The sequence below is a fragment of the Lampetra planeri genome, chromosome 11 (genome assembly GCF_965212315.1).
Source record: "Lampetra planeri chromosome 11, kcLamPlan1.2.h2, whole genome shotgun sequence".
Classification (NCBI taxonomy): domain Eukaryota; kingdom Metazoa; phylum Chordata; class Hyperoartia; order Petromyzontiformes; family Petromyzontidae; genus Lampetra; species Lampetra planeri.
The window spans coordinates 14,605,128-14,748,990 of NC_136117.1; the positions used below are offsets into that span (position 1 = coordinate 14,605,128).

Here is a 143,863-nt window from a genome sequence, read left to right on the forward strand (position 1 = left end):
CGGATATACGGATGGACGAGCGAAGAGATGGATGGACGCCCGGATGGATGGGACAGAGAGATGGATGGACGGATGGAGACACAGACCCACAAACAGGCAGGCAACCAAAAAGACAAATGAATGGAGGAGGCAGGGAGACAGACAGAGGGACTGACGCACGGACGGACAGGGAGATGGGCACACAGGTGAACATGCACGCACAGGCAGACAGGATAGCAGAGAGGTGGGGGTCGAGTCTTGTAGGGTCCAGGTCAGGACATTGGATCCGTGTCATGTCGTGCGGGAACCAGGCCAGGTCTTGCCGGTTCCACATCTCATTACGTCGGGTATGGGGCGAGGTAATTTTTCTGATTTGGGGTCAGGTCGGATAGGGGTCGGGTTGGGGTCACGCCGACCTCAGGCGGTAGCTGCAGGAGGCCGGCGAGGAGGTTGAGGCGGCCGCGGTGCGGCATGGCCACCACGAGGTCGGAGAGGCCCGAGAGGGCCGCGTGGCGGAACGTCTCGTGGAAGAATGGCAGCATGGCCTCGGCTCCCTCTCCGCCGTAGCGCTTCACCGTCGCGAACTTCGTGGCCACGAAGTTATCGAACGCCTGGGGGAGAGACACGGGGAGAGACACGGGGAGAGAGACGGGGAGAGACACAAAGACATGAAGAGACAGAGATGTGACACTTGTAATGACGATGAATATGATGATGAAGCTGATGACGATGGTGATGATGGCCAGCACCTGTGACTCGAGCATCAGCGTGGCGAGCAGTCTCCGCTCCTCCGGTGGGAACGTCTCTCCGCGGAGCCTCTCCACGCGCTCCGCCAGCCACTCCCGCTCCTCGGCCGAGGCCAGTTGCGCCGTCTCCACAGCGATGGCGCCGCAGTAGGAGTCCTGCAGGAACTGCAGCACCTCGTCCAGCGTGGCCTCTGCCTTGTCCATCGCCAGCAGGCCTGCCCACAACGTACAGGACACACGGAATACAGGACACACGTGCATACAGGACGCATGGCGTAAGGGACGCACAGCATACGGGGACGCATGGCGTAAGGGATACGTGGAATACAGGACACGTGGCATATGGGATACGTGTCATACAGGACACGTGGCATATAGGAGACACGGCGTACAGCAATGGCAATGTCAAGCACGGGTCAAGGGCAGGGTAAGGGCTTGGAAAGGGCAGGGTGAGGGCAAGGTGAGGGCAGGGGAGTGAGCGGCTGTCGCACCGTCCACGCGGTAGACCCCGGGCTGGAGTCCGTAGGCGGACGCGAGGAGTTGTGGGGGCACGCATAGTGGGGGGCCGTGCTCCCCGCCCGCCAGGGGGTCCAGGCGAGCGGCGAGGTGGCCGTGCTCACGGAACGCGCTCACCAGCCGCGCCAGCGCCTGGTCCGGGCACGGCATCCCCGCGCCCAGTGTGGGGCCTGCACCACAACCCCCCCCCCCCAAACAAACACACAGAGCGGGAGGCGGCTGATTCATCGGCTTTACCAATCATCGTGTGACTGGATAAAATACGAACATAATTGGGATGAAATTAAGATTAATCGACACATGTTTTACTTTTGTACTTTGAGTACCGACAGGGTCGTACTCATTTTATGGAAACCAGAGGTCCTGGTCCCTCTCCTTGGTCGATTCCGCCTTAAAATGAGTACCTGGTGTGGGGAGACAAAGGCGACCGGGCTTGGTGATGGCCACCAACCACCTCGTGCGACGTGCCGGCCTTAATAGGTGCTCGCTCACAACACTTGCCCCAACAGTCTGTGTAGGTTACACGGGTGATCTTTGTCTTTATATTGAGTCCCCACATCCACAGAGGCAGCCGATACAACCAGCAAAACCATTGCCACCATCGTTCACCCACCGTATTTCTGAGCGACAGAGCAGTGACACTCCAGCGTGGCTGTAAGTGCAAACCGTGCTTGTGTCAAGTTCAAAGCCAGGGTTAGGTCAGGGTCAATCATCACTCTGTCCTGTCATGGTATGACACTTGCCACTCCTAACGCTGTGCTGGTATCACACTCATAGCTTTAACCTGTGGCTGGTGTCACGGCCATCACCGGGTACCACACTCGCCACCCGAACCTGTGCTGACCTCTAACCAGTCCACCCCTAATAACCCTGTCCTGGGATCACACTCGTAGCTATCAGGTCAAGAGCTTCCGCAGTTCAGACACAAGCCGGGAGCCTGAACCCTGCATCGTAACCGGATCCCAACGCCATCCCTGCTGAACCCCCTCTCGCCTCTGCCTTAAAATAATTCGCGACCCAAAAAACCCCAACAACTTTCCAGTAACTTTCAGGAGCTCTCCAATGATGCCCCCTCCCATCCATCATCATCACCGGCAGCCACCGTCTATCCACTGCTGGATAAAGGCCTCCACACGCAGTCGCCATCCACTGACTGTCCACTGCTGCTAGTGAGTGGGTGAAGAGGTGAGTGGGTGAGTGAATAGGTGAGTGGGTGGGTGAGTGGGTGGGTGAGTGGGTGAGTTGAGTGGGTGAGTGAGTGGGTGAGTGGGTGAATAGGTGAGTGGGTGAGTGAGTGGGTGAATAGGTGAGTGGGTGAGTGAGTGGGTGAGTGGGTGGATGAGTGGGTGCTTGAGTGAGTGGGTGGGTGAGTGGGTGTTGTTGTAAGCTGTGGTGTGGTTGAACGCAGTTTGGAGGATGAGACTGAGTCCTCGACACGAGTGGAGGAATCAACGAGTGGAGTGCACGGCAGCAGTCAACCGTGGCAGTAGCGATGGAAGACAACGAGTGATCGTTCCAAGCAAGATTCTACATCCCCCCCACCACTACCACCCATACCTCCCGCCCCCCCCTCAACCTCCCCCCCCCACACCTCGACCACCTCCGACCCCCTCCGACCCTGACCTTGAGCCTCCGCTGTGCCCCCGGCGGGCTGGGCACCCCCGGCACGTGGCCGGTGCCCGTAGGCCCCCCGCTGGTAGCGGTAGCCGCGCCGGCTGCCCGCCAGGGGCAGGCGGCACGCGGGAGCGGACCCTGCCCGGAGGGCAGCGGCGCACCACCGCCACGTTGATGTCCTGCAGCAGTTCGCCATCATCATCATCATCATCGCCACCGTCGTCGTCGTGATTGATCTCTGGCGGTGTCGTCGTCGTCGTCGTGATCTCGTCGCGTCTCAGGAGGTCTGCAACGCCGCCGTCTCTCCAGGGCTGTCAGCCTGGACCGCGAGTCGCCTTGGGGGGGGAGGCCAGGGGCGTGGCCTACTCGACGGGGGCGTGGCTTGTCTGTTCGTGGTCGGTGGCCGCGGCCGAGTAGGCGTGGCCTCGACCGAGTAAGCGTGGCCTCGACTGAGTGGGCGTGGCTATGAGTGTGGTTTAGCTGGAGTGGGCGTGGCTATGGGCGTATCCAGGGGGTGTGGCCGCCTCGGGGTCTCCCATTGGCTTCGTGGTGGGGGGCGTTTGCGCGCGCGCCATCGTGGGTCGCGAGGTGAAAACGAGCGAGGGAAGTGGTGTGGTTGGCAGGGGAGTGAGTGAGGGAGTGAGGTGGTGTGGCTGGCAGGGGAATGAATGAGGGAGGTGGTGTGGCTGGGAGGGGAATGAGTGAGAGAGGGAGGTGGTGTGGCTGGAAGGGGAATGAATGAGGGAGGTGGTGTTGCTGGGAGGGGAATGAGTGAGAGAGGGAGGTGGTGTGGCTGGCAGGGGAATGAATGAGGGAGGTGGTGTGGCTGGGAGGGGAATGAGTGAGAGAGGGAGGTGGTGTGGCTGGCAGGGGAATGAATGAGGGAGGTGGTGTGGCTGGGAGGGGAATGAGGGAGTGAGGTGGTGTGGCTGGCAGGGGAGTGAGTGAGTGAGTGAAGGAGGGAGGTGGTGTGGTTGCAGGGGAATGAGTGAGCGAGTGAACGAACGAACGAGGCACTTAACGAACGGGTGAATGAATTGTTGAGTGAACGGATGGGTGAGTGAATGCGGCGATCACTGCATTTGCGAATTCACAATTCAGTGAATTAATGTATGGACGAATAAGGCAGTGGATGAATGAGCGACTGAATGATTAAGTGAATGAGTTAATTGAGTAAATGATTCCGCGACTATATGGGCAGGTGAATGAGTTCATCAATGATTGGATGAGCGTGTCAATAGATATGTGGTAGAGGAGGAGAGAGATCTGTAATGGGCATTCTCTGTCGGGTACAGTACATATATGTTCAACGCGTGCGGGGGCAGCTTGTGTCGGTGTGAATTTGAGCAACAGGGTGTCAGCCCAATGTGGGAGCACTCGGGAGCCTTCTGCGTGGAGTTTCTGTGTCTCTGCCCACTGCTCTGCATGGGCAGGGGTCGGCCACCTGCGACTCCGGTGCGGCATGCGGCTCTTGAAGAAGTGCTCCGTGACGCTCTTTGTTCAGGGCCAGCGTCTCGTGTTCACCACGCGGTGCACGGCGGCTCTCGAAATATTGTAGTTTTTTTTGTGTAAAATTCAAATTTGAAATGTCTAGTTATTTTTGTTGCCGATTCCTGTGTGTGGGTTCCAACGGGGTTGTCCGGTTCCCTCCAACATCTACAAAAACACCCGGACAATTTTTTACACTGGGATTGACAAACAAATAAAACATCACAATTCTGCTGAAATATTACCTGTAAATGACTCAATTGGGATCACACAACAGCAGCAGCAGCAGGGGCATCGCCCCCTGCTACTGTGAACACTTGTCAGCACTCTCTTGCAAAAGAGTCGTGAGCCTCTGGTGAGGCTTTGCTGGGGAAAATATAGATCGGATAAAATACAACTTCAGAGGTTGCTCCAGGGTGCCATTCCCCGCCACAAGGTAGCGGCATTGTTCCCTGCAGTCGTTCCGAGAAGAGAGATTTCTTGAAAAAAAGAATAGGATTGACCCTTTCCTGCAATAACACACGAGGTGGTCCAATGTCCAAACACCAAACAGACATTGCAAATTATCATCAAGTCTGCATTAACCACACGTTTGCGGTAAAACATGCACACACACACGTGCTTTGATAGAGTACGCATTGGCTTTGAAACTGTGGTCCCATTGAAATCTCTATGTCTGATGCCATACCACGATATGCAATCAACAAAGTCTGTGTCTACTATAATGCAGTATTTTTTGGGTTAGATCGCGTAAATATATAAATGTGTCGTTAAACCCGCCATCACCCGACTGTCACGTAAGCAGAACATGCCAATTCGTTACTAGTACAGCACATCGGTGTGTTGGAGAGCAAATCCACAACATTTACAATCTGAGACGTTTCGCCAGTAATAACCAGCATCATCAGGCGGCAGTCAGATTTGTGGTGGCGGTTTTAACGACGCATCTATATTTACACGACCTAACCCCACAAAACTGTATTATGGATGAAATTGGTCGCGAAAGCCTCCTCGGTCTTAGGGTGACGTTTCGTCTGCTTGTTCTCCTGCCGTCTCCTGGCGAGCCAGGGTCACAAGATATGTGTGCAATCCACCAACACTCGCTGCTTCCTCTGCAGTGATGGGTCACAGGCAGCCACATGCATAGCCACCACCACCGCTCGCCTGTCTGTCTGTACATTCACTTGCTGCAGGTTGCATGGGCCTGTCTTGTTTCACAAAGACAAGGCGGTTTGTTGCAATACCGTCTCTCTCTCTGCGTTCTTGTTTGCTTCTCTGTCCATTCATCTGCACTTCTATCTGCAAGTCTGCCTCTCTGTATTCTCACTGAGTGTGTGTACAACAACACAACAACACAACAACACAACAACACAACAACACAACAACACAACAACACACCAACACCGAGTACCGACCGAGACAGTTGCACCCAGGTAACCCGTGACTGCATGCGTGCCTTTCTAAAATCATAGCATCGTTGAAAATAAGTGCCCTCATTGGTATCCACGAGTACTGACGCTGATTAACCGGTTCGGTGTCAGTGGCCCACTTCACACACGCCAAACGCCCGGGCGTTGTCGCAGTGCCTCCAGCCTCTTCGTGAGTCGTGCCAACAATTTGTAGTTTGCTCACCCACTGTATGTGCTCCCACAGCTTGCATGGGCCATACGGGGCAGCACATTTTTCTTTGCGTTGTATGCACGCGTGTGCCTGCAGGGACGTGTCAAACTGTGTTTTATTTACTGAAGTGTCTCTCGTAAAAAGGAGACTCAGACGGGATGACGCGCTTTCGATACTTGTCACGTTTTCCCAAAATATAGTTTTGGAGATACAAAGGTGGTGGTGGATACGCTGCCGCACGTGGCTTGTTGGAATCCAGCGCTGTGGAGGCAGCAGCGAGGGGTGGTGGATCACCGCACAGATGGGGGATGAAACTCCCTTCCAGTGGGCGTAGATGAGAAGCCGTACCCTGGCTCACAGGGAGGAGGCGGTACAGCAAGTGGACGAATCTCCATCTGTTTCCGTTTGTACAGGGATCGAGTGTTGCTCCCTCACGCGTGGCGTGTGTTTTATCTGGGTGCTCCGGTTTCCTCCCACACTTAGACACTCATTAATTGATTCTAGATTTGAAGCTTTCGTGACTGCAGGGATTCATATTCTTAGGTTTTTCGGTAAAGTCACGTAGGTAAAAAAAAAATAGAAATAAAATAATAAATCACGACGTTTCGTGATTTATTTGAGACAGTAAATCTAGCTGTGACGGTCCCACCTGATGACGGAGACTTGTGTTGCCTCCGAAACGTGATTTATTATTTTATTTATATTATTATTTCTATTATTCCGCCACCACCCGACACAGCCAGTTAGTAAGGTTTGTCACGTAAACAAAACGTGCCAATTCGTCACTAGTACAGCACACCGGTGTGTTGGAGAGCAAATCCACAACATTTTACAATCTGAGTACGACGTTTCGCCAGTATTTACAACCGGCGTCATCAGGCGACAGCCAGATTTACATCAATTACATCCTGATCATTACTGCGGGTGCGATGACCAGACAATACTGCACGCCATCCGTTTCACGGCGCACGTTAAAGATCCAGTGACGTAGTTTGCAAGAGGGGGCCATTGTGTGTTGGCGTCAAAACCCACATTTGTGGCAAATTTGCAAAGGACACCACGAATTAATCAATTTGAATCACGCACACAAACAAGAGCACTCGTCGTCCCGCCGACTGGCAGGCTCATGCCCAGGAACAGCTGCCACTGGGGGCGAGATCACAGAGCAGCACTCATCCGCCACTGCTTGCAGACAAGCCTGTATGGAGCCAACCGCGCTAATCCGAGGCGTGGGGGGAGGACAAAAAAAATGACCACAAAAAACGTTTTAAAGAAATGAGTTTCAATATCGATTTCAAAGTGCATCGCTCCAGTGGCTTCCTAGTGTACCTCAAGTCACCCTTGAAAATGTGACTCACCCGGGTATCACGAGTTCGCGCCCGGGCATACAAGATACCGTGCACTCAAAAAAGCTGAACTCACTGTGGCCTGCCAGTCAGCGAATGAGACTGGAAAATACGAATGAGACTGGAAAAACAGGCGGACCGTTGTAATGTGCGAGGAGTCCCAGAGTGTTCACACACGGCGCGCAACAGGCTGAAAGTTCACTCACCTGCCCTCTCACCTGCCCTCTCACCTGCCCTCTCACCTGTCCTCTCACCTGCACGCGTCGGTTGCCGAGTACCCGGCTCAAAGGCCCACCGGACGTCAAGCGGCCCGCAGCAAACAGCACGGTTAAAATCGTCACGTGCGTCAGAGTTAATACGTCTCTTCAAATGAGCGAGGCGATGATGATGAATGCTTGGGTGAAAAATAGACGCTGGTGATTGGAAGGGGAATTCCAAAGTGCGAGGGAAGAAGCGGCACGGGTGGGGGGGGGATCCTCTATAACTCCATTGGTGTACGGTGCTTTTTTTCTGGAAGACGTTGCAGTTTTTTCCTGGATTTTTCTGTTTGCGCATAGTCACTTTAAGATGTTTTCTTGTTCATATTTTTGTTTGTTGCGGTTGCACCCGATTCAAGAGCCGAATGGCTCACAGGGCTATACCTAATGAATGAAACTGAAAAAACTGAAACTTGTCCGCTTTGTAACCACCGTGGGTGCCGGCGTGAAGAGGTGACCCTCCTTGGACTTGCATCACGACCACCACCCGCTCGCACGAGAATGTGTAAGAAGCTGCGTGCGTCGTTGCAGGCAAGTTGTCGGCGGGGCTCGCGTGATCCCGACAGCAGCCACCGGAGGACACTACACACACACACGCGAATCGCGACAATTCAGGGGATGTCCCGGCGTCGGTCTTGGCGCCGGATGGCAGGGGAGTGGGAGGGTTGTCGTAAATCAGTAGTTTTTGGATATACTCGGGCCGACCATGGGATCGTGGAATTTCCAATGCTGGCTGATGAGCGATGAAAGGTGGGCAGGCGTTGTCGAGTACAACAGCGTTCTGGTGTGCATCACGAGAGAGACGGAGAGAGACAGAGGAAGCGGGCAGTGCCACCTTGCGTGCTGGAAACTAAACGCGGCGTGAATTTGCAGTCACCTCTTGGACACCTCAACAGGCGCTGTCACGAAATTTATCCCGCGACAGTATGAAACAATAATTATGTTAACGTGCCAGGCCCATATATGGATCGATGCACATTCACATAATTTATTATTGCCACGGCATTTAAATTATAAATGATGTTAATTGTACAGGCCTTTATATGGAGCTATGTATATTAACATAATGTCTCGTTCATTCTGTCGTGGATTTATTCAGTCTCCTGTTGACAGCGCCTGCAATCCGCGCAGCAGAGAGCAATGCAGTGAAATCCATTGCTGTACTGTACTATGGGGCCGTCCATAAATGACGTCACGCGATTTTGGACGATTTTTACCCCCCCCCCCCCTTCGTCACGCGGCGTCACAAAAAGTCAGACCCCCCTCAAATATGACGTCACAAAGCTCTGCCCCCCCCCCCCAAAATAAAACATGCTTCAAATCGTTTTAAACTATTGTTATTGTAGTGCGTATTTAATGTGGCGCTGCACTCTGATGTCGTAGGAGAAAACATTTATTAAAACGTCTATTTAATTAAGTAGAACGTGTTGTCTATCTATATATATAAAATCGCAAATCTGTCTGTCTGTCTGTGTGTCTGTGTGTCGCCGGACCATACGCAGTTTCATTGGACGGCGGTTGCCCCTGGCAACGGGTAGCGACGCATTCGCTGCCGGGTGGACGCCATTTTTAATTCCCGTTAAAAATATGCGCACGCAATTGTGCTATAAACTCGATATACCCAGCGTTGCCCGGGGGGAAAATGCATTTAAAATCTTATGAAAACTTTCAAACATTACATACCAATGAAAAAACAACTGTGTAATTACTTTTAAACCCGACGCGCCAATAATCGATTCTCTGAATCGCGCAAAGGAATCGAAGGTTGTAGATTCCTTTAGATTCGGACGATTCCCGTTTACTATAAGTTGCTTAAAGTCGATATAAACTGCTACGAACGGGAAATATCCGGCGTTGACCGGGGCAAAAATGTAATTAAAAACTCCTGAAAAAAATAAAAAAACAATGAAAATGAAACTCTATCATTCAAAATGTAAACCCCCAACATGCCAGGAATCGATTCTTTCAATCGCACAAAGGACTAATCGAAGGTTGTAAATTACTTTAGGATGGCGCTTCCTGTTTAATATAAGTTGCTTATAGAGTTGATATAAACTGCTACGAATGGGAAATATCCGGCGTTGACTGGGGCAAAAATATAATGGTGAGGGCGGTTGTGAGTGGCGATTGTGAATGGTGATTAGCAGAGGTGTGGACTCGAGTCATGTGACTTGGACTCGAGTCAGACTCGAGTCATGAATTTGATGACTTGCGACTCGACTTGGACTTGCATAACAATGACTTTGTCCCACCTATGAGATGTGGACTCGAGTCATGTGACTTGGACTCGAGTCAGACTCGAGTCATGAATTTGATGACTTGCGACTCGACTTGGACTTGCATAACAATGACTTTGTCCCACCTCTGGTGATTAGTGAGTGGTGAGGGGAGGTTGAGTGGTGAGGGTGAGTGGTGAGGGTGAGTGGTGAGGGTGAGTGGTGAGTGGTGATTGGTGAGGGTGTGATTGGTGAGGATTAGTGGTGAGGGAGAGTGGTGAGGGAGAGTGGTGAGGGTGAATGGTGAGGGTGAGTGGTGAGTGGTGAGGGTGAGTGTTGAGGGTGAGTGGTGAGTGGTCATTGGTGAGCGTGTCATTGGTGAGGATGAGTGGTGAGGGAGAGTGGTGAGGGAGGGTGGTGAGGGTGAATGGTGAGTGTGAGTGGTGAGGGTGAGTGGTGAGTGGTGAGGGTGAGTGTTGAGGGTGAGTGGTGAGCGCGTGTATGTGTACCTATGGACGGGGGGCGCGTGTGTGGGGCGAGCGGTAGTGTAGTGGTTAGTGCGCTGCGCTATGAACTTGGCGACCCGAGTTCGATTCCCACTTACTACCACCACCTGTGACGATCATTTGAACTGGTCCTGGGCCCCCCCTAGGTCGACTCAGCCTCAAACGAGTAACCGTGGTGTGAACATCGCCACTGGGGAGACAAAGACGGCCGGGCGTCGAGAATCCAAGTCCCGGGCGAAGCCGGGTAGTAAAGCTAGTCTAGTATTAATTTAAAGTTGCGCATTTTGATGTGACGTCACATTTCTCAACCCCCCCCCCCCCCCAGGTGCGTGACGTAATTTATGGACGGCCCCTCTCACCTGCTTATAAAAAATAAACTTTCAACTGGAATTCTAGATTTGAAGCTTTGGTGACTGCAAGGAATCATATTCTTAGGTTTTTTTCGGTAAAGTCACGTAGGTAAAACATCAAAATTAATGAAAATAAAATAAAATAAAAAAATAAAATAAAACAAAAATAACTACGTTTCGGAGGCAACACAAGTCTCCGTCATCAGGTGGGACCGTCACAGCCGAATTAGCTGCATCAAGTGAGGCAATGATTCAAGATGTAATCCCTCATAAGCAAGTTGGTCTCGGAAAAGACAATTTCATGAGAGCCCACCGAGTTGTAGCAATGATCGGCAACGGCAGAAGAATCAGTTCGGCCGTGTTTCAGATCTGACTTGTGCTCGCGGACACGATCAGAAACATGACGTTTCGTTTCTCCAATGTAGCAATCACCACAAATGCAACTCAATTTGTAGACTCCAGGATACTGTAAGTCAGGAACGACATCCTTCACAGATCTGTGAAGGATGTTGTTCCTGACTAACATTGCCGATCATTGCTACAACTCGGTGGGCTCTCATGAAATTGTCTTTTCCGAGACCAAGGTTCTCTGCAAACCTCCCGGCTACCATCAAAGGTTTGTACACGAAGCCATACAAATATACAAACACAGACATAATTTCAACCGTGATGATGGGTACAAACTTAGTAATCATTGGAAAGATGTTATCAACCACGCAAAAAAGACTTAATTACACTTTTTGGACCATCTTATCTGACAGGCACTATTTTACTTTACTTTACCGAGTGTTAACATCCCCAGTTATTTTTAACAGTACTCTCTTCACTGTTCAGCCAGCATTGGTATAAACATGGGCATTTTCGTTCTTTTGTCTATCATGTGTATCATGTGTTGAGCACTCCGTGCCGTCATGTGTTGAGCACTCCGTGCTGTCTTTGAGCCCCGCCCCCCTCCCTCCCGATACGTTTCCATTCATTGGCTACCACATTCTGATGAGCCCCCCCCTCTCCTCCCCCCTTCAACTTGCTTATGAGGGATTACATCTTGAATCATTGCCTCACTTGATGCAGCTAATTCGGCTGTGACGGTCCCACCTGATGACGGAGACTTGTGTTGCCTCCGAAACGTCGTGATTTTTGTTTTATTTTATTTTCATTAATTTTGATGTTTCAACTGGAAACCTGAAACTTCACCCACCAGCGTGAAGTATGGTAAAAAAACCACAACACCCACGAAATCGTGTGGCGTGGGGATGGGCGATCATCTAGCAGTGGATTTACATGTCTACGTCGTGACGTCATGGCGGCGGCGGGAGGCGTGGTTCGCGTTCAGGTGAGGAGAGATTGATCGATTCATCGATTCTATTAGATCAATTCTTCACTCGCTCCACACCTCCGTTCGCGTACGCAAGGATCGATGGAGTTGTTTAAATTACTGATCGATTCGTACACCGTTTTACACAACGGGTTCACGCGTTTCCCCGCAGCCGCTAGAGGCCGCTACGTTTGCGGTGGGTTCAACAGAGTCGCAGACTTTGGAGGCAGCGCATTTATTTATTTAACAGAATAACAACCTCGGGTGGTGACCACCCGGCTAACTACACTCGTTACCACGTCACTGTTACTAGGGACCCGGGACCAACAGCATCTGCCCGGGTCCACGTGCTGGAAGACTTGTAGATCGGAGATCGCAGACGAAGGGTTTCTTTCCCGGGATGAACAACCCCGGTCCCTCTCGGGACCCGGCTGATATTCTCTGCGGCGTGGCCGTCGTCCCCCTTCCAGAACCATCGGTAAGGATCTGGGTCCCAATCACGTGACCACCCCTAGCCCCCTCTTGCCCCCCCCCCTGTCACCTTCACCGGCCACGTGCCCTCCTCCCGGGTCAGCCGGAGTGCCACGGCCTCACACGACCTTCCCCTGAGGTCGGCACCCACGCACCGTGTCCTGTAGGGCCGGCACTGCACTTGCAGCCTGGTGACATCCAGCGATGTCACCAGTAGACTCGAGTATTAAATAGACGACACGTTCTCACGTGGAATCGACGTGAGAGCGATAACACACAATGCCCTGCAGAGCAATTCCTCGCCAGAACACGCCCATACACGCCCACAGACGCCCACAGACGCACACACGCAAAGAAATCCGCGGCAGTTGCCATTCTTCACAATCGTTGCTCCCTCCTTCCCAACCCATGCCCACGTATAAACAACAACAAACAACAACAACCACCAAGGCGCCCAACACACTGGGCAATGACAACAACACAGAGTCCCGGCTCTTTCTTGTGCACCAACGGCCCCCAGGCAGAATCACCGACGTGTACTCCACCTGCGCCCCACCGAGGAACTTCCTCGCATTGTCCCTCTTCACCCTCCCCCCTCCTCCTCCTCGCGCCGACTCTGCACAGAGGAAGGAGGTGGCCCATTGAACACGAACGAGGGGCAGTCGGCAGCGCCCTGAGCCCGGCATCGCGCTCAGCAGGCGCAGAGAGAGCGGTGGTGGGTGCTGCTCCCCCTCCCACACGCGGCACGTGTCGCCATCCAAGGCAGCAGCAGTGCGCTCCGCAGCTCCGCGATGGAGGGGGCGCTCTAGGGAGCTCGTGTTGGCGGCGTCGAAGGAGCTTCCGAGAGTCAAGAGGAAGGAGGCTCGAGTGAGGAGGAGGCGGGAGTTGTTGTTCGCAGAGTTGGTGGACTTGCTGCTGGTCGATCAAGAGGTGGTGGAAGAGGAGGAGGAGGTTCGTGTTGGTGGCGGTAGGAGACTGCACCTGGAGCAATGGCATCCGGCTCCGAGCGCCGTCTCCGCACAGGTGAGGAGGAGGAGGAGGCGAACCCGAGCGCAGCAGCTGCACGGAGGTCGTGATTTTCACCATGGCCATCATCGTGTCTTGTCCGGATTATAAGACGCACTAACCCCCCCCTACCCACGATGTTACAGCGACTGTTGGGGGGGGGGGGGTGCGTCTTGCAACTTGACAGCGGGAAACTTGTGGGTTCACATGCATTCCCGCACCTCCGATTAGCGCGGTTGGCTACGTACGTACGGTGCGAAAAAAGTTCAGCATACATATTTATAACCCGGCGTTTATATATACACACACACCGTGCCTCCGATGCAGTAAACACATCTCATGTGCCAAGGGATTGCCCGAAACGTCGCCGATGGTATTTTTTCACTTTTAAAGCGAAAGTGTTATTGACGAATGTGTTGAGTAGAAGAGAAGCGATTGGCCATCATACTCCTCATCAACGATCTATCCACTGCTGGATGATGAATGCATCCCCAACCCACCCAAGCAGTCGCCCTTTCTCCCACGTTCCTGCGACGCAAAAATCCACCTGGCACCTGCCTGCACTCGACTTTCATTTCATCGCTCCATCTCCGCGTGGAGGACGTTGCTCGCAAACGGCACGTGCCGATCCCTCTCGGGTTGAGACCTCTGCATGCGTGTGTGTGTGTCTATGTGTGTCAGTGTGTGTCTGTGTGTGTGTCGATGTGTGTGTGTCTATGTGTATCAGTGTGTGTCTGTGTGTGTGTCGATGTGTGTGTGTGACTATGTGTGTGTGTCTATGTGTCAGTGTGTGTCTGTGTGTGTGTCTATGTGTGTGTGTGTCTATGTGTGTCAGTGTGTGTCTATGTGTGTCAGTGTGTGTGTGTCTATGTGTGTGTGTCTATGTGTGTCAGTGTGTGTCTGTGTGTGTGTCGATGTGTGTGTGTGTCTATGTGTGTCAGTGTGTGTCTGTGTCGATGTGTGTGTGTGTGTCTATGTGTGTCCGTGTGTGTCTGTGTGTGTGTGTCGATGTGTGTGTGTTTGTGTGTGTGTCTGTGTGTGTGTCTATGTGGCGCTGAGCGCGCAGCACTACGAACCCGGCGACCCGGGTTCGATTCCCGCTCACAGCCAAAACCAGTGACGATTATTTTAACCGGTCCTGGGCATCCCCTAGGTCGACTCAGCCTCAAATGAGTACCTGGTGCGATGTGTAAATATGTGTAAACATCGCCACTGGGGAGACAAAGGCGGTCGGGCGTGGTGCTGGCCCCTTCGTGTGCCGTTCCGGCCTTCATAGGTGCTCGCTAACAGCACTTGCCCCTACAGTCTGTCAAGGCTATACGGGGGATCTTTGTGTGTGTGTGTGTTGAACGTCTTTCGCACCGTACGTAGCCAACCGTGCTCATAGGAGGTGTGGGGGAAGGAAAGCAAACTAGACGATGCTAAAAAGCAGTTCTAAAGAAATTAGTTTTCAATTAAAAAAATACGTTTTCAATTTAAAAACTTTGTACTCTGAGGGTCTAAGGAAACCCCAAGTCTCTCCCACCTCGAGACCGGATCATTCTACAGTAGGAGTAATACAATCGTCGTTCTTAGCCCGTTACTTTCACGAGACCACATCGTGAGTACAGTACATCATTGGTCGTGGCGCGCGCCGTGTTCCACAGACGCAGCCCGCGGTCCATTCGCCACGTGGGTTTTACCCAATACAGCTTTTTCCAGTTCTCTCGAATTTAGCTCAAGTTAGACCGTCACGCCGACACGCGCGGGCTTACCGCCCCCTACCCTCCAGTAGCGTCACGCGGGATCGCTTTATTTTTTTTGTGAACGTTCACTCTGAGCGAGCGTGAAAAATACATTTGGTTAAAGTATTAACCAGGGCGGCCGCCTGCGCTCGAATCGCGTACACCTGCGACAAGTCAGCTGCGAACTCGCGCCTCCGATCGGTCACAGCGTCGCGCTCACGGTAAGAGACGAGCGCACTCAGAGGGCAGGGTGGCAGCGCGGTGGTTGACACTCGTGCGTGCCGGAAGAACGGTCATAGGTTCGATCCCCGAGTCGGGCGTCTTTCGGGATGGATGGAGTTTGTACGCTCTCCCGATGCTCTGCATGGGTTTCCTCCGGGTTCTCCGATGTCCTCGCAATGCCTAGAACGAAACCCGCCACGCAATGTGACTGGGACTGTATTGCTTCAAAACACCCGCTGCTGCTGAAAAATTCCCCGCAGTTTGCCCAATAGGGATTACAAACGCGCACAGTTGCGATCCTCGCACCAGACTCTGGGAAACTTGGCAGAAGAGTCTTGAGACTCAGGGAGGCCTTTCTGGGTGAACACGCGGCAATAGAATACAGCAATTCCTCGTTTAAGGCGGTAGATGCGTTTCTGAAAAAGTTACGCTTTTAATCGAGGAATTACGGTACAATGCTGAATAAGAGAACTGAGATAAGGGTACGATGCGATACTGTGTCATTCCGCGTACCGTACTGCCCAGTCCCGCTCAGAACCCGCGTTATCACGGGCGAGTTCCGCCTTGCGTGAAAAGTGTTCCCGAATAGGAAGAACCGCGTTATAGCGACAGCGCGTTGTGTGAAAAACGCGTTAAGCGAGGATTTACCGCAAAATTGGTGGTGCAGGGGCCACCCTCGGCACCCGTCCCCAAGTACCGGCCCTGGTTCCCGTGGGCTCTGCCCGGAGGTGACATCGTCTCCGTGGAATCAGTGTGGTGGTGATAATGACGACGATAAGGCGCGTGTGTGCGTGTGTCTGTTGAATTGTAAAAGTACCGAGCGGGCACACACACACACCCTCACCCTCCCACGGTCACGCGAAGTCTAAACACACACGCACACAATGCAGCACTGTGCTCAAAGAGAACTACCACCCCACGTACTCGACAGCCTGTCGCCTTGTACCGGGCTCATGGGGGGCGCGTGCCGTGTGCGATCACGACGTGGGTGACGTGACCAGCACCGCCACGCCGGGCCGCCTTTGTCTCCCCGGGGAAATGTCATTCCTCAATGGCGGAGCCAGGGTTTTCAGGTAGGGGGAGCAACCCTTCCAGCAATGAAAAATTATCGGAGTTGTTAGTAAGTAAGGACTTGTCCCTTGCTTTTTATTCGACGCGTGTGCGGCGAGGGCGCAGCCATCGATCGAGGGTCGAATTCGACCCTCGATCTGTATACGCAACTGCGCACAATTCTGTGAGTCACTTATAACCGCTTTGCCGTTACTTATTGCCAATTATGGACTCAGACTATTGTCCTATCATCTCATAGAGTTCCTGGCACGTAATAATATGCTACACGGTGGCAGTGGGGGTCGCAAAATGCCGAATTATTACTAATATAAACCCCAATGATCCGATCGAAATTAGGGATTTCGATCGTATCATGGGGGGGGGGGGCACGTGCCCCCCCCCCACTGGTTCGGCTGTCTCTCGTCGCAGAAGCTGGGTCCCTCTTGTTTGGCGGTGTTCGCCGCCGCTTAACCTTTCTTTTTCCGTGGCACTTCTGGCCGGGCGAACACTTTTGAGGGCAGAGATTCCTTGTGACAGTTTGACTTTAGGAACTTCCTCTTGCTCTTTTGAAAACATGTGGTGGTGTTTTTTCTTTCTCTCCGCTGTAGTTAACTGTTTGAGTGTTCTGTAGAGATGCGGGGGTGGGGGGGGATTGTTTCCACTGCCTTGTGCGTGCTGGTGCGAGTGTGTCTGCATATGGGGAACGGTGCTGTAGCGGCTAGCGCGCTGTGCCAGGAGCCCGGATACCCGAGTTTGATTCCCACTTCATGGCAAACATCAGTGACCATTATCTGGACCGGTCTTGGGCCTCTCCGAGGTAGACTCAGCCTTAAATAAGTACCTAGTGTGATGCGTAAACATTGTCGCTGGGGAGACAGAGGCGGCCGGGCGTGGTGCTTGCCTCCCACTCCATCGTGTGTGCCGTGCCGGTCTTCATAGGTGCTCGCTAAAGACACTTGCCCCAACGGTATTTTAAGGCTATACGGGGGATCTTTATCTCCGTCTTTGTCTCCGAGCCTCTGTTTGTGATTTTGCGAATCCTCGTGATTTTTGTTGTTGCTGATGCTGCTGCAGCTGCTGCTGCTGCTGTTTTAGGTTTTCGTGTTTTTGTTTTAACGAAATAAAAACCTCAACGCGTCTCTCAGTAGCGCCGCGTGTTGCCTTAAAAAGAAAATCAAATCTAATAGGCAACGTTTCGGGCAATGGCCCTTGATATGACGTTGCCTTTCAATGCCACGGAGCGCGATTGACAGGGTACGTGTTTGAGTTTGTAGTTAATTGTGCTTGCGCACCAGTGCCAACGCAGCTGCTGGAGCGTTGTCTCGTTTCGGTTGAGTTTACGTCATCTGGATGAACCAGGTGATAACTCGAGAGGCCCTGGGTGAAGTCTCGATTGCAAGCGCGACCTGGGTCCAGCGCCCCGGACTTTGCAATAGAGAGGTCGCCGGTTCGATCCCCTGGCCCGCGGCAGTTGCAGCAACGGTCGCAAGTCTCTAAAACCATCCCCACCGCCACAGTGCAGCGGGTCAGCAGGTCGCGTGCGGTGGGGTAAAGTTTCGCTGTGGCACCCCCTCTCTTACAAGACGTGTGGCCAGCCTGGGAAATTCGGTTGAACGCCCGAGAGGTCGTAAGGGCCCTTTCGCTTGCAGTGGTAATGGCCAGATATTGCAGGGCACTGCCTTTCACATTTGTAACCATTTTACCCTTTCACCACTTCGCCTTTTCACCTTTCCACCGGCCTCCGTGTGGTTCCAGTTGACCTTTTCTCAGTTCTCTTGCTGACTTTGCACCCCCCCCCACCCCGACCATCAAATGAACGTTCCGTTACAATACGACTTGTTTCTTTATTTAACAGCGTTCACATCCATTTCATGAGGTTGCTTTCTCTATCTCTCGCTCGTGATCTTAATGTGCAACCTGGGTCTGTGGCGCCAGCCTCCGATCGCAGCCAATGATGCACGCACCCGCTGTGGAATTTGCCGGGGACAGTTACATCCCTGGCAGTGTTGTTGTTCGTCCGTGAGATTCAATGCAATGTAATCTCCCTTGTTCCCCACGAGTCGGGGGACTCCGTTGCGGCTCTGAAACGGAAACCAAGAGACAGCAGTCATCGTGTTCATACCCTTCTCACAGTCACTCCTCCTGTACTCGGAGCACTAAGAGCAATCCGCTTGATTAAATAATAATAATACAATGGCAAGATAATATGCATTGCGAGGTTTTTGTTATATTCTCTAGGATTTTAAAGAATATTCTGGCGAAATAATTACTTTAATAGGAGCACAAAATTTCAAGTTCTGCTCGCTAACAACACTTTCCCAAAAAGCCTGTTAAGGCTATACAAGGGATCTTCGTCTTGTTGTGTATGAACGTGCGAAAAAATACACGTTTAAAAAGGCACTGATATATTCCAGGAACCCAGCCGTTTCCCAGATGAACAGGAGGAAGTTGCCAAATGAATAAAGAAACCTTGGCGTTTGCCGTTTGAAGCATAGAGAAAAGGCTTGCAGGCCACGTGGTACAAAAAGCGGCAGCATCATCTGAGAAGCAGAAGCCGCGGGCAGGCGAGCGGCGTGCTCCTCCACACCGCAGCGCCACTCGCCGGCGAGCGTCGCGGTCGCGTGCCGGTGAGCCGATCGCCCTTCCGTTCAAGACGGGGAGACGAACCTGGCTCGCAGAACTACAGACCCATTAAACACATGCTCTGACGACGTTTCAGGCAATGGCCCTTCTTCATAGTGCAACAGATAGAGAGGCCTCTATCATAAGATAAGAGGCCCCTCGTGCTTCTATGTGCTATGAAGAAAGACCTTTGCCCGATACGTCACCTATTATAGGTTGCCAGCAGCAGCAGCAGCAGGATCACCAATCTGGCAATGATGCACAAACAACAACAACTCAACACACTCGTCAATAACAGCCTTGAAACGTATGTAATAAGTGACGTTTCGTGTAACGGCCCTTCTTGACAAGAACACATTGACAGACCGCCATCATGCCTCTCTTACCACACACGTCAATAAACTCCGGGTTTCCAGAGTTTATCGGCAGAATAATAGCAGCGTCCGGGGGGTCAAGAGGTCACGTGAGCAAGCGGGGTGTAAGAAAGGTGACTTTACCCTCAACAAAACAGACCCTGGAAGAGACCAACGCTTTTTCATCCATAATGGAGGTTTTTTAATTGTTAGATAAATGTGCCGTTAAATCCGCCACCACCCGACACGGCCACTAGTAAGGTCTGTCACGTAAACAAAACATTCCAATTCGTGACTGGTGCAGCACACCGCTTGTGTGTTGAAGAGTAAACCCACAACGTTTACAATTCGAGTACGACGTTTCGCCAGTAACTACAACCAGCATCATCAGGCGACAGTCAGAGTTGTGGAGAAATCTTCCTGTTTCGGTTGCTTTCGGCTAAGGAAATGCATTGACGCAGTGGACACGGGTGCAGTTTTCCACGAACCAATACCTATATCCATATAAATCTATAAAAATTTGATATTTAGAAATAAAGCGAACACCTTCATATATAAAACAAGCAGCCTCAAACCCGACAGTGAGCTCGCTGCCATGCACGGTGTTTCACACAGACTGCACTGGAGCCACCAGCCACAGATATACAGGGAGATATTACGAACCATCTCAGGTATGCTGATGTAGTGAATATTACGTACTGTGTGTGTGTGTACACAGCGTGTACGTGCGAGGTCGTGCAGTGGTGAGCGCGCAAGGCTACGAACCCGGAGACCCGAGTGTCTGAACCGGTGCTGGGCGTCCCCCTAGGTCAACTCAGACGCAATTGAGTCACCCGGTGCCGTGTGTAACATCATCACCGGTTGGACAAACACGGCCGGGCGTGGCGGTGCTGGCCACACCACCCCGTCGTGTGCCGTGCAGGTCTTCATAAGTGCTACTCGCTAACGGCACTTGCCCCAACAGTCGGCTAAGGCTATGCCGGGGTGCGGGGATCTTTGGCAGTGTCTTAGTGGCGAGGGCACCGCGCTATGCACTACGGCTACCTGACCGAGGTCGGTTATTTTGCGGCCACGGCGGTGATTGTCACCGTTACGACCGTACCCCACGGTTGCGCAACCTCACTGTGTTGTTGGCATCGTCGTGAGTGGAGATGGGAGCGGGCAGGCGACGAGGTGCTGGCCGCGCCGCCCCCGTGTCCACCCTGGCGGGGGAGGTGGGGAGGGCCAGAACTCCAGAGGGGTCCACGATTTAGTTTCTTAGATAAGTTGGAGACGAGGAAGAGAGGAAACAAGACGAGGAGGGGTGGTTCTATTTTTTATTCTGGATGTGGGACGGGGGGCAAATGTTCTCCTGCCGTGGTGGTTATGAACCACGGATACACCGCGCGCCGACTGATTCACTCGCAGCACACGCAAAGTATCCCATGGCGACATTCGCAAGAGTTAAGCCACTGCATGCCAGCCGGCGTCACGGTCCAAATGTGGCACATTTGAAGAAAAAAACCCAAATCACACCGCAAACGACTCGATTGGCAGGACCCTCCTGAAAGAGATGGATCATGGGACTCTGTGAGGCTTTCCTGCAGGGTAACAAATAAAATACATTGCTCAGGCCCTGGGGGCACGGGGAGTGTTGTGGTGACACGGGGGGGGGGGGGGTCTGTGGTGGGGATTGTGGGGGGCACGGGCACCATTTGGGGGACACAAGGAGGCGTTGTTGCGGATGCTGGTGCCGTGACGCCTCGAGAAATGGATTCCACGTGGATCGGTCTCGCCTTGCGGTCCACCGCGTGATTCCTCCTCTTGCGGAGCATTTATCCGTGAAAGCGGGGACCGGGAATATCCACCGCTCCCACGACAGCAGCAGCAGCACCGTGAACAACAACAACAGAAGCGACAGAAGCGGCAACAATCGCAGCAGCAATAGCCACGCAGACGAAGCCACAGCAAATACAACAGCAGCGGTCGCAGCAGGAAGAAGTGAGAGTGTTGATACTCGGCGAGGCTGCGCCCTGAAGCTTCAGGAGCTCTGTTCAAGGTGGATTCAGGCTGAAGGCGCTGCCCCGCAATTTCTGGCTCGCGTCACTGCTGGCGGAAGGTTCCTCGTCCACTCGAGGGAGCTCTTAAAGAGCCCCTGTCGAGGATTCAAGCGTGCCTGGCCACTGACGAGACACTGACTGTCAAAACTATCCATTCCTTGTAAGACCAGCAGTTCGTTCACCAGCATTGAATAAAACCAGCCTCTGAAAACCAGTCCAGCTTGTTCCGCTGAGACCGCGTGCCTCGTGTTTCCTGCCCTAAGTGGCCCCGGAGCAGAAAATATAAAAAATAATCATTGCAGCATCTATCAGTCACGCCGCGCCGTCACCACGCAGTGTTGGTCCCTCACTCCCTGAGCGAAAGGGGGGACGACTCGGAGAGAGAGGGGGACGACTCGGAGAGAGAGGGGGACGACTCGGAGAGAGAGGGGGGACAGCTCAGAGGCGCCAGGAAGAGGAACCACAGACGAGGCGCGGGGAGGCAGCGGCCACGCGGTGAGGAGCCGGCGCTACCAACGATTGGCCAAGTTCTGCGGTCCTCTACATATTAAGGTATTACATGTGGGAGGAAGCCAGATCACCCGGAGAAACGAGTGGGAGTTTCCATTGTTCTGCCGTCACGCCTTCTCCTGGCAAGCCAGGCAGGGCACAGTTCCTCCTCGACGCGCACAGGAATGGAGTTTCACAACAGCGTCTGCGTGCGACCCACCAACCCCTCGCGGTCGCCTCCACAGCGCTGGATGACGGACCACGCCACGTGCCCCCGTAGCCATTGCCACCGTCCGCACGGCCGTGGTTGGTGTGCTATGCGGAGTGTCTTTGTAAACGAATTGCAAGGAACACCACCGACACAATACAGTCGGTGGTGGTGACACTAAGAGGAGAGAGAGTGGCACAGTCGGTGGTGGTGATACTAAGAGGAGGGAGAGTGGCACAGTCGGCACACGTGACACCAAGAGGAGGGAGAGTGGCACAGTCGGTGGTGGTGACACTAAGAGGAGGGAGAGTGGCACAGTCGGTGGTGGTGACACTAAGCGGAGGGAGAGTGGCACAGTCGGTGGTGGTGACACTAAGCGGAGGGAGAGTGGCACAGTCGGCACACGTGACACTAAGAGGAGGGAGAGTGGCACAGTCGGTGGTGGTGACACTAAGCGGAGGGAGAGTGGCACAGTCGGTGGTGGTGACACTAAGCGGAGGGAGAGTGGCACAGTCGGTGGTTACACTAAGCGGGGGGAGAGTGGCACAGTCGGCACACGTGACACTAAGCGGAGGGAGAGTGGCACAGTCGGTGGTGGTGACACTAAGCGGAGGGAGAGTGGCACAGTCGGCACACGTGACACTAAGAGGAGGGAGAGTGGCACAGTTGGTGGTGGTGACACCAAGCGGAGGGAGAGTGGCACAGTCGGTGGTGACACTAAGCGGAGGGAGAGTGGCACAGTCGGCACACGTGACACTAAGCAGAGGGAGAGTGGCACAGTTGGCACACGTGACACTAAGCGGAGGGAGAGTGGCACAGTCGGCACACGTGACACCAAGCGGAGGGAGAGTGGCACAGTTGGCACACGTGACACTAAGCGGAGGGAGAGTGGCACAGTCGGCACACGTGACACTAAGAGGAGGGAGAGTGGCACAGTCGGTGGTGGTGACACTAAGAGGAGGGAGAGTGGCACAGTCGGTGGTGGTGACACCAAGCAGAGGGAGAGTGGCACAGTCGGTGGTGGTGACACTAAGAAGATGGAGAGTGGCATAGTCGGCACACGTGACACCAAGAGGAGAGAGAGTGACACAGTGGGTGATGGGGAGACGCCCACGAGGCGGGCAGTGCAAACGAAACGGGCAAGGTGACAAAGAAGGCAGACAACTGCAATATAAAAAATCAATAAACAAACTATGCAGCCTCATTGCTCCTGCAATCCGTTTAAAGACGTTCATACGCTGACAACTCATCGCGTGCATTCCTGTGAATTCGTCATCAGACGTAACCGCCCACCCGCGCAAATTCGCACGAAAAAACGATTCCACAACCACCGTGGAAACCTCGGTAATTTCTGAAGAAAGCCAGTCGACCGAAACGTCGGAAACTTTCGTTTCTCTCGGTGAATAAAAAAACGACCCTGCAATTGTATGTCTATGTGTTCATCTACGCAGCAGCAGCTTCATGCATGCGCGCGTTTTAAAAAAACGTGTCTGTGTGTGGGGAGCGGCGGTGCAGTGGTTAGCGCTGCACGGCACTACCAAATAACAGTGCGGTGTGTAGTAACCATATGTATGTATGTATGTTGAACTTTTTTCGCACCATACATAGCCAACCGTGCTAGTCAGAGGTGCGGGACATCAGCGCTGGGGAGACAAAGACGGTCGGGCGTGGTGTCAGTCACCCACCGCGTCGCGTGCCGTGCTGGCCTTCCTAGGCGCTACTCTGTAACAGCACTTGCCCCAATAGTCTGTTAAAGTCTACACGGGGCACCTTTGTCTTTGTGTGTGTGTGAGCATGCTTCTCCTTTCTGGAGGAACTGACTCGGCACGTGGTGATCATTTTACTTGAACACTCACCACACACAACCTCACCACTCACACACAACCTCACCACTCACAACCTCACCACTCACACACAACCTCACCACTCACAACCTCACCACTCACACACAACCTCACCACTCACAACCTCACCACTCACACACAACCTCACCACACAACCTCACCACTCACACACAACCTCACCACACAACCTCACCACTCACACACAACCTCACCACTCACAACCTCACCACTCACACACAACCTCACCACTCACAACCTCACCACTCACACACAACCTCACCACTCACAACCTCACCACTCACACACAACCTCACCACTCACAACCTCACCACTCACACACAACCTCACCACACACAACCTCACCACACAACCTCACCACTCACACACAACCTCACCACACAACCTCACCACTCACACACAACCTCACCACACAACCTCACCACACAACCTCACCACTCACACACAACCTCACCACTCACACACAACCTCACCACACAACCTCACCACTCACACACAACCTCACCACACAACCTCACCACACAACCTCACCACACAACCTCACCACTCACACACAACCTCACCACTCACACACAACCTCACCACACAACCTCACCACACAACCTCACCACACAACCTCACCACTCACACACAACCTCACCACACAACCTCACCACACAACCTCACCACACAACCTCACCACTCACACACAACCTCACCACTCACACACAACCTCACCACACAACCTCACCACTCACACACAACCTCACCACTCACACACAACCTCACCACACAACCTCACCACACAACCTCACCACACAACCTCACCACACAACCTCACCACTCACACACAACCTCACCACTCACACACAACCTCACCACACAACCTCACCACACAACCTCACCACTCACACACAACCTCACCACTCACACACAACCTCACCACACAACCTCACCACTCACACAACCTCACCACACAACCTCACCACACACAACCTCACCACACAACCTCACCACTCACACACAACCTCACCACTCACAACCTCACCACACAACCTCACCACTCACACACAACCTCACCACTCACACACAACCTCACCACACACAACCTCACCACTCACAACCTCACCACACAACCTCACCACTCACACACAACCTCACCACACACAACCTCACCACACAACCTCACCACTCACACACAACCTCACCACACACAACCTCACCACTCACAACCTCACCACACACAACCTCACCACTCACAACCTCACCACACAACCTCACCACTCACAACCTCACCACTCACAACCTCACCACTCACAACCTCACCACTCACACACAACCTCACCACTCACAACCTCACCACTCACAACCTCACCACACAACCTCACCACTCACAACCTCACCACTCACAACCTCACCACTCACAACCTCACCACTCACAACCTCACCACTCAACCTCACCACTCAACCTCACCACACACAACCTCACCACTCACAACCTCACCACTAACACAACCTCACCACTCACACAACCTCACCACTCGCACAACCTCACCACTCACACAACCTCACCACTCACAACCTCACCACACACAACCTCACCACTCACAACCTCACCACTCACACACAACCTCACCACTCACAACCTCACCACTCACACACAACCTCACCACTCACAACTTCACCACTCACACAACCTCACCACTCAACCTCACCACACTCACAACCTCACCGTGGTGAGTGTTGCGGAGAGGGATGATGACAGAATGAGTATTTACCTCGCGTGCCTGTGCAACTGGTGTACAACCAAAGAGAGCACACGGCTACAAGAGGCAGGGAGGTCTACGTAATAACACTCGTTTCGTAGAGAGCGACAGAGGCAGTCAGTCACAGGCAGAGCCAACGTGAACATTTCAACGTTTGCCCGACGTTCGGCATGTTGGAACCGCTGGCCCAACCCTGGCCCAACGGTTAATGCCATGCATGGGCAGGGCTCCCTGCTGTCTCCACACACAGACACTTTCATAATTTAGTCCATCTCTCTATTGGCTTTGGAGACCAGTACCAATCGTTCATCAGCAGCATTTGTCGAGCAGTCAGAACTCGAGGCGGACGTCGACATTCATGCGTCTCATCAGCAGCCCGGCGTGCTTAAACACACGGGGGCTATTTATCTGATGAGTAACCCATGAGTAGGGATATTTGTGTTGCAGTTATAGCGTCCGCTAAGGGCTTAATAGATGCGCCCGACATGACGGACTCGATTGCGTGATTTGTCACGATACCACGTGACATTTATTTCGTGTGTTTGCTGTCCTTTCCCCGCACCTGCGATTAATTAGCACGGTTGGCTACGTACGGTGCAAAAGAAGTTCAACACACGTATACGTGCGACTCTTGCTGCTGCCTCTGTTACCGCAGCGGCAGTCGCTGTCTCCCTTTCTTTCTGCGTCTCCCGCGTGTCCCAGTGTGTGTCCACGTGTCTCCTCCCTGCTCCCCATCTCTCCCCGTGGCCTTCGCCGGACGGTGACGTCTGTCCCACCTGTCCCTGTGTCTCCACTCCCCCTATCTCTCCTCTTCTCTCCGTGTCTCCCCGTGTCTCTGTGCTTCTCCCTTATCTGCCCCCGCCCCTCCCCACCACCGGGCTCCGTGCCCTTGTCACCCTACGGTGGAGCAAGCCCCCCCCCCTCTACCCCTACACCGCCTCCTACCCCCACACTCTTCCCCATTTCTCTGTGCGTGCGGAGGAAGTGCACTTCCACTGCCCGCCCCACCCCCCTCCACAACCGCCTTGGTCTCCCATGCGAGGAGCTCTCACTTCTCTAAGCGCGGCTCCTTGATTGTAATCACACTTGGGGAGCTCACTGACACTCACTCCCTCTTTCCTGCAAGGTGAGTGCCCGGCCTCAGGAGTTGCAGCTCCTAAGCGTGTCTCTGTGATTGCTGCGACGCTTGCCGCTGTGATCATCACGATTAGCGCAGTGAATTGCCGGGGTCAGGACGCGCGTCGTCAGAAGGGATGACGGCGTGGAGGTCGAGACTGGTCACCGAGTGGCAGCCAAAGCAAGGGGGCACGCTCGGACACGGAGCCATTCGGGGTTAGACCTCGTCCAGGTGGACGTTCGGTCCGCCAAGGAGACTTGCAACAACGCCGTCGGGTCAAAGTTGAACCTGGCTGGGCCGGTAGGGGCGGGTCGCCGTGGCCTCGGGGTCGTGTCAGCGACGACTTGTTTCCTCGAGGGATTGCGGCCCCTGCACGAGGCCACCGTCCTCACGGCAGTCGTCGCGGTCACCTCGCCGCAGGCGGGAAGCGAGGCAGCGGGGCAGCGGGGCAGCGAGGCAGCGAGGCAGCGGGGCAGCGGGGCAGCGGGGCAGCGGGGCAGCGGGGCAGCGGGGCAGCGGGGCAGCGAGGCAGCGAGGCAGCGAGGCAGCGAGGCGGTGGCGTGGACGACGACGTGGACCGAGTTCACGGTCACCGCGCTCAGCCGACGCGCGCACCGCAGACAACGTAAAATGCACAGTGGGAGGGAGGCGGGGGGGGCTATGGTCCCATTGGCACCTTGGCCCGCAAGCTGCGTAGAGCTGGTCTACATTCCTGACACGCGGTGTGATATACAGGTTTGGTGAAATGTGTGTGTATGTGTTGGTCGCCGGCGGGTGGTAATTCCGCTGTCGCCTACGCCCCTTCAATGCAGGAGGAGGAGTAGCTCGTGAGGGCCTCTGGTCATGGCCAGCAGCAGACCTCAACATCGTTGGCATTTATCTGCACGTACCACTTTGCTGCCATCGCGCGCTATCACAAATATTACGGTGGTGAGACGTTAACTACTTTGCCTGGAATACAGGAGGTCGTGGCTTCGATCCCGATGCCTCTTGTATATTGGGAGTTTGCGTGTCTCTCTCCGCGTGGTGGCGGGGATTTTTTTCCGGGTCCTCCGGGTTTTGCCCTCCACGTTTAGAATCGACGTCACGCGTTTAGAGTATTTGGCTGCTATAAATGTCCACGTGATCAGCCACTTGGTTGAGCTGTCATTTGTGGCCAGGTCGCTTCTGGAAAGAGCTCCACAGCTCAGTGCGCTACACTTGGTAAAATAAAAAAATAAATACATTTCGTTAAAAAAATGTTTATATAAGAACGACAGTGCTGGCGTATATGGCCCCGCACGTGTTTATATAGCTCGTGCCACCAACAACAGAGATCCCGTGTAAAGCCTAAACAGACTATAAGGGCAAACGCTGTTCACAAGTAGCACCTATGAAGGCTAGCACGTCACACGAGGGGGTGGGTGGCCAGCACCACCACGCACGGTCGTCTTTGTCTTCCCAGTAGCGATGTTTAGACACCGCACCAAGTACTTATTTGAGGCTGAGTTGACCTTGTGAAGGCACAGCACCGGTTCGTATGATCGTCGCTGGTGTTGGCTGTGAGCGAGAATCGAACCTCGGTAGCTGCGTTTGTGGCGCAGTGCGCTAACCACTGCACCACCACTCCCCGTGCCACACACATACACACAGTGCGCTAACCACTGCACCACCACTCCCCGTGCCACACACATACACACACAGTGCGCTAACCACTGCACCACCACTCCCCGTGCCACACACATACACACACAGTGCGCTAACCACTGCACCACCACTCCCCGTGCCACACACATACACACACAGTGCGCTAACCACTGCACCACCGCTCTCCGTGCCACACACATACACACACAGTGCGCTAACCACTGCACCACCACTCCCCGTGCCACTACACACACAGTGAGCTAACCACTGCACCACCACTCCCCGTGCCACTACACACACAGTGCGCTAACCACTGCACCACCACTCCCCGTGCCACTACACACACAGTGCGCTAACCACTGCACCACCACTCCCCGTGCCACTACACACACACACCTTCTCCCGGGTACGAGCAGCGGCTGCCTCTGCTAGTATCTATTTGAAATCGTGGACACCGTTAAATAATTTACATCTCGAAACTCTAGGTTGTAAAGACAACAAGTATCCTGTTTTCCATTGTAAATGTTCTCACTGTCATCTGTATCAATGCATACATCTAATACATGTAATTGCTGCGTATACCTAACCATAACGACGCTTATGATTGTGTAACGATTGTACAGACAAGTCGTCTGTATTATGATAATTGTTTTTTTATCCTTTTATCTGGCAACAAAACTGACACCTTTTTTACAAGGAGTCATGTTTGCATAGACCACAATACCTGCAGTCATAATGCAAACAAAAAGCATAACTCTGATAATGTATGCATTGTCCTTGAAGTTGATTGGTGTGGATTGGTGTGGACCAATCAACTTCAAGGACAGTGCATACATTATCAGAGTTATGTTTTTTGTTTGCATTATGACTGCAGGTATTGTGGTCTATGCAAATATGACTGCTTGTAAAAAAAAAGGTGTCAGTTTTGTTGCCAGATAAAAGGGTAAAAAAACAATTATCATATTTTTTACTGGCAAATGAGGTTCCAATGGTAGTCAGTAATAGTCTCGTGCTGTATATATTTTATATAGTTTAGCGTCGAGCTGGGACCAATATCTAACAGAGAGGGTGCTTGACTAAAAACATCTGGCAGTTCCACCAGCATTGTTCCAGCAAGGCCGAGCCTGCTGATGAGCCGCTGAATGTCAAAGCCAGTCCAGGGTTTTGTTTGCGTTGAACCGCGCATGAATCGTGCCTCCTGAAAGGATGCACGCCCAGAAAACGTCGTGGCTGATGGGATGTATAAAAAAACACATGTCCTCGTGTGTGTGTGTGTGTGTGCGTGTGTGCGTGTGTGTGTGTGTGCGTGTGTGTGTGTGTGCGTGTGTGCGTGTGCGTGCGTGTGCGTGCGTGTGTGTGTGCGCGTGTGTGCGTGTGTGTGTGTTTGATGTAGGGGGAGCGGTAGTGTAGCGGTTAGCGCGCTGCTGCGCTATGACCCAAATTCGATTCTCGCTCATGGCCAGCACCAGTGACGATTATCTGAATCAGTCCTGGGCCTCCCCTAGATTGACTCAGCCTCATGAGCACCTGGTGCGGTGTTAACATCGCCACTTGGGAGACAAAGGTGGTCGGGCGTGGTGTTGGCCACCCACCCCCTCGTGGGCCATGCCGGCCTTCATAGGTGCTCGCTAACAGCACTTGCCCCTGCAGTCTGTTAAGGCTACACGGGGGATCTTTGTCTTGTTGTTGTTGTGTGTTTGCTTTTTCACAGGCGGAACCCAGAACACGACTCCGCGCCCGTTTCACGCCGCCGCCGCCCTCCTGGAATCCTACCCCAAGTTCTCGAGCGTCGCGGGGCCCAGTGGGACCCCAGGGGGACCCCGCGGGACCCCAGGGGGACCCCGACCCCTCCGCGGTGAGGGCAGGGGCGGCGCGGGTGGCCTGGCGGTGTTAGTTGTGTGTGTTTGTGGGCTCAGCAGGGATCCCTCGATTTTACCAAAGGGATGCGTTTCTTCAAAAAGACCACGCCTAAAACGAAATGTCGTACATGGGAACGGCTTTTCCCATTTTATTTAATACTAAAATACGAGGGATTGTGATTCCAACAGTCATTCCAACTGTACTACTCTACTACTAACCTATATACACCTATATCACTCTTCACAATAAAAAAATAATAATGATAAAGAACATATTAAAACGATTGAGTAATTCTGAATTTAACACAAAAATAATTACAGGAAACTCGCCAAAATATCTGCTGCATGTTGGAATGACGGGGGGGGGGGGGGTGATGGTGATGCGGAGGCGCTGGTGCCGTCAATGCAGGGACACTGTGACGCTGTCGTGGATGGATGACGACACAGCCTCCCACGTGGCTTCCTGTTTGATGATCTCACGGCGCGTGGCCGGGAGTCACTTTCGGTTGACGCGGAAATTCGATTTCGCTCATCGAAAATCGTCCGTAGTTTGTCAATTGCGTTAATGGGAAATTTCGTAAACCGAACGTTCGTAAATCGAGGGACGCCTGGATTTGATAATTATTCATTTAGCCAAGAAAGTCACGCAGAGTGCCAGACTCCTCTTGCTGGAAGGTTCTGCTACATTGGGATGTTTGGCAAAGATCAATGGTACTGTGTGTTTGTGTGTGTTTGTGTGTGTTTGTGTGTGTTTGTGTGTGTGTGTTTGTGTGTGTGTTTGTGTGTGTTTGTGTGTGTGTGTTTGTGTGTGTGTTTGTGTGTGTGTGTGTGTGTTTGTGTGTGTGTTTGTGTGTGTTTGTGTGTGTTTGTGTGTGTTTGTGTGTGTTTGTGTGTGTTTGTGTGTGTGTTTGTGTGTGTGTTTGTGTGTGTTTGTGTGTGTTTGTGTGTGTGTGTTTGTGTGTGTTTGTGTGTGTGTGTTTGTGTGTGTTTGTGTGTGTGTGTTTGTGTGTGTTTGTGTGTGTTTGTGTGTGTTTGTGTGTGTTTGTGTGTGTTTGTGTGTGTTTGTGTGTGTGTGTTTGTTTGTGTTTGTGTGTGTTTGTGTGTGTTTGTGTGTGTTTGTGTGTGTGTGTTTGTGTGTGTTTGTGCGTGTGTGTTTGTGCGTGTTTGTGCGTGTTTGTGCGTGTTTGTGCGTGTTTGTGCGTGTGTGTGCTTGTGTGTGCTTGTGTGTGCTTGTGTGTGCTTGTGTGTGCTTGCTTGTGTGTGTGTGTGTTTGTGTGTGTGTTTGTGTGTGTTTGTGTGTGTTTGTGTGTGTTTGTGTGTGTTTGTGTGTGTTTGTGTGTGTGTGTTTGTGTGTGTGTTTGTGTGTGTGTTTGTGTGTGTTTGTGTGTGTTTGTGTGTGTGTGTTTGTGTGTGTTTGTGTGTGTTTAGCGAGGCCACCAACACCAGCGACGATGATCTGAACCGTTTTGAGCCTCCTCTAGGTCGACTCGGCCTCAAACGAGTACCTGGTGCAGTGTGTAAAATCATCGCCACTAGGGAGACAAAAGCGGTCAGGCGTGGTGCTGCCCACCCACCCCCTCGTGTATTGTGCCCGCCTTCATAGATGTTTGCTAACAGCACTTGCCCCAACGGCCTGTTAAGGCTATAAGGGGATCTTTGTCTTTATGGTCGTGGGTGTGTGTGTCTGCGTGAGTGTGGATCAAAGTTTGAGTTTCTACACCTGTTTATGCCTGGGTGTGTGAGTTTGTGTGTCCGTGTGTGTGTGTGTGTGTCCGTGTGTGTGTGAGTGTGTGTGTGAGTGTGTGTGTCCGTGTGTGTGTGAGTGTGTGTCTGTGTGTGTGTATGAGTGTGTGTGTGAGTGTGTGTCTGTGTGTGTGTCGAGAGCGGTGACGCAGTGGTTCGCAAACTGCAGCGTGAATCCATCGACCTGGGTTCAATTTCTGGCGATGGCCAACACCGGTGACGGAGTGGCCATCTGAACCTGTCCTGGGCCTCCCATATAGGTCAACTCGGCCATAACTAAATACTTGAATACTAATCTCGGAGTGTAAACATCAGCACACGCACACACAAAGGCGGCCGGGCGTTTCTATTCTGGCGTATGATGGCAATATGTTCAGGAGCTAAGTGCCAATGTCTGCTGGCCATGACGAGAGAGGGCTTGAGAGAGAGAGAGAGTTGGTGTCGTTTTGCTGCTCATTCTGCTCCATGGAAGGAGCACAGACCATAACGGTTTGCGGTACGATCCATTTTTTTGGCTTGCATGGCCACAAATGGCCGCACCACCCCGTGACCGCCTAAATAGGTGCTCGCTAACAGCACTTGCCCCCGGACAGTCCTTTGTAAGTCTTCGTCGCTTTGGTCTGTGTCGTCTCGACTGCACTCACGCGCCTGCGTGAGATTGTGTGTGCGTGTGCCTCAAATGAGTACAGTGCCCGGTGGGGTTGGGTAAACATTGTCACTAGGGAGACAAAGGCGGCCGGGCGTGGTGTTGGCCACTCACCCCTTGGTGTGTCGTGCCGGCCTTCATAAGTGCTCTCTAACAGCACTTGACGCTGCAGTCTGTTAAGGCTATACGGGCATCTTTGTCTTTGTGTGTTGTTGTGGGGCACAGTGGTTAGTGCACTGCGATACAAACTGAGTGACGCGAGTTCCTTTTTCCACTCGCAGCGACCAACGCGAGCGGTGACAAATATGAGCCAATCTCGTCCCTCCCTTAGGTCAGCCTCAAATGAGCATCTGCTGCGACGTGTAAAACATCGCCACTAGAGAGACAAAGGTGGCCGGGTGTGGTGCTGGCCACCCACCCCCTCTTGTGCAGGCCCCAACAATCTGTTGAGGCTACACGGGGAGTCTTTGCCTTTGTGTGCATGTACAAGCCGCTTGCGCAAGCCACGTTGACCCCGTGACCCCGTGACTCATCTGTGGACCCTGTGCTCCACGGCGTCTCCACGGTTCCGCAGGTTCCGCGCTTCCCCCGTGTGGAGGCCTCGGGCTCTGGTTAACGGGCCGGGCCCGGTGCGGCAGCGCGCGCCGCGCGACGCTTCCTCCTCCCGGCACCCTTCTCGGTTTGCCGCGACGGGTTTCAGAAGTGCCGACTGCTGTGAACGGAGGCGACACGGTTGACAGCGAGCCGGGAGCAGGGCCCCGTGGCCTTAAATGCAAACTTTGAGTTTCATCGCGAAACTTATCCCAAGCCTTGACCCATTATAATAAATAATAATTCAAACGTATAATTGCGCATTCCATCCTAGGATCCCAATGCACAATGCATGAACAGCAGGAAACTAAAACAGAGCCAGGACCACCGATCACACTAGAAAGGGAAGGCCGGTTTACAGAGATGGGTTTTCAAAGCAGACTTCAATCTATCTACCGACTCTGATTGGCTGGTTTCAAGTCCGAGGCTTATGGGTGCCACGCTAACACAAGCCCGTCGCCAGAAGAGCGCGAGCTAGACCCTGGGAGTGCTGAGCAGTCGGAGATCAGAAGATATTAAGGACGTTGATGGATTTATAAATGTATTAATTCCTGCAAGTAATTTGGGTTGAGCCCTTTTAAATCCTTATAGGTTAATAGCAATATCTTAACATATACTCGGAATTTGACCGGTAGCCAATAACATATCACCCTAGCCTTGACTCACAGCCTTAACCCACAGCCCTCGCCTAAACCCACAGCCCTAGCCTTAACCCACAGCCCTAGTCTTAACCCACAGCCCTAGCCTTGACCCACAGCCCTAGTCTTAACCCACAGCCCTAGTCTTAACCCACAGCCCTAGTCTTAACCCACAGCCCTAGTCTAAACCCACAGCCCTAGCCTTGACCCACAGCCCTAGCCTTGACCCACAGCCCTAGTCTTAACCCACAGCCCTAGTCTTAACCCACAGCCCTAGTCTAAACCCACAGCCCTAGTCTTAACCCACAGCCCTAGCCTTGACCCACAGCCCTAGTCTTAACCCACAGCCCTAGTCTTAACCCACAGCCCTAGTCTTAACCCACAGCCCTAGTCTTAACCCACAGCCCTAGCCTTGACCCACAGCCCTAGCCTTGACCCACAGCCCTAGCCTTGACCCACAGCCCTAGCCTTAACCCACAGCCCTAGTCTTGACCCACAGCCCTAGCCTTGACCCACAGCCCTAGCCTTGACCCACAGCCCTAGCCTTGACCCACAGCCCTAGTCTTGACCCACAGCCCTAGCCTTGACCCACAGCCCTAGCCTTGACCCACAGCCCTAGCCTTGACCCACAGCCCTAGTCTTAACCCACAGCCCTAGCCTTGACCCACAGCCCTAGCCTTGACCCACAGCCCTAGCCTTGACCCACAGCCCTAGCCTTAACCCACAGCCCTAGTCTTGACCCACAGCCCTAGCCTTGACCCACAGCCCTAGCCTTGACCCACAGCCCTAGCCTTGACCCACAGCCCTAGCCTTGACCCACAGCCCTAGTCTTAACCCACAGCCCTAGCCTTGACCCACAGCCCTAGCCTTGACCCACAGCCCTAGCCTTGACCCACAGCCCTAGCCTTGACCCACAGCCCTAGCCTTAACCCACAGCCCTAGTCTTAACCCACAGCCCTAGCCTTGACCCACAGCCCTAGCCTTGACCCACAGCCCTAGCCTTGACCCACAGCCCTAGCCTTGACCCACAGCCCTAGCCTTAACCCACAGCCCTAGCCTTAACCCACAGCCCTAGCCTTGACCCACAGCCCTAGCCTTGACCCACAGCCCTAGCCTTGACCCACAGCCCTAGCCTTAACCCACAGCCCTAGTCTTGACCCCTAGACCTAAATATCACCGTAGCCCTCACTCCAACTTAGTCTCCATAGACTTCACCCTAGAGCCACTCCCTAACTCTCAGCCTCTCTCATCGCTGCGGTATTACTCCTCCTCCTGTCAGGCCACGGATCTTTCAATCTCGCTTCGTGTAATCATCATCATCAGATGATGATGTTAATCTGATGATGATGTTAATCTGATGATGATGTTAATCTGATGATGATGTTACGTTCAGATTGTTACGTGGAGATGTCTCCGTGGGCCTCTCTGTTCACGGCTCTCTGAGAGACGCCAGGGGGCAGTGTTGGGCAGCACTGACGGCGTCTGGGCGGACCTTGCCTCAACGCTGCTGCTGTGCGCGTTCAAACGCCGTACAGGTTGCACGCGCGCGCGTGCGTGTGTGTGTGTATCGATGAGCGTGTGTGTGTGTGTCGATGAGCGTGTGTGTGTGTGTCGATGAGCGTGTGTGTGTGTGGATGAGCGCGTGTGTGTGTGTCGATGAGCGCGTGTGTGTGTCGATGAGCGCGTGTGTGTGTGTCGATGAGCGCGTGTGTGTGTGTGTCGATGAGCGCGTGTGTGTGTGTCGATGAGCGCGTGCGTGTGTGTGTGTGTGGATGAGCGTGTGTGTGTGTGGATGAGCGTGTGTGTGTGTGTCGATGAGCGTGTGTGTGTGTCGATGAGCGCGTGTGTGTGTGTCGATGAGCGTGTGTGTGTGTGTCGATGAGCGTGTGTGTGTGTGTGGATGAGCGCGTGTGTGTGTGTGGATGAGCGCGTGTGTGTGTGTGGATGAGCGCGTGTGTGTGTGTCGATGAGCGCGTGTGTGTGTGTGGATGAGCGCGTGTGTGTGTGTCGATGAGCGCGTGTGTGTGTGTCGATGAGCGTGTGTGTGTGTGTCGATGAGCGTGTGTGTGTGTGTGTGTCGATGAGCGTGTGTGTGTGTGTGTGTCGATGAGCGTGTGTGTGTGTCGATGAGCGTGTGTGTGTGTCTCGATGAGCGTGTGTGTGTGTGTCGATGTGCGTGCGTGTGTGTGTGTGTCGATGAGCGTGTGTGTGTGTGGATGAGCGCGTGTGTGTGTGTCGATGAGCGCGTGTGTGTGTGTCGATGAGCGCGTGTGTGTGTGTCGATGTGCGTGCGTGTGTGTGGATGAGCGCGTGTGTGTGTGTGGATGAGCGCGTGTGTGTGTGTATCGATGTGCGTGTGTGTGTGTGTCGATGAGCGTGTGTGTGTGTGTGTGTCGATGAGCGTGTGTGTGTGTGTGTGTCGATGAGCGTGTGTGTGTGTCGATGAGCGTGTGTGTGTGTCTCGATGAGCGTGTGTGTGTGTGTGGATGAGCGCGTGTGTGTGTGTATCGATGTGCGTGCGTGTGTGTGTCGATGAGCGTGTGTGTGTGTGTGGATGAGCGCGTGTGTGTGTGTGGATGAGCGCGTGTGTGTGTGTCGATGAGCGTGTGTGTGTGTGTGTGTCGATGAGCGTGTGTGTGTGTCGATGAGCGTGTGTGTGTGTCTCGATGAGCGTGTGTGTGTGTGTATCGATGAGCGCGTGTGTGTGTGTCGATGAGCGTGTGTGTGTGTGTGTGTCGATGAGCGTGTGTGTGTGTCGATGAGCGTGTGTGTGTGTCTCGATGAGCGCGTGTGTGTGTGTATCGATGAGCGCGTGTGTGTGTGTCGATGAGCGTGTGTGTGTGTGTGGATGAGCGCGTGTGTGTGTGTGGATGAGCGCGTGTGTGTGTGTCGATGAGCGTGTGTGTGTGTGTGTGTCGATGAGCGTGTGTGTGTGTCGATGAGCGTGTGTGTGTGTCTCGATGAGCGTGTGTGTGTGTGCGGTAGTGTGGCAGTTAGCGCGCTGCGCTACGAACCTGGCGACTCGGGTTCGATTCTCGCTCACGGCAAACATCAGTGACGTTTTTCTGAACTGGTCCTGGGCCTCCCCTAGGTCGACTCAGCCTCAAATGAGTACCTGGTGCAGTGTGTAAACATCGCCGCTTGGGAGACAAAGGCGGTCGGGCGTGGTGCTGGCCACCCACCCCCTCGTGTACCGTTCCGGTCTTCATAGGTGCTCGCTAACAGCACTTGCCCCAACAGTCTGTTAAGGCTATTCGTGAATCGAGGTCGATCGTATAGATTATCACTCGGTCGATCCACCGGTCGTCTCGAAGTCGATCGTAGTTTGCGGGTTAATCGGCGTGTCGAGTCATTGCCAATCGATCCATAGATCTGGTAATCCCATTGATTGGCTAATATCTACCTGATCGGTGAGTCCGTCGCAATCCGATTGTATTGTACCGCAGCGCCACCCCCTTCTCACTTGAGCCGAACCGCGCTGCTGCTCCACTCAGCGTCACGCACGGCCGCCGCCATGACGGAGGCGGCGGCGGCTCGAAAAACCAATCCCTGAGAATTGCCCGAGATGGAACTCGCAACGATAAACCTCCTCAGCCCGGTCCTAGCCCCCGAGACACGAACCGAGCCGTGGCCCCGAGGCCCAGCCTCACACCAGCTCTAACCCAAGAACTTGCCCTAACCCCCGCTCAGATCACAACCCTAGGCCTCGTCGTAAACCTAACCCAGGGCTTACACCGTAACCATAGCCTGAACTCAAACCCTCACAGAGCCTTTAGCACCGACTCCTAGACCTAACCTGAACCCTAGCCATAGGACGAGCCCCAATTGTAGTCTTAACATTCAGTCTAGACCAGTGGTCGGCAACCTACGGCTCCGGAGCCGCATGCGGCTCTTTACGGGCTGCTTCTTGACGATATGTACGTATGTACATAGATGCATTGCGGCTCTTGAAATACTGAATTTTGTACCGAATTGGAAGAAATGGCTCTTCTTGTTATTTTGGTTGCCGACCCCTGGTCTAGACCATGACCTCCGTAATGCCAACACGAACTGTAACATTGACCTGTATTCATTACCCCTAGTAAAAATTTTTAATCCAGTGGTCAAATGACAAAGGCCTGTACAAATGAATTGCTTATTTTGAACGTTGATTTTCTCTGCAGCTCCGGTGAGGCCCACGGGTTCGCCGAGTCCACGCACCCCGCTGGCCACGACCCGAACCCCGACCTCGACCCCCATGGTTCACTCCCCCGCTGCGAACAACCTGAAGCCCGTGGAGCTACGGTACCCCAAGACCCCTTCGACCCCTTCGACCCCGTCGGTCCGACCTAACGGACTCAGCCCGGCACCCGCGTCCAGTTTGTGGCCGCACGTCGCCGCCGCCACCACGGACCACAAGTTCCTGGGGTTTCGGGTACCCCAGCCGCCAGCTCAGCCCTCCAGGGCCCCCACGGAGGAGACTCGGCCCACGGTCGCGAGGCCTTCGCCGCACGGCACGGCCGCTGGCGGGAATGTGGCGCTAGGCCCGAAGACCACGGGCACGCCGCGCCACGCGGACTCTGAGATGAGCGCCCCTGCTCCACGCACGCCGCTCAAAGCAAAGCCCGCCACCGGTCTCGGCAAGGACCTGGCCGGCGGCGCCGGCGGGCCTGGCTCGCCCGGCCTGCAAAAGGCCGTGACTCCCAGGGCCCCCGAGCCAGACAAGGCTGAGATCTCGCGGGCCAATGGGCCCGGTAAAATTGAGTTGCCCAAGGTTTTTGAGCCGGGCAAGACGGAGACCTCTAGAGAGCCAGGTCCCGGTAAGGTTGAGTTGCCCAAAGTCTTTCAGCTGGGCAAGAAGAAGACCCCGAGGGACTCGGGACCAGGAAAGATTGAGTTGCCCAAGGTTTTTGAACTGAAAAAGTCTGAGACCTCAAGAGACCCAAAGCCAGTGAAGATTGAGACTCCTCACGTGTTCAGACCTGGCCACATTGAGACCCCTAGTGACCACGAGCCAGGAAAGATTGAGTTGCCCAATGTATTTGAACCAAGCAAGAATGTGACCTCTGGCGACCCTTGTCCGGGTAAGATTGAGTTGCCGAAAGTATTCGGACCAGGTAAAGCCGAGACCGCGAGTGGCCTAGAACCTGGAAAGATTGAGACTCCTAAAGCGTTTAGACCGAGCAAGATGGACGTCCTGTCGCCCACAGCTCCGGGAAAGATCGAGACGCCCAAGATGTTTAGGCCGAACATTTCTGAGACCCCCAGGGCCCTCGCAGCATGCAGAGGGGTCCCTCCCACGACCCCGACACAGGCCACGCCGGGGCCCGGCCCGGCAGGCAAGCCGGACATCCTGACCCCCAAGCCTCAAGCCACGGCGACGCCAGGCCCGGCGACCGTGCCGGAGGATGGTGCCGCACGGCCCATGGAGGCCGCGGCCGCCCAAAACAAGTTGAGCTGGCTGTGGACTCGTCCGGCCGGGCTCCCCGAGCAGGCGGAATCCGAGGAGGTGCACGATGGGATCCCCGCAGAGAGCCCCCGCACGAAAGACGCCCCTGAGAGGTGAGACCCCCCCCCCCCCTGTCACTTCCTCGGCTGCTGAGCTGGCCGGTGCCCCCCGGTAGTTGGGACATCATCGTGATCATCTATCGTAGTAATCATCATCGTTGTACTCATCATCGTCATAATCATCAGCCCCCAGTCGCCGTAATTATAAAATACGCATCCCGTGAGCCGCAAGGCCTTCTGGGATTGTGCAATGTCAGCTACGTTGATTCAATGTGAGCAAACTCTGGATCGGTTTCAACATTAAGTGTCTCATCATCATCATGGTAATTATTACGTGGCATTATTTAGTTGTGTGTCGAACTTGGTTCCAGCCAATGGCAGAGTCAAGATTTTCAGGTAGGGGGGTAACCCCTCCAGCAATGAAAAATGATAGGAGTTGTTAGTAAGTAAGGAGTTGTTGGTAAGTAAGGACTTGTCCCTTGCTTTTTATTCGACGTGTGTGCGGCGATGGCACAGCCATCGATCGAGGGTCGAATTCGAACCGCGTGGTGTGTGATCGGCATCGCGCTCGCTGAAGGTGTTTGCCTTCAGGGAAGTCGTGTACTGTATAAGCAACTGCACACAATTCTGAGTCACTTATAACCGCTTTGCCGTTACTTATTGCCAATGATGAACTCAGACTATTGTCCTATCATCTCATAGAGTTCCAGGCACGTAATAATATACTACACAGTGGCAGTGGGCGTCGCAAAATGCCGATTTACTACTAATAAACCCCAATGATCCGATCGAAATGAGGGATTTCGATCGGATCATTGGGGGGGGGCACGTGCCACCCCACCCCCCCCCCACTGGCTCCGCCAGTGGCTCCGTGTGTTGAATCACCGTTGCTGTGTAAACGACGCACTCACAGAAGGCCGTGCTGCTCGTGGGTTACGTAAAAATCCACTTCGTGTTCATGTTTATTACGCCGATGGCCAGATCTGTGCAGGAGGCGTTGTAAGGGTAGTCCTCCACAGCGGCGCTGGATGAGTGTTGCGTGTGTGAGGTCTGCTGCGAAACGCTGTGAGCCGCTGTGATCGACGTCACGCACTGGGTTTGTCTAGCGCCCACTCAGCCACCCGCTCGCTCACTCACTCGTCACACTGCAGGTCGCAACAGCACACCGAATTCACGAATTCACCGACTCGCCCACTGACGCACTCACTCACTCAGCCACTCACCACACTGCAGGTCAGAACAACGCTCCCTCACTCACCCAACGATCCACCCACTCACACCGCACTGCAGGTCACCTCACTTCTCTTCCCGCTTCTTCCCTTCGCACCGCGCCACTCTGGAATTCCCTCCTCCCGTCCTCGTCTCTTTTCCCTCCCAAGTTCTCACGATAAAAAAAACCCTTTCTAGACTCAAGAAACGGCGACTCGAGGAATGTCCCAGATTCACGTGAGACACGTCACTGGGAGCGAAGGGGGGAGGTGGCGGGTTTTTTGGGCCGTGTGAGTTTGTCTGTGTGTGCGGCCATCTGTCAGTCGTCTCCACCCGCAACATCCCATACATAACCTCTTGCCAGCAGCAAGCGTTCCTCACTTCACGAGGTAACCTCAAAGTGCACCTAGCCTGGCACGAGTGCTGTGCTAAGGCGTCACCGCCACTGAGTGGCTGGGCGTGATGCTGGCTACCCCCCCCTCCCCCCCTCTTGATTGGATGACACCGGCAGCAGAGCCTCTAAACGAGGGCATGACGGCTAGCGTGCCACTGAGCCACGGCACCGATCATGACACCCACAATGACTTCAATCGTGCCGCTCGTTGCTGGCCGCTTGGCGTCTTGGGCCATTCGACCTCTGCTCTGCACGATCGTGATTTTGTACAAAAAGATTGGCCGTGCCTCGAGCACGTGGCGGGGTGGGGAGGGGTTTGTGGCGTTGGGGGGGGACATGGGGGCTGGAGGAGGGGCGAACCTCCACTCACGGTCACTGCCCTCACCTGTCCGCCCAGGTGAGTGAGCGCGGGGGAGGCAGGGGAAGGGGGGGGTCAGACCCGCGGGGCTGGGCGCGTGCGTGCGACAGGCTGATCTCACGTTACACACACGCACAGAGAGAGAGAGAGGAGCCGGTGTGGGCGGTGGGGGTGGTGCTGTATTTGCCGTGTGCGCTACTGTATCCGTGAGGTCCGGGTCCGTGCCTGACGCGAGGTGGGCACGCGGCCGCGGGTCCCTGTTGATAGAGGCGCCCGGCACGCGCCCACAGCAGCGGCGGCGGCGGCAGCCACGGCGACGACGGTGGAGCGTCGTTGTGACGCGTGCGGCGTGGGTGGCTGGGATCGACGGGAGCGGACCGCGTTCCGAGCCGGCGCGCCTCTTCACCCCCCCCCCCTCCCCCGCGTGTGGGGGGACCGGGGGCTGTCCGCGCTCCGCTCGCGGTGGCGACGGCGGCGGCGGCGGGACGCCCTTGAGCGCAGCGAGAAGCGCCGCTCGGCTGGGGAGTCGAACCCGGCCTGACAAATTTAGCGGCCACGCGTGCGAGGCTGGGGGTGGTGGGGGAGGCGGCGGGTGGGCGGGTGGGGGAAGGGGGGTTGCGGGTGCTGGAGCGTGGCTCTCACCTGCACGAGACGGGGAAGCGCCGGGAGTGATTTATTGAAAAAGGGGGCAGCCGCTGCCCTTGGAGTGAACGCTCCACGCAGCAGCCGCCTTTGCCACGAGTTGCAGAGGGCTTCTCGGTGAAGGAGGCGGGGGAGCCCGGGATCACTCTGAGATCATCGTCACAATTACTATTATTATTATACCTTCATTTTTAAAGTCAAGCTCGACGTGGCATGAAGGACGCGCGCTCCGCAGGCGCTGTTGGCCGCAGGCGGCGATGGTGGTGCCACTGCCTGCGCGGGCCGGAGCAGCCCCAGCAGGCCCCGCACGGGCCGGACGGGAGGGCAGCGTGGCGCGGCGCCGCGGGCAGCAGCCTGCTGCTGTGCGGGCAGCGTGACGGGGCTGCGGGTGACGATGGCGGCGTTGACGGGGGTGACGGCGTTGACGGGGGTGACGGGGGTGACGGGGGTGACGGGGGCGATTGCGGCGATGGTGGTGATGGTGGTGGTGGTGACGATGACGATGAGCGGCGCCCGTTCAGCAGGGAGGACGGCGCGAGCGTGACCGGCGAGTGCGGAGCGGAGGAGTTCGACTCCCTGCTGTCGCCGTCGCTCCCGTCCTCCTCGCCCTCCGCCTCCTCGCTGCGGTCGCTGCTGGGTTCGTGGCCCGGGGGCAGAGCGCCGGACCCCGAGGGGGACGCGGACGGGGACTCCAACCGGGACAAGGACTCGAACCGGGACAAGGACTCGAACCGGGACAGTGGCGTGGAGACTCAGGGCCTCCCGGGATCTCCCGGGTGTGGGGTCCAACCCGAACCGCCGAACTCTCCGGAGCCGATGGCAAGCGCGGCTCAGGTGACGACGCGCATGTCCCCATGTTGTGTGTGTCTGTCTGTCTTTGTCTATCTGTCTATGTCTGTATGTGTCTGTCTGTCTGTGTATGTATGTATGTATGTGTCTGTCTGTGTCTGTCTGTCTGTGTCTATCTGTCTGTGTCTATCTGTCTGTGTCTGTCTGTGTGTGTCGGGGGAGCGGTAGTGTAGCGGTTAGCACGCCGCACTATGAATCTGGCGACCCGAGTTCGATTCCTGCCCTCGACCAATAACAGTGGCGAATATTTGAGCCGGTCCTGGGTCTCCTCTAGGTTGACTCTGCCTCAAATGCGTACATGATGCGATGTTTAAACACGAGGGTGCTAGCCACCCACCCCCTCGTGTGCCATGCCGGTCTTCATAGTTGCTCGCTAACTGCACTTGCCCCTATACTGCAGCGTCTATGTTGGTGGTTGAGTCGGCTTGAAGTGACCTTATGAGAGTTCAAGGCACCAATCATCATCAGAGACTCATTAATTATCGCTGTCATCACGCTCCTCCTCAAGCACGAATCACGGTCATCAGCAGATCCATCATCGTCCACCATAATTATCACACATCTGCATCATCATAAAACATTCACGATCGTGATGACAATTTTGATACACATCCTCGTGACACGCACATCAACTTGCATAGCCTTAAACAGGCTGTTGGGGCAAGTGCTGTTAAGCACTCACCAACATCACACACTTCACATCACACACATCACATCATCATCACGAGCATTATCACACACACACACATTGTCATCGTCTCACACATTCGCATCATCGTCATAAAACACTCACTGTCATGATCGCTCTCCGTGTAACATCGTCAACTCCCACGCCTCGCCACATGCCACTCGACACCAAAGCAAACAGTGATGACCCCCACCCACCCACTAAGCTTCCCCCTCCATCATCACCACCACCACCATCATCATCATCATCACCACCACCGCCATCATCATCATCATCACCACCACCATCATCATCACCACCACCACCACCATCATCATCATTATAACCACCATCATCATCATTATAACCACCATCATCATCATCATCACCACCACCGCCATCATCATCATCATCATCACCACCACCATCATCATCACCACCACCACCACCATCATCATCATTATAACCACCATCATCATCATTATAACCACCACCACCATCATCATCATTATAACCACCACCACCATCATCATCATTATAACCACCACCATCATCATCATTATAACCACCACCACCATCATCATCATTATAACCACCACCACCATCATCATCATTATAACCACCACCACCATCATCATCATTATAACCACCACCACCATCATCATCATTATAACCACCACCACCATCATCATCATTATAACCACCACCACCACCATCATTATAACCACCACCACCATCATCATCATTATAACCACCACCACCATCATCATCATTATAACCACCACCACCATCATCATCATTATAACCACCACCACCATCATCATCATTATAACCACCATCATCATCATTATAACCACCACCACCATCATCATCATTATAACCACCACCACCATCATCATCATTATAACCACCACCACCATCATCATCATTATAACCACCACCACCATCATCATCATTATAACCACCACCATCATCATCATCATCACCACCACCACCATCATCATCATTATAACCACCACCACCACCATCATCATCATTATAACCACCACCACCACCATCATCATCATCATTATAACCACCACCACCATCATCATCATTATAACCACCACCACCATCATCATCATTATAACCACCACCACCATCATCATCATTATAACCACCACCACCATCATCATCATTATAACCACCACCACCATCATCATCATTATAACCACCACCACCACCATCATTATAACCACCACCACCATCATCATCATTATAACCACCACCACCATCATCATCATTATAACCACCACCACCATCATCATCATTATAACCACCACCACCATCATCATCATTATAACCACCATCATCATCATTATAACCACCACCACCATCATCATCATTATAACCACCACCACCATCATCATCATTATAACCACCACCACCATCATCATCATTATAACCACCACCACCATCATCATCATTATAACCACCACCATCATCATCATCATCACCACCACCACCATCATCATCATTATAACCACCACCACCACCATCATCATCATCATTATAACCACCACCACCACCACCATCATCATCATCATCGCCGCCCCCTCCGTCACCAGGCCGGTGTTGGGCGCGCGAAGCAGCCCCGGGGCTCTGAGCGATCGCCTGGTGTGAAAACACAAAGACAAACAAAGACAAAGATCCCCCGTATAGTTTTACAACCGACGATTGGGGCAAGTGCTGTTAGCGAGGAGCACCTGTGAAGGTCGGGACGGTGCACAAAGGGGGTGGCCAGCACCACGTACGCCGGGCCGCTCTCGCCTCTAGCGAGTGGCCACGGTAGCTCATCTCAGGCTGAGTCGATCTAGGTGTAGGCACACGACCGGTTTATTGTAATGGTTTCTGGTGCGTGTTGCTGGCTGCGCGCACTGCGCTAACCACTGCGCCTCCACTCCCCCCGAGTGGAAACAGAACACACACGCGCGCGTACAGCGATTGCCCTGCGCGGGGCACGTGGGTGCTGTTAGCTATTAGCGCCGGTGTGAGATTGTAGTTTGACCCCCGTAGGATTCTCACTCCGTGGAGGGGGGGGGGGGGGGCGAGGTAGGGGGTCAAAATACAAATGTTATTCATGGCCCTCTTCCGAATATTACAACAATTGGGTGACGCTTTGGTGTGACGGCGTTGCGCAATTCTGCCGGCCCAGTCGCTCTCGAGAAAGAGCTTCTCGGCTCGCCGGGCTTTACCGAACGGGACGTGAACTTGTAAACCCCCCGCCCCCGTCTCTCCGCCCCACCGGCAGAGCCAGTTTTTGGGTCATTGTGCTCATCTCACAGCTGTTGTTATGATGGGAGTTGGCCGATGGCTGTCATGTTCGCCTTGAACCCTCATGAAGACAAATGGAAATTCGAAGGAGGCGATATGAAAACCTTGGCCACGCATCCGCGCTCCGATCACACCAGTCTGGTGTTTGCGATCCCTCGGCGTTGCGTGTGGCTCGTTGTTGGCGGCCCTTGTCTCGTCCCGGTGGCTGGGGAAGCGTGCGAGCGCGAGCTGGAGCAAGCGAGCTCGAGTGGGAGCAAGCGAGACGAACACTGCCAGTGGGACAATGAAAGTGAGGCACAAACGAGACTCACAATACAAGCGAGGTATATAATACAAATGAGACAGACAATGGAAATGAGATGGACAATACAAACGAGTCGGACAATACAAACGAGTGGGACAATACAAACGAGATGAACGGAGACAAAGACGATGACTACAGGCAGGGTTTCATCTAAGCCGCCTCTGTCTGGGTCAGAGATCCAGAACATATTTTCCACGCCCGGCACACCACACCCAGTATGCCCACATCTCGCTATGACTGTGGCCGCGACTCGAGTCACCTGCCCACCTACTCCAGTCGACACTGGCGACCCGCAGAATATTCAGTGGGAAATTAAACCGTGGTGACCTCATCCCCACCCTAATCCCAGACCAGGGGTCGGCAAGCAGAAGAACAAGAAAGAGGCTTTTTTTAAATTCGGTACAAAGACTCAATACTTCAAGAGCATGTGACTAACCCTTTCCTAGACCATAATCCTTAACCCTTAACCGTAACCCTAACACCCAAACCCCATTCCCGTCTCCAACCCTAATCCTAACCTTAACTCTTAAGACGGTCACTTATCATAATCCTAATCGTGGCCCATACTCCAACCCTAATCTACGTGGCTAACCCCAACCACGAGGTTCGCTTTGCTCTCTAACCACAACTCCAACCTTATACCGATCCCCAGCCCCAACCGCACCTCCGATTAGCACGGTTGGTCATGTATGGTACGAAAGAAGTTCAACGTACAACCATAATCTTAACCCTATCTTTAACCAAAATGCAAACCCTACTCCAACGGTAACCTTAACCCTATAGCCAAAACCCTCTCCCTCACCCGAATCCTCGTGTCTAACAAGAACTCTCACCATAATCCTGACCCTAACATCAACAAAACAGGCCAACCCTAGCCCCACCCCCTAACCCCAACGATTCCCCTAACCCCACCCATCTCCAACCCTAACCCTGACGATATCTACCCATACCCCAACCCCTATCTCGAACCCTATCTATAGCCCTCACCCGCACGTTCGCGTTGTACCCGCACACACTCACGTCGCGGCGCCCACTATCACCATCACGATCATCATCACGATCATCATCACGATCATCATCACGATCATCATCACGATCACCATCACGATCACCATCACGATCATCATCACGATCATCATCACGATCATCATCACGATCATCATCACGATCACCATCACGATCACCATCACGATCATCATCACGATCACCATCACGATCACCATCACGATCATCATCACTATCACCATCACGATCATCATCACGATCATCATCACGATCACCATCACGATCATCATCACGATCATCATCACGATCATCATCACGATCATCATCACGATCATCATCACGATCATCATCACGATCACCATCACGATCACCATCACGGCCACGCCCCTTGAGCCCCGATACCAACCGTGAGACGTGATTGGCGACCGCCCCGGGCCCCGCGCTTTGGGGGGGCCCCACGCTTTGGGGGGGCTCCGCGATTCGACGTCACGGCTTAGTTTGAAGGCGTCGCGGGGAGGCACACACAGGATGGGGTTTGCCCCGGGCCCCCCACACCACCCCCCCCCCCCCTATGGGCGACTCTGCCTGGACGGGGAAGTGGGGGAGGGTGATGAGTAGGGGGGGGGGGTGATGAGTAGGGGGGGGAGTGATGAGTAGGGGGGGGGGGTGATGAGTAGGGGGGGGGGGGGTCTGGGTTATTTGTGCTTCAGCCACCCCCCCTCCCCTCGGGGCTGCCACGATGCTGACTCGGCAGTCCCGGGGCTGTGTGCACACCGAGACTCGGGGAGGGGACACACACAGGTGGCGAGTTGGTGGGGTGTGTGTGAGGTTCTCTGTGTGTGTGTGAGGTTGTCTGTGTGTGTGTGTGAGGTTGTCTGTGTGTCTTTGTGTTGTCTGAGTGAGTACGTGGGGAGCGGTAGTGTAGCGGTGAGTGCGCTGCGCTACAAACCCGATTCCCGCTCACGGCCAACACCGGTGACTGATTCATTATCTGAACCCGTCCTGGGCATCTCCTAGGTCCACTCAACCTCAAATGAGTACCTGGTGGGGTGTGTAAAGATCGTCACTAGGGAGACAAAGGCGGCCGGGCGTGGTGCTGGCCACCCCACCCCCTCGTGTTCCATGCCCGCCTTCATAGGTGCTCGTTTGCAGCACTTGCCGCCACAGTCTATCAGGTTATACGGGGAACCTTTGTCTTTGGTGCGGGTCTTTGTGTGTGTGTCTTTGTATGTTGGTGTCTCTGTACCATTTGTGTTTCTGTGTGTCTTTTTGGGGCTCTGAGGAGTGTCTGTGTATCTGTGTGTGTGTGTCTACTGTGTGTGTGTCTCTGTGTCTGTGTCTCTGTGTCTGTGTCTCTGTGTCTGTGTCTCTGTGTGTGCTGTGCCGGCCTTCATTGGTGCTTGCTCAGACCACGTGTCCCCCCAGTCTGCTGGAGGCAACGCGAGGAGGTGGACTCGTGCAGTATTATTTGCATGCTGTCAAATCCACACTTGTGTACTCGGCAACCTTACTTGGTCAACACGGAAGCAATGGATGGGGTGGGGGGGGGGCTGCGGTGGGGAGTGGGGGATCACACTGCCCCCCCCCCCCCGCATGTCCCCAGTTCATTATGGATGAGAACAAACAAAGTCTCGTGCTGCGCCGTAACAGATAAGTCAACACGCGAGTTGGACCATCAGCCTGTTGGCCTTCAATAGCCAACGTCGCTATCCACCATCAGCACTTGCTCCCGCGAGCGACCCCGGGACCGGTCCCGACCTTCAGGGTCTCATCAGCAGAGCCACCCCCGTTAGATTACCCCCCAGATGCCGATTCATTGCGGCTGTAATCAAACTGATTCCTAGTTTCACAATGAATGTTTATCCGGGTGCGCCTGTGTGTGTCTGCTGTGTGTCTGTGTGTGTGTCTGTGTGTGTCTGTGTGTGTGTCTGTGTGTGTCTTTGTGTGTCTGTGTGTGTCTGTGTGTGCCTGTGTGTGTCTGCTGTTTGTCTGTGTGTGTCTGTGTGTGTGTTTGTGTGTGTCTGTGTGTGTCTGTGTGTGTCTGTGTGTGTGTCTGTGTGTGTCTGTGTGTGTGTCTGTGTGTGCCTGTGTGTGTCTGCTGTTTGTCTGTGTGTGTCTGTGTGTGTCTGTGTGTGTCTGTGTGTGTGTCTGTGTGTGTCTGTGTGTGTGTCTGTGTGTGTCTGTGTGTGTCTGTGTGTGTGTCTGTGTGTGTCTGTGTGTGTGCCTGTGTGTGTCTGCTGTTTGTCTGTGTGTGTCTGTGTGTGTCTGTGTGTGTCTGTGTGTGTGTCTGTGTGTGTCTGTGTGTGTCTGTGTGTGTCTGCTGTTTGTCTGTGTGTGTCTGTGTGTGTCTGTGTGTGTCTTTGTGTGTCTGTGTGTGTCTGTGTGTGTCTGTGTGTGTTTGTGTTTGTCTGTGTGTGTCTGTGTGTGTCTGCTGTTTGTCTGTGTGTGTGTCTGTGTGTGTGTCTGTGTGTGTCTGTGTTTGTCTGTGTGTGTGTCTGTGTGTGTCTGCTGTTTGTCTGTGTGTGTCTGTGTGGCGTATGTAGTGTAGCGGTTTCCGCTCCGCTACGAACCCGGGTTCGATTCCCATTCACGGCCAACACCAGTGACGATTATCTGAATCGGTCCAGCGCCTCCCGTAGGTCGACTCAGCCTCAAATGAGTACTTGGTGCGTTGTGTAAACATCGCCACGAAGGAGACAAAGGCGGTCGGGCGTCGTTTTGGCCACCCACCCCCTCGTGTGCCGTGCCGGCCTTCATAGGTGCTCTCTCACAGAACTCTGTGAAGGCTACACAGGGGATATTTGTCTTTGTGGCGCATGGAATGGGTTTGTAAATCCCTCCGGTCACGAGAGGCAGCAACATGTAACACAATCTTGAGAAATAATAATAATAAAATAACGTAAAATTATTATTTGAAATCGCCTCCCTAATTAGCGCTGTTGTTGTCACGTGACGGCAGATCCGTTTGGAACCCTCAAAGAGAGCGGCGCATCACCACCTCGTGTTCGAGAACGGTCCGTGGAAGTAGATATGATAGAACTCCTGTCGGGGGTTCCTGAGGGTGACCTCTCATCCCCACAGAAGAGGGGGGGGGGGCAACGCTTTGCCCCTCGCCCAGCCACAGAGATTCTTGTGTGCCACGTGACAGACAAATTGGCATTTTGAAAACAAATTCGAAGTGATGTGGGGGGGGGGCTTATTTGTGCACTCATAGGTGACCAGGCTGGTGCCACCAACTCACTACACTCGTGGAACCGGTTTAATCACAACTCGGTCTGTGTAAATCTGTGGGTCTCTGTGTGAGTGTACAGGTCTCATCACGTGGCCTTAACGTGCACATAGCCTGGCACAAGCGCCGTGGTGACGTCACCGCCATTTAGTGGGGAATGGCGGTTGTTGTATAGGTCTCTCTGTGAGTCTATGGGTCTGTTGTGTAGGTCGTTGGCTCTCTTGTGTGAGTCCACTGGCTGTCTATGTGAGTCTGTAGGTCTCGCTGTGAGACTATGGGTCTCCGTTGTAGGTTTGTGGCTCTCTATGTGAGTCAGGAGCGTGTTGTGAATCGACCTCCGAGTTATTGGTAATCGAACTGAGGCCATCAACTGGCGACCCTTGAGAACCTGGTTGGACCACAGCTCCGTCTATATGGGGTGTATGGGTCTCTGTGCGAGTCTACGGGGTGTATGTGTCTCTGTGCGAGTCTACAGGGTTATGGGTCTCTGTGCGAGTCTACGGGGTTATGGGTCTCTGTGAGTCTACGGGGTTATGGGTCTCTGTGCGAGTCTACGGGGTTATGTCCGTCCATAGGCGTCTGTGCGGTTCACTCACAGGCAGCCAGACCCAGATCCCAACCCAGGACCTCGGCCATCCTGTCCGAGTGTCTCTGACACGGCCACTGTGAACCTGGCACGGCCACTGTGAACCTGGCACGGCCACTGTGAACCTGGCACGGCCACTGTGAACCTGGCACGGCCACTGTGAACCTGGCACGGCCACTGTGAACCTGACACGGCCACTGTGAACCTGGCACGGCCACTGTGAACCTGGCACGGCCACCACCTCGCCGACCTCGTCACGACGTCCCCCCGTCGGTTCCCCCTCCTCCAGAAGCTGCACCTCACCGCCATGGAGCTGCTGGAGACGGAGAGGACTTACGTGAAGAGGCTCAGCCTCCTGGATGAGGTGCTCACCCTGCACCTGCACCCTGCACCTGCACCCTGCACCTACACCCTGCACCTACACCCTGCACCTACACCCTGCACCTACACCCTGCACCTACACCCTGCACCTACACCCTGCACCCTGCACCTACACCCTGCACCTACACCCTGCACCTACACCCTGCACCCTGCACCTACACCCTGCACCTACACCCTGCACCTACACCCTGCACCTACACCCTGCACCTACACCCTGCACCTACACCCTGCACCTACACCCTGCACCCTGCACCTACACCCTGCACCTACACCCCGCACCTACACCCCGCACCTACACCCCGCACCTACACCCCGCACCTACACCCTGCACCTACACCCCGCACCTACACCCCGCACCTACACCCCGCACCTACACCCTGCACCCTGCACCTACACCCTGCACCTACACCCTGCACCTACACCCCGCACTTACACCCCGCACCTACACCCCGCACCTACACCCTGCACCCTGCACCTACACCCTGCACCTACACCCTGCACCTACACCCCGCACCTACACCCCGCACCTACACCCTGCACCTACACCCCGCACCTACACCCCGCACCTACACCCTGCACCTACACCCCGCACCTACACCCTGCACCTACACCCCGCACCTACACCCCGCACCTACACCCCGCACCTACACCCCGCACCCTGCACCTACACCCCGCACCTACACCCCGCACCTACACCCCGCACCTACACCCTGCACCTACACCCTGCACCTACACCCTGCACCTACACCCCGCACCTACACCCTGCACCTGCACCTATACCCCGCACCTACACCCCGCACCTACACCCCGCACCTACACCCCGCACCTACACCCCGCACCTACACCCTGCACCTACACCCCGCACCTACACCCTGCACCTACACCCTGCACCTACACCCCGCACCTACACCCCGCACCTACACCCCGCACCTACACCCCGCACCTACACCCTGCACCTACACCCTGCACCTACACCCCGCACCTACACCCTGCACCTACACCCTGCACCCTGCACCTACACCCCCCACCTACACCCTGCACCTACACCCCGCACCTACACCCCGCACCTACACCCCGCACCTACACCCTGCACCTACACCCTGCACCTACACCCTGCACCTACACCCCGCACCTACACCCCGCACCTACACCCCGCACCTACACCCCGCACCTACACCCTGCACCTACACCCTGCACCTACACCCCGCACCTACACCCCGCACCTACACGCTGCACCCTGCACCTACACCCCCCCCACCTACACCCTGCACCTACACCCTGCACCTACACCCCGCACCTACACCCTGCACCTACACCCCGCACCTACACCCTGCACCTACACCCCGCACCTACACCCTGCACCTACACCCCGCACCTACACCCCGCACCTACACCCTGCACTTACACCCCGCACCTACACCCCGCACCTACACCCTGCACCTACACGCTGCACCCTGCACCTACACCCCCCCACCTACACCCTGCACCTACACCCCGCACCTACACCCTGCACCTACACCCCGCACCTACATCCTGCCACTACACCCTGCACCTACACCCTGCACCTACACCCGTATCTACACCCAGCACCCTGCACCGACACCTACACTCGGCACCTGCACATGCACCTACAGAAGGGTCGGGTCAGGGGTCCCTCCATCACTCTGCCGTGGGAGGGGCGCCTCCTGGTGGACACTGCGGGGTATTGCATGCAAAGTGAAGCAAAGGGACCGGGGCAGCATCAGAATCTTTATTTAGAGTGGAGGAATCCGATGAGCTATGAAGCTCTTTTCACAGATGTCCAGATTGCCCCCCCCCCCCCCCCCCCACTGCGGAGTGTGTCTGGTTAACGGGATGAGAACTCAAGATTGCCGGGTGAGCGTCGCTTGCAAGAGGGACCCGGGATGGTTCCTCCCTTCGTGAGAGCCTTGCACCACGAGACTCGCGCAGCATCATGAGGGACGTTGTCGTGTACAGCACTGCGTTCTTTACACATCCCATCATTCACACGGCCATCTGGGAGTGCATACGTTTAGCAGCACTGGCTAGTCAACGCAAGCAAAACTCTGGGCCAGTTTAGGCATTCATTGCCTCATCAGCAGTCAGGTTGGCTTGAAACAACGCTGGGGAGTTACCTGATGTTCATCGGCAAAGACTGGTTTCAACAGTCAGTGTCTCATCAACAGAGACAGGCTGACTTGAACCAACGCCGATGGGCTGCCCGATGCCGTAAGAATGGCGCGCAGAGCGGACGAACCGGCGAGCTGATGATCCGACCTCTCTCCCCGCCGTCTCTCGAGGTCAAGAGTTTGTCACCCGCCCTGCCCGTGGGTCGCCCCGCAGGTGTTCCACAAGCAGCTGCGGGAGGAGGCGGAGAAGGGGTCGTTCCCGGTGGAGGTGGTGTCGCGGCTCTTCTCCAACCTCCCCTCCATCCACAGCTTCCACCGCGACTTCCTGCTGCCCGAGCTCGAGCAGCGCATGCAGGAGTGGTGCGTGCGGCGGCCACGGCGTTGGCGCGGGCAGCGGTTGCAGTCTCATAATAAAACTGTAGACTCTTTTTATTTGACCACGATGGGCCCACTGAGCTGTTGTACAGCTCTTTTTCAGAAGCGACCTGGCCGCAACGAAGTTGGCTTATCACGTGGAAATGTATAGCAGCCAAATACTGTAAACGCGTGATGTCGATTCTAAATGCGGAGGGAAAAACCGGAGGGCCCGGAGAAAATGTCACACGACCACGGGGAGAGAGACATGCAAATTCCAAATATAAGCAGGCGTCAGGGCTGAGATTGAACCCACAACCTCCTGCATGCCAGGCGAGGTAGTTAACATCTCGCGACCAAATTAGGATAGAGACTGTGTGTGTGTTTCTACTTTGGTCTTGTTTACCAATCATCAGGCAAGTGCAGTGTGTATTAATACATATTATTGCGGTCGTTTTATGGCAGTGACATTTATGGCACTGCATCTCATAAACGCTGCGCAATCCCCCACACGGAGGCGCGCGTGGATGAAGATGCTTTTCAGCCAATTAATGATGAGTTGTGTTGATAGTACACGTGGGAGGAAACCAGAGCGCCCGGAGAAAACCGACGCGTGTGCGAGGGGGCAACGCTCTATCTCCCATACGGATGAGGCAGGTGGAGATGATTCCACGCTTCCTGGACCGCCGTGTCCCGGCGAGCCAGGGCAGAGCGGAACCTCCTCATGCGCCCGCGGGAAGGGAGTTTCACAACATTCACGCGGCGATCCACCAACCCTCGCTGCTTCCTCCGCAGCGCTGGGTTACAGGCGGCCCTACGTAGCAGTGCCGCCACCATCGCCCCGGCTTCATTTGCAAGAACCTAACTTGCACGTCAACCGAGAAGATTGGCAAATGCAAAATGGCGTAACCATGGTGGGCCGTGAAGACTGGAGTGGCTTAGACACGTAGCCCGAGGCTCTGCATCGCAAGCAGGGACGTTTAATGAGTCCTGATCGTTACCACGACCCCTGCGTGACCTGGTCTCCGCCTCACCGCCCCAGGGACACGAACCCGCGCATCGGGGACATCCTGCAGAAGCTGGCGCCGTTCCTCAAGATGTACGGGGTCTACGTGAAGAACTTCGACGACGCCCACAAGCTGGTGTCCACCTGGACCACCCAGTCGTCGCGCTTCGCCGACATCGTCCTCGACATCCAGGTGCATGCACGCACGCACACACATACGCACGCACACACACACGCACGCACGCACGTTTACACGCACACACGCGTGCACACGTACATACACACGTATGCATGCGCACGCACGCACACACATGCGCACGCACACACATACGCACGCACACACGCACGTACACACGCACGCACGCACGCACACACGTACGCACGCACACGCACGCACGCACACACGCACGTACGCACGCACACACGTACGCACGCACACACGCACGCACACACACACGCACGCACACACGTACGCACGCACACACGCACGCATGCACACACGCACACGTACACACACACGTATGCATGCGCACGCACGCACACACATGCGCACGCACACGTACGTACGCACGCACACACGCACGCGCGCACGTGCTGACGCAGCGTGGGTCCCGCTACTTCCGTTTCTCACGGCCCCCGACCCACTCCGCAGTCCTGCGATGCAACAATGCACCTGGCACCTGCCTGCACACGCGTTTTATTTCATTGCTCCATCTCCGTGTGGGGGGCGTACCCCCCACAACCCCCCCTGCCTTTGTCGGACTCGCTGTAGCCAGAGCCACATCTCCACGTTGCTCGCAAACAGCACGTGCCGAGCCCTCCTGGTTTGAGACCTCTGTATGTGTGTGTATGTTGAACTTCTTTCGCACCGTACATTACCAACCGTGCTCATCGGAGGTGCGGGGGGAAGGACTACAAACTAAACACAAAAAGCAGTTCTCAAGAAATTCGTTTTCAATCTTGATTTAAAAGTGCATAGCGCCAGTGGCTTCCTAATATCAGAAAGAAGAGCGTTCCAGACGGCCGCAGAAGCGCATCCGAAAGCACGCGATGCGGTGACCACCGCTTGGCACGGCCCCGCCATGTGCCACCTTGAAACGGACCGCAAACGACCCCCTGTCTGTCACACACACGCACACGCACGCGCATGCACACAAAGACAAAGGTCCCCCGTATAGGCTTTAGCTGACTGCTGGAGCAAGCAAGTGCTGTTCACGAGCGCCTATAAAGGCTGGCACGACACACGAGGGGGTGGGTGGCCAGCACCACGCCAGGCCGCCTTTGTCTCCCCTTGATGATGTTTACACACCACACCAGGCACTGGAGGCCCAGGACCAGTTCAAATATTCACAACTGGTATTTGCCGCAACGAAGCGGGAATCAAACTCGGTCCGCCGGGTTCGTAGCGCAGTGTTATCCACTACACTACCGCTCCCCATGATGCGCGTGCACATAAAGAACACTCGCACACACACTCGCACGTGCAATCCTTAATACCACCCTATCTCCTGTCACATCGGACCCCCACGGACTCATCTCTCCTCTGCCCCCCTCCCCTCTTCCCTCCCCTCTTCCCTCATCTTATTCGGGACCCACTGGGGACCCCCTCCTCCTTCCCCGCGCCCCCGCTCCCCTCTCCATCCCGGGGTCCCTACCCCAGCGGCAGGCGGAGTGCATGAACCTGACGCTGCAGAACCACATGCTGGGCCCCGTGCAGCGCATCCCACGCTACCAGCTGCTGCTGCAGGACTACCTCAAGCGGCTGGCACCCGGCGCGCCCGACCGCCCCGACGCCGAGAGTGAGGCGCCTGGCACACGCCGCGTTCCGTGTGCCACCCCTTGCCACCCCTTGCCACCCCTTGCCACCCCTTGCCACCCCTTGCCACCCCTTGCCACCCCTTGCCACCCCTTGCCACCCCTTGCCACCCCTTGCCACCCCTTGCCTTGGGCAAAGCTGCTCAGAGTCACCCCGTCGCATGCCCCAGTCTACACCAGCGACCCGGGAAATATTCAGTCCGATATTAGGAACATAACGTTTACGTCTTGTAAATCGGTCAAATTAAATACCTAAAGTTTGTTCCGAACGGTGGTTGTTCTGTTCCAAACGACATGTTCCGTTCTGATCTGTGTGCTCTATGCTGGCGCAAGTTGTGCTCCGTGCCGTGCGTGTTCACGGTTGTGCTGCTGCGTATCTCGCTGGTGTGTTCTCGGGTCGTACCGCGCTTGTTGTTCGGCACGATGTCTGACGTTTCATTCCACGAGCCTCTTCATGTCAGAGAGATGCGCGTGTTTTGTTCTGATCTCTGTGTTCTGCGCGGTGTGTGCTCATTTGAGAGCTGTGTGTGATGCGTGTGTGTCTAACATGGAGTGCGTTCTGTTCCATCTCTTTTGTTCTACATGACACGTGTTCTGTTCCAAAACCGTGTGTGTGTGCGTGCGCGCGTGCGTGTGTCCTGCGCCGTGTGTGTTTTGCTCCGTGTGCAGAATCGCTGGATCTCATCGCCACGGCCGCCACGCATTCCAACAGCGCCATCAGGCGAAACGTGAGCCCCGCTCTTATCTCTCTCCCCTCTCTCTCCTCTCTCACACTCGCCGCCGCAAACACATCACTCGCCCCACAGCGTGTCTCCACACGTACCCACATGTACCTGTGTGTCCTCGCGTGTCCTCATGAGATGTGCCGTGTGTCCCTCCCCGTGTCCCCACGTGTCTCTGCGTGCTTAGCCCGTGTGTGTCCCTGTATGTATCCCACCCATCCTCTCTGCGTGTCCCCGCGAGCTGTCCGCCATGTGTTACACGCGTGTCCCCACGTGTCCCACGTGACTCCCTGTGCGTTGTACCTGTGTGTCTCGGTGTGTGTGTGTCCCCCCCCCCCCCCCGTGTCCCCACTCGTCTCACCGTGTCTGCCGCGTGTTGCCACCCCCCCCCCCCCCCCAGGAGCACATGCAGGCGCTACTGCGCGTCCACGAGATGCTGGGCGGGGAGGTGACGGACATTGTGTGCCCCGACACGGAGCTGCTCAAGGAGGGAATCATCCTCAAGCGCTCCGTGCGCATCGGTGTCCCGCAGGAGCGCTACCTCTTCCTGGTGAGGCCAACAACAGCAGCAGCAGGGTCATCATCATCACCGGCAACAGACTCATCAAGAACATCATCATCAGCATCGGCAGTAGACTCATCGGCATTGGCAGCACCATCGTTGCCATCATCAGCAGCACAATCAGGAGCAAACTTCATGATCGGCATGAACGCGATGGCGCAATCGCGACACGGCTGGGGATGAGGGCTGTCACGTGCCCAGCGGTGGGTTTCAAACAACCCCCAAAAACGCGTCAACAGCGCTCAGCCTTGCGCATTACGCAAAAAACCACCAGCAGTTCCTCCAGAACTGCACATTGTGGTCTTAGGTCACCGTCAAAATACATTTGAGTGACTGTGACTGCCGGACAGTGGCAGTCACTCTCGAGATGTCTGTGAGCCTCTATGCAAATCTATGGGTCTCTATGTCTATGGGTCTCTAAGTCTATGGGACTCTAAGTCTATGGGACTCTAAGTCTATGGGTCTCTACAAACTGAGGTACACAAACTATGCATTGGTTTCATCCTTAGTAGGACTCATCAGTAGTACGTCGTAGGCACCAATGCTGCCTGCTGCACCCTGCACTCTCACACCACCCTGACACTTTGCCCCCCCCCCCCCCCTCCCGGCCTGGCGTAGTTTAACACCATGCTGCTGCACTGCGTGCCCAAGTTGTGGTCCATGGGCCAGCGCTACAGCTTGAGGACGCGGATCAACGTCAGAGACCTCGAGGTGAGGACACAGAGCGACCACGGTGTCCCCACAGACCAACTCCCAAGCCCCCCAACTCCCCAACTCCCCAGCTCCCCAACTCCCCAACTGCCCAGCTCCCCAACTCCCCAGCTCCCCAGCTCCCCAACTCCCCAGCTCCCCAACTCCCCAGCTCCCCAACTCCCCAACTCCCCAACTCCCCAGCTCCCCAGCTCCCCAACTCCCCAACTCCCCAGCTCCCCAGCTCCCCAGCTCCCCAACTCCCCAACTCCCCAACTCCCCAACTTCCCAGCTCCCCAGCTCCCCAACTCCCCAGCTCCCCAACTCCCCAACTCCCCAACTCCCCAGCTCCCCAACTCCCCAGCTCCCCAACTCCCCAACTTCCCAGCTCCCCAGCTCCCCAGCTCCCCAACTCCCCAACTCCCCAACTCCCCAGCTCCCCAACTCCCCAGCTCCCCAACTCCCCAACTCCCCAACTTCCCAGCTCCCCAGCTCCCCAACTCCCCAGCTCCCCAACTCCCCAACTCCCCAACTCCCCAGCTCCCCAACTCCCCAGCTCCCCAACTCCCCAGCTCCCCAACTCCCCAACTCCCCAGCTCTCCAACTCCCCAGTTCCCCAACTCCCCAACTCCCCAACTCCCCAGCTCCCCAACTCCCCAGTTCCCCAACTCCCCAGCTCCCCAACTCCCCAACTCCCCAGCTCCACAGCTCCCCAACTCCCCAGCTCCCCAACTCCACAGCTCCCCAGCTCCCCAGCTCCCCAACTCCCCAGCTCCACAGCTCCCCAGCTCCCCAACTCCCCAGCTCCACAGCTCCCCAACTCCCCAGCTCCACAGCTCCACAGCTCCACAGCTCCCCAACTCCCCAGCTCCCCAGCTCCACAGCTCCACAGCTCCACAGCTCCCCAACTCCCCAGCTCCACAGCTCCACAGCTCCACAGCTCCACAGCTCCCCAACTCCCCAGCTCCCCAGCTCCCCAGCTCCCCAACTCCCCAGCTCCCCAACTCCCCAGCTCCCCAGCTCCACAGCTCCCCAGCTCCCCAGCTCCCCAACTCCCCAGCTCCCCAGCTCCACAGCTCCCCAGCTCCCCAGCTCCCCAACTCCCCAGCTCCCCAGCTCCACAGCTCCACAGCTCCCCAACTCCCCAGCTCCACAGCTCCCCAGCTCCACAGCTCCCCAACTCCCCAGCTCCCCAGCTCCACAGCTCCCCAACTCCCCAGCTCCCCAGCTCCCCAACTCCGCGGGCAGAGCTCGATTCTCGTTCACGGCTCACAGAAGCGACGAGCGACGTCCGAAAGCGCCCCCACCCCCCGACGTGCTCCCCCTCCCTTTCTTTCGCCAAATTGCACTGACCAGCTGCTGGTGATGCTGATGTTTCTGTGGATGGTGATGCTGATGTTGGTGATGGTGATGCTGATGTTGCTGTGGATGGTGATGCTGATGTTTTTGTGGATGGTGATGCTGATGTTGCTGTGGATGGTGATGCTGATGTTGCTGTGGATGGTGATGCTGATGTTTCTGTGGATGCGTGCGATATTCCTCCTGTTGTTGTCAATGCTGCTTTTCCTGCTGATGGTCATGCTGATGACGAATCTGCTGCTTCTGCTGCTGCTGCTACTGCTGCTGCTACTGCTGCTACTGCTGCTGCTGCTTAAGGTGAAACTCGTGCTGATGATGATCATGCTACTGATGGTGATGATGTCGTGGCCCTGCAGGTGAAGGACGTGAACCAACACGACCAGGTCCCCACGTTCCAGGTCTGCGGAGTCCAGAGGACCATTGACTTCCAGGCTCGGTAATGACGGGGGGCTGGGGTCGTGGAGATGGGTTCAGGCCAGTAGGTTAAGTTAAAGAGTTGCCACTGCGAGTGTGTGGTTGGCTGGTTGGTTCGGGTCGGTGACAGCTGCCTCTCTGGCTGGTAAGGGCTGGGCCTGCTCCTCGTGGCTCACGAGCGAGGGCTGGCTTCAGGGAGTGCATTTGGCCGGCAAGTTTGCTCTGCTACAAATGCTTTGCTCGCCCCTCCTTCCCATTGCCGCCCGTCACCTCTCCAGGTGTTGCCTTTCACTCTTGGTGTGCGGAGTTCACACCTGCTCCTCCCCCTCCTCCTCGAGCCACGCGGAGGAGGAGGAGGGAGGAGGAACCAGAGTTTTAACGGTGGGATTGAAGTCACGGAGTTAAACGGTGGAACACTCGCACTCACAGTGACCCGGTGTTCCTCCCTCTCTCTTCCACCTCCCTTCCTCCTTCCCCCTCCCTCCCTTCTTCCCCCTCTGCTCCCTTTGGATGCAAGGACGGAGAAAGAGAAGCAGGAGTGGATGAAGGTGAGAGCAGACAGCTCGGGCAAAGTACACTCTCGTAGACTGCACTGTGTCACACTCAGATACTGAGTGTCACTCCTCACAAAGATCCCCGTGTAGCCATAACAGACTGTTGGGGCAAGTGCTGTTAGCGAGTAGCACCTATCAAGGCTGTCACGGCACACGAGGGGGTGGGTGGCCAGCACCACGGCCGGCTGCCGTTGTCTCCCCAGTGGCGATGTTTACACGCTGCATCAGGTACTCGTTTGAGGCTGAGTCGCCCTCTAAGAGGCCCAGGACCGGTTCAGGTAATTGTCACCGGTGTTGGCCGTGAGCTGGAATCGAACTCGGTTCGGCCGGGCCACTCGCGGCAGTTTCAGAAAGTTCTGTCCCGGTGTCCCCTCCGGAGCGTTGGCGACGATCGGGTTTTTGTCTCTGGTTCAAAAGCTTCTGGATTCGTGCTCAACTCATGATGCGGGCGATGAGCAGGGCTACCTGGGCGGTGGGCGGGGCTACCCAGGCAGCGGGCGGGGCTACCCAGGCAGTGGGCGGGGTTACCCGAGTAGTGGGCGGGGCCAATGTGAGAACGGGCAATCCGCTCGCTGTGTTGGCGGAGTTAATGGTTGAGCAGGGCGTGGCTAAGTGAAAGTGGGTGGGGCTTCCAGCTCAGCACCACCACGTGTCATGGTTGAGCCTCCCAGAAACGTGCGATGTCTCAACTACAAATACCACTCTAATGCCACCTAGTGTCACTAACGCACGCACACGCACGCACACACGCACGCACGAGCCGTAGACGGACCCTGGGTTCGGGGCTCGCGTTCGGTCGGTCCGACCCTGACGGTGCAACCTGGTGCCACACTTCCAGGCCATTAACGAGGTGATAAAGACATTCCGCGAGAAGGAGGAGACCTTCATGGTCCACAAGAAGGACGTGGTCGAGGGCCCCAGCGTGTCGGTGAGCCAGCGACGAGCGCAGCGATGACGTCTGATGCTGCGCGTTTCTTTTTGCTGCGAATGTCTCCGACGTTGCCCAGCGGTCGCGCCTTCGGCGCTCGTTGCAGAGATTTGGCGGTTAGGCTCCGGCAGGCTGCCCTGGTTAATGCCGTGTTGGTGTGGTAAATTCGTGCTCGCCGTCTGCTTTGCGGTGGACGTTAAAGGTCCCGTGACGTCAATTGAAACGAGCACTCGGCCACTGTGTACCCGCGTCGCGGTGCAGATTTGCCAAATCAGAAAAATGACACCGCAAATCACTCGGCCGCGTCTTTGCGTAAGTCTATTGGTCTCTAAGTCTGTGGGTCGTCGTGCAAGTCTATGGGTCTCTGTGGAATTATTTGGGTCTCTATGGAAGTCTGTCTTTCCGTAAGACTGTCTCTATGTGTCACTAAGTGTCTTTGCTTGACCTCCCCTCCCCCCTCAGAGCCCCCCCGCGACCCAGGGGCTGGAGCTGGGCCAGCGTGCCCCCATGTGGGTGCGCGACGTCAACGTCACGCTGTGCATGACCTGCCAGGATCCGTTCACGGCGATCACGCGCAGGCGCCACCACTGCCGCGCCTGCGGGAAGGTGCGGCGTGCCCCCCCCCCCCCCCCCACGTGGTGTATGTATTTTTATTTTACCAGGTAAGGCTGTATAGCTCAATTTCAGAGACGAACTGGTCACAAATGACAGCTCAACGAAGTAGCTTATCATTGTGTGTACATTTATTGCAGCCAAATACTCTAAAACACGTGATGTTGATTTTAAATGTGGAGGGGAAACCCCGGAGGACCCGGAGAAAAATCCACGCGACCACGGGGAGAGAGACGCCGCAAACTCCAAGTATACAGCAGGCGTCAGGGTCGGGATCGAACCCGCGACCTCCCGTAGACCAGGCGAGGTAGTCAACGTGCGCAAAGTTGTTTCGCAAGGTACGCAGCCGACCGTGCTGATCGTCGGTGGCGCCGCGTGCGGTGTGCTCGCCCCGCAGGTGGTGTGCTTTAAGTGCTCGGACTACCGCGTGCTGCTGGCGTACGAGCCGCGCAAGTTGCAGCGCGTGTGCCTGGCCTGCTACGCGCAGCTCACGGAGGAGGCGCGCACCAGCACGGCGGCCATCAAGAACCGCAACATCCTGCAGGTGCGGCTGCCTCCCACATGTCACGCCGCACCCTTCGCTTGTGCGCCCGCCGCCCCGGACTGCTGTGCCGTTGTGTTTGCGATGCGTTAGATTCCTCGTGTGATGCGGTTTGTTTGTTTTTGCGCCGATTGCTTTTGGCTTCGTTGCTGCACGTGACTTTTAGTAGTTTTTGGCGACTCTCGTGCACGTTCCTTATTCAGCCAGGAGAGCCCACACCGAGTGCTAGGACTGTTTTCAGGAGGGTCCTGCTGCTGCTGCTGCTCCTGCCGCCGCTGCTGCATTGGGTTTTTATTTTAAGATACGTTCGGACAGTTAGTTGAGTGGGAGGAAACCGGAGCATGCGGATGGGGTGCAACACTCCACCTCCGTACAGATGGAAACAGATGGATATTCGTCCACTTGCTGTATCGCCTCCTCCTGGTGAGCCGGGGTACAGCTCCTCCCCACTGCTGGCTGCCTCCTCCACAGCGTTGGCAGCCACGTGGAGCGTAGCCACCACCGTCCGGCTTCGTGTGCTCTGGTCTCACACTGGTGAGACGAGGCCATGGCTGTCTCTGGTGTAGGCCAATCAGACTCAAAGAGAATGCGAATGTTATCAGGCATGTCTGTTTGCATGTTTTGCCACAAGTACGTGTGGTTAATGCCGACTTGATGCCTCGCAAAAAAGGTTTCTGTTTGGTGTTTGAACATCTTAACGACTCTTTTATTGCCAGGAAGGGTAAAACACACGATTCTGATTGCTTCATCAGATTGGGAAACATTTCAGTCACGCCCCTCCCCTCCCGTCCCACCCACCACACCGGTAGAAGCAGAGTGCCGAGGAGGCGACACGGGAGAGCATCATCTGCGGCTCGCTGCACTTCCTGGAGTGTGGGGGGCGGCAGAGCTGGGCGCGCGTGTGGTGCGTCATCCCGCGCAGCGACCCGCTCGTGCTCTACGTCTACGCCGCTCCGCAGGTGCCAGCGCCCCCCTCCGCTAACCGCTGCCCCCCCTCTGCTAACTGCCGCCACCCACTGCCCCCACCACCCCCCGCAGCTAACCACTGCCTCCAATCCGCTGCCTCCCAACGTAGTACACCGTCTAAACTGATCTATGTTTATTTCACCAGGTAAGGTCCACTGAGCTATGTAGCTCTTTTTCAGAAGCGACCTGGCTCTCTCAAATGACAGCCCAACGAGAAGTGGCTCGTCACCGTGTGAGAATGTATCGTGGCCACATTCTCTTCAAGGCGCGTTGATTTTAAATGTGGAGGGGAAAAACCAGAAGGCCCCAAAGAAAACTCCAGGCGACCACGGGGAGAGAGACGCAAACTCCAAACGTGCGGCCGGCGTCCTCCTGCACACCAGGCGAGGTGGTTGACCATGTGCGCGTGCGCCCGCAGGACGTGAGGGCGCTCAAGACGCTGCCGCTGCCGGGCTACGAGGTGCGGTCGCCGGCGGCGGGCGACGGCGTGGACGGCCGGCGGGCGCTCGTCCTGGCGCAGTCGCAGCGCCGCCTGGGCCTCGCGGCCGACACGGACGAGCAGCTCCTCTCGTGGAGACGCGCGCTGGAGCAGGCGGCGCTGGGCCAGGTGCCGGGCGTCGATGAGGATGACAGCTTCTCGGACGACGACGACAGCGACGGGCCGGAGGCGGGACCCGATGGTGCCGACTGATGGCGACGATGGCGACGATGGCGACGATGATGATGATGCCGTCGATGGTACATTCGACGCTTCTTCACGTGGACTCGAAGTGCACCTAGCCTGGGACAAGCGCTGTGGTGACGTCACCGTGGTATTGTTGCTGCTGATGGCGATGATGGTACTGATCACATTGTTGGTGCTGATGGTACTGATAGTGCCAATGGTAATGGTACGGATGATGCCAATGGTATGGATGGTTACTGATGGTGCCATTGATGCCGATGATGCCGATGACACCGATGATGTACCGACAAAGTCATTGCACAGCTGTCATAGCGTCCGAGTCGACGTGAGCTTGGTCACGACGGTCGCGACCCACCATCTGCCGAGCTGCGCTGCTCAAAGGGAAGATCGCGGCGATCGTCCCGTGTCGCGTGGGGGGGGGGGGTCTACTCGGTCCTGCCATAGGAACGCGGAATGTCAACCGCCGGATTAGGACCGGCGGAGCAATGGAGCGTTGCCAAACGGCCCCTACTGGGCATGGAAACACGTGCCTCAGTATTGACACAGATGTTGACGACGAAGACGACGACGACGATCGATCAAACTACAACAGGGCGCCGGGATCGTTGCGGTGAGGTGTAAGATGCGTCAGGATGCTGGGGTATTGAAGGAATGTCCTGCGAATGCAAATCCACCTCCCCTCGCGATGACGGGGCCGGCCGGGTGCCTCGGCGGGCAGAGCGGCGGTGAGTCCGCATCAGAGTCAGGGATAGTCAATGTATGGGTACTGTGTGTGTGGTAGTGTATGGAGAGTCGTAGTTTTATGCATAGGGTAAGGGTGGTGTTAGTGTATGGGTAGTGTTAGGATTATGGGTAGGGTTAGTGTTTGTGTAGAGTATGGGTAGTGCTGGTGAGAAGCCTGTGCAATATGTGTGTGTGCATTGTGTGTGCGTTATGTGTGTGTGTGTTTTTGTTGTCGGGATTTGAAGCCAGGAACTCGCGTTTCCTCTGCATGTGGCTGGGCGCTGTGAACTCCCCCGCGTAGCAAGTGGAGAGGGCTTGCATCTAATTGGCCAGTGTGCCGCGGGTTAGCACTCGCCTATGATTGGCTAGCGTGGCCTTGGCTGGCGCTTGTCTCGGGCTCGTGTACTCAGAGAAATGATCTGATTGGCTCAGAGCAATGATCTGATCACGTCGTGCAGCTATAGCCACGCTCTGATTGGCTATTGCGGCTAAAGCCACGCTCTGATTGGCTATTGCGGCTATAGCCACGCTCTGATTGGCTATTGCGGCTAAAGCCACGCTCTGATTGGCTATTGCGGCTAAAGCCACGCTCTGATTGGCTATTGCGGCTATAGCCACGCTCTGATTGGCTATTGCGTCTAAAGCCACGCTCTGATTGGCTACTGTGGCTAAAGCCACGCTCTGATTGGCTACTGTGGCTAAAGCCACGCTCTGATTGGCTATTGTGGCTAAAGCCACGCTCTGATTGGCTATTGTGGTTAAAGCCACGCTCTGATTGGCTATTGTGGCTAAAACCACGCTCTGATTGGCTACTGTGGCTAAAGCCACGCTCTGATTGGCTATTGTGGCTATAGCCACGCTCTGATTGACTATTGTGGCTATAGCCACGCTCTGATTGGCTATTGTGGCTAAAGTTATGATCCGATTGGCTATTGTGGCTATAGCCACGCTCTGATTGGCTATTGTGGCTATAGCCACGCTCTGATTGGCTATTGTGGCTATAGCCACGCTCTGATTGGCTATTGTGGCTAAAGCTATGCTCTGATTGGCTATTGTGGTGAGAGCCAATATGGCTGTCGCTAATCTATGATTGGCCAGTTTTGTTAGCGCTAAGTCCAGTCTGTCGTGGTTTTGGTTAATCTCTGATTGGCTAGTCATGAACGCACTTATCTCTGATTGGTCAGCTTTGTTAGTGCTAATCTCTGATTGGCCTCTTCGCTCTCGCCTTAGTTCCACGGGGGGGGGGGGGGGGGGGGAATTTCACAGCCGCCCCCGCTCGCGATAGTCTTCGATTTTTACCAAAGCCCGGGGTGGATCATCGCGACTCCGGATCCACCCCGGACCGCGTCCGTCCGTCTGTCCGTCCGTCCTCCGCGCTTTGTCGATGTTCGCGCTCGGTCCGGTGCGTGCATGTGTTCGTGCAGGGTCCGGGATCATTTTTAAAAAAACGGGGATATGAGATGTAAACAAACGTTCGTTGAATGGAATAAAGACGCCACTTGTCGCAACTTGAGTGGTGGTGGCGATGGTCATGTCTGTTTGGAACGTGGCAGGAACGTGTAGATGTAATCGCGAGGAGGTTGTTGTGTTGGGTGGGACTCTTGGTCAGAATGAAGGAGTATAGGGTAAGCATCTTGGAGGTGCAGAAATTAACGTGGCAGGGATTTCGATTTTTATTTTTTATATCCACTGCGATGTAGACGGTCTGAAACATACGAAGATCCATAGACCCACCCACCACAGCATTAACCAGGCCGGCCGTCCGGATCCGAACCGCGAATCCCTGCAACAAGCGGCAAGCTCGCGGCACCCGGGACTGTGGAAAGCGCCCGCGAGGAGATGGAGCGGTGAAGTCGGATCGCGGTGCGCAGGCGCCGGATCGTGAGATCACCGGATCGCGAGATGGAGCGTTGGAGATGACTTGGGAGAGGATGGCTGAACGGCGGAGGGTGCCCTCATCACCCTGGCTGGCGTCCATCCAGGAGGTGTCCAAGACGCCTGAACGCGTCAAATGGACACCGATTAAAAGGCGCGTCATCACGTCTGTGCAAACAACAACAACCGCCATTGGCCACCAATTGGTGGTGACGTTCACCACGGCACCTTTACCAGGCTAAGTGCACTTTAAGGCTACGTGAAATGTCGAACGCCTGCTGGCAGGAGGTCACGGGACAGAGCCAGCAGGTGCCACGGGTCAACCGACTGAGATGACTGGCCGATGCACCACCTGTGCCACCTACTGTGCCAACTTGCTGCGTTTTTTGCCGCTCAGCGCTCTGCTCGTCGTTCCGCTCATTGTTGTGAGCGTCGCTCCTCCGCCCTCCGTTGTTGCTGGAAGACGACTGCCTCCAACTGCCCAATAGCAGCAGCGTCCTTCACGAGCCTCCTCCACAGAGGCCGATCGAAGCATGTTCGCGTGTTTTACCACGAGGCCGTGTGCTTGTGTAGACCCCAGTGCCTTGTAAGTGGTGACTCCTCCACCTGTATTCGCGCCTTGACCCTGGCGAAAAGTCCCCCCCCCTGAGTATGATTCCTTCATCCAGCGGTGGATTGACCATGGCTGACGACAATGATGGCAACATTTTGTATGCAATAGATTCCCGCGACAAACCGATTGCACCGCGTTCTTGAATTGAGTCGCGACTACTTGAGTCGCGGATAATTCGTCGAATCGCAGGGGGCGGGTGGGGAATGAACCCTTGCACCCCCTAGTGAATAGCGCCATTGTTCTGTGGCAGCGCGTGCACGCAGGAGTCTCGGTGACAGAGATACCACGACCCTGTAATCATCGGCAGACTTGAAGAGTATCGCCCCGCTCACCTTGAACATCGGGCCGGGCCCCACGCTCCCCACCCACCACTGTGGTGGCCTCCCTGTCTCGCTCCGTGGTGCTGGTGTGTGTGTGTATGGTGTGTGTGTCGTGTGTAGTGTGTGTGTGTGTAGTGTGTGGTGTGTGTGTAGTGTGGCGTGTGTGTAGTGTGTGTGTAGTGTCTGTGTCTACATAGCGGTAGTGTAGCGGTTAGCGCGCTGCGCTCCAAACCTGGCGACCAGAGTTCATACTCTTAGGTTGTTTCGGTAAAGTCACGTAGGTAAAACATTAAAATTAATAAAAGTAAAATAAAATAAAAATCACGACGTTTCGGAGGCAACACAAGCTTCCGTCTTGCCTCCGAAACGTCGTGATTTTTATTTTATTTTACTTTTATTAATTTAAATGTTTTACCTACGTGACTTTACCGAAACAACCTAAGAGTATGAATCCTTGCAGTCACGAAAGCTTCAAATCTAGGACCAGAGTTCAATTTCCGCTCACAGCCAACCCCGGTGACGATTATTTGAACCGGCCCTGGACCTCCCCTCGGTCTACTCGACCTCAAATGAGTACCTGGTGGCAGTGTGTAAACATCGCCACTCGGGAGACAAATGCGGCCGGGCGTGGTGCTGGCCACCCAGCCCCCCTCGTGTGCCGCAGTGCCGGCAGCCTTCATAGGCGCTGCTCGCGACCAGCCCTTGCGCCCACAGTCTGTTCAAGGCGGGACGTGGGATCTTTGTTGTTGTTGTTTGTGGCCACGGAGAGGGGGGAGGTTTCTCGCAATATAACAAGGCCTGCTACACGAGCGGTCTTGTCGTTGAGCGAACCTGGTGCTGCTGATGAGCCACGGAAAGGCGAAACCAGTCCGGCGTTTGTGTTTTGAAACACGTTCTTCTTGATTTAGAGTTAAGAGCCGGGGGGTTAAGGATTATGGTGGTGAAGGGTTCGGATTTAAGATTTGAGTTTAGGGTTTAAGTTTAGGGTTTAAGTTTGGGCTTAGGGTGTATAGTTAGGGGTTTGGGAATCTGGTTAAGTTTAAGGATTGGGGTTTAGGGCCAACGGTTGTGGAATTTGGTTTTAATGGTCGGGGTTAATTATTGACTCCTGGCTCGCAGCGCAGAGCGGGTTCTGGTCCTGAGTCGCGGTTGCCACAAGTCGCGTCCGACAGAGCCAGCCACGCGACTGTTGCTGGCGACTTTCGGAATTCGAAATCCGCGGAAGCTCGCTGGTCGCAGGTGAGTGTGCCGTGCTGAAGCGAACCTCTCTCTCCCCTCCTCGGCCGTGCCGTGGTGTCTAACCAGCGGCTCTGTCGATGGGTCACGAGGTCACCGCGGTAGCCGCCGGCCCGACTCCGATCTCCTATCTCCCGGCGCGGCAGTTGAAAGCAACGCGGCGCGTCTCATGACGACGCTGCTGCTGCAGGTGTCACAGCTGGGGAAGCGGTGGCGGCTTGTGAACACGGCCCTCGGTTGTCGTTTAACAACCCTGTCGATTATTGACCGATACGTACTTGAGAACGTGGGCGCGTGTGGGTCATTAATTGCTTCTTTTTTATCAACCGAAGTTTCGGCTGTGAAGGCGTCTTCGGGTTTATCGGGAAACATTTGATACCTTAAAGTTCCGCGTGATTTTTTTGAGGAATCAACTTTTCACTTTGAACTGATACCATTGGAATACACAGAAATATATAATACATATTTTTTCCATATTTTATTGTATTGCTATCATATATTTTAACATAAATATATAGGAAACGGATATCAATAATTTACAATCCTTTTCTAATCCACTGCTGGATTAAGGCCAGATGCGAACTCCATGGGTACCCTTCTCTGGGAAGGAATTGAAAAGGCGAAGCAATACAAACGAGACGGTACTTTAAATGTATATTGTAATCGAATATGTATTCTAATCGAATCGCTGGGGTTAGGGGGAGGGATACGGGGGACATGGACCATTGACCCTAAATCCTACCTCTACCCCTAAACATATCCCCTTACCTCCAGCTGCCCCTAATCTCGTCTCTAACTCTAATCAGCACCTCCGACTCTTCCCCCAATCTCTTACCCCCGACCCCATAGCCCTCGCAGCAACAGCTGCCTCGCACCCTGCCCCCCCCGCCACCCTGCCCCCCACACCGAGCGAGCCGCAGCCTCCGTGAGCCTGAGTCGCTCCGGAGGGTCAACTTGGCTTGCAGGGGCAGGGTGGCGGGGGGGGGGCAGGGTAGCGGGGGGGGCAGGGTGGCGGGGGGGGCAGGGTGGCGGAGGGGGGGGGGCAGGGTGGCGGGGGGGGGGGGGCAGGGTGGCGGGGGGGGGGCAGGGTGGCGGGGGGGGGGCAGGGTGGCGGGGGGGGGGGCAGGGTGGCGGGGGGGGGGGGCAGGGTGGCGGGGGGGGGGGCAGGGTGGCGGGGGGGGGGGCAGGGTGGCGGGGGGGGGGCAGGGTGGCGGGGGGGGGGCAGGGTGGCGGGGGGGGGGCAGGGTGGCGGGGGGGGCAGGGTGGCGGGGGGGGCAGGGTGGCGGGGGGGCAGGGACAGGGTGGCGGGGGGGGGAGAAAGGGGAGGAGGGTGGCGAGTAGAATGGAGGGACGTGGGGGGAGATGAGTAGGATGGAGGATTTGCCGGAGTCGATTGACCAATCTCCCCACCCGTGACTCGCGTCTTCCCCCGCGTCCTGGACGCCTGCTTGGGGGTAGCAGGGAGGGGGTGGGTGGGGGGGTGCAGCATCTGCGCTCAGGAGCTCTCACCCGCCACTCGTGGACGCGGTAGAAGAGATCCGTGAACACAGCCCGGCGTAGACAGCCGCGTGTCCACAGTGCGAGGCCTCTTCAGCTGCTGCGCTATCACGCGCGTGGTCGCGGGGCGACTCCGCTCGGTGCTGCACTCGCCACCTGCTCGATCTGTGCTCGCTGCCCACTGCCCCGTCTCTCGCTGCCCACTGCCCCGTCTCTCGCTGCCCACTGCCCCGTCTCTCGCTGCCCACTGCCCCGTCTCTCGCTGCCCACTGCCCCGTCTCTCGCTGCCCACTTCCCCCGTCCATCGCTGCGCCTCCCCCCTCGCCACCGACCCACAGGACCGATGCTGGCCACGCGCCCTTTGCTTCTCCCCTGTCTGCTCGCGATGCTGGGTTCGCAGGGGGTCGACGCGGCCGGAAGTGGGACCCAGGGTCCCCTCGGTTCTCTCGGACCCTTGGGCCCCCCCCCGGCGCCCCCGGGGCGTGAGAGGGGACACCTTCCCACGGACCCCGTGCCGCCCGCGCTCTTCACGATAGGTACGTGGCACAGACGCCAAGGGGGGACTGTCCAGGCTGGGCGAGCAGGTCGGTGAGTTGGTGAGGACGTACTGTAAGATTGGTGAATGGGTGGATGGGCGGGAAGGTTGGCGAGTAAGTAGGTTGGTGAGTGAGTTAGTGAGTCGGCAGGTTGGTGAGTGAGTGAGTGGGTTGGTGAGTGAGTGAGTGGGTTGGTGAGTGAGGTAGTTTGGTGAGTTAGTGAATGTGTTTTGAGTGAGTGGGTTGGGGAGTTAGTGAGTTCGTGAGTGAGTTGGTGAGTGAGTAGGTTGGTGAGTAAGTAGGTTGGTGAGTGAGTTGGTGATTGTGGTGGGGACTATGTGTGTTTATTTATAAGAGTTTTTGTTTGGGTTAGATCGCGTCAATATATAAATGTGTCGTTAAACCCGCCACCACCCGACACAGCCAACTAGTAAGGGTTGTCACGTAAACAGACCATGCCAATTCGTTACTAGTACAGCACACTGGTGTGTTTGGAGAGCCAAGCCACAACATTTACAATCCGAGTTCGACGTTTCGCCAGTAATTACAACCAGCTTCATCAGGCGATAGCCAGATTTTTGGAGAAGTCCATCAGTTCCGTTCCGTATATAGACTCGTGATGCGTGGCGTCGCGAGCTTATGAGTGCAGTTCAAGGCCGACAGTGGAATAGCGCGGCTGGCGGCACACCACATCCAGTATGGCTCTCGCGATGGACTTGAGGCTACTTCCACCTACCGCAGTCTCCGCCAGCGACGCGGTGAGATCTCGAGTGTGACACCAAGCCCTGGCGCAGAGTTAGCGGGGGCCTTCTCGCCATGGTCATCTGGAGGGCAGCGGACACTGTGTGCCACCACTCCCCCCCACCCCCCCCCCCCCAGCTAAGCGGATTGGGGGGGGGCAAGGAGAGCTCAGGTCACAGCGGGGGGCGCTTGTGCCACTTAAGCTGTGGCCGACATTGATAGCGGCCGAGGAGGAGGATGGTGGTGGTGGTGATATTGTTGGTGGTGGTGATGGTGATATTGTTGGTGGTGATGTTGCTGGTGGTGATGGTAAACACGATGATGATGATGACGATGATGGCGTCTACTTCGCCGCCTTGACTCTTAAACCACAACAACAACAAACAGGGATGCATAGGGAGGCGGGAGGGGGGTCCGGGACCCCCTTATCGATCACATCTCTACAACCACACGGGCCCCCTCACCCCTTGACTCTATCCCATGTCGTTCCGGACCCCCCCCCCACCCCTACTGCCCCCCCCCGGTCTGGGCGTTCCACCCCAGGCGAGGGGGTCTCGTGCCCCGAGGTGGCGCCCCCCTTGGGGGGCTGGCTCTCCCTGGAGTCGCGGAACGAGTCGCTGGTGGGGGTCGGCGCGGCGGGGGGGGCCCTGGCCCCGGGAGCGGTGCTGCTGTTCACGTGCCGCGCGGGGCACCGCCTCGCGGGGGGGGGCGCGCATCACGTGCTCCCTGCGGGATGGGACCCCCACGTGGAGCGACCCCCCGCCCGTCTGCCAGGGTAACCCAGGACCCCCCCCCCTCCTCCATGTCCTAGCGGAGACACTGCAACACGTGCCTGGGTGACTACTCCTACGCCTCCCAGGGTACCTGCCCCATACCCCACACAACACGTGTCTAGCACGTGCCAACACGTGTCTCGGACACCCAGAACTACCGCACTATACTCAGGTGCCTACCCCCCCCCCCCCCCCCCCCAAGTTTGTGTTAGCGTAGCTCCCCTTCTCAAGCACCTGCAGGGTTCTCACAGAGTGTAAATCCCCCCCTCAGGTGTAAATACCCCCCAAGTCTAAATACCGCCCCAGTATGAACACCTCCCGGTGAGTGTCGGATATCTTCCAAACACGTGGCAGATTCCGTGCGCGTGCCACACACACTCGGTATTTACATACAACCACCACGACACCAAGGGCAATCACGCTGTGCCTGCCTTCACCCCCTGGCCCTGCCCCCCCCCTAGAGGACGAGATGGGGTACCGCGTGGCGGTGCTGGCCTCCGTGGTGAGCGGCGCCCTCATCCTCGTCCTCTCCACCGCCTTCGTCTCCTGCTGCCTGCGCAGCCGTCGCCTGCAACGTCAGCAGCAGCGGCAGCTGCAGCAGCAGCAGCAGCGGTGGCACGGGGGGGGTCACGGAGAGGGGCACGAGGGGGGGTCACGGAGAGGGGCACGAGGGGGGTCACGGAGGGGGTCACGGAGGGGGTCACGGAGGGGGTCACGGAGGGGGGCACCCGGTGGAGCACCCGGAGGAGCGGGAGTTCTCCGGGCACCGCGGCGTTCGCAGAGGTCGTGCTGGAATCGATCCCCGGAGGTAGAAGCTCCTGCGGTCTTAAACTATCAACTATTTTCTTGGTATTTTACCAAGTAAGGCCCACTGAGCTATGTAGCTCTTTTTTCAGAAGAGACCTGGACCACAGATGACAGCTCAACGAAGTTGGCTTATCGCGTGGAAATGTATAGCAACCAAATGCTCTAAACGCGTGGTGATGTTGATTCTAAACGTGGAGAGAAAACCCGGAGCACCCAGAGACAAATCCACGCGACCACGAGGAGAACATGCAAACTCCAAATATACAGTTGCCATTGTTGTCATTGAATCGACGACCTCCTGTCTACCAGGCGAGGTAGTTAACATCTCCCAGCCACTGTGGCGCCCAATGACCTCATCACCAGGACAAATTACCTCGGGATCGCTGCTGCTGCTGAGTTGGCAGTGGTGCACTAGCACGGCCAATACCGACGACAGCCACCCAACACGTCCTGTGTCAACACTGTGGCTTTAAAACATTTATATAATAGACGACGTTTCAGGAAATGGCCCTTTCTTGGAGTACCATAATGTCACTGGGCATGGAGTTCAATTGGCGGTGGTGAAACTAAAGAAAGCTGTGGGACGGTGTTCCCACGTTGGTGAGCGGTGGCGCAGTGGTTCGCTCGCCGCGCTACGAACCCAGCCACTTGTGTTCGACTCCCGGCCACGGCCAACATCAGTAGCGAGTGATGTTTAAACCGGGTCTGGGCCTCCTCGAAGTCGACTTAGCCTTAAATGAATACTTGGTGCCGTGTGTAAACATCACTGGTGGGGAGACAAAGGCGGCTGGGCGTGGTTCTGCCCAGCGGCCACCCACGTGCAGGTCTCACTCGATAGGGGCTCGCTCACAGCCCGTGCAGGCTACGCGGGGGGTCTGCGCCTCCTTCGTTGTTCATGCAGCGAATACACCGAGTTGGAACGCGTGGGCATCCACCCACCGCTCACCCCGCAACCCCCCCTCTCATTCCCCCCATCACCCCCCTCTCTCACCCCCCCATTACCCCCCTCTCTCACCCCCCCATCACCCCGTCCCCAGTATGGAGTTCGTGGAGGAGCGAGAGGTGGGAGGGCGCACGGGAAGAGAGCGCGCGCGGGGGGCGCGGGTACGACAACGTCGGCTTCCACGGGTGAGCGGGGGGGGGGGGGGGGTACGGAGTGGGGGGGGGGGGGTACGGCACGAGGCGAGACGGGGGGACACTGGGGGACAAGGGGGGACACGGGAGACTGGCACCTTTGTTGTCATTCCCCGCACCTCCGATTAGCACGATTGGCTTCGTGCGGTGCGAAAGAGTTCAACATACCTGGAGCCCTGGGGCAGACAGGGGGGCACGAGGGGACACGCGAGGCAGCAGCGGATCTCTTGGCGATGATGCACCTCGATCGATCTCACAACTGATGATGCTGCTGCTGCTGATTATGATGTACGATGCTGCTGCTGCTACTTAAGGCGTCGTGCATGATGATCATGATGCCTGATCCGGATGATCCTTCTGACGCCGCTGCTGATGCACCGCTGCCCACAGGCCGGACGACGCGCTGCCCACCCTCTGCTCGGCCGGCTACCAGATCTTCCCCTTCGCCCCGGGGCAGCCTGCCCCCGCGGGGCTGCCCCCAGGCTGCATCCCCATCGCCGTGCTCGCGTTGCCGCTGCCCGACCTGCCCCGGCACGCTGCCCCGCCTCCCCCGGGACCCCCCGGGCGCGCGTCTTACCCCCAGCAGGCGGGGAAGTCGCGCGCCTCGCGGAAGTGCGCCCGGTAGAAGTGAGGCTCCCAAGGTGGTGGCGGCGGTGGTGGTGGTGGTGGTGGAGGTGGTGGCGGTGGTGGTGGTGGCGGCGGTGGTGGTGGTGGTGGTGGAGGTGGTGGCGGTGGTGGTGGTGGCGAGCTACTAGGGGGCGGGGAGTTAACGGTGCCCGGATGTAATCAACGATGGTTAAACATGTGAGATGGACTCGCTCCCGTCGTAGCAATGTGGAATTTCCACCATGTCAATGCACGCGTGAGCAAAGAGACGTCGAGGGACGTGGAGTTTCGGATGATATTGAGACGTGATCACGGGGGGTGGGGGTCTGTTTGAAATTGTCACGTGGTGGTGGGGGGGGTGTTGGTGGTGGGTGACGGCAGGGGGAGGTCCATACCCCCCCCAGCCGATGAACAGCAGTGCCGCCTCCCCCACAGTGCCCCCCCCCCCAATTCACAGTCGGTTGAAGAAGCATCAAGGTCAAGAGGTCACGGCAGTAAATGCCACTACCACCACCGCACCTCGCTATGGCTTCCTTGCTTCTGCCAGATTTGGCAGCTGCTTCACAGTCGACACCTCGTCACCTCCACGGTGTCACCCCACAGTCTCATCCCACGCAGCGCGATGAGACTGAGCAGAGATAGCCACGCGATCCACGTTGTACCGACGCCCACACACGCGGCGCGTACACGTGGAGCGTACAGGTGTGGGTGGATTGTTGGTTGGTGGAGTGTGGCTATGGGTGGAGTGTGAGTTGGGAGTGGAGTGTGGCTATGGGCGGCCCCCACCCCAGCACTTTAGGTGGTGCTCCCCCTCAACACTTGATTTTCACCTGGAAGCAACACTGAGCACGGGGAGGGATGATCGTGGGAGAGGGGAGCGGGGAAGGCCTCTCAGCCTCCAGCTTCACCTGGACACACCTGTCCTGTGCAGGTGACCTCACTTCTCTGCACCGCGTGGGGTCTCCACTCTGGGTCTAAGTGCCTTCTGCGAGTGTGTGTTTTTGTGTGTCTTTGTGTGTGGGGAGCGGTGGCGCACGTGGTTTAGCGCACTGCACCACTAACTCGACATTGTCCCCGCCCTCAGCTGGGTCGACTCGGCCTCAAATGAGAACCCACTGCGGCGTTTAAACATCAGCACTGGGGAGACAAAGGTGGCCGGGCGTGGTGCTGAAAACGCTACCTGCTCGTGCGCCGTTTTGGCCTCAATAGGTGATCGCTAACAGCACTTTCCCCAACAGTCTTTGCCGACTCTATTGGATGTATTTGTCTTTTTTCTACGATATTCACGATATGGATGCTTCCGTGGTGCGGCGGTCAGCAGACTGCACAATCCAAAGGCCGCCAGGTCGATCTCCCGATGCGGCAGTGTGAATGGGTTCGTCACAGTTCGTCACAGTTCGGCAGGTCAGTGTGGCGGTGGGGGGGGGGGGTGAAGTGTCGGTACTCCCACCTCTTCTGAGACGCTCTGACCAGAGTGGAAGAGGCGGCCAACTACCCTCTAGAGGGGGTTCGTTCTATTTGCATATTACCAAGTAAGGCCACAAATGACAGCTCAACGAAGTGTAAATTTACAGCAGCCAAATACTCTAAACACGTGATTCTAAATGTGGAGGGGAAAACCAGAGGACCCGGAGAAAAATCCACTCGACACGCAAACTCCAAATACACAGCAGCAGACGTCACGACCTCCTGTCGACCAGGCGAGGTCGTCAACATCTCCTAGCCACTCTGGCGCCCTTCGACAGCTTCCTCCAGTGGAGGCCCTTCCGCCAGCAGTGGGGCGAGCACAGCAATTGCAGCGCTGCGCCTCTACCTCGTCACGCGTGGTGTGTGTCGTCAGGGCGATATGGGTAGCGAAATAAAACAAAGTGTGCGGGTTTGATCCCCGGGTGCTTGTGGATGAACCTCGCCTCTCAGCAGTCCAGCGGGTGGACACGAGGTGGTGAGTACTCAAGGGACCAGGTCCCGTTTGAGTGACCCGGGGCACGGCTATGCGAGCAGGGGGCGATGGTTGCTGCTGTGTTTAATCCACATTGAGTAATTTACGGTGTCATTTTGGAGTTTCGTAAATTTCGAATATGGCCCACGAGGGCCGACTCTTGCGAACGCCTCGCGTCGTCCGCCTCCTGGTGGACGACGCGAGGCGTTGCACCCGAAACGTCATCGATCATCATGTATATATGTGCTTTTTTTCTTTTCTTTTAACACCACGATGTTCCGGACGAGTCAAGCCGAGTCGATGTGTATTCGTGAATCTGTGGCGCCTTCCCGGCACAGAATCTGGCCATAGAAGGCACCGTTACTATCGAACAAATTAAACACAAGAACATATCATTGTAGAAGTAAGCACACAATCCGTTTGGAAGGAAAATAAAGCAAATCCCAAGGCGAGTGTGAGTGAATTTAATTACCCATGGCGGTGCAGGAGAGACGCGCGACCTGGCACACGGGCGGCACGGGAGGGGCCTTGTTCATATTTACTGAGCCATGTGGCCAGGCTCTGGCTGGCGTGATATTTACTGCTACGTTTGATTCCTTCTCGTACAATATTGATTTTCCACAACGTATATCTCCACGTGATTTAATAAACCCTCTAGAATCTGGAACCCACGCAGGGCGGTGGCTCCGCTGCCGCTGCACGCGGCTCTCTTGTAGTCCAGCACTTGTGGAAGCAGCAGCGGGGCTTGGTGGATCACACACAGATGGGCTGTGCAACTCCCTTCCCGTGGGCGTCGAGGATGTGCCCATGCCCTGGCTCGACAGGACAAGGCGGTGGATTCATCTCCGTCTGTCTCCATCTGTGATTGAGCATCACCCCCCTGGGCCTTCTCTAGGCACTCGGCTCTCTTCCCGTGTGGTATCACCGCGCATTCACGGAGTTGGCCAAACATCCAAGTGTAGGATCACAGAGCTTGGGTGATTGTTCGTAGCACCGATTCTGGCTGCCTCTCCCGCTTGTCTGTAGTTTCCCGCGCCTCTGAGTCTAAGGAAACCCGAGCGTGGCGTAAACAAGTCTGTAACTTTAACTTTCAGGTGATATAGGTAAGTCCTTGCTTAACGCGCGCTGTTCACACAATGCGTTCTTGCTACAATGCGGTTCTTCAATTAGGAAACGCTTTCCCACAACGCCGAACGTGCACCATTATAACGCGGAACGCGCCTTTTCTAACGCGGTGCATGAGTAGTCGACAAGGAACTACTTTCTTAGGCTGCGCGGCTGAGCGCTACGATACAGCACGCGGAATGATACAGTAACGCGCGGCGTACCCTCAGTTATTTGTCACGCCATCTCACTGCGTGTGTGCGTAGTTGTACGTCCTATCTCGCCGAACGTTATCGCTACATTTTTTAGGAACGCATCTACCGCGTTAAGCGAGGACTTGCCGTGTAACGGCACTCAGGAGAAGCGGCGAGCGGCTGCCTCGTCCACGAGCCACACGCGCGCCGCGCCGTTCCGGAACGCGCCGCGCCCCAGCGCCCGCACCACGCGGCCGCGCGCCTCGAGCGCGGGCAGGGACAGCGGCTCCCACAGGCCCCCTCCTTCCCGGGGGTCTCGGCAGGGGTCCCCAGAGGGGGCCTGCGCGGGGATCGACGAGGGTTTCGGCGGCGAGCCCTCGGTGTGAGTGCCGACTTTCTTCCGGGGGTCCCGTGCCCCCCAACTTGCGGCCCCCTTGATGCCGGCGCGGCCCCCGATCACCGGGGTGTTGTTTGTTGTCTCCGAGAGGAATCTGAAAAAGGGAGCCCATTAGTGGCGCCTGGTCTGCGTGGGGCGCGCGGGGGCATTGGGGCAGAATGCCACCGAGAATATATATTAAATACGTTTTAAAACTTATCATACACGACTGTACTGTTACATTATTTAATTAGAAAAACAAGTTTTGCTGGCTGGCGTACGGGCGAGCATCCCACGACCTTGAGCCGGGTTCGTGCGTGCCGACGTCATCACGGCTCCCCCCGCACCCCCCATCCACGCAAATGCGTGACGAGTGCGAATAACAACAACAACAACAACCAACAACAACACTTTACAGGTAGGCGGTTGTTAATCTCAGCTCACCTGTAGCGAACCCTGGTGCACTTCCCTTCCCCGCGGGTCCCCGCTGGGCCCCCGCCTCCCACCGTTGTGGGGGGATTGGGGCCACGGCCACCGGCGGGCGTTTGACAGATGGCCTCGAGGGAGAGAGAGAGAGCAGAGGGCAGGCGGAGAGTCACGGGCGGGCAGGGTCACTGTTCCGGGGAGCAAACCGCTCTCCGAGCTTCTCCAGCGTGAAGCCAACGTGAACTCTTTCGTCTCGTCCACACTGTATCCAACCACGACCACGGCAGGTCACAACGGCGCACTTGCCGACACGCTCACCCACCTATCCACCCACTCACTCACCTACACACTCACCCATTCACCCGCTCACTCACCCGCTCAATCACCCACTCACGCACCACTCTCTCACCAATCCACTCACACACTCACCTACTCACCCACTCACCCACCACTCGCTCACCCATTCCCTCACACACTCACTCACCTACTCACCCACCACTCTCTCTCACCCATTCAGCACACTCACTCACCTACTCACCCACTCACTCACTCACACACACACTCACCCACTCACCACTCTTTCCCTTCGACTGCTCCACTCTGGAATTCCTTCTCCCGTCGCCCCCCGCTCCAAGCCCTCACAATAAACAACCTTGCTCAATTCAAGACCATGGTGCTGTTTGTTGCTGGCCGATTAATGCGTTGGGATTGTGACCATGTGCACAGTTTAAATACCTAAATAGCTCTAACCTCTCATAACAGGCATGTAGTAGGAGTCTCTTCAAAGCAGCTTTGAGACTCGGTGTCGCTTCCAGGATTACTAACTGGCGTTAATACTGCACCATAAATAGACAGACTGGGTCTAAGCACCTGCTGCCTCTGCTGCTCGCCGATCGCCGGGAGCAGGAACCAGGCGGGACCGAACCCCCCGCGGAAGGGGTCCCGGTGGGGGTCTCGGCCCAGGACCCCCGCCCCCCAGTTGGCGCCCTGCAGGCGGAGAAGACGCGAGCGACGCAGCGCCTCCTGGTGGCGGAGCTTGGCGATCAGCACCGCGGACAGCTCCGCCGACTCCACCACCACCACCCCACGGAGACACGGAGACACGGGAGAAGTGTCAATGGGAGATACCGTGGAGACGAACCTCCGATAAGCACGGTTGGCTACGTACGGTGCGAAAGAAGTTCAACATACAGTGCATGCAGGAGACGCGGAAGGTACACTTGGAGAGACGGGAGAGACGAGGGGACAAAGGAGGCGCAGGGAGACACAGACACTGGAAACACGAGGTACCACGGAACCAGTGTGAGTGGGGATATGATGGGGGGGGGGGGGGGGGCTGTGGCAGGAGAGACGCGAAGACGAGGGAGACACTGGAGACGCGAGGAGACACGGGGCCAGACAGGAGACATGGGGTGGACAAGGGAGACACGGACCATCTGGCTGACGTTAGAATCAGTTATTTTAGGGAATAATGTCGATCCCAACTCAAGGCCATACCTCTCATCATCGCCTTTCATCGTGAAGCGACCCCCGGCATAGTAACGTGGAAGCTACACCACTCGATTAGAGCCTCCAGTCCAGGGGAAGCACCGCTCGGCACCCGCTCGGTCAGAAACAAAACGTTGACTTCGCTTCACTCAAAAACAAAACTGAGCTCAATAAACCTCTCCCCGTGACTTACAGAACGAAGCACGTGCCTGCCCGTGACATTGACCCCGAGCCTGACCTTGACCCCCACCACGAGGGACTCCTTCTCACCAGGTGCACAGGGGCTGCGTGGAGCTGGAGTTGCTCGAAGCGGAGTCGGGAGCGGTCGCACATCGCCTGCCACGCGCTCTCAGCTCGCGCGCCGCGCTCTGCAGACAACGACAACACGGATGCCAGGTGTCGTCGGTGCCACACGTGACACGTGCAGGTACTAGGGCGTCACGTGGTGCTACAGGGAGTCACGTGGTGCTACTAGGGCGTCACGTGGTGCTACAGGGAGTCACGTGGTGCTACTAGGGAGTCACGTGGCGGTGCGGCTGAGCGGGGTGTAACTTCTCATTGAGTATTTCTGTCGGCGCTGGTAACGAGACTGAAGTAGGTGGCACGTGAGTGGTCGCCACGCCACCATAGGGGGAGGTTTACTAGATGTGGTGTGCCGAGGTGGGGAATTTGTTTTTGTTCTAGCTCAGACCCGGCTAAGATGAAGCCCTGGGGTTGACAAAGAGAGGTCACCCCCTCTCAAACTATAAACTAAAACTTTGAAACATTTTTTGCTTATTTTACAGAGCAAGGCCCACTGTAGCTCTTTTCAGAAGCGACCTGGCCACAAATGAGAGCTCAACGAAACGCGTGTTTCTAAATGTGGAGGGGAAAAACCGCAAGAGCCGGAGAAAAATCTACACAACCACGGGGAGAACACGCAAACTCCAAATATACGGCAGACATCAGGGTCGGGATCGAGCCCACGGCCTCCTGCACACCGGGAGAGGTCTTCTTGATTCTTTCGGTAAAGTCACGTAGAAGGGAAATAATAAAATAATAAAAATAAAAAATAACATACAATTCTCACGACGTTTCGGCCACAACGCAAGCAGCCGTCCTCAGGTGAAGAACAGGTCTGTCGGAAAGACAGACCTGTTCTTCACCTGAGGATTGATTGTATTTTATTGTTATATTTTTTTTATTTTATTATTTCCCTTCTACGTGACTTTACCGAAAGAACCAAGAAGATGAATCCATGCAGTCACGAAAGCTTTAAATCTAAACCGGGAGAGGTCGTTAACATCTCATAGCGCCCCCCACGCACCTGGCACCTTGCGGGTCCCCTCGGCGGGGGCCCCTTTGGGAGGTCGCTGCTTGCTCGACTTCAATCGTGGGAACAGGAAAGTGTCCGCCTCGGCCTGGCCCAGCAGCCTGGGGGGGGGGGGGGGCGGGGGTGGTGAGGAGCGGGGGTGGTGAGGAGCGTGGGGGGGAGGTGGTGAGCAGCGGGGGGTGGGGGGTGGTGAGGAGCGGGGGTGGTGAACAGCGGGGGGGGGGGGGGGTGAGGAGTGGGGGGGGGGCAGCATCATTTGAAATCTAATTTCTCGCTCGATATTTTCCGGAACGCTGCAAGGCTGGCTTTCCGTAGGGATTAGCGGCGTAAGGCACTACCACTAGATTTCAGGTACACGTATTCGCAATTATCCTATATTATTATTGTAATGTACCCTCATTGCTCTCGCCCTATGCACTCGACGTGTCCACGTTCCGATGTGTTGCCGCTGAGATGAATCAGTGAGTGCGGGGACCACAGCGAGACGTCATCGCCGTCCTCCCTCTCCCAGCATCAGCTGACGTGGAGGCGTGCCCGCAAGGGGAGCGCACAGGTCGCCTTCCCGACTCGCCGCACCTCCATCAACGCGCACTGTCCCGGCGCGTGGGGAGGTCAAACAACCCCCCGACTATGACCGACTCAGCGTGGGGAGAGGCCCTCATCCAGCAGTGGATTAACAAGGAAGGGCTGTGGACGATTACTCCTGGTATCTTTCATATCTGCTGCTAGGCATGGCGGTCGACCATCCGACGAATCCCCAGGCGCAACGCTGCTTAGCTTACGAGATCTGACGGGCTCACGGACGTTTCGGGTGTTGTTCCTCATAGCCGCTTGGTGTGTCTTTGAGTTCCACATTAGAGACCACGCTTAGAGGTCATGGTTATAGGTCAAGGTTAAGGTCACGGTTAGAGGTCACGCATTCCTCCGCACAGCTCCGGGAGTCAGGGAGCCGTTCTCAGGCAGAGGAAACAATCGCGGCCGCTGAGTCAACAGCGACTCGGGACAGAAAACCGCGGTCGTTCCCCGGGATCAGAGGTCGCGTCGAGCCGGCCCCTCCCTCCATAGAGGAGGACGGATGGAGACAAATCTCGTCCCACTCTCGAGCCCAATCCACCAGCGTAGGGATCGCCTGTCGATTCCGCTTAGAGCGGTCACCTGTACGAGTCGTTCATAGCAAGCGCTGGTAGGAGTTGCTTGCACCCTGTTTGGAGCCTGCATCAGCATGTTCACCTGCGCACAGGTGAGTTTAGGAATCTCAGTCTCACCTGTACCCAGGTGAGTTCAGAACCCCACTTTCACCTGTATACAGGTGATACCAGAACCCCAAGTCTCACCTGTACGGAGGTGAGTTCACCCCCAAATCTCACCTCTACGCAGGTAAATCGAGACCCCTCAGTCTCACCTGTGCCCAGGTGAGTTCAGAACCCCACTTTCACCTGTATGCAGGTGATATCAGAACCCCCAGTCTCACCTGTACGGAGGTGAGTTCAGAACCCCCAAATCTCACCTCTACGCAAGTAAATCGAGACCCCCCAGTCTCACCTGTACGCAGCTAAGTTCAGGAGCTCCGCGGACGTTACCTGCGCACGGCTCCTGTGCTCACCTGTACAGCTGCTGCACGTACAGGGGGGGGTCCTTCGCGCCCCCCGCCGCGTCACCCCCACAGTCCACCCCACAGTCCACCCCCGGGACGACCCCCAATTCTCGCGGCTCTCCCCGTGGGCTGCTGTTGTTGCTGCTGCTGTTGTTGTTGTTGCTGTTGTTGCTTTTGTTGCTGCTACTGCTGCTGCTGTTGTTGTTGCTGCTGCTGCTGTTGTTGTTGCCGTAGCTGCCCCGCCGTGGGCCGCTGTTTTCCATGTCGGCCGCGGGTGGAAGTCGCGGCGACTTTGAATGAACGAGGCGGAGGAGGTGGACGAGGTGGACAAGGCGGTATCCGACCTTTTTGTTTAATTTGAAATGGAGGAGCTGTGAGTCACTCTGTGAGACCCGCGGGTCAGCGGCGGAGAGTGATGGGACTCTCTCTCTACACGCTCGACGACACAGGTGCGCGAGTGTGTCAGGGAGCAGTGTGGCAGTGAGTGTGTCAGTGAGTGTGTCAGTGAGTGTGTCAGTGAGTGTGTTAGTGAGTGTGTCAGTGAGTGTGTCAGTGAGTGTGTCAGTGAGTAAGTCAGTGAGTGTGTCAGTGAGTGTGTCCGTGAGTGTGTTAGTGAGTGTGTCAGTGAGTGTGTTAGTGAGTGTGTCAGTGCAAGTCAGTGAGTGTGTCAGTGAGTGTGTCCGTGAGTGTGTTAGTGAGTGTGTCAGTGAGTGTGTTAGTGAGTGTGTCAGTGCAAGTCAGTGAGTGTGTCAGTGAGTGTATCAGTGCAAGTCAGTGAGTGTGTCAGTGAGTGTGTTAGTGAGTGTGTCAGTGAGTGTATCAGTGCTGAGTGTGTCAGTGCAAGTCAGTGAGTGTGTCAGTGAGTGTGTCAGTGATTGTGTCAGTGAGTGTGTCCGTGAGTGTGTTAGTGAGTGTGTCAGTGAGTGTGTTAGTGAGTGTGTCAGTGCAAGTCAGTGAGTGTGTCAGTGAGTGTGTCAGTGATTGTGTCAGTGAGTGTGTCCGTGAGTGTGTTAGTGAGTGTGTCAGTGAGTGTGTTAGTGAGTGTGTCAGTGCAAGTCAGTGAGTGTGTCAGTGAGTGTGTCCGTGAGTGTGTTAGTGAGTGTGTCAGTGAGTGTGTTAGTGAGTGTGTCAGTGCAAGTCAGTGAGTGTGTCAGTGAGTGTGTCCGTGAGTGTGTTAGTGAGTGTGTCAGTGAGTGTGTTAGTGAGTGTGTCAGTGCAAGTCAGTGAGTGTGTCAGTGAGTGTGTCCGTGAGTGTGTTAGTGAGTGTGTCAGTGAGTGTGTTAGTGAGTGTGTCAGTGCAAGTCAGTGAGTGTGTCAGTGAGTGTGTCCGTGAGTGTGTTAGTGAGTGTGTCAGTGAGTGTGTTAGTGAGTGTGTCAGTGCAAGTCAGTGAGTGTGTCAGTGAGTGTATCAGTGCAAGTCAGTGAGTGTGTCAGTGAGTGTGTTAGTGAGTGTGTCAGTGAGTGTATCAGTGCTGAGTGTGTCAGTGCAAGTCAGTGAGTGTGTCAGTGAGTGTGTCAGTGATTGTGTCAGTGAGTGTGTCAGTGAGTGTGTCAGTGCAAGTCAGTGAGTGTGTCAGTGAGTGTGTCAGTGAGTGTGTCAGTGCAAGTCAGTGAGTGTGTCAGTGAGTGTGTCAGTGAGTGTCAGTGAGTGTGTTAGTGAGTGTGTCAGTGAGTGTGTCAGTGCAAGTCAGTGAGTGGGCAGTCAGCCAGATTGTGTTGCTGTGTTTGAGTGTGCTCGCTAACAGCATGTGCCCCAACAGTCTGGTAAAGGCTATATGGGGGATCTTTGCCTGTGTGTGTGTGCGTGTCTACTTACTTCTGCCTGTATATGTGTGTATGTCTGCCTCGGTTTTGCTATGTCTGTGTATCGATTTGGATGGTGTGTATCGATGTCTCTGTCTGTCTACGTTTGCCAGTCAGCTCCGTCAACCCATGGCACGTGGGTCTGTGACGAGCGTGAGTGCCTCCAAGTGCACCTAGCCTGGCACAAGCGCTGTGGTGACGTCAAACCAGTCAGTGGCGAATGGCGGATGCTGTTGTTGGTCTCTATATGTCTCTCTGTGTACAGGTCGATGTGCGTGTCTTTGTCTCTCTGTGCATCTATGAGTGTATATGTCTCTCTATGTGTCTATGACTACCTGCTTGTCTGTCTCTGAATGTCTCTATGTGTCTCTGTGGCTCAGTGCCTCTACGGGTGTCTATGTGTCTCTGTGCGTCTCTACGTGTCTCTGTGAGTCTCTGTGTGTCTCTGTGTGTCTCTATGTGTGTCTATGAGTCTCTGTGTGTCTCTGTGTGTCTCTCTGAGTCTCTGTGTCTCTATGTGTGGCGATGTGTCTCTGTGTGTCTTTGTGTGTCTTTGTGTGTCTCTATGCGTGGCTATGTGTCTCTGTGTGTCTCTATGAGTCTCTGTGTGTCTCTGTGTGTCTCTATGAGTCTCTGTGTGTCTCTATGAGTCTCTGTGTGTCTCTGTATGTCTCTGTGTGTCTCTGTGCGTGCCTCTCCCTGGCAATGTGTTGACGCGATGACGCAAGGGGACAAACAGAGACCCAACGTCAACATCAGGCGCAGCCGAGGGGGCGGCCCGGTCTCTATAGCAACGGGGAGAGGGGAGAGAGAGGGGGCAGAGGGAGAGGTGAGGGGGGAGAGAGAGGGGGCAGAGGGAGAGGTGAGGGGGGAGAGAGAGGGGGCAGAGGGAGAGGTGAGGGGGGAGAGAGAGGGGGCAGAGGGAGAGGTGAGGAGGGAGAGAGATGGGGGCAGAGGGAGAGGTGAGGGGGGAGAGAGAGGGGGCAGAGGGAGAGGTGAGGGGGGAGAGAGAGGGGGCAGAGGGAGAGGGGAGAGAGTGGAGGCAGGAGAGAGGTAGGGAGAGGGCAGAGAAGGGAGCGGGGGAGAGAGGGGATCGAGAGGAGAGAAGATGGGGGAGTGAGAGGAGGGGAGAGAGAGAGGACGGGGGACAGAAGGATGATGAGAGGAGTGGGGAGAAGAGAGGGGAGAGGGAGGTGGGAGAGAGTGAGGAAAGGAGAGCGAAGAAAGGGAGTGTGCAGTGCAAGGGTGGGGAACTTTTATTTTATTTTATTTACCCGAGGGCTGAATTGGACTTTGAAAACCCTTTGAGGGGCTCACGACACATCCGCTAACGCACCCAGTGTAGGCGCAGCGCTGCTGCCAAGTCCATTGTATTCCCACCCTCCAGTACCCGATTAGTGCGGCTCAGACGCCCGCGATCGGTTTTTTTTTCACCATCGCTCGCGGTACTGCCCCCCCGCCCCCCGCCCCGGGCCGCTCGCGACGGAGCCACGCGGCCGCCGACAACAGCGGCGCTGCCCCGGCGGGGTCATCGCTCATCCGGAGCGAGCGAGCGATGTCCAGGCTGGAAGCCTGCTTAGCCTGCGAGATCTGACGGTGGTGCGGCATCCCCGGGTAACTTGGACGCAGATGCGCGGGGATGACGAGGACTCGGAAAATCACCCCGCGGGGGGGGGGGGGTGTCGCTGGGGAAGTCAAGCTGGCGCTGCTTCAAGGTGATGAACATAAATAGCCATCGCGGGGGACACGTGGGGAGGGTTGTGAAGATGTAAGCGCAGCCCTGCAAGTGCCGGATCACGCCGCTGCCAGCGGAAGGGATTACACTTACAGGGAGCTCTGGAGAGTCCGAGAGCACTCCTCTCTCGAGAGGAGAGGGTGTTTCGGCCTACTCTTCCACGCTGGTCACACGTTGTGGAAGACATGGGAGTGCCCATATTTTAGCCCACACACCGCGTTCAACCTTTCGATCGACTCACTGTGGCTGTAACCCACGGATCTCTACTGCTGGCTGGATAGAGGCGATGGGGTCAGATTAACTGCAGCTCCGGGAGATAGAATAGGCAAGTGCAGTGTGCTGGCCACTACAACACAGCGGCATCGATGCCATGCTCGCGATTCGCGTGACCCCTGCAGTCGCTAGAGGCCGCTACATTTTCCGAAGAGAAATTAAAAAAAATAATCGAATCTTACAGTCGAATCTCGGCGGAGTGGCGAATTATTCCTGCGCGGTACTCTCCTAGCAATGGGCAACACAAACAACACAAACACGGCTTCAAATAGCCACACGCGTAACTAACACCGCCTGCTGTTAATAACGCATTCTCACTCCACTGCTGGGTGAACACCGCCACCCCCATCCCGCCGTGTGGTAGCCATGTGACCATACTTCACCTCGCTGGTCATTGCCAGTTACTGAAGGAGCGGGGACGGGTCCGAACTGGTACTTATGCCTTATGTGCAATACATTTCTTAGTCATAATCCTCACTTTAATTAAATATTTGAAAGATAATTTGCAATATACGCTGCTTTGTTTGTGCTCTTCATTGTGCATTTATTTTTACGCCAACATTTCTGGCGACCTGTTGTGCACGTTGCAACGTTTGCCAGGGAACCGATGCTTTCGTTGATGAAACCCGATTCAAGAGCCTCTTAGCTCACAGGGGACATCAGGATAAACTGAACCAAACTGGACTGAACTGGCCAGAGATCGAACTCAGTCGAGTGGATTCACCATGAACACCACGGCAGCGGTGAGCTGGAGAAGAGATGGAGCTGTTGTGGTACAGGAGGACGTGGAGCTGAGTGGACTTGCCGATGACTGGTACCAGCGGTGTCAAGATCGGCCTCTGTGGAGGAGGCTCGTGAAGGACGCTACTGGGCAGTTGGAGGCAGTCGCCCTCCAACAACAACGGAGGGCGGAGGAGCGATGCTCACAACAACGAGTGGAGCGCCGGGTGGTTAAAACGCAGCAAGTTGGCACAGTAGGGATCTGCCAGTCATCTCAGTCAGTCAACCCATAGCACCAAGGTCTGTCTCGTGACGTCTTGCCAGCGAGACTTCGACACTTCACGTGGCTTCAAGGTGCACCTAGCCTGGCACAGGCGCCGTGGTGATTTGAGCGCCACTTAGCGGCGAGTGGCGGTGGTTGTGGTAACGGTGGCGCAGTGGTTCGCGCAATGCGCTCAGAACCCGGCCACCGGAGTTCGATTCCCGCTCACGGCCAACATCAGTGACGAATATTTGGAACGGTCCTGGGCTTCGCCTAAGTCGACTCAACCTTAAACGAGTACTTTGTGTGGTGTATAAACATCAGCAATGGCGGGAGACAAATTCGGCTGGGCGTGGTGTTGGCCACACCACCTCCTCGCGCGCCGTGCCGGCCGGCCTTAATACAGCACTTGCCCCAACAGTCTATTAATGCTACACGGGGGATCTTTGCCTTTGTATGTGCGGCTTCACACAACGTGCACAACAAGCACTCAGGCAGCAGTTCCTACAGCAGTCCTCGTGTGTTGGGTCACCGTCGCGATGAACTTGAGCAGATGTCACCGACCGGCTTCATCCTCATCGGGACTCATCAGTAACGGACAGTGACCAATGATGTCTACTGCAAGGTTCTCATCATAACGCGACAAAAAAAACACACAACACTTTGATGTAAAACAATATGTATTTCGTATTATCTTGTGCCATGACTAACATACCACTTACAGCCTTGACAGACTTTTGGTTCAAGTGCTGTTAGCGAGTAGCACCGCTGAAGGCCGGGACGGGCACACGAGGTGGGTGAGCAGCACCACGCCCGGCCGCCTTTGTCTCCCCAGCGGCGATGTTTACACACAAGGTACTAATTTCGAAGCGAGTTGATCTAGGGGATGTGTTGTATCCTAAGCCTTCTTCCAAACTTGATATTTTTATATATTATCTTTTTACTTGATATATAATGAATGAAAACACCCCAAAAAGCAGCAGGCTGCAAAAACCAGGTGTTGTTAAGTAATGGACTGGAGGAGGGCTAGGATGACAGAATTTGCAACCTTGCTTCAAGGAAGGAGGGGGCCTGATGAACGGGCATATGTCACCCGTGCAGGCGGCAGAGACAGTGGGAGAGTCAGCCAGACATAATTAAGGCAAAAAGCCAACCATCCTGCATGGTTTTAAGGAATTAAATTATTAAATCCAGGGTGAGTGGTCAAATGAAGTGGGTCAGCAACGCTGTGTGCACAGGGGAGGGAGCTGATTAACAACCCTGCCCGGCTGAACCGTGAGGGGGCCTTTGACCTGAAATTAAGAATAACACTCCCAGAGCAGAAGGTTGGATGACCACAGTGAGACGAATAAGAGCGTTGTATATCAAGGATGCAGACTCAGCTGAATAACAAGGCTGCGGAGGTCACCAAAAGTTCGTGTTCGCCTAGTTAAGTCGAAAAGCTCAATTATTCTGTATTGCTATTAAAGCAACGTTAAAATCAGAATTTAACAACAGGGTAGGCTAAAGTTATTGATATTCACACCCACTCCAATTAAACCAGGCCACAAGTTACGCCTACTGAACCATCACCATCATTAAGTCAATATGAAATGTTATTTCCATACTTTAATATACAACTCGACCCGAAGCATATGACAATCAGAACCTTCCTAAGTCAAAATTGAATCGCACCCAGATAGGAGCGAATAGTCGATATAAGGTTGAAGAGGGAAGGAAATTAAGAGCACGGCGAACTGCAAACGTAAGCAAAAAGCCGGGAACAACACACCAAGCCAACAACAGCGAGTCGGGCTCCGACAGGCCATAAAGTAGGAATGATAACTCCCGGGGTCAGGGGACATCAGAAAAAGCAAGCAGACAAAAACCAGAACTGACTCCAAGGTACAACCGCCCTCACCTACAAGGAGTGACGGAAATTAATGAGGCCTTGAGTTAACGGCGTCAGCTGGACAGCAACAACAACGGCGAGCAGAGACAGAGTGAGGCAAAAACCTGCGAGGCTATGAAATGCAACTTCATGTCAGTGAAGCCTGACCAACAAGTTAAGTTAAAGACATCACAATACATAATATCGTACATAACATCAATGTTAACGCTATTCACCGTCAACTATATTCCGCTTATATAACCATGCAGACACCAAGGAATACGAATTCCTAGGATCAAGAAACTTACCCCTTAACCTAAGATATCGGAAATAAATTAATAATAATAAGCCTATGCATGAAAGACAAAAGTAAAACTTATGAAAAGCCAGGATAGCGGGATAAATCACCACCAGGTCGAAATAAAGTACATAATAAAGAGCGATGTTAAACCCAGGGTCGGAGAGAAAGGGAGATCCCGGCCGTCTTTGTATCCCCGCAGCACGGGATGGGAGTGTGTATGTGCTCGGGGAGGCACCTCCACTTGAGTCAAGCACCACGATGGGAAACGACACACCTGAGGTTACATACAGAATCATAACTGGGAAATGGTAAGGGACAAATGTTAATTTAAAACTTTTTAACCATGTCTTTGTGTGCTGTGAGGATCGGAGGGAGTGTGCCCCTCCCTCCAGGTCGTGCAACACGAACAGAGGTGCCTATGAGACGATTTGTAACGTCTGTGTTTTGGTTCATGAAGGAGGCCAGACAGAGAGACGACTTCGAGGCAATTTGTAACATCTGATTGTTTGCTCATGGATTTTATGGAGGGAGTATGACAACGGAAGATGCCGTGGGTGATGCACACAAGCACACGGACGTACGGACACACACATGAACACACCTACACACGGACAGATCCTGACACAGTAAATCAAAAGAAAACCCCGCCTTGTGGGCAGGACCCAAAGGGATTTTTCGGCATAAAAGAAAGGACTCTGAGCATTGGAAACCAGTTCGACCAGGAGTCAACTCATCACGAGTTCGACCAGTGGGTCGGCTCCGGAGCGAGCTCGACCGAGCGGGTCGGCTCGACTCATCTTCAGCTCGACCGAGCGGGTCGACTCAAGGGCGAGCTGCGACTAACGGGTCGGCTCGACTCTTCAGCTTCTGGGACTCAGCCGAGTTCAGACGGCTCTCGGGGCTCGACTCAAGCGGCTCCCCATCTCCTCTGCAGGCGGGCAAGACCCGCTTGACAGCTCAACTCGGCCGCGACAGCCAACCTCTGCCGAGTCGGCGGTTTCCCTGCTGCCGCGAGAATCGCGGTTTGGCGACGACGCTGCGAGCGAGCTGTGGGCGCCACCTACCGACCGGGTTCCGAATTACGACAGCGTGTCAACGGACATCCGAACCAAATTCACCACGGCGACAGAGGAGCGACTAATACGTATGACGCGCACCGCCCCCTCACCACACGACCACCTGGCGTCTGTTTGACATAAAGAACCGACTCCGAACACTGACTATTGAAGACAACTCTTACCACTCAAACCCACTCGAACCCATAAGCCATCCGTGGCTGTGAAGAAAAACTCGAGACCGAGTGATGGCCATCCGTCATTTGTAAGAGTATTATCTTTAATATTTAGTGGACTGTACTCTTAATCGCTTAAATTCCCAGCAGATCTTCGGAAAAGGAGCGCCGTTGCAGGCCTTTACTCCGAGCATTCTGTTGTCAGATAACCTGCCGATGTATCTGTTGAGATTGGTGCCTTTAAGAATAATAACTGTTTTTGATTGTGTTTTATCGCCGTATAATCTTTCAAGTATAATCATTCATTAACGTTAAGGTTTTCTTAGCATAGTATTTGCATGTTTTAACGACTCTCTCTCACTAACAACCATCGCGTTACGCGGGATCCATGTGCCGTTGTCAAGTGAAATCAGACAATCATTGATGATACTGTATTGATGCCGTGTTGACGTTCCGGGATTGAGAGTTCGCATACTATATCATAGTTGAGGTTGAATTAGTAATAAATTGATTAATACAGAAGTGGTTGTGTGATTCTTTCCTGAACTATGCATAAGATCTGCTTCTGCGTTGAGATCTGAACTTGGTGACCTTAATAAACACACTAACACATACCCAGTAAATGTTAAAGCGATAACGGGGCGAACCGGGGACCTAAATAAGCGAGAATGAGACGAACCTAGACAACGAGGCCGAGTTAATCTAAGTTAATCTTGTATACTTACACCACACCTGCATAACTGCATACGATTAATTGCCTTATTCCGATCGATAACCCACCCTCGTCACCGAGGCGGAGTCTGGTTATCATAACGACTTGCATTATCATAATTACACCCACTCGCATAATTACTACAATTACCTCTCGAATTGGCATAATTAAATGTGCGTAATTACATGGATTAAAGTATTTCCGGATAATTACACCTTTGGCCAAATTTCGATTGATTATTATTATTTTCACTGAATATTCATAACCCACATATACAACATAATAATTTCACCCACGCACGCATACAACACATCAAAATTTTCACACCCAACATATACAACATAATGGGGGCTCGGGTCCGGGATTTCTCGCAGACAGTTTATGCATGAATTCAGGAACGAACCACTGTTGTGTTAATCAAAGAGTTGTGAACTAACGTTGCTTTGTGATTGTAAACGGGCGTAAAACAAAAAACGCGCTCTGAAGGGAAATACCAGAGTAGCAGAGTATAACAAAGACAGCTGGGCTGAAATTATTTGCTCGAGTTGAACTGACGCATCCTGTGATACAATTGTGTATAGGTGCGCTGAAGGGGAATTCTAGAGTAACTCACGCCGCACATGAGATGTTAGAATTAAGATACACTCTTAAGTCTGTTAACCACACTACGTAATAGAGATGGCGCAGGATCCACAACGTTCTGAGGTTGACACACCAACGCATAACACTGATACAGAGTGGACCTCGGAGGAGGAGATGGAATCTATGGAAAAACAATATCGGGAATTTGTGTTAAAACGCACTGGACGGACTGCTAGCCAGCAGACGGAGCAGAGAGATATATGGGAGGGGTGCCATACAGAAGATGTTAAAGCCCATAGAAGGAAACTACTTAAGGACGTGATGAAATGTGGCAAAGCCAAACGTGACGTAAAAATTGCAGAAATAGCGAGGGTAGACTCGTACCTCCTCGCACAGACAGACAGAGAAAGATTATGGAATGAGGAAAAATTTGAAAGGGAAAGACAAGAGAAACTGTCCTTAATGGAGCAGGTAGAGAATCTGCACACCCTCGTGAGAGAGAAAGAATCCGCACTAAATGCACCAGTGAAACACCCAGACGCTGATACACAGAACACATACGGGAGTAACAATTTACCACACTCCGAGCCACGTGGACGTAGCCCAGGGCCAGATCCCACAATGAGTATGGCTACTGTGCAAAGCAATTTTGATGAAGTAACACCCTCGCAAATCGAGGAGAGAGAAGAGGAAATAATAATACAAACGGGAAAACATGAGGCCGACCACACCAACGTTAGAGAGAGACAAATAATTAACCCTAAGTCATCAGGATACACTGTAATGATAGGGCGGAGAAGGGCGGAGCTGGTGCAAGACGGGAAACATGACCTAAACAGCACACCAGGCAGACGCACGCTACGCAAGTATGACCGACATGATGCAGGTGACAGAGACAGCTCACCAGAGAAACGCACCTCGCACAAACACGACCAACACGACACGGATAACAGACACAGCTCACCAGAGAGACACACCTCACGCAAACATGACAGACGCACCTCACGTAAACATGACAGACACAGCTCACCAGAGAGACACACTTCACACAAACATGACCGACATGATGCAGATGACAGACACAGCTCACCAGAGAGACACACCTCACGCAAACATGACAGACACAGCTCACCAGAGAGACGCACCTCACGTAAACATGACAGACACAGCTCACCAGAGAGACACACTTCACACAAACATGACCGACATGATGCAGATGACAGACACAGCTCACCAGAGAGACACACCTCACGCGAACATGGCAGACACAGCTCACCAGAGAGACACACTTCACACAAACATGACCGACATGATGCAGATGACAGAGACAGCTCACCAGAGAGACACACCTCACGCAAACATGACAGACACGATGCAGATGACAGACACCGCTCACCAGAGAGACGCACCTCACGCAAACATAACAGACACAGCTCACCAGAGAGACGCACCTCACGCAAACATGACAGACACACCTCACACGAACATGACCGACATGATGCAGATGACAGACACAGCTCACCAGAGAGACACACCTCACGCAAACATGACAGACACGATGCAGATGACAGACACCGCTCACCAGAGAGACGCACCTCACGTAAACATTATCAACACGACAGGGGTAACAGAGAAAGCTCACCAGAGGGACGCATGACCCGTAAAAATCACCCACGCAAAACCACCCGCACCACAGATGACAGAGACAGGAATCCCGATAACCATGAAGCACGAGACAAACGTAAATACAACACCTCACCTAGCAGGCACTACACATGTAGTAGGCAGCATGAAGGTCAAAGACAAAAACACTCACCACATAGACACCGCTCAAGGAGATCACGCACACCAACCCACAAACACGAATCACAAGACCCACATAAGGAAAACAAGAGACACAGACACGGGAAACATGACAACAGGGATAGTGGAGACAAGGGTAGCTCAAGTGAGCACTCCTCAGGAACCGACACCACTGATGACGAACAACACACTTTTAACAGTAAGACACTAAAACTAATGGACAAAGCACTCGTGAGAATTCCCTACTTCGATCCACATAACAAGAACAGGGACATACACACTTACATAGCTACGGTAGAACAGGAGGCTAAGATCCGGGGTCTGGGTAAATCAGCAGAAAAGGCATGTTTATTATCAAGGAGCCTACATGAACCCGCCAGACCATGGGTAGCCTCCCTGCCAAATAGGGTGAAGAGTGACTTTAAACAATTGAGCCGAGCAGTAGTTAAGAGATTTGGGGAATACTCCACACTATCCGAAGGATTGAACGCGGCAAAGTTGATGACCCAGCGTGTAGACGAAGACCCACGAGATTATCTCCTACGCCTTAAGAAAGCATATTACGCAGGGGACGGGGACAATGCCCAGGGAGATAAGACAGTTTTAAAAGTGATGTTCTTTCAATCATTGAGACCTGAAATAGTGAGAATAGTAGGAATGATGTTGGACCCCGAGACTGCCTCCCTACGCCAGATTGAAAGCAAGGCCCACACGGCCTGGGTGAACGGACGGAAAACCACTAGCATAGCCAAAACCCACATCGTCACCAGAGATAAAGAATGCCTCGATCTGGAGGGAAGCGAATCTCCAAGGAATAATATTAGCGCCACACGGGGTGGACATGAATTCCCCCAGGAGAGGGCGCCTAACCCAATAGAATCAACACCCGTCTACAACACGCTGAACAACGTTCCACGTGGGGGGAGGGACGAGTCCAGGGGAACCTGGCACCCACAGCCGCCACCACCATGGAATGCAGGAGAGGGCGGAGGCTGGAATTATGGAGGAGGAAGAGCGAGTGACGGGCCATACCTACCCCGCGGAGGCCGACGCCCACCAAACCAGTCACCATATCGTTCCCTACTGCCGCCTCCACTAACCATAGAGCATAGACCACCGTTAGCTAACAGGAATCGATATGCTCACCACATCAGGATGGAAAAAGAGCTCCTAGGGAGTATGAAGACTCCCATGCAAATAGCGAAGGGAAGAATACCAACTATACCCACACAGGAGGAGGACACACCCAGAGCAAAGGTAGCCCAAGTGAACGTAGGGAAGACAAGAAGCCCCGAAGCAATCACCGAAGTGGTACCAGAGGTAAAAGGGTACCATCTGGGGGAATTGATTCCCGTAGGACCAGTCGGACGAGTCCACGTGGAGGTAATACTACAAGACACCCTGACCAGCCAGGGCCTTTGGGATACTGGAGCAGAAATATCCATGATATCCAGAGAATTATTTGACGAACTCCAGACTGCCCTCCAGAGGAAGAATGAAACACTACAGATGATGCCAAGTAACCTTACCTACTCAGGATGTGAAGGGACCCACATGCGACCATTGGGCAAAGTTATGACGAAGTTGACGTTCAACAAAATCAACATGAACCATCCCCTATACGTCGTACGGAGCCCCGGAAAAGAGTTGATCATTGGGATAGAACTAATGAATCGCCTGAAACCCATTATGAACCTTGAATCCCAACAAATTTGGGCACAATCAATGCCGGAGCAACAAAGGGACTCAGAAGATGAAGACGTTGTGGAAGACTCCACGGGAATCCAAGTGATAACACAAGAGCTCAACGTCCTATCAACGACAATCAGGAACGAAGACGAAGACCCAGCAGGAATTCGAATCACTCAGCTAATGACTAACAGACTGAGAGAAGACCGAAAGGAAGCCGACTTAGAGTCAGTATCACTAAATGACCGTCCCCTCATGGAGTATATACCGCCCCCTGGAGGCCAAACCGACGAACTGCAAACTGATGAAGGAGAACACGAGGGCAAGAGCGTATTACCCTCGGATGAAGCCAAGGCAACTCAACCGATAGTAACGCAAAAGGAACTTTCAACCGAGCCGCCCGAAACCACAAAGGCCTTAGACCCAGGACAAGGAGTCTCCCTAATAGAAGAACAAATCGAACAACAAATTGAAGCAGCGGACGCCCTCGAGAACGACACTCAACGAAATGAGCTTCGCCAACTGCTCCACAAATACCACTCCCTGTTCTCAGAAGACCCCTATGATTGCGGCAAAACCGACCTACACGTGGTATCTATTCCCACACTGGAAGGAGCGCCAGCGGTATATGTGAAACAATACAAGATTCCACTGGCTGCCTACGAATCCATCCAAGAAACCTTGGAGAACCTACTCAAGAAGAATATAATTCGAGAATGCAACTCAACCTACAACTCACCGATTTGGCCTGTATTGAAACCCACAGGCAAGTGGCGACTCACCATCGACTATAGGCAACTCAACAAAACGGTTCCCCTATCTCGATGGCCAATGGCAGAGATCGACCAGAATCTCAACCAAATAAAAGGCGCAAAAATTCTCACCACCATGGATCTATCAAATGGCTTCTGGACCATGCCTGTGAAAGAAGCGGATCAATACAAGTTGGCATTTACATTCAATGGAATACAGTATACTTGGAACCGATGTCCATTTGGATACTCAAATTCACCTGCGGACTTTAACATATTCCTACACAAGGCAATGGACGACGCAAAAGAGCGAGGTACCATCGTCTATGTCGACGATATACTGGTCAAGGACTCCTCATGGGAAGAACACCGCGAGAGCCTCCAGCATACCCTCGATCAGTTAAAGGAAGCAGGCGCAAAGATTTCAATACAAAAAGGACAGTGGGCACGCAAGAGGGTGGACTACCTCGGGCTCCAGGTCGGCACTGAGGGACTGTTACCCCAAACCAAAAGACTTGGAGCCCTCCTCGCACTCAAATCGCCCACCACAGTCACGACCCTTCGGAGCTTCTTAGGAATTTGCAACTACCTTCGACAGTTCGTGGACGACTACGCAGGAATCGTTCGACCCTTAGTCAAACTACTGCAAAAAGACGAACCATGGGAGTGGGGACAGGAACAGGAAGCCGCAGAAAAAGAATTAAAACGACAGATCACAGAGGCATCCTGCCTAGCATACCCAGAGAAAGGGAAAGAATACTACCTGGAGACCGCATACTCAGATCATAGTATCAGCTCGGTACTGTACCAGAGACAGGAAGCAGAGAAACGAGTTATTGCCTATGCCAGCAAAGCCCTCCGGGGAGTGGAGATGAAGTTCTCCGAGTGTGAGAAGGCGATATTTGGAAACATCTGGGCCATACAACATTTTCGGAACTTGTTGAACGGAGAGAAGATCATCCTGGAAACGAATCATGAATCCTTGGCATACCTCAACAGTAAGAAGATTCGAGAGGGCCGCGTCACCAGCAGCCGAATAGCCAGCTGGGCACTGACACTCCAAGGCCTACCAATCACAGTGAAATACGCAAAAAACAAGAAAAGTCCAATGGCCCAAGGTCTTGCCGATTTACATGATTGTACCTTTGACAGCGTAGAAGCAGAGGACGAAAAGATACCTCCGGAGGACAACAGGTACCTGCCCTTCAGGAAGGAGACATGTGCCGACCTACCAGTGGTATACATCGATGGATGCTCCAAGATGAAGGAGAACAAGCTTCACGCTGGGTCAGGAGTCATTTGGGAAACTGGCCCACTCACAGGGATTCAAGAGGGATTTCAGCTGGGACCAAAGTCAAACCAGTATGCAGAGTTGGTCGGGGTACACATCGCTGTCCAAATGGCATCCGATAACCAAATACGGACCATGGTGGTGTGCACTGATTCCAACTACGTACAGCACAGCTTCCTGCACCACCTACCCATATGGAAAAAAAACGGGATGAAGAACCATAGGAATAAACCAATTCACCATCGAGAACTATTCGAGGCCATAGATAAGATGGTTCAGAACAAGGATATGAAGATATTTTGGAAGAAAGTCAAAGGGCACTCCAAGATACCTGGTCAAGAGAAAACTGGGAACGACCAAGCAGATGCCATAGCAAAGGTGGGAAGCCTGGAAGGCACCCCGTGGAAGCTAGAAGACCAAACCGACAGAGACGGACAACCAGAGTCGACGAACCAAGACATCGCCGTGATAAGACTGGTCACAAGAAGTGGGAAGAACCCGGCAGAAGCTGGAACCAGAGCCCAATTGAACAGTGCCCAGCCTTCCGAAGACCTGATCAGAATGCAACAAGAGGATGAAACACTAAAGACCCTCGCCGATCATATCCAAGATCCAGCAGGAAAACCGATCACTACTGACAACTTGAATGACAACAAAGAGCTCGAGATCATGCATAGCCAAATCAAAAGGTTCTCAATGCGGAAAAGGCTACTGGTATATACAAACGAAAAAGACGGTCGACCTAGATGGGTAGTCCCCTCTCAATATCGGGAAATAATGTTACAACACGCCCACAATGAACCGTGCAGCGGCCACCGATGCGAGGTGAATACGGGACAGATGCTGCGACAGGTGGCCTACTGGCCAAAAATGGGGGAAGACATACACAAACATGTGTCCAACTGTCTCGTGTGTTGTAAGTACCAGCCAACGACTTCACAGCATAGGGCACCCCTACAGAGGAGGGGAACAGATTACCCTTGGTCCAACCTACAAATCGACTGGATAGGACCTGTCAACCGATCAACCAAAGGGAACAAGTACATGTTAACTGTGACCTGTGCATTCTCTAAATGGACAGAGTGTTTACCAGCACCCAACAACACCGCGGAAACGACCGCTGTCCTACTGATCAACCAAATATTCAGTAGATGGGGTCTACCGTCAACGATCGATTCAGACAAAGGAAGCCACTTCACAGCCGAGGTTATCACAGAAGTGTGGAAGATGTTGGGAGTAAAAAGACAATTACATGTCGCATACCATCCACAATCCTCAGGACAGGTGGAAAGAGCCAACAGGACCATCGTGAGCATCCTAAAGAAATATGTGTCTACCACGGGCCGCGACTGGGATACGAAACTACCCCTAGTCTTGATGGCCATGCGAGCCACACCCAACCGAGCTACAGGCAGGACACCCTTCGAGATCATGACAGGGAGGCTAATGACCCTCCCAGTACACCTGTTATATGTCCCAGCGGAGGACGAGACCCCGACGGCAATGACGCCAACTGAATACCTGACGGGACTCAGTAGTCACCTACAGAGCACCTTCGCTATGGTCAGGGACCAGTTGCAAGTAGAGGCTCAGGGGAGCAAAGCATACTATGACCAAAAAGCCAGCCACGCAGAATACCAGCTAGGAGACCAGGTGTGGTACCTCAATTACGAGAAAAGAAAACAGAAGTGCAGGAAATTCCTACCTTCCTGGACAGGACCACACGAGGTTGTTGACAAAATGTCCCCGGTAGTATATCAGCTAAAAATCACAAAGACAGGAAGAGAGCAGCAATACAAGTGGGTGCACATCAACCAAATCAAACCGTACCCTGTGCTGGTGGAGCAAGATGAGGAATAAAGGTGGAAAAGGGGGGGGGGAACTAAACTAATGGGCATATCACACTACGATAATGTGTAACATGTTTTCCAGGGAATGGCAGCCCTCCTGCTCACGCTCCTGCTAACGTACCTGGCCAAGCTATAAGGGAGCCAAGGCCTGATGATGCCACCCAAGAATAACCGTAGAAACTATCTTTTTAACGATATCTCCTATAACACGTAGTCAATAGAATAATTTCTCCCTCCCTTATCGTGTTACCTTCCTTTAGAATTTTTTTTTTCCTCCTCTCTCTTGTCACATATAACCATGTTAAGTTGTGACACGTACGCGCGCGTTGTAAGGAAATAGCAGCAAAACTTGAGGACAATCGATGGTTCATGATGGAAGAAGGGTATACATTTTTTTTTTTAAAAATAACCCGTGGCCATTTGACCACTGGCCATTTTTAAAAGGGCGGAATGTTGTATCCTAAGCCTTCTTCCAAACTTGATATTTTTATATATTATCTTTTTACTTGATATATAATGAATGAAAACACCCCAAAAAGCAGCAGGCTGCAAAAACCAGGTGTTGTTAAGTAATGGACTGGAGGAGGGCTAGGATGACAGAATTTGCAACCTTGCTTCAAGGAAGGAGGGGGCCTGATGAACGGGCATATGTCACCCGTGCAGGCGGCAGAGACAGTGGGAGAGTCAGCCAGACATAATTAAGGCAAAAAGCCAACCATCCTGCATGGTTTTAAGGAATTAAATTATTAAATCCAGGGTGAGTGGTCAAATGAAGTGGGTCAGCAACGCTGTGTGCACAGGGGAGGGAGCTGATTAACAACCCTGCCCGGCTGAACCGTGAGGGGGCCTTTGACCTGAAATTAAGAATAACACTCCCAGAGCAGAAGGTTGGATGACCACAGTGAGACGAATAAGAGCGTTGTATATCAAGGATGCAGACTCAGCTGAATAACAAGGCTGCGGAGGTCACCAAAAGTTCGTGTTCGCCTAGTTAAGTCGAAAAGCTCAATTATTCTGTATTGCTATTAAAGCAACGTTAAAATCAGAATTTAACAACAGGGTAGGCTAAAGTTATTGATATTCACACCCACTCCAATTAAACCAGGCCACAAGTTACGCCTACTGAACCATCACCATCATTAAGTCAATATGAAATGTTATTTCCATACTTTAATATACAACTCGACCCGAAGCATATGACAATCAGAACCTTCCTAAGTCAAAATTGAATCGCACCCAGATAGGAGCGAATAGTCGATATAAGGTTGAAGAGGGAAGGAAATTAAGAGCACGGCGAACTGCAAACGTAAGCAAAAAGCCGGGAACAACACACCAAGCCAACAACAGCGAGTCGGGCTCCGACAGGCCATAAAGTAGGAATGATAACTCCCGGGGTCAGGGGACATCAGAAAAAGCAAGCAGACAAAAACCAGAACTGACTCCAAGGTACAACCGCCCTCACCTACAAGGAGTGACGGAAATTAATGAGGCCTTGAGTTAACGGCGTCAGCTGGACAGCAACAACAACGGCGAGCAGAGACAGAGTGAGGCAAAAACCTGCGAGGCTATGAAATGCAACTTCATGTCAGTGAAGCCTGACCAACAAGTTAAGTTAAAGACATCACAATACATAATATCGTACATAACATCAATGTTAACGCTATTCACCGTCAACTATATTCCGCTTATATAACCATGCAGACACCAAGGAATACGAATTCCTAGGATCAAGAAACTTACCCCTTAACCTAAGATATCGGAAATAAATTAATAATAATAAGCCTATGCATGAAAGACAAAAGTAAAACTTATGAAAAGCCAGGATAGCGGGATAAATCACCACCAGGTCGAAATAAAGTACATAATAAAGAGCGATGTTAAACCCAGGGTCGGAGAGAAAGGGAGATCCCGGCCGTCTTTGTATCCCCGCAGCACGGGATGGGAGTGTGTATGTGCTCGGGGAGGCACCTCCACTTGAGTCAAGCACCACGATGGGAAACGACACACCTGAGGTTACATACAGAATCATAACTGGGAAATGGTAAGGGACAAATGTTAATTTAAAACTTTTTAACCATGTCTTTGTGTGCTGTGAGGATCGGAGGGAGTGTGCCCCTCCCTCCAGGTCGTGCAACACGAACAGAGGTGCCTATGAGACGATTTGTAACGTCTGTGTTTTGGTTCATGAAGGAGGCCAGACAGAGAGACGACTTCGAGGCAATTTGTAACATCTGATTGTTTGCTCATGGATTTTATGGAGGGAGTATGACAACGGAAGATGCCGTGGGTGATGCACACAAGCACACGGACGTACGGACACACACATGAACACACCTACACACGGACAGATCCTGACACAGTAAATCAAAAGAAAACCCCGCCTTGTGGGCAGGACCCAAAGGGATTTTTCGGCATAAAAGAAAGGACTCTGAGCATTGGAAACCAGTTCGACCAGGAGTCAACTCATCACGAGTTCGACCAGTGGGTCGGCTCCGGAGCGAGCTCGACCGAGCGGGTCGGCTCGACTCATCTTCAGCTCGACCGAGCGGGTCGACTCAAGGGCGAGCTGCGACTAACGGGTCGGCTCGACTCTTCAGCTTCTGGGACTCAGCCGAGTTCAGACGGCTCTCGGGGCTCGACTCAAGCGGCTCCCCATCTCCTCTGCAGGCGGGCAAGACCCGCTTGACAGCTCAACTCGGCCGCGACAGCCAACCTCTGCCGAGTCGGCGGTTTCCCTGCTGCCGCGAGAATCGCGGTTTGGCGACGACGCTGCGAGCGAGCTGTGGGCGCCACCTACCGACCGGGTTCCGAATTACGACAGCGTGTCAACGGACATCCGAACCAAATTCACCACGGCGACAGAGGAGCGACTAATACGTATGACGCGCACCGCCCCCTCACCACACGACCACCTGGCGTCTGTTTGACATAAAGAACCGACTCCGAACACTGACTATTGAAGACAACTCTTACCACTCAAACCCACTCGAACCCATAAGCCATCCGTGGCTGTGAAGAAAAACTCGAGACCGAGTGATGGCCATCCGTCATTTGTAAGAGTATTATCTTTAATATTTAGTGGACTGTACTCTTAATCGCTTAAATTCCCAGCAGATCTTCGGAAAAGGAGCGCCGTTGCAGGCCTTTACTCCGAGCATTCTGTTGTCAGATAACCTGCCGATGTATCTGTTGAGATTGGTGCCTTTAAGAATAATAACTGTTTTTGATTGTGTTTTATCGCCGTATAATCTTTCAAGTATAATCATTCATTAACGTTAAGGTTTTCTTAGCATAGTATTTGCATGTTTTAACGACTCTCTCTCACTAACAACCATCGCGTTACGCGGGATCCATGTGCCGTTGTCAAGTGAAATCAGACAATCATTGATGATACTGTATTGATGCCGTGTTGACGTTCCGGGATTGAGAGTTCGCATACTATATCATAGTTGAGGTTGAATTAGTAATAAATTGATTAATACAGAAGTGGTTGTGTGATTCTTTCCTGAACTATGCATAAGATCTGCTTCTGCGTTGAGATCTGAACTTGGTGACCTTAATAAACACACTAACACATACCCAGTAAATGTTAAAGCGATAACGGGGCGAACCGGGGACCTAAATAAGCGAGAATGAGACGAACCTAGACAACGAGGCCGAGTTAATCTAAGTTAATCTTGTATACTTACACCACACCTGCATAACTGCATACGATTAATTGCCTTATTCCGATCGATAACCCACCCTCGTCACCGAGGCGGAGTCTGGTTATCATAACGACTTGCATTATCATAATTACACCCACTCGCATAATTACTACAATTACCTCTCGAATTGGCATAATTAAATGTGCGTAATTACATGGATTAAAGTATTTCCGGATAATTACACCTTTGGCCAAATTTCGATTGATTATTATTATTTTCACTGAATATTCATAACCCACATATACAACATAATAATTTCACCCACGCACGCATACAACACATCAAAATTTTCACACCCAACATATACAACAGATGGCCGGGTCCAGTTTAGATAATCGTCATCGGCGTTGGTGTTGACCGTGAGCGAGAGTCGATCTCGGGTCGCCGGCTTCGCAGCGCAGCGCGCTAACCGCTGCGCCACCGCTCCCCACGGCTCGCCTCTTCACACCCCCCCATCTCCCTGCACCTCTTGCGACCGCTGTAGCAGCTGACGATGGCGACGTGGGTGACGATTCCCGCCCGCATAACCGATTTCTAATGGTGCTAGAGACCACATCCACATCTAAACACCAAGGGAAATCGGTCACGCGAGTCGGGCCGAGCCCACGGGACCCCCCCCCCGCCAGCCCCTGCCGCACCCCAACTCACCACCCCGAGTCACTCTTGACAAATGAGACTCCCTGGCCTCTTGAGTTCTCAGCTGGTCAAACAAAATCAACTTGAAGCTCAACCCCCCGCCTCACCCCCCGACTGACGACACTCAAATAACAATCAACACATTCGACACAAGAACGTGTATAATAGACGTTTCGGGCAATGGCCCTTAACAGCGAAGGGATGAACCACCGCACAGAGACTCACAGAGAGACCCACAGAGATGTGCCCGAACAGTCTCCCTCCCTCTGGCCTTATTCAGGGAGAACCAGAGTCACCCACAGTGATATTCACTCAGAGGCCCATAGACCGACACAAAGACACCCACAGATTCACACACAGACCCAGAGATCTGCCCTGAAAGTCTCCCAACATCTGACTTAGGTCTTCTCTTCCCCTTCCCTGGTCAGCGGATTCGTGGAGCCCGCTCTCTCGGCCCTCCTCCCCCCACCCTGCACTCGGAGTATCCGATAAAACCGGATTACAAGTCGGCAGCTTCGCCGATTAAACCGGTTTGGCCAGCCGATGTGGGATCGGGTCCCGAGTGAACGAGTCGGGTGTCGGAGTCTTGCTCGGAGGGTTCTTCTCTGGCGAATTACTCGGGTCTCCTCCAGCTGCTGCCCATCGGTACGGGGCTCACGAATGCGTCGTCGGATATCTCTCACACCACGTGGTCTGGCGGCAGCAGCAGCAGCAGCGGGTAACAAGTGTGACGTGAGCAGGTAAATTGTGTTGTAGGTGAATATTGTTCAAGTGTAATGTGTTGTAGGTGTATGGTGTTGTGTACACGTTTATAGTTTACAAGTATATGGTACTGTGTACAGGTGTATGGTATTGCGTGCAGGTGTATGACACGGTGTACGGGTGTATGTCACTGTATCTAAAGGTGTGCACGGGTGTGGGCGCACGTGCTCTGCCCACCAACACTGATTTCAAGTGGTGCTAGAATGGCACTTTCACATCAAGCCGCCACGTGAGACCAGCCTGGTAGGAGGCTCATCCCCCGCCACGTCCAAGCGTCCTCCTCCATCGCCTGCCTCTTGTCAGCCAGGGCATGAGGAAGGGTCGTAGGCCGAAACGTCGACTGCTTCTTTAGCCATAGAGTTGCTGCTACTTGGAGTGAGTGTGTGCGTGTTGTGCATTTCGAAGCATTCGCCTTCACTTGTGTCGATTCTCCTCTCTCCTCATTCCTTCCTCCTCCTGGTTTCCTCCTGTCCCCACCTACGCACACACAAAACAAAAGACAAAGATCCCCCGTGTAGCCTTAACAGACTGTTGGAGCAAAGTGCTGTAAGCGAGTAGCACCTATGAAGACCGGCACGGCACACGAGGGGGTGGGTGGCCAGCACCACACTGCCACCTTTGTCTCCCCAGGGTTGATGTTTACACACCGGACATGATACACACACATATCACCCACACAGTCATGGACAGTCCCCGATAAGTAAACTCATCACTGCCCACCACCTCCACCTAACCCGAAGCCGAACTGTCGCTTTAACCTCTTAAGTTCAAGCCTCTCCTAAGCCCTTAATTTCACTCGAGTCTCAACCCTGCGCTCACCCCCTCAGCCTCCGATCCGACTGGACTTAAACCTCTTGCGAACCATAGTTTCAACTCTAAACAACCAGTTCTAAAACCCTTTTCCTAGTCCTGACTCTAACCCGAACCCGAGTCCTAACTCCATGAGTCGACATCGTGTGTACATTGTGTACATTGTGTGTGTACACAGTTGTATAGTGTACACGGTGTACACTATACAATGTGTGTCTACACAGGAGACAGCCACCCGCGTGTGTACACACACACACGTTATGTAGTGTACAGTGTACACAGTGTACACTATACACTATACAACGTGCGTGTGTGTACACTATGTGTGCACAGGCGGAGTATTGAAGAGTTCCCCAGCCCCCCCCCCACGGATTGGTCCCCTCCCCCCCTCCCCCACTGACTCAGGTCCCCCTGGCCCCCCGTCCTGCGGAGGGACGAGTCGGGGGGGGGGTGAGTCACGTGGCGATGCGAGCCCCGTGTGAGTCATCGCCATGTCACGACACTCAACTCCACGCCAGATGACACAGAGACCGACCCCCACCCACCCCCCCGGGGTAACACATTCGCCACCGATGTTAACCCTGAGCGGGAATCGAACTGGGCTTTGCCGGACTCGTATGGCGGTGCGTTAATCACAGTGCCTCCACTCCACCCCCCACCGCACAACATGAACAGCGTCGTTGTGGCAAGTGCTGTGAGCGAGCATGACTGCTAGTCTGGCTGGCATTGGACACGAGACGGGGGGGGGCAAAATCACGACCGACCGCCTTTGTCGGAGCGCAGCGCGCTAACCACGACGCCACCCCCTCCCACACACCGCACACGATAAGTCACTCACACTCTCACACTTACTCTCACACACACTTACACACTCTCACACCATTCACACTCTCACACACTCACACACACTCACACACACTCACTCTCACACACTCACACCACTCTCACACTTACACTCTCACACACACACACTTACACACTCTCACACCATTCTCACTCACACACACTCTCACTCACTCTCACACACTCTCACACTTACACACTCTCACACACTCACACAATCACACACTCTCACACAATCACACACACTCACACTCTCACACACTCTCACACACTCACACACACTCACTCTCACACACTCACACCACTCTCACACACGCTCACACTTACACTCTCACACACACACACACTTACACACGCTCACACCATTCTCACTCACACACACTCTCACACACTCTCACTCTCACACACTCTCACACTTACACACTCTCACACACTCACACAATCACACACTCTCACACAATCACACACACTCACACTCTCACACACTCTCACACACACTCACACTCTCACACTCACACACTCTCACACAATCACACACTCTCTCACACTCTTACACACACTCATGAATGAGACGCGTGCAACGCGCGTGGCTGTTTCCTTCCCCGCATTCGCGCGCTGCTCGTTATTGCGCGGCGACTCTCCAGTAGTAGTCTGATGATGATGATGTTGTTTGTTCATCCAGACTCGCGTCCACGCGGGATGGATGAATCACCGACACATCCAGCATCGGTGACGCCATCAGCAACGTTCCCTTGAGCGGCGCGCATCGTGGCCAGAGGAAGCCGCGACACCAGGGGGAGTGGGGAGCGGTGGCGCAGTGGTTAGCGCGCTGTGCCACGAACCGGGCAAGCGGAGACAGTGGTTGATGATGAATGAAGTGAATGTCACCCCCCTTCACCCCCACTCTCCACCACGGCTCCCCACACTTCCTGTGTCACTTCCTCATTTGAGATCCACTCGAAGTCCCTTCTCCCTGGCCCAGCCGCGACCTCTCCCTTTGACTGTTTGACCCGCGTGACTACAATGCACGGCAATGTAAAAACACGTGCAGTCGATAAAAACAAATCATCATAACCACCATCATCATCATCACCATGGCCGCTCTTGCCATCACCACGACCACTACCATTGTGGATACATGTGGGTGAAAAGAGCTTGCTGACCGCCACTGCTGTCGGAAGACGCCTCCACTAGAGGGAGCCTCAGGGCAGTACGTCTTGGAGAGAGAGAGAGTTATTTATGGCCTACTCTTCCACGATGGGCAGTACGTCTTGGAAGAGGTGGCAGTACCCACACTTTTCCCTACCGCCGCACCTGCCAAATCGATGCACTGTGGTCTATTTCCACCGCTCGGTCGGACAGAGGTGAGTGGGGACTTTAAGAAACGTGTTCCCATCGTTTCAGCTGCCGCGCCGGGAGATTGAACCGGTGCAGCTCGACTTATCATCACGCCCGCGAACGCTATCGTTATCACGACCGCGATTAACGCGACTTCCTCCTCGGCCCCCACACACATCCGCCAACGCCGCTTTCGTTTTGACTTGCAGATTTCATCACTGGGACCACGTGGAACCCATAACCCACCGCAGGCGCCCCTATAAGCACCCACACGTGTCCGCTACGAATCCCATAGGACCTCCTCAATCCCCTCGGCTCCCCCCTCCTCCGCTGCCGCTCTCTGCTCCCACCTCTCTGTCTCTCCACGTGGTCGAGTGGGGGAGCGCGGCGTGGCAGTGACGCCTGTGTGTTTTTCTCTTGCTTACTCTCGCACTCTCCCCTAGTCTCTCGTTCTCTCTCGTCTCTCTCGCGAGACAAGACGGGAGATCGCTGAGGCGCGCGCGTGCGCGGAGACTCAAACGCGAACACGTGCACCCCCCCCCACACGCCCCGGCTCTGAGCACGCGGTCAACATCACAAGCAGCAGCAGGCACAGCAGCGAAAGCTGACGCGCATTGCGAGAGCGGGGAGTGAGTGGAGAGGATTCAGAGACTCCTGGAGATTGGGCAGTAGAGAACGATATGGGCGCATGGGTGGCAATAGAATAGCGATGGGGGGAGGGGAGAGCGCGCCAAGAGATGTCGAGAGTTCACCTGCACGAGCCACGTGTCTCTTCGCCTCTGCTGCTGCCTCGCCGGGCCCCATTTCCCCGCGTCTCCACGTGTCACCACGTGTCTCCCCGTCTCTCCATGCGTCTTTCCGTCTCTCCCCGCGTCTCCACGTGTCTCCCCGCGTCTCCATGTGTCTCCCCGCGTATCCACGCGTCTCCCAGTGTCTCCACGCGTCTCCACGTGTCTCCCCGTCTCTCCACGCGTCTCCCCACGTCTCCACGTGTCTCCCCGCGTCTCCACGTGTCTCCCCGTGTCTCCACGCGTCTCCACGTGTCTCAGCGTCTCTCCCCACGTCTCCCCGTGTCTCCCCGCGTCTCCCCGTCTCTCCACGTGTCTCCCCGTGTCACCACGCGTCTCTCTTGTGCGCGGGAGACTGAACGAGTGGTCGCGCCTCGCCCAATGGGAGCCGCGTGGAGCCGCGGTCTGACTCACTCACGGGTGACTCAACCCTCGCCACGCGGCGGCTCCCCGCGCGTTCCGAGAGCGAATTCTTCTCCCTCCCCCACAAACCCCCCCTCGCCCCCCCCGCCAACCTACCCTGACCCCCCAACCTCTCCAGAATCCCCCCCCCCCGCCCCCAGAGAATGGGACAAGCTCCTTCGCACCTCGTGCAGGTGTTCGAGGTCGTTGATAACCCACAATAGAAGTTTTTTTGGGGTTAGATCGCGTCAATATTTACGCGATCCTCATCGCGGTACTCAACACGGTACTCAAAGTGGTCCTCGTTGCGATCATCGCGAGTAACGCGACTCGCGCTCCCCGCGCGTTCTCCTCCAGTATGCGTCTGGCCATAGAGCCAGACGCATACTGGAGGCGGTGTGCCGGGCGCGGACATACATTCCGGGGAGCAAGTTGACTGGGGAAGGTGGCATGCGACTCGTAGCCACGGCCGTAGCCAGACGCATACTGGAGGCGGTGTGCCGAGGGCGTAAATCGTCTACGGGTCGCTGGTCGACTCGAGTATGTGGCACGTGACTGTGAGTAGCCATAGCGGGGCAAGGGTTATCCTGGACGTTGTGTGCCGGGTGCACTGATATTTTCAAGTGTCGCCGACGCGGCTGAATTTATAACCTGGAAAGCAGAGATGCCGACTCAGCAGCTGCAGCAGCTGCAACTTGAGTAACAGCAGATTGCGTTGGGAAATTTAGAGAGGCTGTTCGCAAAATGCTGTTGCAGAGTGGCTGCTGGTGCTGTGGTGATAAGCGCTGTGTGAGCCGCTGTGGGTACTGTGTGCTTGAGGGGCTGTTTGCGAGGCGCGATGTGAGAGATGCTATTGCGTGATGTAGCTACTGCGTGTGTGGGATGGGATGTAAAATACGTATTCGCTGTGTTTGCTACGGCTGTCATGGCTATGGATTTCACACGTGTTTGCTCTGGCTTTATTTGCTATATCTGTGTGTTCTTTCGAGATCTATAAAATTAACCCGAAACCCCACAACACACCCCCCCCACCTCCCCACAGACTCCCAACCGAAAGCAACAAATGAAATGGTCTGGAATGAGACTGAGCGGAGGAGTGGAAGGGGGGGAGGGGGCGAGGGGGCGAGGGGAGGGGTTCGAACCCGTAGCGATGACGCAACAAATCGCTCACATTTCACTCCTGGCATCATCATCAGCAACATCACCAGAACAGCATCACCATTATCATCAGTAGCAGCAGCAGCATCATTATCAGTAGAAGTTCCAGGAAGAGCAGCTGAATCACTGGGATCATCGGCAAAACTATCCATCAGCATGATCAACATCGGTAGCAGCAGCAGCAGCATCATCAGTAATAGCAGAAACATCCCCATCAAAGCATCAGAAGCAGCAGCAGGACTATCTTGGTTACAATCAGCATTCGTATTCCAGTGGGAAAATAATGATCATCATGATCATCATCATCAGCATCGTTCAGGGCTCTGTACAGGATGTCTCAACCACGTGGTGGCCCGCTGGGGAATTGCTGAGTCAGCGTCGCGCTCCGTTCCTTATCGGTGGCACTGACGAGAAACCATCTCTCGCAGTCTCGCTCGCTCATTCCTAACTCATTCCTCGCTCACTCCTCAACTCATTCCTCGCTTAATCCTCCTTCGTGTCTCGCTCATCCCTCACTCACCACGCACTCACTCGTTCATTCCTCACTCATTCCTCATGCATTCCTCATGCATTCCTCACCCATCCCTCACCCATTCCTCACCCATTCCTTATTCATTCCACTATTTCCTGCCAGCCAACCGCTCTGAGACCGCTCCCCCCCCCCTCTAGACCCCCCATCCCTCCCCTGCCCCCACCCCGGCAAAACAACGTCGCGTGAGTCAGCGGTGATGCCGCGAGCCACAAACAGCGCGCGCCGCTCGCCGCTGCAGTCACGAACCGGTCCGTTTAGCGTCCCGCGTCTCCGAAGAGCACGCTTTGGTTACGTACGGTGCGAAAGAAGTTCAACATACGTAAATGCTTTTTTGGGTTTAATCGCGACAATAAATGTGTCGTTAAACCCGCCACCACCCGACACAGCCATCTAGTAAAGGTTTGTCACGTAAGCAGAACGTGCCAATTCGTTACTCGTACATCACACCGGTGTGTTGGAGAGCAAACCCACAACATTTACAGTTCGAGCACTGTGACGTTTCGCTGGTGATTACAACAAGCAGCCTCATCAGGCGATAGCCCGAATTGTGAAGACGTCTTACTGTTTCGGTCTTAAAATCTGGCAGTGAAGGGGATGTCGTCACCGTGAGCCGATCAGATGCGAAGGCCCGAGCGGGGTTCACGCAGTCATCTCAGTTACAATGGATCCTGTTAATATGAGAAATGTGCACTACCTATTATTGGTTGGGTTATTCACAGTAAATCATAGATATTGGTCGCGAAAGCCTACGTATTTATATATAAACAATGCATACGTTAATCGATAAGCGTCGATTCTTCAGCTATGCGATACAGCTATGTCGCCTCGTTCTTCGATATGCTACGAAGAAGGGCCAACGCCCGAAACGTCACCGATTCTACAATTGTTTATTTTAAGGCAGCGATGTTCTTGCCGCCTGTGAGGATTGTTGTGATGGTTGTGCACCACTCACTGCCCACGCAGCAGCGTCAAGCAAGCACATTGTTCTGGGCCGGGTGCGCGTGTCTGTGCGTTGTGTGGGGAGCGGTGGCGGAGCGGTTAGCGCACTGCGCTACGAACCCGGCGTCCCGGCCCACCGAGTTCGATTCCCACCCACGCCCAACACCAGCGACGACTATCTGTATCGGTCCTGGGCCTCCCCTAGGTCGACTCAGCCTCAAAACAGTACCGGGTGCGGTGTTAAACATCGCCACCAGGGAGACAAAGGCGGCCGGGCGTGGTCCTGGTCGTGTGCCGTTCCGGCCTTCATCGGTGCTCGCTAACAGCACTTGCCCCAACAATCTGTGGAAGGCTATACGGGTGATCTTTGTCTCTGTTGTGTGCGATGCTGTGGGTTCACGTGAAATCCCGCAGCCCCGAGTGGCCGCTACGTTCACCACAATGTTCATTTGCTTAAAGAACACGTGACCTCAGCGCGCGATGTACCCACAACCCCCACGCTGATTGTTGCGGCGCACGAGGGGTTGGGTGGCCGGGACCGCGCCCGGCCGCCGTTGTCTGCCTAGTGGCGATGTTTCACACGCCGCACCAGGTATTTATTTGAGCCTGAGTCGACCTAGGGGAGGTCCAGGACCGGTTCATACAATCGTCACTGCTGTTGGCCATGAACGCGGTGGCGCAGCGCACTAACCACTGCGCCACCGCTGCGCCACCGCTCCCCCCTCGCACGCGCACACAAAGTGGCACAACGCGCTCGCCACACCCGCGCAGCAGCGCCCTCTGATGGAGTGAGGTCGGTCATCAGCCCTGATCGTAACCCCCTACACGGCCTACACCCATCATCATTAACACTGCCTTCGTAACGCCACTCGTTTCATGACGGATAACCCTGAGCAATCACGGGTGAAAGCCTCTCCCCCCCCCAAGTCGTGGGAGTTGTTTGACCACCGCTCTGCTCAGTGCGGCTTGGTGCGGCTTTGTGAATGAATGCCACACATGATATTGGTCGCGAAAGCCTACGACGTGTTAAACTGAGTAATAATCCGGTCATAATACACTGCAATAGCATAAAACGCGTCCCAGCGTCGACATCTCTCGTGAACTCTTATCCCCGCTATTCGCCACCGTGCCAGGCTAAGTGCATCGTGCGATCAGCAGATATCCAAATACACGCGGAACACGCCCCATCTCGGTCAGAAGCTAAGCAGAGGTTGAGCCTGGATAGTGCCTGGATGGGTTTTGCTGGCCACGTGCCACCAACTGCAGGCCACGGCGAGCTCCAAATGACACGCGCCGTGACGTGAAATCAAAAGCGCTCTCCGAGGTCGGAATACATTTCGGGCGAATGTGATCGACAGCCGCTGTCCTCATTAGGACTCGTCTACCAGCGAGCCAGATCACATATCTGGTGAGCAATCAAGCCCCGTTTCGAGACCAGAGCGCACAAACAGGTTGTTCCAGAGCCACTGTGTGGTGGGCAGCTCAGGGTAGTGCACCGCAATCCACACTGTTGGACCGTACTTCTACGCTCCTGCGCCGACTGGCAATGACCAGCGTGGTGAGTATGGTCAAATAGCTCCCATGACGCACACACACACACAGCCTCAGTGGACTGAGGCTGTGTGTGTGTGTCGTTTTAGTAGCAGCAGCAGCAGGATGCGAAGCTGCCAGTAACAATACGCCATCTACTCGGGCAATTCCTGGAAGGCGGCTAATTCTTTCTCGGAGTAAGAGGCGAGAGGGGGAGGAGGCTCTGGGAGGGGGGAGTATGGGGGGTGAGGGGCGGGGGTATGGGGGTGAGGGGCGGGGGTATGGGGGTGAGGGGCGGGAGTATGGGGAGTGAGGAGCGGGGGTGTGGGGAGACGCGCGGTCGAGAGGGGGGGGGGTAAAACTGGGGAGGGTTCACGCGGGTTTATTCGCCTGCGCGCGCGTCTGTGGCTGGGGAGCGGTGGTGAAGTGGTTGGCGCACTGAACCGTGAAGCCGGCCCTCTCCTAGGTCGACTCGGGCTCAAATCAGTACCTTGGGCAAAGTATGAATATCAGCCGGGCGTGGTGCCAGGCCACACCACCGCTATCGTGGTTGATGCCACATCACCCCCTATCATGGTGCGTTGTTCCGACCTTCATAGGTGCTCGCTAACAGCACTTGCCCCAGCAGCGTGTGTAGGCTACACGGGGGATCTTCGTCTCTGTAGTGTGCGAGCTGCGACATTTTAAGTGCGCAGTGCTCCATTACGCGCTGATGATGCTGCTGCTGCTGCTCACGATCTTATTTACTGACTGACGACAATAATTCATGCTTGCTCTTCACGTTGCTGATAACAAGTGTGTGTGTGATTATGCCAATTGACGACGATGATACTAATGTGGATGCTAATGCTGATACTGCATACCGTTGATGAAGATACAGATGCTGCTGATACAGATACTGCTACTGATGATACAAATTCTGAAACTCATGCTGTTACTACTACTGCTGTTGATGATGAAGATATTTCTGTTGCTGCTGATCATAAAGATACTGTACTTCTTGCTCATAATTCAGATCCTGCTGCTGATTTGAATAATGCTGATACCCATTCCGCTGATGCCAATGCTGTTGAAACAGATGCTGCTGCTACCTGGCAGCGGAGTGTGTCTGTCTTTGTGTGTCTGGCACGGGAGTGCTGCGTTTCACGTGGAGTGATCTCAGGTCACAGCGCCTCCTCATCGGCCTCCGCTGGCCAGCCCTGTCGGTGTCTCTGCACGGAGACGCGGAGAGACGCGGAGCCTGGACACACTCTGGGGCAAGGGTCGCTAGCCAGTAGCGCGCCGACTGAGTGGCCAGCGCCACGACCGGCCGTATTTGTCTCCCATGTGGCGATGCTTATTAGACACGGCACCAGGTTCTCCTTTGAGGCTGAGTCGGTCTGGGGGAGGCCCAGGACTGGTGTACGAGAGTCGGCGTGCGTGTCTGAGAATCGGTGTGTGTGTGTGAATCCGTGTGTGTGAGAATTGGTGTGTGTGAGAGCGTCGGTGTGTGTGAGAGCGTCGGTGTGTGTGAGAGAGTCGGTGTGTGTGAGTCGGTGTGTATGTGTGTGAGAGTTGGTGTGTGTGAGAGAGTTGGTGTGTGTGAGTCGGTGTGTGTGTGTGTGTGAGTCTGTGTGTGAGTCGGTGTGCGTGCGAGTCGGTGTGTGTGTGTGAGAGTCGGTGTGTGTGTGAGTCGGTGTGTGTGTGAGTCGGTGTGTGTGTGAGAGTTGGTGTGTGTGAGTCGGTGGGTGTGCGTGCGAGTCGGTGTGTGTGTGAGAGCGTCGGTGTGTGTGTGTGAGTCAGTGTGTGTGAGTCAGTGTGTTTGTGTGTGAGTCAGTATGTGTGTGTGTGAGTCGGTGGGGGTGTGTGTAGTTGGAATCGATGCCCGGGGTCGTGGCAGGACGCGCCGCTGCAGCTCTCGATCCCAGACTTTGAGCGCCGCCGCCGCGAATTCGTGGAATTAAAACGAAAAAAATAAAATCAATCTCCCACAAAACCCGGGCAGCATTGACATGGAATGCGCGTGTTTACGTGCTTCTCGGCGCAATCATTAATTAACCAATTAGAATATTTGTTTTGGTCGATACCCATCCCCCCAACTGCATCCCCCGTCGCCCCCGCCCCTCCCCTACCCCCCCCCCCCGGCGCCTGCTCCCTCCCTCTGTGAGCACGTGGTGTCCAGGTAGGGAGCACGTGGTGTCCAGGTAGGGAGCACGTGGTGTCCAGGTAGGGTTCACGTGTGTCTCTGTGTGTGTGTAGCCTTGCGGACCTTCATGAGTGGCTCGCCTGCAGCACCTGCCCCAACGATCTGCTGAGGATCTTTGTCTCAATGCTTGTGGGAGAGCGGTGGTGGAGTGCTTTATGTGCACCACGGACACCACGACAACAGTTCGATTCCTGCTCACGGCCAAAATCAGCGGCGAATATCTGAACGGGTCACGGGCCTCCCCTAGGTTGACTCGGCATTAAACGAGTACCTGGTGCGACTTGAACACACGACCAGCACTGGGGAGACAAATGGACTGGATAATGGCCATGCCATCACCTCGTGCGCAGGGCCGACCTCGACAGGTGGTAGCTAACAGCACTTGTTAGTCTACATGGGGGGGGGGGGTATTTGTCTTACGAATGCTGACGACTGTGTGCGTGAGGAGGCTATGGTGCAGTGGGTACGCGCCCAATGACCTAATTTTGATTCCCAGCCACAGCCAACAGCAAATCGGTGGCTGAACCTGTCCCGGGCTTCCCCTAGGTCTACTTAGTATTACATTTCGTATCTCTTGTAGTGTGTAAACATTAGCACTGGGAAGACAAAGACGTCCGGGCGTGGTGTTGGCCACCCACCCCCTCATGTGCCGTGCTGGCCTTCTTATGGGCTGCTCGCTAACAGCACTTGCCCAATGAGTCTAATAAGGCGATGTATTGACGTGTGTGTGTATCGGTATACAGAATATGCATAGGTTGTTGGAGCAGTGGGAAGTGCAGTTGCTGCACCTGCCACTCATCTCACCCATGCCACCCGAGTCTACACCGCATCCTCCTGCCAGCGCGCTTTTCGAAATTTCACCTGGCCACAAAGTGCACTGAGCCTGGCACAAGCAGCGTGATGACGTCACTGCTATTGTTTAGGGTGTTACGACTCCCCTCCTGTTGTCACTAGATGACATCTCAGCGCTGCCTGTTCCATTTTCGTAAACATAACAGTTGTGTTCTTTTGCCATTGCTAATTTGTATGTGTGTCCTCGGGAGTTTGAGAATTTGGATGACCGCATCCACTTCCACCGAGTCAAATGCCTTTTGTAAAGTCTACACAGGACGGACGCCATGGCGCTGATGTGGCGTTATCTCATTCGCAATCTGATTAAGAGGCTGCATGTGGAGGGAAAACCCAATCCCTAAACCAGGCTTGCTCGGGTGCTCGATCTACACCCCCCCCCCGCGTGTTCCCCATTCTGCTGATCCCAACGACCCCCGTGAACGACCCACAAATATGATAAGGGGGTGGCAGGGTAGGCGGCAGAGCAGTGGTTACAACTCGTGGCTCGCAGCAAGAAGGGCCTGGGTTCCATTCTCGAGTCGGGTGACTCTCTTGTGTGCAGTTGGTATGCTCCCCCCCCTAATCTGCATGGATTTTCTGTAGCCTATTGCCACAGCTATGCAATATACAATATAACCGGTATTGACTGAACAAGATGCCAATGTTGAGAAACAATTACCTGGCTGTTTCTCCGTTGCGATCGCACGTGTAGCGATATTGCCCGTAAAACCGTCGTGAGACTCGGTGAGGCCTAAGTTAAAACTATTTGAACTAAACTTTTTAATTTTATTTTACCAGGTAAGGCCCACTGAGCTACATAGCTATTTTCAAGAGCTACCTGGCCACAAGTGATAGCCCAATGAAGTGGCTTATCACGTGGAAATACATAGCAGCCAAATACTCTAAACGCATGTTGATTCTAAATATGGAGGAAAAAACCGGAGGACCTGGAGAAAAATCCACGCAATCACGGAGAGAACATGGAAACTCCTACTTATACAGGCGCCGGGGTCGGAATTGAATCCACGACCTCCTGTCTACCGAGGCGAGCTAGTTAACACCTTGCCACCGTGACCAGGCCTGTCTGGGTAAATAAGCGCAACAATTATAATCACGAGTCTGGAGATACTCACGCTCGAGTTGTCTAAAAATTCCGAATTCTACAAATGACTGAGGCATCATTACATGATTGTGGCACACTAGTTCTGCATACATGTTTATTAAGCGGCTCCACTAATCTTTTTGCAATAACTGGTCTCGCATCTCTGATGATGTCCTCAGGTGCACCATCTGCATCTGTCATCGTGCGATGGGCAGCAGACTCCGTCAGGTTGAACATCTGGAACTTCTCCTGGCAAGCTAAGTATGACGCCTCCTCGACGCCCACGGGAAGGGAGTGTCACAACATCTTTGTGTGTGATCCACCAACCCCTCGCTGCTGCCTCTACAGAGCTGGATTACAGGCAGCCACGTGCAGCGTAGCCACTACCACCACCACCCGGAACAAATACAATGGAACTAAATCTTTAAAATTCGCAAAAAAGCGTCGAGGGGAGCGTGCCGGCACGTGTACTTGAGACGGGAAGAGGAACACATGGATCAGGGAACACATGGACCAGGGAACACATGGACCAGAGAACACATGGGCCAGGGGATACATGGACCAGAGAACACATGGACCAGAGAACACATGGACCAGGGAACACATGGACCAGAGAACACATGGACCAGGGAACACATGGACCAGAGAACACATGGACCAGAGAACACATGGACCAGAGAACACATGGACCAGGGGACACATGGACCAGGGGACACATGGACCAGAGAACACGTGGACCAGAGAACACGTGGACCAGGGAACACGTGGACCAGGGAACACATGGACCAGGGAACACATGGACCAGGGAACACATGGACCAGAGAACACATGGACCAGAGAACACATGGACCAGAGAACACATGAACCAGGGAACACATGGACCAGGGAACACATGGACCAGATAACACATGGACCAGGGAACACATGGACCAGAGAACACATGGACCAGAGAACACGTGGACCAGAGAACACATGGACCAGAGAGCACATGTAAATCACGGGTATCATGTTGACCCTCGAGAAAAGGAAGTGGGGACTGCGCAGGACGAGCGAAGGAGTGGCAGCCACAGGCGGGAAACGCGCCCAAGAGGGCGTCGGAGTGACGAAATCAGACCGTGTGCAGCACCCGGACGGATTGGTGCGTCGTCTGACAGTGAGAGATGGTGACGGTTTGGGGAGGCCTTCATCCAGCGGTGGATTATGTATACGTCTAGGTGTGCGTGTCTGTGTAGGCATGTATTGATTTATCGGGGCACGTGTGTGTGTGTACTATGGGAAGTGGTCGAGCAGCGGTTAGCACACTGCGCAACAAACTCGATTCCCGCTCAAGGCCAACGATTATCTGAACTGGTCTTGGGCCACCCCTAGGTTGATTTAGCCTCAAATGAGTGCCTGATGCGGTGTGTAAACATCGCTACTAGAGTGACAAAGGCGGCCGGGCGTGGTGTTGGCCACCCACCCCCTCGTGTGCCGTGCCGGCCTTCATAGGTGCTCGCTAACAGCACTTGCCCCAACAGTCTGTTAAGGCTATTCGGGGGATATTTGTCTTTGTATGTGAGTGTGCATGCAGGGTCAATTGAGGACACCGTCTCCTCCACGCACGCGCACATCCACTCCACAGCGACGCAGGGCACAGGAAATAAATAATTAATGACACAAAGATCCCCGTATAGCCTGACCAGACTGTTCGGGCAAGTGCTGTTAGCGAGAAGCAGCACCAATGAAGGCTGGTACGGCACGCAGAGTCGGTGGGCAGCACCACGCCCGGCCGTCTTTGTCTCCCCAGTGCTGAAGTTTACACACCTAGGGGAAGCCCAGGATCGGATAATCGTCACTGGTGTTGGTGGAGTACCGCTCCCCACAAATACATGCACGCAGCCACACGCACACCCTGGCACAATGGTCATTTACATCCCTTTGTCGATTCATTGCTGGATGGACGCCTCAAGCCGTTTTCATGACACTTCACCAATCCGGTAAGGAGTGGTGGGGTGAGTGGGGCAGGAGTTTAGTAATCACGTGTCTCTCGTGCTCGCTGTCGTCGGGAACTGAACTCAAGAATGCCCGGGTTCATAGTGCAGTCTGCAAACCGCCACACACACACAAGACACACACAATGGCAAACATATATACACCCTTAATAATTATCATACCCAGCCTCGCCTCACTGAGTCTCAAGACACATTCTCAAGAGGGTCCTTGTATAAGAATTTTGGGTCAGTAAATTTTTGGATATTTTTGTTTTGGCATATCGGAGGAAGCCCCAACAATGCAGTCTGTCCATGCAGCTGCCACAAGCCTACTTGCTGTACTGACTTTTACTGGTCACCAGCACACGTTTACCTCCTTCGCGTGACCCACCAACCCCCGCCTCCAAAATGTTAACCTCGCAAGCGGGCGCCACACGCACGACCAGCTGCGGGACGGATTCTTGACTCTATCTGTGCGGAGCTTTGTGTGTCACGTACATGCAGCGGGTTCCACCGTGTCCCCCCCCCCCCCCCCCCCACAGGTGAAGCTGAAAAGTCGCATTCGTGGAGTTTCACGGCCGAGCGTCCCAGTGCGGCGGCGGCACCCTCTTGAACATATCTTGACACTCGGCGAGGCTTTCCTGGGTGAGTCGAAGGCGTGGTTATGAACCGTATTGAATCGCCACTCGGGTGAACATTGGGGCTTACGCGGGAGAGGCCGGGGTTCCCGGTGGGGGGGGGGTGTGGGCGAGGTGGGGACCCGGGAGGGATGGAGAGAAGCCCTCCCACGGGGGGGTCCCTTTCGGGCCGGAGGGGAGTGCTTCCGTGATCACTGTCGATGGGGTTCGCGTGAGGTGGGTGGGTTGGGGGGCGGGTGGCAGAGGAGATTGGAGAGAGCTCATTGCGATTTAATGAGCGAGAGTGCGTCTGAGTGTGTGAGTGAGTCTGTGTGTGTGTCTGAGTGTGCCTGTGTGTGTGAGTGCATCTGAGTGTGCCTGTGCGTGTGAGTGCGTCTGAGTGTGTCTGTGTGTATTTCAATGTGTTTATTCCCGCTAACGACCAATAGTAAAAAAAAATAACCGATTCTGGGCCTCGCCTAGGTAGACTCGGACTTAAATAAGTACAGTTACCTGGTACGGCAACATCAGCACTGGGGAGACAAAGGCGGCCGGGAGTGGTGCTGGCCACCCACCCCTCGTGTGCCGTGCCGGCCTTCATAGAGGGTGCCAGCTAACAGCAGTTGGCTGTTGAAGGAAGAGGAGGACGTGGAGCTGAGTGGACTTGGAGGAGACTCGTGAAGGACGCTACCGAGCAGTTGGAGGCAGTCGCCCTCCAACAACAACGGAGGAGAGAGGAGCGACACTCACAACAACGAGCGAAGCGTCGGGCGGATAAAACGCATCAAGTTGTCACGGTGGTGGCCACAGGTCTGTCAAGTCATTTCGGGCAGTCAAGCCATGAGCACCTCGGTCTCTCCCCTGACCTCCTTCCACACTTCAAGTGGCCTCCAGGTGCACCTAGCCTGGCACAAGAGGGCTGTGGCGACGTCACCACCTCTCAGGGGCGAGCAGCGGTTTGTTGTGTCAAGGTAGCAGCCAATTGATGAGGCCACGTGCAGGGGGGCGGGGCAAGAATAAGGGGCGGTGTTTTATGAGCGAGGATCGGGGCGGGGCTTGCGGAGAAAGGGGCGAGGCTTGTGGAGAAAGGGGCGGGGCAGAGGCGAGAGGGCGGAGCGAGGGAGGAGAGGGGTGAGCGGGTCCACGCACATATTTTTATCCCGTTTCCATGACAACCGCGGCGAGTGAGAGATGACGTCGCGAGTGGAGAGGGGCGGGGGAGAGCGTGGAGGGGAGAGCGTGGAGGGGAGAATGGAGAGAGTGGAGGGGAGAATGGAGAGAGTGGAGGAGTGGGGAGGGGGAGAGTGGGGAGGGGGAGAGTGGGGAGGGGGAGAGTGGGGAGGGGGAGAGCGGGGAGGGGGAGAGCGGGGAGGGGGAGAGCGGGGAGGGGGAGAGTTGGGAGAGCGTGGAGGGGAGAGCGTGGAGGGGAGAATGGAGAGAGTGGAGGAGCGGGGAGGGGAGAGTGGAGAGCGGGGAGGGGGAGAGTTGGGAGAGCGTAGAGGGGAGAGTGGAGAGAGGGGAGGAGAGAGCGTGGAGAGGAGAGCTGGGATGCGAGTGGGGAGTGGTAGCGCAGTGGTCACGAGTTCGATTCCTGCTCACGACGGTTATCTAAACCGGTCCTGGGACTCTCCTAGGTCAACTCAGCCTTGAATGAGTACATGGTGCGGTACTTAAAACGTCAGCACAGGGGAGACAAAGACGGCCGGGGTTGGTGTTGGCTTCTCATCCCTCTCGTATGCAGTACCGGCCTTCAATAAGTGCTTGCTTGAACCACTGGCCCCAACATTCTGTTGCGACTAACGGGGGATCTGTGTGAGACCGTACGCGTGTCGTGGTATCCATATCTTGTGGGTTTTGTGTGTGCGCGTGTCTAAAACCACTCGAGGTGCGGTGTTATCCTGCTCCTAAATTAGCACTCCCTGCCGCCACCCGAGTCTCGGACTCGGAGTTCCGTCTGAGAACTCGGTGGGGAGGATCGGTGGAGGGGCGGGGGGAGCAGATGACCCCTTTCTGACCCCATTCCGACCCCATTCTGACCCCGGTGACCCCGTCTCGACCCCCCCCCCCCCCACGTGCCCCTCGCTGTCTACAGATTCGCCAGTGCGACCTCAGTCCGCAGACAGCGGCGAGGCGGTGGACTGGCACGGAAATTGCCGCATAATTTGGCGCACAAAACTGGCACGGAAAGCGATGCGCAAGCTGGCGCACGACTCGCACCCACTGGCGCATAAACTGCTGCGTAAAAACTGGCGCACACGCTGTGATAGAACTGATACGTGACCCGGCACGCATCCCAGGGTGAGCTGGCACACGTTGGGGCACAGTCGCACAACATGGCACATACGTGGCACACGCATTGGCACATACGTGGCACACACAATCCGCAGGACAGAGACTGGCACAAAGGGCATCTGCGTAGGACACACACACGGATCCCTGTAACAAGACACCCCCCCCCACCGACCTACCATTCATCTCTCCACTCCCCTTTATCCCCCACACACCTGAACACACCTGATGTCATCTTTGACCTCACGTCACCTGACCGGTCGTCATCTCATCCTCACCTGCCTCACCTCATTCCCACCTGCTCTCGTCTGGCCCTCACCTCACCTGCCCCCGCTCAAGTGCTATTAGCGAGCACCTATTAAGGCCTGGCATGGGGCACCAGGGAGTGGCGTGGCCAGCGCCACGCCTGGCTGCCTTTGTCTCCCAGCGCTGGCATTTACTCCACAGCGTGTGTACATCCAGACACGAACACCACGCGCACACGCCCGTGGTGCAGAGAAATAGTCACTGCAGCCAGAGAGGGAGAGATGGAGGGAGTGGAAGGGAGAGATTAGCGAGGGAGAAAGTCGAGAGAGAAGAATGACACGGAATGAACAGGATGGAAAGCAGAGAGAGAATAAAGACGTGGGAAGGGAGATAATGGAGAGGCTAAGAAAAGAAAGAGAGGATGAGGAGGAGAGTGTAGACCAAGAGATCTAGAGAAGAGGGTAGAGAGAGGTAAGGAGAGGAGAGACGGAGTGTGGAGGGCGAGAGTGGGAGGGAGAGGCAGGATACTAACTCGCTGACCCCACGGGCGCGCGCGTCACGTGACCGCGCCGCTCCGCATGCGGATTCGGAACCCGAGGCAGCAGAATGCGCAGTCACGTGGTGGTCAGGGTGGGTGAGGGTGGTGAGGGTGGGTGGGTGAGGGTGGTGAGGGTGGGTGGGTGAGGGTGGTGAGGGGGGTGAGGGTAGTGAGGGTGGGTGAGGGTGGGTGATGATTGGTGAGGGTGGTGAGGGTGGGTGACGGTGGTGAGGGTGGTGAGGATGGGTGAGGGTGGATGAGGATTGGTGAGGGTGAAAACTCAAGGTGGCGTCTGCTGCTGATGATGTTGACGATATGATAAATGGATGATTGTGATGTTACTGACAAGAAAAGCTACACCATCACCACCACCACCTACATCAGTGACGGTGCCCCCAATGCCACTCAGACCCCCCCCTTCCCTCCCCAAGCACCTCCTGCTCGTCTCTTCATCCTCACCCAATAGCAGCGAGAGAGAGGGAAGATCTCTCCTCACGTGAACTCTCGCATCCATTACCCGGAAAAGAGGGCACTGCCACCCCGCCCCTCCACCCCCTTTTCCCCGCCCCTCCACCTCCTCCCCCCCCGCCCCTCCACCCTCCCCCGCCCCTCTTGGGCACTGCGCGAGACGCGCCCTTCCCTGCTGCTCCCCCTCCCTCTTCTCCCCTCCCTCCCCTTTTTTCCTTCCCCCCTCCCACCTTCGCACATTCCTCCATCCACCCGCCCCTCGCTTCCCTCCCTCCACCCTCCCCCACTCGCTCTCCTCCTCCCCTCCCTCCCTCCTCCTCCCTCTCCCTCCCCTCCCTCCTTATTCCCTCCCTCTCAATGTGGCCACGGATATATTTTTTACGTCTCGATATGAGGGGATAAAAGTCCGTCAAATCGTGCTCGAGTTCCGTTGGCAGTCGCAAGATCATCATCCTCATCGAGCTATCATAATTGCTGGGTCATCATCGTCGAGGTATCATTTCTAGGCAATCATCGAGGTATCATAATTGCTAGGTCATCGTCATTTCTAGGTACCAAAATCGACGTATGATCGAGGTAACATTGTTATCAATAATTATCACCACTGTTTGATTATCATAATCACCGTAATCATCATAATCAATTTATCTTTGCCATCCTCATAACAATATTTGTCATCAATGTATTTGCAATCATGACTTATATTTTCATCATCATGTATTCGTCATCAGCATCATCTACATACCTTTGGAATGATCAGTAGCAACAATATCAATATTTAATCATCATCATCATCACGTGTTACCATCATGAAGTCATTATCAATCACCGGGAGTTTCAAAGCATCACGTGGCATTCATCTCAATCCTCCCGTAGGATTAGAATCTGCCCCCCACTTTGCCCCCCCCCCGCCCTCCCCCTAACTAAACCAATTAAGAGCGCGGCGCGTCCATCACGCGGCTGGCGAGGCGACGAGGGCGACTCGGGTAACAGCGCGGTTCGAGCCACATGGCGACCGGGGACCCACAGGGCCAGGCGAGGACACAAGCGCGCCCTCATCCAGCAGTGGATAGAAGACGACGCTGCTGCTGCTGCTAGTACTACTGCCGCCGATTATGATGATGCGCTTACTGCTGCTGATGATATTGCTGCTGATGGTGATGACATTTACGATCGTGGTGCTGCTGATGTCCTTGCTGCTGATGATAATGCTGCTGATGATGATGGTGCTAATACTGATGATGCTACTGATGATGTTGTCCTTATTGTTGCTGCTGCTGATGATGATCTACAGAAACTCTCATCCCTTGGTTTCTCTAATGGAGCTTGTGAGTGGGCAAGGGGACAGCTCCTGGTGCTGACTCATCCAGAACACACCCCGTGAAACACCCCTACAGACCCCGTGAAACACTCCTCAATCAAGTCACCCCACCTCCTGTAGATGCCTTCACACACCCCTAGAGACCCCCAAAACACCACCTTCAGACCTCTCAAACATCCATTTAGACCCCTATTATATAGTCAGATCTGTAAAACCCTGCAGTCCGCCATAGAGAACACATAAAAGCCTCTTCCAGACCCCTAAAACACCCCTCCTCTCCATACCCCCTTTTAACCTCCCGCGCCTCCCCTTCAGACCCCTCGCGCACACCCCCTTAGTAAGACCCGCGCGCGCCGACACACGGAGGTGCACTGCTCGCGACGAGGGCCGCGCAGACAAAGAGGCGTCCTCCCCCTGCTCATCTCGTGCCACGTGAGCGACACCGGTGAGTGAATAGAACAACACCAACCGCACTGCTTCATTTACCCACGCAGAGTGTAATCAATTAGCCAATTACCGAGACAAGCTAAATGACCCTGTTCTCAATGCATCAAAGGCCGGCATTATCATACCTGCCAGACAGACACTCCAATGTGTGAGTGTGTGTGTGTGTTCTCTATGTGGGGAGCGGTATTGTAGTGGGTAGAGCACTGCACTACGAACCTAGAGTCCCGAGTTCGATTCACCCTCACAGCCAACATTGGCGAGGAATATTTGTGGACTGGTCATGGGTCTCCCTCTAGGTCGACTCAGCCCCAAATGAGCACCTGGTGCGGTGTACAAGTAATTGGCACCGGGGAGACAAAGTAGGCCGGGCCTCACGCACCGTGCTGGCATTCGTAGCTGGTCTCTAACAGCACTTGCCCCAACAGTCTTTGGAGGCTACGCGGAGGAAACCTTGTAATTGTTTTTGTTATGTGTGTTCTCGTAAAGACTTCTTATGGACTCTGATGTTTCCGGGAAACGTGTTTGAGACGTTCCCCCTGTGCTGGGAAAGTCCCCACGTGGCGCTGCGTGTTGGAAAACACTGGGACTGTGAAAAACAGATTCCCGGCCAAACACTGAGCTCGCTCTATACCTAACCCGAACTCTCGCCCGAATCCTAACGCTGGCCAAATTCCTAACACTAACCCTCGACCTCAATTTCTAACGCGAGCCCGAACTCTATTCCTAACACTAACCATAATCCTAACCTCAAGGCTATCCATGAAGCGAACCCTAACCCCAGGTTACCAACATAACTGCAGCTCTATTACCCTTAACCCCAACCTAAATCTTGCCCCTAACCCAACCTTCTCCCTACTTGTAACCCTAACCCCGAATCTATCCCGAAGCAACAACTCCTTCTCTGGCCCCATCTCTCACCATCAGTTTATCATTAACTCTTAACCCTAACTCCTAACCCCAACTTTTATCTGATCTATATCTGGCTCGTGTGGGGCATATTATGCCCTGACACGTGTTCAACATCAATGCCCTTTATTCACACAGGAAATACTCACAGAATCTCATGACTCCATTTCAGGAGGGTGCTGCTACTTTGGGATGTTTGACCGATTCGATGCACGAGTGTGTCGAGTCTATAGGATGATCATCGTCAATAACAGCAGCGGCGTCAGTAGTTATATCAGCAGCATAATAATCAGCAGCAGGCAGTAGTGTCATCATCAGCTGAACGACGAATCGTGGGAGATAATCAGATTACAGAACACAAGCGTCTACATTTATGAACTGAATAATTATTCAAAAAGCTAAATTCCAAATCGTTATTTTTTTTAAAATTCCGCAGCAATTCCGTTAATTTCCACCCAGGGGAGAAACTCCTCCACCACTTGTTTTTCTGTTTGCCATTGTGACGAGAGAGCCAGGCGACACTTGCAAACGAGACTCGATTCTGGTCTCTCATTCTCACCTGGTTAAGCAAACGAACCTGGACACTTGGAACCACAGCACTTTCCGAACCGTGAGCCCACAATCAGCGACGCGTTCATGGACAGGTGAAGCAACTTCACGTTCGCTTTATTATTGGGTCAACCCCAACGGCCACTGGTCAAGAATAGTAACGGACTGGGAGCCAAGCGATGGAAGGCATCTGAGTGGATGCACACCGAGGAGATGGAATCAGCTCGTGCACTGGCCCTAGGAGGATCGTCACAATCACAGACGCGGCGGAAGATGGCGACGGCTTGAGGAAGCCTTCATTCACCCAGCAGTGGATTGATCGTGGCCAATTATGTCATGAGTTATCGTTAACCGGCAGGTTATAAAGAATTAATATTCTCACGATTCGATCTGTCAATCATCCAGCACAGCACCGCCCCCCAATTCTCCCCCCCACCCTCCATCCACCCCCCTCCCTGCACTCACGCGGATTTGTGAAAGTCGCCGAGTCAGCATCCACCAGGTTGTTAACAAGGGTTGTGGGTTCAAAAATTCGAACCAATCATCATCTTACCTCGGTGAGGGCGTGGTCGATAAAACGAGGATCACAACCACTCATCTGTGGTGACGTCAACAGCCACGCTCGTCCGTTTGGGTCAGCCGCTCCCTGCCGTGGGACTGTGGAACTTCCACCGCCACTGATTCAGGACGGAATATAAAATACAGTCTTTGGTAGTGCGAACTGCTCCAATGCGATGTTTATGTAAGCTACACATTTTTGTAACCCCCCCCCAAATATTACCCCAATTGCGCTATTGGCTTCATGCCCCTTGCACGCACGGGGCTTCTCTGCGTGCTCCAGTTTCCTCCCACATGTATGAACGCACATTGGCTGAAAGCATCTTCACATGTAGAGGACTGCAGAGCTGCCCGGGCAATTCTTGGTCACGCCGCCTCACCGCCTGGCTGCTGCCTCCCAGCTCGTCTGTGGGTTCCTCATCAGCGATTATAAGAGATGCAATTTGTATGGACAACGCTAATATATGAAGCCAAATATTGTTATGACTATTATCACGAGACTAAGAATCCATTCGTAACTCTCACAGAGCAGTGCAACACCGCATGTTAGAGAGAGGCCTGCGGAAGCGGATACCACAGAGCTACCTCCGATGTCCATTATTCAAATGCTCTCTCGTCCACTCACGGTCTAGGCCAGCACTTTCTCACTCGGCCTGCCATATAAGAGTAATGATTTTTGTATCACGGTCAAACCGATATTTGTAATTCTCAGCGCTGGAATAGCCAAATTAGCTTCAGAGCCGAATCGAATGTTTTTGTTGGGCAGTCATTGGTCACATATAAAATTAAATATTGACAAGTTTATTGGAATTAAATCTGTTTTATGGCACCGAGGTATGAATCGTTCTGCATCTTATCTGTGCTCTGCGAAAGGATCATAGCCCAAAACGTCAGAAGGAATGCGCTAATGAATGGGGAAGTTTAACCGTTCTGCTTGGGAAGTTTGTTATCAAGTGTTGTAGGAATAAGAATAGTGATTGGGTGAATCTTAATGAATGTAAGAATGAATAAGGAACGATTGGGTCAGAGTTAATCGAAAGCATCAACGAAATAAAATGAATTAATCGAAAGGATGAATGGATGGATCCGAAGGAATCACAATCATAAATAACCATGATGAATTAACTTATACATGAATCCGACTAAATGAATCGGAATGCATAAGCGAATCAATGAAGGAAGAGGACAGTGATCTAGAGGGGCCTGGAGGGAGTTTGGAGAGAAAGGGAGCTGGATGGATGTGGAGGGAGGGGGGGGAAGGGACGTGGAGGGAGCTGGAGAGAGGGGGGCTCGTGGGGGATGTGGAGGGAGCTGGAGAGAGGGGGGCTCGTGGGGGATGTGGAGGGAGCTGGAGAGAGGAGGGCTCGTGGGGGGTGTGGAGGGAGCTGGAGAGAGGGGGGCTCGTGGGGGATGTGCAGGGAGGGAAGGGGACGTGGAGGGAGCTGGAGAGAGGGGGGCTCGTGGGGGATGTGGAGGGAAGGGACGTGGAGGGAGCTGGAGAGAGGGGGGCTCTTGGGGGATGTGGAGGGAAGGGACGTGGAGGGAGCTGGAGAGAGGGGGGCTCGTGGGGGATGTGCAGGGAGTCGGCACGCGCTGTCACGCGTTGGCACAGACGCTTTAACTTCCGCGAGGGCGGCGGCGATGTTCATAATGCGAGCTGGCGACCTCCCTCACTATCCCCTCGCCCTGCCTCGTCTCCCTTCCTCGAGCCTCTCTCTCTCCTCGTCTCCCCGTTCTCCCTTTCTCGTCTCCCTTGCACATATCTTTACACATATACAACCGCGCGCGTGTGCGTGTATACTGTGCATATGTGCTAACTATTCATGTATGTACATACACATGACTGTGTATATACATTCACGAATAGTGTACACAAAGACAAAGATCCCCCGTACAGCCTTAACAGACTGTTGAGGCAAGTGCTGTTAGCGAGTAGCACCTCTGAAGGCCGGCCCGGCACGGGAGGGGCGAGTGGTATGACCAGAATCCACGCTCGGCCGCTTTTGTCTCCCTCGTGACGATCATTTTACACATCGCGCTCGGTACTCATTTGAGGCCGAGTCTACCGAAGGGAGGTCCATTCCTTGATTCAGATCATCGTTGTCACTGGCGTTGGGTGGCCGTGAGCGGAAATGGAACTCTGCCGGGTTCGCAGCACAGCCCGCTAACTGCTGCGCCACCACTCGCCACACACAACAACACACACACGTGCGCACACACGTGGATACACACACAACAGGACACGCATACACAACACAGTCCTAACACACACACACACACCCTTCCCCTCGTCATCCTCCATCATCACGAGCCATGACCTATCCACTGCTGGGTGAAGGTCTAACGATCTTTCGCTCCGTCTCCTCTCTCCGGGGGACGGAACGTGTGCCCCCCCACCCCACCAACACGTCATGTCATTGTTGAAACGACTTCGATCATTATCAATCGCGTCGATTCATCGACAAAGCCGTGCGAGCGGAGCGAGGCTCTTCCTGGCCCCGGCACTAGCGCGCCATCCTCTGACGCAGCTCGAATAGAAAGCAGCCATGACGCACTTCTTTATTCACCCGGGAAAGCCTTGCCGAGTCTCGAGTCTCCTTCGCAAGAGGATGCTGCTGCTGCTGCGGCCGCCTCATTGGGATGTTGTTGGGTCAATGCCGTTTGTTTTGGCACCGCGCGAGTTCGGGAAGCCGGAGTTAGCCGGAGAGCATTCTCCACGCACACACACGGGGGGGGGGGGGTAGGAGGGGGTGGGTTTCATAACACATCGCGGACTATGCACGCCTTACATATATACACAAAGAAGCTCCGCACAGACGGATTTAAGAATCCGATTTTGCTGCACTGCCATCTCCTGGCCATCACGCAAACTTAAACCGCGCAGAGCATCCGGATATTCCGCAAGCAGCCCTCCTTGCCATCACAGTACCAACCAGAACGCATCACACCACCACTACCATCGCCACCACCGCCAATCCAACCACCACCAACACCACGCGCGCTCCGTTCCCAACTATTATTTCGAGGGGGGCCTTACCTGCGGTGCTTGCTGATGATGATGAATGGGGGTGGGGGCAAGGCAGGGCAAGGAAGCGCAGATTCACGTCGGTAGAGCCGGGTCTGTGCGCGGCTCCGCGTGGTGCCTGCCGCATGACATCTGCGCAACTCCTGGCGGTCGGCACCTCGTGGCGGTCGAGCAGGAAGGAATAAAAATAAAATAAAAATAACACGCGGGGAGGAGGAGCAGGGGGAGGAGGAGGAGAAGACATGGCGCAGATGTATTTCCGATTCGTCCGTCCCCTCTCCCCCGTGCCCCCCCCCCGTGTGTGTACACCCCTGCAGAGGGAGAGGGAATCCAGCGGGGTGTCGCCTCCCCGTGCCCCCCCCCATCTCTATCCACACAGCTCCCTCCCTGCCACATACGCACATACACGTGCACACTCACATACTCGCGCACACACCCATGCGCGCAAACACACGCACATACACACATGTAAGCGCACACACGGACACATAGCCATGCACACTCAAACAAAACACAGATCCCCGTGTTGTCTACATGGACTGTCGGGGCAAGCACGTGGGGTGACCAACACCACGCTCGCCCGCCTTTGTATCCCCAGTGGTGATACCACACCAAGTACTAATTTAAAGCTGAGTTGACCTAGGGGACGCCCAGGACAGGTTCAATCATTCGACGCTGTTCTTGGCCGTGAACTTGAACGGAACTCGGCATCGCCGGGTTCGCAGCGCAGTGCGCTCACCACTGCATTACACCCCCACCACCAAAACCGCACACACCGAAACACCGAAGAGACAGAGACACACTCAGGAGGCGCAGAGACAGCCCCATCGCCCCACCTCGCTCCTGACGCAGCAGCTCTTGTTGCCTAGAATGACCCTGATGATGCAGTGGTGGCGGTGGGTACCGCGTTACTTCATAGCCGCTGCGCAGGTGGTGCCACGCGCTCTCCACATCCCTCCCCCTCATCCCCCGAATCCACCCCCACCCCCTCCTCCCCCCCATCCCCCGAATCCACCTCCACCCCCTCCCCCCTCCTCCCCCCTCCTCCCCCCCATCCCCCGAATCCACCTTCACTCCCCCCCTCCTCCCCCCATCCCCCGAATCCACCTCCACCCCCTCCCCCTCCTCCTCCCCCATCCCCCGAATCCACCTCCACCCCCTCCCCCTCCTCCCCCCCATCCCCCGAATCTACCTCCACCCCCCCTCCCCCCTCCACCCCCATCCCCCCATCCCCCGAATCCACCTCCACCCCCACCCCCTCCTCCCCCCCATCCCCCGAATCTACCTCCACCCCCTCCCCCCTCCACCCCCTCCCCCCATCCCCCGAATCCACCTCAACCCCCGCCTCCTCCTCCCCCCATCCCCCGAATCCACCCCACCCCCTCCTCCCCCCGTGGGTGTCTTGGCAGTGACAACCACTGCGCGTGTTTACGAAGCGCCGCCGCGTGCGCGTGGGGCGCGCGCGCGCGACGATTATCTGACGCGGGCCCTAGGCCCTGTCCTAGGTCGACTCGGCCTCAAATGAGTGCCCTTGTGCGATGTGTAAACATCGTCACTGGGGAGACAATGCCAGCCGGGCGTAGTGCTGGCCACCCGCCCCCTCGTGTGCCATCCCGGCCATGTGCTTCTCGCGAACAGCACTTGCCACAACAGTCTGTTAAGCCTATACGGGGGATTTGTCTTTTGTATGGCTGAGGGAGAGTCAGGTTGTGTGTATATGTCTTTGTGGATGTATGTGTCTTTGTGTGTGTCTTTGTGGGTGTGTGTCTTTGTGTGTATGTGTCTGTGGGCGGGGAGCGGTGGTGTGGCGGTTAGCGCGCTGCGCTACGAACATGGCGACCCGAGTTCCCGCTCACGGCCAACACCAGTGACGATTATCTGAATCGGTCATGGGCCTCCTCGAGGTCGACTCAGCCTCAAATGGGTACCTGGTGCGACGTGTAAACATCGCCACGAGGGAGACAAAGGCGGCTAGGCGTGATACTGGCCACCCACCACATCGTGTGCTGTCGGCCATCATATGTGCTCGCTAACAGCACTTGCCCCAACAGTCTGTTATAGGCTATACGGGGGATCTTTGTCTTTGTGGATGTGTCGGTGTGGGTGTGTCGGTGCGTGTGCGAAAGCGATGGCGCAGTCGCTAACGCACTGCGCTACGAAGCCGACTACGGCTCACATTAGCGGTGATTCATATCAGAACCAGTCCTGTGCTTCCACTAGTTCGTCTCAGCCCTCAAATGAGTACCTAGTGTATGTATAAATCACTCATCAGCACCGGGGGAGACAAAGACGGCCGTGCAGTGGTTCTGGCCATAACACTACCCGCTCGTGCGCCGCGGACGGCGGTGTTACGGGCCCCTTAATAGGTGCTCGCTAACACCGGTTGCCCCGACAACCTATGGCGCAGCATGCTGTGTTTATCTGCTTCAATGATTCTTGGGCCAAACACCCCCTGCACTAAAGTGGCACTGCCCAAGCCTCTCTGTCAGAGCCGAGTTGTAAACAAACCAAGACCACGCCCACTACCATTAGCCCCGCCCCCAGCCCCCACCCCAGCCCCCACCACAGCCCCCACCACCACCCCCGAAACTTCTCCGCAGCAGCAAACAACAGCGGGAACACGCATTGGGGTCACGTGGCGTAGCCTGCGATAGCCCCTCCCCCTTCACAGTCCCCCCCCCCCGCATTCCCCCCACCCCCAGCGCTGCCCAACAAGGGAGGGAGTCACGTGATTGGCTCGCGCCAGGGATGTTATCTAATCCTGATATGAACTATTAACAATCATCATGGACATCATCACTGTCATCATCAGCCAAGGCTGTCATCATATATTCACTTGAATACACCCATTGTCTTTCGTCGACATGAACATCGTCATGAACATTATCAACAAGTTCACTAAACTAATTATCATCATCAATTTCGACTACAATATCATTATAAACAGCCATCGTCCACATCGTTAACCATCATTATCCCATTAATCATCAACATCTTGACAAGAACATCACTTAATAGCAGAGGTGGGACAAAGTCATTGTTATGCAAGTCCAAGTCGAGTCGCAAGTCATCAAATTCATGACTCGAGTCTGACTCGAGTCCAAGTCACATGACTCGAGTCCACACCTCTGCTTAATAGTGCCGTCATCATCATTTACTTTCATTGACCGTTATCCTCGTTAAAGACCAACATCATCATAACATGCATAAACACCGATCACCAACATAATTCTATCCATTGTCAACATCACGATATACAGTAGTGCTTTCAACATCAGCAACATCATTAGCATCGTCGCCACGATAATAAACATCAATCAACATCACCATCCTCCCATTTATCATCACGAGATCATCACCAAATATGCCGACCATCACCACCACCATCATGAGTATCAATCTCACCACCATCAACATCGTCATCCCCACCATCATCTTCCACCATCAGCATTACAATCATCCCTACCATCGTCCTTACAACCATCCCCACCATCACCCCACCATCACCCCCGTTACCTGCGCACTCCTCAACAGTCGCTGCGCAGCGCGGCCCTGTCACGTGTTGCTGTCGCTGCTGCTGCCGCGGATTTCTACTCGCCCGTGTGTTGATGCGCAACGTGGATGCCCGCGGCAGCTGCGACGCAATGAATATAAATAACTAAAATTGTAATAAATCAGCCCGGTGTCGATCCTTTGCTGGATGAAGGTTCTCCATACTCGGCGGTGGTTGTGGGGGTTCTTTGACCATACTTTACTCAGCTAGTCAGGGCGAGTTGGTTCAAGTTTCAAGTTTCATTTATTAGGTATAGCTCTGTGAGCCATTCGGTTCTTGAATCGGGTGCAACCGCAACAAACAACAAACAAAACACATGAACAAGAAAACATCTTAAAGTGACTATGTGCAAACAGAAAATCCAAGAAAAGACAGCAAAATATTGCAGAAAAAGCACCGGACACCAACACTGTGTGCAAAAATCCCAGTGGGAAAGTGTGGGGGTCAGCACTGGTTTGGGTATCACTCGCCAACCACGTTAGCCATGACCGGGAATTGAACTCAAGTCGCCAAAGTCGACGCGCAATGCGATAACCACCACTGCACCGCAGCACATGCTGTGAGCTGTGGGGCGGCAGATGTAGTTTGTCGTCAGCAGAGGGAAGTTGCATAAATATCTTGTTTTGTACTTCTATGCTCCTCCGCCTTTACCATCCTCCACGATCCGATGAGCTATGAAGCTTCTTTTGACAGTAATACAGACCGGGCACACCACTGTTAATTTACTCGGCAGGCGGTGTGTGGTGGGGTCAAGTGTGAAAATATCCACCTCTTCAAAAACGTCCGGTCATCGTGAAAAAGTAGGCCAAGGGTTATTTTATTACTTATATTTCTCCACAACGACACGTGATTATTTTAACAAAAAAATACTTAACACCTAAGATGCATCAATAAAACTGCCTTAAAAGGAAAAATACATAATAGTAATGGCTATTGACCATTGCCTGACACGTTGCTTGTTCTATATCTTTTCACTTTAAGGCAATGTTATTGACGCACATTTTGAGTGTGATGATTGTTGTATAGATTATTCATTAATGTGCACCAAACGATTCTCTGGCAAGTGCTTTAAAAATGTTTAAACGTACCTGGTTCAGCCTGGCATTTAGAGATAAAGATGAACACCCTTCGACAAATGTAAGGTTTGACATGAACCTGATTAATATTATTGCTGCATCGTATTAAATTTAAATTTGAGAATAATAATTTATGTGCAGAGGCCTTGGTTTGAAAAACAAAACGTCTTCCACAAATTCTTCAACAATATTTCCTTAAAAGAAATAAATTATCATAGGCGACGTTTCGGGCAATGACCATTATTCATACTACACAGAGAGTCCAAAGAGATAACAAGAGTTGGAGACTGCACTTGTTTACATCACAGTGTCAAGTGTTATTGACGAGTGTGTTGAGTTGTTGTTAATTGTGCTCTTGGCCCACTGCCAACGCAGCAGCTACAAATAATGTGTTTGGTTCAAGAAAGGCCCCTTTGGAGCAATATAATTCGATTGATTGACCAGGCAGGAAACTGCTGAGCCTGGCAAATCGAGTATTGCGTGCAATATTTTTCAGGAGCAAAATGTCAATATTGAGGTCTGCTAGCCACTAGAGGGCTTCACGAGAGAATTCGTGTAGTTTTGATATTCCTCCACACAAAATCAAAAGTCTATTTCCCGAGGAAAGCCAATCGAGCTAAAAAGCATTCCACAATTAGATATTTAAAACACAAACTTAATAACAGCAATTATGTTGCAAAATTATGTTCACACTTAACTCTAGCTATTTTGATAGTTTAAATGAGGATAGTGATGGCAGAACCTAGATGCCAAGATACGAAACTAAGTGGTTCCAAAACTTTGGGGCAGCTACATTAAATGCTTTTGCAAAATCTGGGAACTATTAACATACAATCAGACGCGCATCGCAGACTTTTGGAACTATCCAATGGTAATAACAGGTCAGACAAATAAAGAGCATCTCTACGGGCAATATCCTTGTATATGAAAATAGCCCAGATTACAGTGGTACTACTGAGCTAGCGCAATCACCAAATAATGTGTTTGGTTCAAGAAAGGCGGCCTTTTTGAAGCCACAGCTCCAATGATTGACCAGGCTGGAAGCTGCTGAGCCTGGCACGCCACCACGTGCGTCCCAATTTCAAATCCTTAATCCGCGCTCCCATTGGTCCAAATCCAAAGCGGCCGCTCCAACCACGCGCGTCTCTTTCGCCCGTCACGTGGGCGCGCTCGCGGCCAATGGGCGTCGTTGGAGGGCGGCGCTCAGCATTGGCGATGGAGGCCGTGGGCCGCCGCCTCGCCTACTCCGTGCACAAGTGGTCGAGCTACTCGGCCTCCTACGTGCCCGAGTGAGTCTGTGATCGCGCCGCGACGAGGTTGCTGTCTACCCCTGCGCCAGTGCGAAGTGTCGCCAATTGCTTCGTGCGTTGATATTTAGACATTGCCACCCCGCCGCCATTACGCTCTTGCTTGGGCCTAGTCGCGGCCTACGCCCTCCCTACTTGCCTGAGCCGCTGGACCGATTTGAGGCGCACTAGCCCTAGCCGAGGGATCCATCCCAGAGCCGTCGCAGCTCCGCGGGTGTGCTTGCGTGAGGGGCGGGGGGGTCAATATTAATGTTTGTACAATAGTTTAATCGCTTTTAGTTGGTGCACATTGGAGATTACGTGCAAAGTAACGTAAGCGGGTGGATGCGCTTCGTGAGCGGGGGGAGGGTTGGCGAGCGTGTGGTTGCGGTCAAGGATAATTACGGAGTGGAAGCCAAAGCTTGCAACGCGCGCCAGAGAGAGAGAGGCAGAGACGTGGAGATGGAGCGACGGGAACGATTTCGTGTGTGGACGTTTGGTGGATTGCTACATCGCGGGGCCCAGCAGTGGATCGGTCATGATAGATAGCGATTGTTGAGCGGTGTTCCATAAACATGAATGGCTGTGGTCATGTCAATTGATCGCCTGACGCGTCGCGGAGTACGCAGACGAAATCAGTCCTTCATGTTTGTGTTAAGTCGTGGAAGCGGCTTTATTAACATTTGTAGGGGGAGGTTGGTGGCCGGTTTTGTAAAACGAATTGAGTCTTAAGCAGTCTTTAATACAACTTACACAACAACGCCAGTGGTTGCACTTAGCAGTGTGTATTACCGAGCGAGCAGTGCACATATGAACCACTCCACGACTCCGCTTGACGAGTGTGCGGTATAGTACGTGCTATGCGTTGAATGGGATCCAAGAGTGTATATTCAAGATAATTGTTTTTTTACCATTCTATCTGGCAACAAAACTGACACCTTTTTTAGGAGTGATGTTTGCATAGACCACAATACTTGCAGCCATAATGCAAACAAAAAACATAACTCTGATAATATATGCACTGTTCTTGAAGTTGGTTGGTCCACACCCGAGACAGCTTTCCTTAGAGCCTAGTCTCACATGGGTTGGACCAGATGACGCTAAAAGGCGCACAACTCAAAGACAATGCACCATCAGAGTATGAGAGCTCGGGGTAAGCATTTACACCATTGGAACCTCATTTGCCAGTAAAAATATGATAATTGTTTTTTACCCTTCTATCTGGCAACAAAGCTGACACCTTTTTTACAAGGAGTCATGTTTGCATAGACCACAATACCTGCATTCATAATGCAAAAAAAGGTGTCAGTTTTGTTGCCAGATAGAAGGGTAAAAAAACAATTATCATATTTTTTACTGGCAAATGAGGTTCCAATGGTGAGTGTATATTCAGTATATGAAGTGCTCTTGCCAAAACACCCGTCAACCCAGCAACTTCTATTTGGCAAACCTGTCTTCCGATGAGACCGGGAAAGTCGAAACGGGTCCATAGTTTGCATGCTTAAACACATACTCCTTAATAGTTTGGTCTGGAAAGCCTGTATAGGCTGATAGACTAAAAACGGGTTTTTATTTGCTGGAAACCACTCAAGTCGTTCTGCCATATAATATTTAAAAAACCCTGAAATTAACAAATTCGTCTGCAACACTGCCTTAAAACGAACCGTATGTGAAAGGCGACGTTTTGCCCAAATGTCCCTTCGTATCAAAATAAAGTCCAAAGAGGTAGGAAGATAATTTGCTATGTGATCGTCTCCGTATGAGGGCAACGTTAACGAGCTTAAGTGGTTGTTTCACGTTGTAATGTAGACCGATGAGCGGATGCGTACAGCAGCTGAAGTCGGTTTACGTAGTTTGCGTCGGAGAGCACTCTGCGTTTGGTATACATTAATGTCATTGTGGCTTGTAAGAGGAGGTTCGTAAGTAGTATCGTAAAACTACTCGAGTGTTTTTTTTGCAATACAAATCAATGCATGCTTTTTACAAACGCCTTGAATAGCTGCACGTGGTCTGCAGTGTTATCTTGTGTGACTGAACTCGGGATTGCACCCTCATAGCGAGCGAGTAGATTGTAAATGCTTGAGTGGTTTTATTTTGTAACTTGGATAAGGACTGTTCGATATAAATGAGGTTCGGTGTTTAAATTAGCAATGTCGAATAACGAGCGATTTCATACAGCAGAGCCACAATCCCTTGCGAGGCAACATTTCTCTGTATATTAAATAATAAGAAACAATAGACTTTATTTCACCAGCTCCAAACTCATAACAGCATCATGTCTTGTTTTGCAAGGGTGACCTGGATTAATGTTACAGGACAGTGAAATACAATCAGGGAGAGCATAACATCATTCAACACAGATTGTCAAGCTTGGAAAATGTATGCCACAACAAAAATTATACAGAGTGGAAAATGCCACTTCAGTTTCTCTTCTTGGCTGAAGAAAATAAACTAGTTTAGTTCAAGAGTTGCTGCAGAGAACAGACAACTTCGTGGGTTGCCATCGCTCTGTGGATTTTACTTGATGAGGTTTGTGTCTCCCCGTGTCGTCGCCCACCAGAAACATCCTCGTGGACATCTCCAACGACCAGTCGTCACGATGGTCCTCGGACAGCAACCACCCTCCGCAGGTGCAGAGGGATCACTGCTCGAGATCCTACTACCATTTATAATGTTCAGTTCTGCATCGCGCGTCCTTCCAAATTGCATCTCACACTCGTCGAGGAGGCACAGAAAAAAACTGGAAGGCAGCAGCCAACCAGTGTGCCGGTGCCAACAATTTCCCAAGCTCTACATATTAAGATGTTGTCAGCCAATTAATCGTCTATACGTACGCAACACAAAACAATCGCCAAACATCGTTGTGGAGAACTGTAATGACAATATATTGCCATGTTTATTTCTGCACGTTAAATGTCACTGGTGTTTTTGACAAATTCTATTGGCGACACGGCCTTCTAGTAGTGCACATAATCAGCAGCATTGGCTCAATATAAGGAAAACATTAGACTGTTTTGACATTGTTTCTCATCAGCAGTCAGGCTTCCTCAAACCATTGCTGGTGAACTGCCAGGTGTATAAAAGTGTTTTCCCGAGGAAATTCACGATTCATCAATTGGTCGGTTGAATCCTAGTTTTAGGTTCTTACGATACTTAATCACATTCAGAGATTGCACCGGAGACCTTGCAAGTCCAGCGTGCTAACCATTAGACCTTACAGCAGCATCCCGCCGGTTGAAGAATTTAAACTGTGAAACCTGTGTGGTCGTTGTGAGTAATGTTCCCCCGCTGCGTGTTTTGATCTCGCTCAGTTCCTACTGCTGAAGCTGGCACGCACGGCCGTGGTGCAGAGCATCACGTTTGGCAAGTACGAGAAGACGCACGTGTGCAACCTCAAAAAGTTCAAGATTTACGGCGGCATGAGCGAGGACAACATGACGGAGCTCCTGGCTAGGTCGGTCTATGCGTTTGACCCGGAAGTCTGTAGGGGTCGAGAGGGGTAATGGTTGGGATTGTGAGGCCGATGTAAGAATTAAGCCTTTGTATTAAACAGAACTAGAGTTGTAAATGTTTTTTTTCTATTGTTTATCAGTTATACTACATTTGAAAAATTTATAATTTGTTGTAGATTTCTGTAAAAAAAAGTATCTTAAGTGTTCAGTGCATGAAGCCAGCTGCATCGTTGTGGTTGAGGATTGTATTTTATTGTATTTCCTCTTTTAGTTCCCACTGTGACAAAAAAAAACATTCCACTTAATCACGCATTTGTGTGCTTTGCAGCGGCCTGAAGAATGACCACAACAAGGAGACCTTTTCACTGAAGCATAAGATCGAAGATCAGATGTTTCCTTGCCGCTGGATTAAAATAGGTGCGGGCTTGGACACTTGCGTCAATGCATACATTTTTTTATGAATATCGATTTTTAATAAGCTCACCGATCATATTGTCAGCCATGATCAATCACTTACCTGAGCCATCGACCATCTCACTTGGTTGGCTAAGGCGACGAAGTCATTGTGTGTGATGCCATCTCCTGACGTCACCCGTCATGCATTGTGTGACAGCATCTCGTTTTGCGGCTCGTAAATGTATTGCTGTTATCCGCTAATTAAATACGTCTAGAGAAAAACACATTTTGGAAAGCCTTATAAAATCCATGCATTTGTGTTATTGTTCTTGTAATTGTTTGTGTGCCCAGTTCCCATCCTGTCATGGGGCCCCAGCTTCAACTTCAGCATCTGGTACGTGGAGATGCACGGGGTGGACTCTCCTGATGTGGTGCTGCCCTGCCTGCATTGGTATAGCAAGGTGCGTCTCGTGATAAAGACGCCCAGCGAATCGCGTAGAAATGTCCGCAGACTCCATACAAATTGCTTTTATAAGCGATCTTAATACAGAGCATCCCAGGTTCCTTTGCAACAAAAATAAGGCAAAGTAACTGGCCAATCCACACTGCTCAAAATGCAAATAAAACTGACGATGTGATTATTGTGAACTTTGTATTGTACAGTGTATAATGGTGTTGCCATATGGCAGGAAACCTACTTTATCTCCTGCTGTTGTTGCGTGTGAATCCACGAGTGCTGGGAGCACAAGGCCATCTGGCTGTTCCGCAAGCTGCAGCATTGCGAGGCAGTGTGACCCCACGTTATTTAGCATCAAGAGAGTCTAGAAAAACGCGTTGGAGCAATCTAACCAAGAAATAACAGATGCACACACTGACATCTCGGCGTCTCTTTAATCGGCTAGAATCGGGGCTTAATTTCACAATTTCTGGGTTGCTGGTGGACTGGAGTAGTAGGCGGTAGATGACTAGGAGACATAGCCATCGTTTCCGTCCGCACAGTACCGCGAGCGGGAGGCGATCCGCTTGTGCCTCAAGCACTTCCGTCAGCACAACTACACGGAGGCGTTCGAGTCGCTGCAGAAAAAGACGCGCATCGCCCTGGAGCACCCGACGCTCACGGAGCTGCACGACCGCCTCGTGCTCAAGGGCGACTTTGCCGCCTGCGAGCAGCTCGTGGAGAAATCCGTCGGCGGTGAGGCCACCGCACGTCCGCACAGACAGACGGACACACCAGCCACTGCGCGCACGCTTCTAGGTGTGCAGCGAATCATCCGTTATGGTTTGATTTCGAACGCTTTGCAACTAAGTGTTTGTGTTGGCACTGACCGTCGCTTCTGAACGCGGCAGGTACGATAACTCTGGTACAGATGATCCAGCGCGAACAAACAGAGTATAAAGTTGTGTTGCTCTTAGAAACTTACTGTGTTGGAAACTGGAGAAATTAGAAAAGGGTTTCCCAAACCGTGGGCACACAAACCAGTGCTCAGGGGACTGTAATTTTCAACGTGTTTTGCCCTGACAACTGCCCGTCAGTTTCTGCTTTTGTTGTTTTGCTGTAACTTCCCACTGCTGGGCGAATGTCTCCCCCATTGCATAGTAACACAAACCTGTATTCAACTCGCACTTTAATTGGCGAGTTTATAGAGGATAAATTATTATAATTTACTCTCCTCTGCCAATCCATTGCTGGATGGAAGGCATCTCCATGCCATGTCGTTTGACTATACTTCACTATTCTAGTGAATGTGCATTGAAGGGGCTCCCTGGACCAGTTCCGATATGTCACTCGCCGCTGATGTTAGCTGTAGCCGGGATTTCAGCTGAGGTGGCCGGGTTTATAGCACAATGCACTAACCACCTGCACCACTGTTCCACGACAATTTATAATTATGGTTTGCAAATAATAAAATCGCAGGACATCTTGTGAGTTGTTTCGACACTGCTTGTCGTTTCAGAGGGGCTGTTCAACCACTACATCAGCCAGCAAGAGTACAAGCCCAGGTGGATGCAGATCACACCTAAGAGCTACAAAGGTGGGGTTCTTGCAGCTGATGTGCATTCAGGAGCTGCCTTGCAGGAATTATCCCTAGTCTCGCTTGTTGGCAACAGGGCACTGACCTCATCTGCTGTTGTGTCCTCAAGATGATGGCGATGACAGCCGACCTGGGATGCGTGGAGGCCACCAGATGGTCATCGACGTCCACACAGGTGAGTGCGGACAGTCCCGGCAGGTGGCCTGTCTGTGTCTAATTCGCGTTTGCCGTTAAAATGTTAATTAAGTTGATTGCGAAACGCGTCTCGCCTGACTCCCGAGTTGCAGTGATGATGATGATGCTGCTTGTGAAGTGAATCAAATTACTCTGGTGATGCTGCTGCACTCAATAACACCGTGGCTGTATAACATTTAGAGAGGTCACCTTTATTTAGTGAATGAATAATCTGATTGGCAACTCGCACAAGTAGTCCAGTGGGTTGGCTGCCACTTGATTTTATACGAATGAAAAATCTAATAACTTGTGTTGCCATTAAGACAGCACTGATTGAAATTAAGATAGAGAACGTTTGTGTATGCATGTCCCACGTGACATGGTGTACTGATTCAATTTAAGGTCAGATCCCGTGTGCATGTGTGTATATACATGGTTGTCCAATCGGAGCCTCAGAAGCGGCGCTTACAACAACTGGCAGAGCTCCGGGCAGCTAAATCACAG

General features: G+C 54.1%; 4 protein-coding genes and 1 long non-coding RNA gene across 15 annotated transcripts in view; 2 read left to right on the forward strand and 3 right to left on the reverse strand.

Annotated features, from left to right (window-relative positions):
- The window catches only part of DHTKD1 (dehydrogenase E1 and transketolase domain containing 1), a 15,724-nt gene extending 12,483 nt beyond the window's left edge, over positions 1 to 3,241 (reverse strand). The window contains exons 1-4 of the mRNA XM_078598939.1: positions 2,865 to 3,241; positions 1,217 to 1,411; positions 729 to 940; positions 396 to 590 (exon numbers count right to left, since the gene is read on the reverse strand). Of these exons, the coding sequence (XP_078455065.1) occupies positions 396 to 590; positions 729 to 940; positions 1,217 to 1,411; positions 2,865 to 3,066 (804 nt within the window). The 5' untranslated portion in view covers positions 3,067 to 3,241. The remainder of the gene's footprint in view (positions 1 to 395; positions 591 to 728; positions 941 to 1,216; positions 1,412 to 2,864) is intronic.
- Positions 3,242 to 13,022: 9,781 nt separating this feature from the next.
- LOC144721393 (FYVE, RhoGEF and PH domain-containing protein 2-like) lies at positions 13,023 to 66,960 on the forward strand. 5 transcript variants are annotated; one of them, XM_078598987.1, is made up of 18 exons: positions 13,023 to 13,447; positions 30,198 to 30,341; positions 38,127 to 39,504; positions 42,575 to 42,887; positions 51,296 to 51,370; positions 53,731 to 53,876; positions 54,913 to 55,069; positions 56,537 to 56,675; positions 57,361 to 57,419; positions 57,814 to 57,963; positions 58,594 to 58,686; positions 60,381 to 60,460; positions 60,956 to 60,986; positions 61,831 to 61,920; positions 62,383 to 62,526; positions 62,930 to 63,076; positions 63,889 to 64,032; positions 64,458 to 66,960. In XM_078598987.1, exons 1-18 carry the CDS (start codon positions 13,414 to 13,416, stop codon positions 64,728 to 64,730), a joined length of 3,597 nt encoding a protein of 1,198 aa, XP_078455113.1. In that variant the 5' UTR covers positions 13,023 to 13,413; the 3' UTR covers positions 64,731 to 66,960. The 5 variants fall into 5 exon arrangements, with proteins under 5 accessions (XP_078455113.1, XP_078455110.1, XP_078455112.1 ...); XM_078598984.1 differs by having other exon boundaries at positions 13,024 to 13,447; positions 63,883 to 64,032; XM_078598986.1 differs by having other exon boundaries at positions 13,024 to 13,447; positions 42,578 to 42,887; positions 63,883 to 64,032.
- A 13,989-nt stretch (positions 66,961 to 80,949) lies between these two features.
- Positions 80,950 to 86,733, reverse strand: LOC144721374 (uncharacterized). The gene is made up of 3 exons (XM_078598940.1): positions 84,028 to 86,733; positions 82,419 to 82,525; positions 80,950 to 81,480 (listed from the first exon to the last, which is right to left on the reverse strand). Exons 1-3 carry the CDS (start codon positions 84,279 to 84,281, stop codon positions 81,302 to 81,304), a joined length of 540 nt encoding a protein of 179 aa, XP_078455066.1. The 5' UTR covers positions 84,282 to 86,733; the 3' UTR covers positions 80,950 to 81,301.
- Positions 86,734 to 105,443: 18,710 nt separating this feature from the next.
- Positions 105,444 to 131,673, reverse strand: LOC144721375 (uncharacterized). 2 transcript variants are annotated; one of them, XR_013585892.1, is made up of 2 exons: positions 131,402 to 131,673; positions 105,444 to 106,474 (listed from the first exon to the last, which is right to left on the reverse strand). It is a non-coding gene; the product is annotated as an uncharacterized LOC144721375 (long non-coding RNA). The 2 variants fall into 2 exon arrangements; XR_013585891.1 differs by lacking the exon at positions 105,444 to 106,474 and adding an exon at positions 127,903 to 131,076.
- A 5,493-nt stretch (positions 131,674 to 137,166) lies between these two features.
- LOC144721376 (muskelin-like) overlaps positions 137,167 to 143,863 on the forward strand; it is a 21,019-nt gene continuing 14,322 nt past the window's right edge. For 5 of the 6 annotated variants that reach the window (XR_013585894.1, XR_013585893.1, XR_013585895.1 and 2 more), the window contains exons 1-8: positions 137,167 to 137,307; positions 139,865 to 139,934; positions 140,616 to 140,758; positions 141,085 to 141,173; positions 141,504 to 141,613; positions 142,131 to 142,344; positions 143,108 to 143,185; positions 143,295 to 143,360. Coding sequence is in view for 2 of the 6 variants with exons in the window: in XM_078598941.1 (XP_078455067.1) it covers positions 137,198 to 137,307; positions 139,865 to 139,934; positions 140,616 to 140,758; positions 141,085 to 141,173; positions 141,504 to 141,613; positions 142,131 to 142,344; positions 143,108 to 143,185; positions 143,295 to 143,360 (880 nt within the window). In the remaining 4 variants the exon portion in view is untranslated. The remainder of the gene's footprint in view (positions 137,308 to 139,864; positions 139,935 to 140,615; positions 140,759 to 141,084; positions 141,174 to 141,503; positions 141,614 to 142,130; positions 142,345 to 143,107; positions 143,186 to 143,294; positions 143,361 to 143,863) is intronic. The other variant, XM_078598942.1, reaches the window with a different exon arrangement.

Coding starts and splice junctions, on each gene's coding strand:
- LOC144721393 (XM_078598984.1), top strand. CDS start 13,414: ATGGCATCCGGCTCCGAGCGCCGTCTCCGCACAG. Junction 13,448..30,197: donor CGAGCGCCGTCTCCGCACAG/GTGAGGAGGAGG, acceptor GCTTTTTCACAG/GCGGAACCCAGAACACGACT. Junction 61,921..62,382: donor TCGAGGGCCCCAGCGTGTCG/GTGAGCCAGCGA, acceptor CTCCCCCCTCAG/AGCCCCCCCGCGACCCAGGG.
- LOC144721374 (XM_078598940.1), bottom strand. CDS start 84,281: ATGGAAAACAGCGGCCCACGGCGGGGCAGCTACGGCAACAACAACAGC. Junction 82,526..84,027: donor TACGTGCAGCAGCTGTACAG/GTGAGCACAGGA, acceptor CCCCCCCCCCAG/GCTGCTGGGCCAGGCCGAGG. Junction 81,481..82,418: donor GGGGACCCGCAAGGTGCCAG/GTGCGTGGGGGG, acceptor CGTTGTCTGCAG/AGCGCGGCGCGCGAGCTGAG.